This window comes from Brachycentrus maculatus, unplaced genomic scaffold (assembly GCF_059751285.1).
Source record: "Brachycentrus maculatus isolate JH-2025_06_01 unplaced genomic scaffold, ASM5975128v1 h1tg000266l, whole genome shotgun sequence".
Lineage (NCBI taxonomy): Eukaryota > Metazoa > Arthropoda > Insecta > Trichoptera > Brachycentridae > Brachycentrus > Brachycentrus maculatus.
In genome coordinates this window covers 302,722-446,900 of record NW_028281017.1, presented here as the reverse complement: position 1 = coordinate 446,900, position 144,179 = coordinate 302,722, and the positions used below count along the sequence as shown (strand labels likewise).

The following is a 144,179-nucleotide window of genomic DNA, read 5'->3' as shown; positions in this document are numbered from 1 at the left end:
ATTTTTCATAATTTATACATTTTATATATTTTTTATATACTGTCCACCTCCGTAGTGTAATGGTCAGCAGGTTCTGGAAATCCCGGGTTCGGTTCCCAGGGGGGTCAAATAAATATAAGTCATTTTTTCACTCTTATATTTATTCCATATTAACCTGGTCTGGTACCTGAAGCGGAGGGCTGATCACCTTTCCTTCATGTGTTAACGATCAAGATAACACTGCGTTTGTATGATGCAGTGCCCTATGCACCATTGGGGTGCGAATAAGGGTTGAATTGAAATATATTTTTTACCTACCAATTTTCAAGTGACTCTGAAATCTACCTGCAGCTTATGCAACACAGCTTATCTCGTTTTTACCTTAGGCTCTGATTTTATTAGATTTATAGCCTATTCTTGGCACCTTGCATATGATTGCATTTGTCATCTCATCAAAGATGAAGAAGAATATGGAAGTCTGGGCATTTACCGGGCTGACAACCGTCATAGGCTGGTTTAAGTGATCACTTTACACACGTGTAACTTCACCAATTCTACCCATTATTAGAAATTTCAGAAAGTATTTGAAATAAGGATATATTTGTACGAAAATACACGTTTGTAAAATTTCGGTTTAACAGACAGAACCCCATTTTCTACCCTTCAGTAAAGTAATCCCTTTAGTAGTATTCTGTTCTCGGTATTGCTGAATAAAAATGTGATAATTATGTCAATTTTTCCCTTTATTCGGGGCAAATATCATTTATGATAACTTATGACTGTTCTTTGAAGTTGACTAGGGTTGGAGCGAGAATATTATATTATTACATATATCACATTTAAAAAAAAACAACATTTTAAGTGCGTCCAAATATTTGTTCACAAATCTTGATTTTCTCCAGGGAGTTATTTTTCATTTTAATATTTCAATATTGATGAAGAATAATATGGATCTATATTTGGCTTCATCAATGTCAAAATGTAAAAATAACTCCCAAAAATAAAATAAAACGTGGAGGAAATCAAGATTTGTGAACAAGTATTCGGACACTTCTAAACTAGTATATATCTCAAATTTTTACCGATATTTTATGTTCGTATTTCGTATAAAGAGTCTGGAAAGTCTGGGTATTTACAGGGCTTATGACCTGTCACAGGCTAATATATGAGTACGTAGATCACGCGATAACGACTGATTGTGTATTTTTCAAAATCAATATTTTGAAACATTTACCGATTTGATTTTTTTTTAAAAAGGGATAATTTTCCCTAATATTATTTTTAGGATTTCAAAAATATGGAGTGAGTAGCCCTTATAATACTAAAGTTATCGAATTCAAAATTCTTTTTCGAAAAGATTTCGATACCCCTGTTAGATCCAGCTAGATTTATATTATCCACTGACACTTCGTGATGGAATTGCATTTTAATATATTATTAGATTAAAACCAATATTTTTAGCTCTTCCATTTTATTTTTATTTGACCAGCGACCGGGTTTCCTCGTTACCGACATCAGTCTGATGTCGGTAACGATGAAACCCGGTCGCTGGTCAAATAAAAATAAAGTGGAAAAGCTAAAAATATTGGTTTTAATCTAATAATATATTAGATCCAGCTAGGTTAGTTTGTGCAAAAAATACCAAAATGCAATACCAAACAATTCCAACAGAATTTTAAATATTTCGGAACCAAGTACAATTACTTAACTACAGATTTCAAAAAAATTGAAGACATTAAAATGCTAAAAATAACTTAATTATTCACATGTGAATCCAAGAAGAAGAAAAAAATTATAATAAGAAATAATATTTTTTTAAATTGGGAATTGCATTCATTATTTTATTTGCTTTTTGTGTACAATATTTAAAGATCATTTAGTGGATTTTTGTTTCTTTTCGGTAATTCAATATATTTTTATTTAAATCTGTGTTGGGAACAGGAGAGATGATCTAGTGTGGGCCAATCAGGAACATCTGAGCATTTGCTCATTGCAAACATAAACAAATCATTAGTGTAAGTCTCTCTCCGAGCAAAAAAGATCAGTCTTTTTATTAATTTTAAGATTGTAAAAGAAGAAATATCTAGAAAATTAATTAAAATCATTAAAAAAAACTTTTATTAAACCAAAAACAAACAAAAAAATCCAATACCAACAAACATAAACAATTAATACGTCTAAGTCCCTCTCAGAGCAAAAGTAATTAGTTTTTTATCAATTTTAAGATTGTAAAAAAAGAAATATCTAGAAAATTAATTAAAATCATTAAAAAAAACTTTTATTAAACCAACAACAAAAAAAACATTTCTTGAACCGGAAGAGTGAACCGCCCCTGACGTCATCAGTAGCTAATATTCCCCGACCCGTTGCCTACATTGCACATGGCCAATGATTGGATCACGTACCATCATAATACATATTCCCGAAGGATATCATGACGTCATCATTCCCCCTTCAGTCCTAGGATCGCATGGATACAACAAAAGGCTAGATAAATACAGTTTACACACAAATTTCCATCTCCATTTATGCTCATTTTTTATATACACAACATACATATCGTAGTCGTACAGAAGAAAGTGATCAACTAACAAAACGTAAAATGTTCAGAAGGGCCATTTAAGTCACTTTTGCTTGGCAAGAAATTAAACATCAATGCAACTAGCCATTTTTAACAAGTCAATATATTAAACTTCCAAGTTTAAAATCGCTTTGGGATTTTTTCAGAGCAATATTAAGCTAGTAAGATATCAAATAGTAACGTTTTTGGTCACTTTCTCCTGTATGACTACGATATATTTTAAAGCTGTCCCACCGAATTCTCAGATCTGATACAGAAGCATCTAGGTATTTTTTTCCAAAAAAAAATATAAATACAAAAAAAGATCCCACAAAGGCAGGGCCTGTAGGGTAAAGATTATAATTTAGGTTATAGTAAAGGGCACTGGCAAGAATACAATAGAAATTATAAATAAAATTAGATTAAAAAACACACCTGACAGACCTTCTCTTGCAAAGCAATTTTTTAGTTTGTTTTATGAAATATGGTGAAAAATTTATAGAAATAGTGAACCCTTCTTAATCTTCAAAGTCCCAAGGACACAACTCAATTAATTTTTTTATAATAAATAAAAAAAATATAAATATTTTTGTTTTTACTACTGCCAAAAATACTTCAATATCATACTTTTTCTGTGAGCCTAAGTGGCTCATTATCAGAAATCGGTGTCAAATGTTGTAGAGTGGGTTCGAACCGAGAAACTCTGACTCAACAGTCCGCGACACTAGCCACGGGACCACAACCCGACACGATATATGAATATATTTACAAATTGAAACTTAAATGAAAAATTACTCACAACCCGACACACTTTGGACTTAGCTTCACGTACGGTGTTTGAAAAGGATGCGGAACGCATCGAAACACGTGTCACAATGGATTTTAAGTAGTAGTAGTATTTACTAAGTGAAAGAGAAGAAGAATGCGTGGTTAAAGTGTTTGGCAGTGAGGAATAAAAGCTCCGCTGAGTATGAATCGGTTAAAAAAGTATACAAGGATTGTAAAATGAAAGTTAAGCAAGGGGTGAGTGAACGAAAACGTTTGTTGAGGAAGGATGAAGGAGTAAAAATGTCAAAAAATTTCCAAGAAAATATAAAAATTTTCTGGAAAGAAGTCAAAAACTCCCGAAGTCTAAGCTTGAATGTATGTACGAAATCGATTGCAGCGAAAGACGGAAAAATGGTGACGAATGAAAAAGATATAAAAGAGAGATGGAAAGAGTATTTCGAGGAGGTGTATGAAACACATACGATTAATAACGCTAGTGACGTAAGTACATTTCCCCGAATATGTGTGAATGATGTTTCAAGAGAGATAAGTATGGAAGAAATTAAGAATGCCACTAAGTCTTTGAAAAATGGAAAGGCTCTAGGATTCGACAATTTTGCCGCAGAATACGTCAAGAATGGTGGCGAAATAGTTCTCACATGGTTGCATAGGCTCTTTAACCGTTGTCTGGAGGAAAGTTATACTCCGGTGGATTGGAGAAGGGCAGTTATAATGCCTCTCTACAAGGGTAAAGGTTCTAGGGTGGAATGTGGGAACTATAGAGCAATCAGTCTATTGAGTGCTGTTGGCAAGATGTATGGTCGAATCCTTATTGAAAGAGTGAGAACCATAACAAAGGACAAAGTGTGGGATGTCCAGAGTGGATTTATGAATGGGAGAGGATGTACGGATCAAATTTTTGCCTTGCGCAACATTACTGAAAAGTTTTTGTCCAAAAACCAAAAGCTTTTCTGTGCTTTTGTGGATTTGCAGAAAGCGTATGACCGAGTTGATAGAACGAAGCTATGGAAGGTGTTATCTGAGTATGGGGTAAGCAGTAAACTTATCCAAGGCATAGCATCCTTGTACGAGGATAGCACTGCATGCATAAGGGTAAGTGGTTCATTTTCATCCTGGCTTAGCATCTCTAAAGGTGTTAAGCAGGGATGTGTAATGTCACCGTGGCTGTTTAACCTATACATGGATAATTGCATGAAAGAACTGAAAGATTTAAATGTTGGAGCCAGAATGAATAATTTGACTGTCTGTTGCCTTTTGTATGCTGACGATGCTGTTCTTCTTGCCGATAGCAGAGAAGACCTGCAGGCGTTGGTGACAAAAGTGTATAATGTGTGCAAGGAAAGTGACTTATTGATGAATGTTAGCAAATCTAAGATTATGGTTTTTGAAAGAGAAGAATGCAGATCTGAATGTGAAATATTGGTAAACGGAGAGATTCTGGAACAGGTAGATGATTTCGTGTATTTGGGTAGTATGTTTTCTAGGGATGGAAAGATTGATAAAGATATAGAAAGGAGAGTGAATGCTGGGAACAAAGTGAACGGTGCACTGAAATCAGTTATAGCAAATAAAAACCTATCAGCGGAAGCTAAACTGGCAGTGCACAACGGAGTCCTGGTTCCAACTCTAATGTATGGAAGTGAAACATGGAGTTGGCAAAAGAAGGATGAAAGTAGACTGAATGCAGTCGAAATGCGATCTCTCAGAAGAATGTGTAACAAAACGATGTATGATAGATGTGCGAATAGTGAAATAAGGAATGAATGCAAAGCTGAGATAAGCATTATCGATAAAATTAAGAAAGGTGTGTTGAGATGGTTTGGACATGTAGAACGAATGAGTGAGGAAAGAACGGTAAAACAAATTTATGAGGCGAATGTTAGCGGGAAAAGAAGCAGAGGAAGACCGAGAAAAACATGGCACGATCAGGTATGCCAAATACTTGAAAGTGGTCAGGTTAGGAGTCGTAACAATCGGCGGGTATGTATGAGGAGATGCATGAACGTGGAAGAGGCGAAGAATGTTTGCAAGGACAGAGTGGTGTGGCGCTCTATTCTCTCTGCCTACCCCTGCGGGGAAGCGGCGTGATGGTTAGTTAGTTAGTTAGTATTTACTAAGTAAAACGTTAATTAAAAATAGAAGTTGCCATTTTATTTTCACGCTATCAGAAATATGCCGAAAAAAATGCAGACGTGTAGGATGCATGATTTATACCGTTTCTCATGCACCAATTATCATCTATTAGAAGGAATTCCTTGTTCTTAGGTAGCCCTAATGAACGTGGATTGCACGTGTGTCGTATTTCAGGGACTATCAACTATCAATTTTGTAAAATGAATTGATTTTTTTACATCATTTTGAGTGTGTCCAAATACTATTTCTCAAAAATGGATTATCTTCAATAAGGATTATTTTTCACATTATTTTATGACATCTCAACATAGATGAAGAAGAATATGGAATTCTGGGCATTTACAGGGCTTACGATTTCAGCTTCTGCTTAGTAAAAAACTTGCATAATACCACAGATGTCTGTCGTGAAGTCTATTGAATTCAAGATCTGTGTTTCGAGTTTAATCAATATATCTAGAAGTTCCAAGAATTTTATTGGTGTGGTTGACAAATATGGCTAGAATTGGTGGATGTGTGTAAAGTTGTCACTTAAACAAGCCTATGATAGTCGTAAGCCCCGTAAATGCTCAGACTTCTAAATTCTTCTTCATCTGTGTTGAGATGTCAAAAAATAATGAATTCAGTCTACTTTTACATTTCTTTTGCCAACTCCATTCTTTACTTCCATTAACTTCATTAGGGTTGGAACCAGAACTAGTTGATTATAATCCAGGATTCGGATCTCATATACAAATAAAAGAGTTTCTGCTTAGTAAAAAAGCTTCTTTATCGCAACAATAGATGGATGTCTCTAGTGAATATTCGAAATCGGATCATATACATAGAACTTCCAAGAATTTGAATATTGTGGTTGTCAATCATGGCTAGATCACTTAAACCAGCCTATGACGGTCGTAAGCTCCGTGAATGCCCAGACTTTCATATTCTTCTTCATCTATGTTGAGATGTCAAAAAATATTATGAATTATAACTCCTATAATTGGAGATATTCCAAATTTGTGAACAAGCATTTGGACACACTCAAAATGTTGTAAACAGAACTGGTTAATTCATATAGCGCCATTTTCGAAAAATGCCTTTTAGGGCGCTTTTATCAAAATGTTAAATAAACATAAATTGTGATTCAAAGAAGGGAGAAAAATATTATAATCATCTTTTTTACTGTTAAAATTTCATACTTTTAATCAAATAATATTAATAAAAATAGCCTGTCTTAAAATTGTGTCACCAGTATCTCTTCCTCGCTTTTATTAATTTTCAGAAAAATTAAGAGCAAAAATATGAGTAAGACCTCTAGCGTTAGAAGTTAACTTTGTAGATTCTAGAAACAGTTGGTTTTATACATTGCTATCTTTGCATTTCTAGACATTTCTATTTATATCAGGATTAGAAAAGTGTAGTATTTCAGGATAAGAAATACGATCCCTCAGACTAATGTACGGCAAAACGATGTGTGATAGATGTTTGAATGGTGAAATAAGGAAAGAATGCAAGGCATTATCGATAAAATTAAGAAAGGTGTGTTTAGATGGTTTCGACATGTGGAACGTATGAGTGAGGAAAGAGCGTTAAAAAAAATAGCGTAAAAAGAGCGTTAGAAAAAGGAGCAAAGAAGTCGTGTATGTCAAATACTTCTGGGAAGTCGGAATAATCGGCGGGTATGTATGAGGAGATGTATGAATGTGGAAGAGGCGATGAAAGATTTTTAAAGACAGAGTGGTGCGACGTTCTATTATCTCTGGCTATTGGTTAAATAACTTGATAAATACCCCTTATTTGAAATGTAAAATTACTTGGTAAGCACCACGTAGTACAGGAAGACAGAGAAAAACTTAGTTTATAAAATATTCCACAAAGTGTCTGCGAAAAACATACAAGAAATCAAATATACCGTGTTGTCAAATTGTTATAAAATTTACTTTACAACATTTTGAGTGTGTCCAAATACTTGTTCACAAATCTGGATTATCTGCAATTATAGGAGTTAATTTTCATATTATAATTTTATGATAATTAACTCCTATAATCGGAGATAATCCAGATTTGTGAACAAGTATTTGGACACACTCAAAATGTTGTATATAACTTAACTGGTCAAATTACAAGCATAAGTAATAAAAATGAAAATGATATTTTCTGGCATTTCTCATGTATGTGATTATAATCCAGGATTCGGATCTCACATACTGATATAAGAATTTCTGCTTAATAATAAGCTTCTTTTTATCTCACTAATAGATGTCTGTAGTAAAATTCTAGTGATTCAAGAACAATGTTTCAAAATTGGTTCATATATATAGAACTTTCAAGAATTTGAGTAGTGTGGTTGTCGATAATGGGTAGAATTGGTGAATGTTACACGTATGTAAAGTGATACTTAAACCAGCCTATGACGGTCGTCAGCCCCGTAAATGCCCAGACTTCCATATTTTTCCTCATCTTTGATGATAAAAAATCATATGTAGATTTACTTGAAAAATTATTACCGTTTCTTATTTTCGGCATAAGGTTGAACACCTCTGCAACCACATGTGTCTGAGAATAAGGTTACTGCTTCCTTATTTTTTTCCTACCCATCAGTTATCATCCCTTATTTCTTCACAAAACCTCATCTCCATAGCTTCATATGGTTGAATGAATAAAAGGCAATTCATTATTTTCTCATACATTATTTAATCAGCGGTAGGTGTTTATATTAACAAAATTAAAATTATGTAGTCATACATATTAGACCCTGGATTATTGACCCTACGGATGAGAGGTCAATATTTTATATAAATGTCCTTTTTGAAAATCCAGACTCTCGCAAAGACACTCATTTTACATAGCTCCTAAACTGTTTAATTCATTCCATAAAGACTGTATGTGTCGCCTACCTTCAAAATCCGCCAGATCCAATTTTATAAGATATTTAAATATTTACTCTATCGGAATGCAAATTGTTTTATTGTTTAAAATATTTATATTTATTAAATTAAAACCCTTATCCGCACCCCAATGGTGCATAGGGCACTGTGTCTTAAAAACGCAGTGTTATCATGATCGTTTTACACATGAAGGAAAGGTGATCAGCCCTCCGCTTCAGGTACCAGTCCATGGTAATATTAAATAAATATTACAGTGAAAAAATCACTTGTATTTATTTTACCCCCCTTGGGAATCGAACCCGGGACCTCCAGAACGGTAGCCGAGCGTGCTGACCATTACACTACGGAGGCGGATGATATCATTTATACTTGAAACATTATAAGGATAAATTGACGTGATCTCCTTCGTGTTGCTAGGGCATTTAGTTCACAAAGACTAGGCGGCCGACACAAAGTCTGGAGTAGTAAAGTGGCCGCTGAAATAGAGTTATTAAAACAGGACCCTCCCTTAAATGCTGTTTAATTTGTAGGTTTTATTACAAAGGCCACGCGACGCGTTACAGAGATAGGGGGCCTCAATTTTTTTTTATCATGCAGTTTTTTTCGGCTAGGGTCGATTCGTGTTAAATATTTTGTTTTCTGTATCACTTTCTATTTTGATGTAAGTCTAATATTTTGGTCATTAAGGCCAAATATTCGTTAATTCGCAACGTGATTTTCTCTGAATTCAGTTTTTTCAGGTTTTGAAAAGAAAAGAGTTATTGAAAGGCTAGGAGATTAAAATAAATACATATTTATTTTTTTAAAGAGAAATATTTGTTTTTTTTTTAATTATTTACACAAATAGTTTAATTTCATACTATTTCTTTGAGCCTAAGCGGCTCATTATTAGAAATAGGTATCAAATTGTGGTGGAGTGGATTCGAACCTAGAAACTCTGAATCAAGAGTTCGTGACACTAGCCACGGGACCACAACCCGACGCCAAAAATACTTGAACATGCCACGTTTTCATCGGTCTTCCTCTACTTTTATTATCGACCACATTCATAACCACCACCGGTTCATAAATTTGTTATGAACCGAACTATACTTTCTTCACTCATTGGATTCACATGCCCAAATCATCTCAACACAACTTTTTACTTTTATCGGTAATGTTTTTCTCAGCCTTGCATTCCTTTCTTACATCACCATTCAAACATCTATCATACAATTTTTTAATGATTTATGTTTTCATAAAAACTCTATTGAATTTTCAATTTTCAATTTCAATTAAATTTTATTCACTAAAAATTAACATACACATTCATTAATTCGAACTCTTATCCGCACCCCAACGGTGCATAGGGCACTGCATCATGTCATCACCGCGCAACAATCGATAATAATGCGTTATCAAAAATATGTACACATTCCTTTATATACGGGTTGCCGTTACATGCGGATATGTTTAAACGAGGTCTCACCCTAAATGCATACAAATTATGATATTTAACGGTCCGATTTTATCTCTTTATAACAAGAACATGACGTGACACGAAAAATTAACAACATTTTTACAACATTGTTCCTACCGCAGCTGTTGTTGTTGATTAAGTTGTTACATTATGAACAACGATAATTAATATTGCCGTTATCATTTCGCATCAAAATAACATGCTTTTATCTCCCCCTACCGACCAATTATTTAATTTAAAAAAAAACTTTGTATATGTTGTCGTAATAAAGACTTTAAAATATGAACATGTTTACGAATATCATAATATTGGGTGTAAGGGGAAAAAGAGTTGCTTTTAAATTGTAATTTTCTGCGTAATCGGAGGGCATGAATGACTAGATGTAAAGGAAGCGAGAAGTGTATGTCAGGACAGAAGAGTGTGGCGCTCCATACCCTCTGCATACCCCTGCTGGTAAACGGCTGATGGTAGTAGTTGTTGCAGTAGTATATATATATATATATATATATATATATATATATATATATATATATATATATATATATATATATATATATATATATATATATATATATATATATATATATATATATATATATATATATATATATATATATATATTTATTTATATGATATTGTTTTAAGTAGAAATATACAGCAATTGTGTAATAAATTAAATTATATTAAATAAATAAAAAATGTACATAAGAAGAAAAGAAAACGAAGAAGTTGTAATAAAATGTATGTAATAAAATACCTAGGTACCTATACATTTTATTAAGTACTTACAAATAGTACCTACATAAAACAGTTCTACCACCAGATGTCGCATGCGTCGCACAGAATAAAACAAAAGAGATCCAATAGAAAAAATATAATATTGTTAACTGTCAGAATCTATAATGTGGTAATATTTTTCAGAAATATTGTCGTTTTATAACGTGGTAATATTTTTATTTGTAAATTGGGTGTAAATAATATGTAAAGTTTGTGTATAATAATAAAATAAACAATGTGTTGCTTTGTAATTAAAGTTTATAATTAAAGTTTATTCAATAAAAGTTTATTCTTAATTAATCTTTACAATAATTTTTATATCTATCTGATTCTGACAGTTAACAATATTATATTTTTTCTATCGGATCTCTTTTGTTTTATTCTGTGCGACGCATGCGACATCTGGTGGTAGAACTGTTTTATGTAGGTACTATTTGTAAGTACTTAATAAAATGTATAGGTAGGTACTTTTATATATATATATATATATATATATATATATATATATATATATATATATATATATATATATATATATATATATATATATATATATATATATATATATATATATATATATATATATATATATATATATATATATATATATATATATATATATATATATATATATATATATATATATATATATATATATATATATATATATATATACACATTTTTTTATTTTTGCTTATTCTTCTTCTTTTTAATAATGGCTTTTCACACATCTTGGGCGTTCTAGCCAGTGTCGAGTTATTATATTTTTGCTTAAAATTTAATAACTTAATTCATTTATAACATTTTGAGTGTGTCCAATTACTTGTTCACAAATGTGGATTATCTCCAATAAAGAGTTATTTTTTTACTTAAAAAAATAGGATAAAAATAACTCCCAATTAGAGATAATCCATATTTGTGAAGAAGGTGAAAAATGAAAATTTGGACACACTCAAAATGTTTTAACATTTAAATACATTTACATGTAATATATATTTTTTTAAACGTGACGTATTAACATCCCACTCAATATGTCCTCCCCTATCAAATTCAGCCACATCCCAAGGGCCTAATCGGAGAAATGGAGGTAAAAAAAACTGCTTTTTATTTATTTTATTAACAGAATATTTACAAACGATAACAAAATATAATACAATTCAATAAAATAAAATTCAAATTACAGGTTTTCACTTAAAAGTAATTTAAAAAAAGTAAAGTTTAAGTATAACCATATAGCATTGTGCAAGAGGGTGTGTGTGTGTATGTGAGTGTGTGTGTGTTGTGTGTGTGTGTGTGTGTGTGTGTGTGTGTGTGTGTGTGTGTGTGTGTATGCACTATGAATACGGACAATTTTGAATTTTGAATTACCTAACGTCCAAGTGACTCTGTAATCTAGCTACGGCTTATGCAACACCGTTTATCATGTCCCTACTCAGGCTTCAACTTTATAAGTTTCATAGCCTATGCCTACTTGTGAGTGGATTTTCTCTTTATGTTTAAAGTTACTATAATTTCATGTAATTCATGAGTGAAAATTCTAGGCAAAAACACTCGCTATCTCGCTAGAGGCATGAGTTTATACATTTCAATGAATACGGACAAGGGTTGGAGGAATATTCTTTTAATTAATATATTTTATTTTTGTAGAGACATCTAGCGAAAATATTTCGAATTTATTTTTGACAGTGCTTCTCTTTTCTCCTGGTTCACGTAACGAATATGATTCAAGTAAATTTCGATAGATGGCACTTTTGAAATATGGGCATCGAAATTTTATTGATAATTATATTATATTAAACTATAACATATCGCTCACTCCTTTCAAGAACGTCATAAATCAAAAATCACAAATTTTCAGTTGTGCATGTTTTCGGAATGCCCAGAAAATGTACTATAGGATAAATATTTTTAACTTAATATTTACCCTATACAGAGCAGAAAGTGTTGTTTTTGCATTTCGATGAAAAGGTATTGTTTAATTATTTTTCTAAATATTCTAAATATTTTTCAAATAGAGAAAGAACCTTCAGGTTTTACTTAAAAATATATGTTGCACGGTAAAAAGTTCAATAAGTGGCTTGATATTTATTTTTAATACATTGTATTATATTTTTAACCTTTAAAAACGTTCTCCTGAAAAATCAAGTTTTTTTATTTATGACGTTCTTGAAAGGAGTGAGCGAAATATAATATGACGTTATAGCATCATGTTTAAAGAAAAACCTTATTTACCTTAAAATGGTATAAAAAAATTCTTAAAGTATTACTTATTTGTCTCTAGTTAACATTTAAAGAATGGGATTGAAAAATAAAAAATAAAAAACATTATAAATTTGTCTGTTGTGAAATGCCTCCGTAGTGTAATGGTCATCACGCTTGACTACCGCACTGGAGGTCTCTGGTTCGTTTCCCAGAAGGGAGTCAAATAAATATAAGAAATTTTTTCACTCTAATATTTATTCAATATTAAACTGGACTGGACCTAAAGCGAATGGCTGATCAAACATTCCTTCATGTGTTAACAATCAATATAACACTGCGTTTATAAGATGCAGTGCCCTATGCACCATTGCGGTGTGCATGAGGATTTGAAGAATGAAGAAGAAGAAGAACGTTTGTAGTTAAAATTGGTGAGAGATAGTATAATTGTAATATTTTTTGTTTATACGTGTATTTGTGTTATTATTTCATTCAATGAAATAAATTAATAAATTCTATTTGAGTGATGAAAAATATTGCAATTAAAAATAGGTGTCATGTTAAATAGGTTTGAGAATCTCTGGTTTTTATATACAACACATTTTGTTTTTCTTTAGTAGGTATTTAATACAATTACTAGTGTAAAAAAGAGGTAACATCAGTTCAGCTAAGGTATTTTCAAGGTATCTCTCTTGACAAGGTAGCCTCTACTGGAACATGTCGCTCACTCCTTTCAAGAACGTCATAAATCAAAAATCGTCATTTTTCAGTTGTGCACGTTTTCGGAATACCCAAAAAAATTACTAAATCCCAGCAAAAGAGGCATATTTTTAGTTAAATATTTATCCGCTACATGGCAGAAAATATTGTTTTTGCATTTTGAAGAAAAGGTGTTGTTTAATTATTTTTTAAAATAAACTTTATATTTTTCAAATGGAAGAAAAACCTTCAGGTTATACCTAAAAAGATCTGTTGCACAGTGAAAAGTTCAATAACTGGCTTAATATTTATTTTTAATAAATTGTGTTATATTTTTAAACTTTAAAAACGTTCCCCTGAAAAATCAAGTTTTTTGATTTATGACGTTCTTGAAAGGAGTGAGCGATGTGTCTCATCCATCCACCATACTGTCAGTTTGATACAATTCAATTCGGGCAGCATTATTAAAGTATAATATAAAAAAATTAAAATCAGCAGAAAGGAGAAAAATTGACGCATTCGAAATGTGGTGTTGGAATCGCACGCTCCGAATTCCATGGTCAGCCAGATGCACCAACGGGTCCATTCGTCAGGAGTTACACGTGGATATCTTGACTCTGGCCAATGTCTTGATTCTTCAGTTCTTCGGACACGTTATGCCTGGCAATGAGGATAGCCTGGTGTGATCGGTAGCCTCGAGGTGAAGAGAGGTAGTGGAAGGTCCCTCACACGATGGACCGATCAATTTATGGCAACAGCAGGCACCTCTTGTTGGAGCACTACGTGCAGCGCACTCAAGGGAAGCTAAGGAAGAGTCCTTGCTTTCACAAGGGTTACAACCCTCAGTTATGAGGACTGAGACGGAGAAGACAATAATAAAATATTAAATAAACTAAAGATACGTGTAGTAACCATTTATGATTATGATACTTGTCAATGTTTATTAAAATAGTAAACACTGATGATTGATCATACTTGTCGATGTTTATTGAAGTAGTAACGATTGATAATTGATGATGCTTGTCAATGTTTATTAAAGTAGTAACCACTGAAGATTGATGATACTCGTCAATGTTTATTAACAAGTGGAGCAACCTAGAATCAAAAAAAGAAAAAACATTTTAATGTTTTTAAAGTATGAAGTAGGAGTATACACCCTTTTTTCAATATCAATAAAATAACCTATACAAACAAATATGTTCATTTGTTTAAAATCTTAAATATCCTACCTAGGTTATTTACCTCCCTGTACTTTCCTTATTTTTTCCAACATTAAATAATAATAAAAAATTGTTGAAGATGAGTGTCATTATAGGAGTGAGCTTTTTATGTATTTTTTGGGCAGAAGCGTTCGAAAAAAAGCCATGTTAAAATTCAGTCAATAATCGTGATTCAAGAATTGTCCTAATACTGCATGTATTTTTTCGGAATGAACTGTACATTTTTTGTTTTCGATTAACTTTGACTATCAATTTGGCGTCTTCAAAAAATAGTTTTGCCAGAATCTCATTTCGAGCTGTTTATATAATTTTGTCACTGAAAACATTTCAACACGAAGCTATCTTCAAACCTCAAAACAATATTTTTTTTCCTTGATACAAACCTATCACAATCCTAACAAACGATGGACAGAAAAAAAAGAACAACCCTAACTCATAACCTAGTACAAAGTTCTAACCACGACACAGAAAGACAACAACGTCAACAGTACCTTACACGAATATAATAAATACACTTATGACGCAGTACTTTTGATCTACATACAAGTAAGTAAGTATTTATGTATTATTAAACCACATCCACTCCCTAAGTGGAGCATAATATGAAGTCCACAAACTGTCTCCAGGCTTTTCTGTCGGCTGCCAGCTCCATTGCATCCTCTCAAGTCAGATCCGCGTCCCGAAGTTTTGACAAGAACTGCCGACGAATTGTCAGCAGTAGTCGTCTAGGGCGGCGCGAACCTGATGCCTTGTAAAAGAGGCAAGCTTGATTAAGGCTCTCAGGAGGCATGCAGAGTACATGGCCAAGTCAACTTTATCGCCTTTTCTTGACGACAGTTGTGACTAAGATTTGCTACGTCCTGAACCTTATCTCTTCATTCCTCACAAAGTCAAACCACCGCACGCCTAAAATTCTCCCCAGACACCTATTCTCAAAGCTCAGTGCACGGTTGCTCTGGGCCCTTGTAAGATGCCATGTTTCACAGCCGTATAAGAGAACGGGAGCAATGCAGGCAGTGTATAGGTGGCATTTGGTCTTCACCGAGTTAGTAAGTAGAAGAAAAATATTTTACTCACCTCCATTCATTCCCATCCCCATCCCCATATCTGGTCCATAACCACCGCCACCGCAGTTATTGAATGGCCACTGACAGCCACCTTGGTTCATGCACGACGGGCAAGGAGCCGGCATCGGCTGCGGAACTGGCACGGGTACAGGTCTCTGCACCACGACCGGATAAGGCCGAGGGACGGGATAAGGTCTGAGCACCGGGTAGGGTTGTGGAACCGGATAAGGTCTGGCAACCGGATAAGGGCGATACTCCGGAACAGTCACAGAGCCTCCTCCGTGACTCTCTTCTATTCTCGACTCATTCTGAGACTGCGAGTTTCCAGACATAGAATGCGTACCCAGATTTATGTTGTTAACATTAGTACCATTGATAGTAGTGACAATGTTTTCCACATTGGTATTGTTGACCAAATTAGTTATGTTTATTACATTGGTATAATTAGATGTATCTACCGTCGGATAGATCAAATCGGGTGATGCAGTGACTATTATGTTAGCGGGTGGCACTTCTGTGACCGGGAACCTCCCGAAGATACACGCTTCTTGACAAGCTGATAGCCAAGAAGAGTTTGGACTGGTCGAAGCGCAGTACTCGAAGCATCCGTTGCAAGTCTTGGTTTTACAGCATTGACTACCGTAGCAGTACTGCTCCCTACAACTGCCGTCTAAGTATACTTCATTTGGTCTGCAAGTTGGTGTAATAGGAACGCAAATGTCACTGTCCAGCTCGTACCCCTTGGTGCAAATACAATTTCCGTTTGAGTATACCATATTCGTTGGACATCTAAAGCATTGTCCATTTTTCACATACGAGTCAGTCGGACACGGAGTACATGCCCCGTTAATGTCTAATGTATCAGGTGGGCAAGTAAGTCGCTCTCTACAAAGTCCATTTACCATAATTTTTCCATCAGTACAAGTCTCTACGTCTGCTATACATACTCCATTAACTTTTTTGGTATTTTGAGGACATTCGATGTCGACATATACACACCTTCCGTCCATTAAATACGTACCATTAGGACAAGTCACGTCGATTATTTGGCAAACTCCGTTAATTTTTCTCGCATTGTCAGGGCAAATGGTATCCACAGATGTGCGCACGCATTGATTATTTTGCAAAACAGTATCATCCGGGCAGGTTATAGTAGATTTGATGCATTGGCCATTTTGTAAAAACGTGCCATCCGGACACGCTGTGGAAGATTGAATACACCTATTATTTTGTAGGTACGATCCTTCCGGACACCTTACTTCTGTTATCTGGCAAACGCCATTTATATTTTCACTGTTGGGAGGACAAATGGTACTGGTTGATACGCGAACACATCGGTCATTTTGTAAAAACGTGCCGTCTGGACAAGCCGTGTTGGTTCGGATGCAAATTCCATTTTCCAAGTATGATCCTGTCGGGCACGATGTAGAAGTTTTCACGCATTCTCCATTTAGCAAAAATGTTCCATCAGGACATCTCACATTGCTAATTTCGCATACGCCGTTGATATTAACGCTATTGGGTGGGCATACCAAATTTATAGATGTTCGAACACATTTTCCATTTTGAAGGTAAGTCCCATCCGGACACGTGATATCGGTCGATTGGCAAAGTCCATTAATATTAATAGTATTAGGTGGGCATGTTATTTCTGATTTAATGCACTGGCCATTTCGCAAATAAGTTCCTGACGGACAATTGACACTTCGTATTTCACAAACGCCATTCACGTTATCGGCATTAGCAGGGCAAACAGTACTAGTTGATGTCCGTACGCATTTATCATTTTCTAAATAAGTTCCTTGCGGGCAAATTATTACGGTCGATTTGCAAACACCGTTTTCATTTATTGTGTTTGGCGGGCATACAATGGACGATTTAACGCATTGTCCATTTAGTAAAAATGTATCATCTGGACATTTAGTGTCTGTAATTTGGCAAACTCCATTAATATCAATAGTATTCGGCGGGCAAACTGTACTCGTGGATGTCCGCACACATTGACCATTTTCCATATATGTTCCTTCGGGACAGACACTCGACTGACGTACACACTGGCCATTTTGTAGGAAAGTTCCATCTGGACATGAAGTGTCTCTGATTTGACAAATACCATTGATCATTTCACTGTTTTCGGGGCATATAGTGGTTGTGGATATGCGAACGCATAAACCGTTTTGTAAAAATGTTCCATCAGGACATACGACATCTCTTATTTGACATAATCCGTTTATTTTTTCAGCGTGTGGTGGGCAAACTGTACTCGTGGATATGCGAACGCACTGTCCATTCTCCAAGAATGTCTCTGAAGGACATTTGACATCCTTGATCTCGCAAACGCCGTTAACCATTTCACTATTTGGAGGACAAATGGTGCTTGTATCAACACGAATACATTTTCCATCTTGCAAGTAGGTCCTATCGGGACATGTGATTTGGGTCGATTGGCAACCACCGTTAATATTTAGAGTGTTCGGTGGACAAACGATTGTTGTAGATTCTTTCACACATTTACCATCTTCTTGGTATGTGCCATCGGGGCAAGTTACTTCTGTAATTTGGCATATACCATTTACCATAACTGCGTTCGGTGGACAGATGGTGCTTGTGGTCGTGCGTATACATTGGCCGTTTTGTAAGTAAGTGCCATCTGGGCACTGTGTGTCCTTCCTTTGGCAGACTCCGTTTATGTTTTCCGTGTTTGGAGGGCAAACCGTGTCTACGTTTACGCGGACACACTGACCATTTTGCAGGTAAGTGCCGTCTGGGCATTTTACATCTGTTGCTCGACATTCTCCATCTATATACACGCTGTTTGGAGGGCATACAATATTTTCCTTTACGCGGATACACTGACCATTTTGTAAATAAGAACCATCTGGGCATCTGACATCACTCATTTGGCAGACTCCATTAATATTTACACTATTTGGAGGACAGACTGTATTCACGTTTACACGAATGCATTGACCATTTTGTAGATACGTACCGTCTGGGCATTTAACTTCACTCACTTGGCAGACTCCATTAATATTTACGCTATTTGGAGGACAGACTGTATTGACGTTTACACGAATGCACTGACCATTTTGTAGATACGTACCATCTGGGCATTTGACTTCACTAACTTGGCAGACTCCATTTATATTTACGCTATTTGGAGGACAGACTGTATTGACGTTTACACGAATGCACTGACCATTTTGTAGATACGTACCATCTGGGCATTTGACTTCACTAACTTGGCAGACTCCATTTATATTTACGCTATTTGGAGGACAGACTGTATTGACGTTTACACGAATGCACTGCCCATTTTGTAGATACGTACCATCTGGGCATTTGACTTCACTAACTTGGCAGACTCCATTTATATTTACGCTATTTGGAGGACAGACTGTATTGACGTTTACACGAATGCACTGCCCATTTTGTAGATACGTACCATCTGGGCATTTGACTTCACTTACTTGGCAGACTCCATTTATATTTACGCTATTTGGAGGACAGACTGTATTAACATTTACACGAATGCATTGACCATTTTGTAGATACGTACCACCTGGACATTTTACATCCATTACTCGACATTCTCCGTTTATATATACGCTATTTGGTGGGCATACAATATTTTCTTTGATACGAATACACTGACCATTTTGTAAATTACTGCCTTCCGGGCATCTTATATCTGTTGTTCGACAAACTCCGTTTATATTCACGCTGTTCGGGGGACAAACTGTGTTTTGATCCATGCGGATACATTGACCATTAAGCAAATAGGAACCCTGTGGACAGATCGTCGTCGTTTGTACGCATTGGTTGTTTTGTAGTGTGGTTCCCTCGGGACATCTTATTTGGAATACGCGACATGATCCATTGAAATATAAGCTGTTTGGTGGACATTCCAGGTTCATGGGCGCCGATTCGCATTGCCCGTTACGCCAAAATGACCCTTCTGGACATTGGGTAGTCACTCTTGTGCAAATACCGTTGGTTAGCGTGAGGCCAAGAGGACAGTTAATTTGAATCGTTTGACAAATGCCATTTATCCTCCGTGTGTTGGGAGGGCAAATTGGCCGACAGATGCCGTTTATTCTCTCGGTGTTTGCAGGACATGGGCGAAACGGGCAAATGCCCAAACACTGGGCATTAGCGGCGCTCACCGCGCACCAGATAACTAGCCCGACTACTATCGATAGACTGCTCATCTGAAAAATAAAAACATTATTATTTTTTGGCATCTCATCAAAGATGAAGAAGAATATGGAAGTCTGGGCATTTACAGGGCTGACGACCCATTTTGATGAGATGTCAAAAAATAATATGAAAATAACTCCTGTAATTGGAGATAATCCAGATTTTGTGAACAAGTATTTGGACACACTCAAAATGTTGTAAAAACATTTTTTATTTATTTATTGATTTGGCGTTTAATTTGTAGAACTCCATTTTAATTTATGAATTAATTTTTAAATCAAACGCAGATTTTTATGTGTCTACTAAGTTGTATTTTATTGTTAATTTAAGTTTTACTTAGTAAATACCACTATTTCTCAAAGCCTACTGTGACACGGTAAGTAAAACTTCAATTAAAAATGATTCTACCACAAAGTGACTGCCGAATCAATTAATGAAATTGTATTTTATTTTTTAAAAAAACATAAAAATTAATATTGTGACAATTGTTTCGCCTAGTTATGGCATTTTCAAACGAATGTGCCTATGTTCATGTCGCCAAGTTATGGCATTCGTTTGAAAATGCCATAACTAGGCGAAATAATTATCAAAATATTATTTTTTATGTGTTTTTTAACAATAAACTTCTTAGACTCAAAAAATTTGTGATTGATTTAACAATTCATACATAAAAGATTTTTAAAACCGAAATCATTATTTTTTTCTGACAAGAGTTTGTATTTCGATTGTTCTTTTTATTCGAAAAATTATATTTTGATATTTTTTTTAAAGATAAATATTTGTTTTTATTATTTACACAAATATTTCAATTTCATACTATTTATGTGTAAGCGGCTGATTATTGAAAATAGGTATCAAATTGTGGTAGAGTGGGTTCGAACCGAGAAACTCAGACTTGAGTCCGCGACACTAACTACGGGACCACAACCCGACACAAACAAATTTATTTAAATTCAAACATTCAGAAATGCTGATTAATAATTATTTTTATAGTTAATTTAGACAAAGTAAATATTTAAAAAATTATATTATTATCTTATAGAGGGACAACAGATATCAAAAAGGTCACGAACGTTTTTTTTATTTATTTTTTTTTAATTGTAACTTCTGATAACCCCGAAAGGAAACGACGCTATTACGAAATATTTTAATTCACGATTCTAATTTATCTAACTATATCTACTGCCGAATTGTATTATAAGTACTACATCATAGTTTATTGCAAAATCATGAATTGATAAAAATATGTTACTGAAACAAAAAATTATCTATGCTCATCATTCGACTTTTCAGCACAGATTTTCCGCAATTGAAAATGTTATATTTGGTACATCATTTAACTTTGCTGTTTTGACAGGACCTTCATTAAAATGGGTTCAATATTTTCGAATGATTTGCCTCATTTAAAAATGTTCCCACAATTTATAATTTCGGATATATAATTGAATCCCCCTTTGATTGTAAACCTATTATTCATATATTTTCTTAAAAATAATATTTTAGAGGTTTAAAATTTAAAGTGCCATGATCCAGGTAACTTTAGCACGTTTTTGACGCTCGATTTCCACGATTTGCGCGATTTTGCATGAGTATCTATGCAACTTAGCAAGTTTACAGTAGGTAACTTAGAGATTTTCGAGAGTGAACTGATCGGCATAGCGAATTTTGCAAGAGTATTGATTTTTCTATTCCATTTCATTCCTAATTTAACGAATTTTGGCAGATTATGTTAAACATAGACGTTTATATTTTTATTATTTTTATTATACTGAAACAAGAAATATCTGCTTCAAAATATAAATCTAATAAAATAACTAACTGTAAAATCATGGTTCTTGGTAGATCTGAATGTGAAATATTGGTAAATGGAGAGATTTCGGAGCAGGTAAATGATTTAGTATATTAGGGTAGTATGTTTTCTAGGGATAGAAAGATTTATAAAGACATAGAAAGGAGAGTGAATGCTGCTCTGAAATCAGTTATGGAGGAGTTTATGGATCAGTTATGGTCGTCAACCTCCGATAGGAGTGGCATGAGAAGAAGAAGACTGTGAATGTGAAGGAATCAAGTAGTTTGGTGTCCAAGCTGATGAATTGTATTCCAATTGACTCCTTACCTTAACGTTGTATATATATATATATATATATATATATATATATATATATATATATAATATATATATATATATATATATATATATATATATATATATATATATATATATATATATATATATATATATATATATATATATATATTTATATATATATATATATATATATATATATATATATATATATATATATATATATATATATATATATATATATATATATATATATATATATATATATATATATATATATATATATATATATATATTTATATATATATATATATATATATATATATATATATATATATATATATATATATATATATATATATATATATATATATATATATATATATATATACATATATTTTTTTTTTTTTTTTTTTTTTTTTTGACTCCTTACCTTAACGTTGTATATATATATATATATATATATATATATATATATATATATATATATATATATATATATATATATATATATATATATATATATATATATATATATATATATATATATATATATATTTATATATATATATATATATATATATATATATATATATAATATATATATATATATATATATATATATATATATATATATATATTATATATATATATATATATATATTTATATATATATATATATATATATATATATATATATATATATATATATATATATATATAATATATATATATATATATATATATATATATATATATATATATATATATATATATATATATATATATATATATATATATATATATTTTTTTTTTAAATTATCTAACGTCCAAGTGACTCTGAAATCTAGCTTGCAACACCACTTATCATGTCCCTACTCAGGCTTCAACTTTTAAAGTTTCATAGCCTATGCCTACTCGTGAGTGCATTTACTCTTTATGTTTGAAGTTACTATAATTTCATGTAATTCATGAGTGAAAATTCTAGGCAAAAACACTGTATACAATAAATTGAGTATCGAAGTCTTGAGTAAATTTTCGTTATGAAACCGAGCATTTTCATACTTTGTTGGTTATTTAGAAGGTTATTATAACATAAACTCGGACGCGAAGCTGGACCATTGAGATGAATTTGAACGAAAAATTCAATTACAAATTGGACACTGACGATGGTCAGTCTAAAACCAGATCAAACAGTACCATGGGTGCAGTATACTCTCGTTATTTAGAATATTTGAAGTCTAAATTATTTGTTTTTATATCAGTTATCATAAACCCTTTATTTCTTTCTTACAGTTTGAATTTTTGTTTGTTTTTTTTTTAGAATTTTATTTATTTCATAGATACATACTTTTTTTTTTCTATATGTATTACGACTCTTAAGGCATGGCCTGTGTTGAGCCGAAATACTTACATGTTAATACATTTTTTATTTTATTTATTTATTTAATTATAAGATTAAATACATTACACACAAGAGATACAATAACAATTTACATCATAAAGGTTTTACAATAAAATAATTACACCTGGACTTGTAACAAGATTGTAAATGAATTAAAAACTTTTTATTTTACCTTAACTATGATGAGGAATTAGGGTGAATTCCTTCTCCCAATCTCAAGAAAAGCCACACCAACACGAGTTTGCCCAAATGATTTAAAAATAAATGTAATTGATTCATGACACTATTAAAGTTATCTTTTTCGTTTCATGTTCTAAGAGGTGAGATGAAATAGTTATGCAAATATTACTTTATTAATAAATATCATATATATATATATATATATATATATATATATATATATATATATATATATATATATATATATATATATATATATATATATATACATATATATATATATATATATATATATATATATATATATATATATATATATATATATATATATACATATATATATATATATATATATATATATATATATATATATATATATATATATATATATATATATATATATATAAAATTTCAGGGGTCTTTTTTATTGCGTCTTATCAAAAGTTTAATTTGTAGACACCGAGTTTAAGTCAACCTTATTTCAGTCAGAAAAAAATAAGCAATTACCACCGGGATACTTTTTAAAGTGATTTCACTCGTTTGCGAGTGATTTTCAGAGATACAGAAAATTGCCTTAAATAATGTTATTCACGGTCCAAGCTATTTGGTTGCGCCTCAGATATCATTTCTAACCTCTTACATACTGTCTTATTTAACGTGTTCACATATCGTGGTTTAATTACTAAAACTAACTTAAAAACTTTTTTAATTACTTTGACTAGACGTTGAAATTCATATTTCCACTGACCACCTTTCCTTCACGTATTAACGATCAATATAACATTGCGTTTATATGATGCAGTACCCTATGCACCATCAAGTGCAGATAAAGAATAATGTGCGTAATTTTTATAATGTAACGCATTGAAAATATAAGAATTTTTAAGATATATTTTAATTATTTAATAATACAAAATGTGAAATACCATGATTCAATTTTTTTAACAAAGCTTATTTGAGTCGTTCATTTTCAAATCACGTAATGTTTAAAAAAATGCAATAAGTTGAGAAAACTGATAAAAATGTCAATCCTCAAGTCTTTTATCATATCAAATTCAATTATGTTAAGAAATGAAATCACTGTTTTTCATTAATCATTTAATTTGTACTTTAAAATTAAACATAGACAGTTTTGCACGAAGTACTTTAAACATAGATAGTTTTTCTGTTGTACTTGTATTCAATCAACATATGCAGTTTTGAAATAGTTTCATATTTATACCTCTACTCTTTGGATTTTTTTTATCAATTGTTACACTTTTGTGTCCAATTCTTAATGCATTAAAGTCTCTTTACTATCAGTTTCTTCTACGGTATTTTCATATTGTTCTTCACATTAGTTACGGCAATGTTTTGATAAAACTGTATCTTGAGGCGGGCGACATTAGACAGCTGTCCGGAAATATAAAATATGTCAGTGAACTTCATATTTTGAACTTGAGGTTGAACTCGAAAACAATACAAAAACGGTTAAATGGTCTCTAACGTCTCAAAATAAAATCATGTTAGTCCACAAATCAAAAAAGTTAAAAAATGTTAAAAACACTAATAAAATATTAGAAAATAACAACACAGTTTAACAACCGCCGAAAACTCAAAATCTGCGAATAAAAAATGATTTATGGGCTTTCCCCACACGCGTTTATTGCTTTGTAAGTACCAACTGCCGACTTAAGTAAAGGACAATGATCTTTGTATTTTATTTCATTTTAGGACAAAGAAAAAAACGCACCGTCTGTATCCATTGTTTAAAGTTAATTTGTAACATTTCCTTCAAAACAGATTACGACCATTAGCTATGTTTTGAACCAATAAATATGAGTATTATTTTTTATAGTACAACGACATCTATCCACTACACAACAAAAGCAAAAAGGGCAAGAGATTACAAGTTTATGACGTGTTTTTTGTATACTAAATTGAAGGTAGCCGAAATGCACAAAAATGTGCACCCCGCCACCACACAAGGTTTCTGAAACGCACAAATATGTGCACACCGTACACAATGTGTTAAAGAAAACTGTAATAGCGCAGATAATCGTAGGAAGCCCAAACTTCACTGATCTCTTTTTTTTATTTCTTTTTTTTATTAGGGTTAATAACAGCAACATACGTAAAACAAAACATCAAAAGAATAAACATTAAAAAAGCCAATTATACTTAACCACAGAAACATAAAGACTAGTACAAAATATTAAGTGTACATCTGTAAAAAAAATAAAGCTCTATACATTTAAATCTTGAAAAAATATACAAAAAAACTATTATATCTTTCAATGATTAATTGATTATTAAAAAACTATTATATCAGTCAATGTATAATGTCAGTTATTATACAGACCTGAATGATGGAAGTTTAACTTCTGAAACATGTAGTCTATAATAAAACTCATGTGGTAAAAAACAAGTGTTTTCTTTAATCATTGTAACATGTCTTACAACAAAGTTAATGCCGAAACAATAAATAAAATATTATATCTTTTATTACATAACATTAAAGCACGAGTGTAAGTCCCTCCCCAAGCACAAGAGCACAGTCTCTTTTATGGAGAGGCACAGCGAATCGAAATATAAATGTTCTCCATATGTATAAATGATTCAAATGTATTTTTTTATAAATAAAAATGTAAATATATTAAATGAAAAAAAAAATCTAGCAAATGATCACGTATTTATGAGAGAAGTTTGTATGTGTGTGTATGTGTGTGTGTGTGTATGTGTGGGCGTGTGTCTCTGTGTGTGTGTATGTGTGTGTGTGTGTGTGTGTGTGTGATGTTGATTCTAGAAGGGACATACATACAATGCAGAGAAGCAGTTTTAGTTTTTAAAGATCCTGACAATGTGCTCTTCATTCGACTTTTCAGCACAGATTTTCCGCAATTGAAAATGTGAGAATATTTGGTACATCATTTAACTTTGCTGTTTTGACTGGACCTCCAACATTCGTTAAAAGGGTTCAATATTTTCGAATGATTTGCCTTTTTCACAAAATGTTCCCACAATTTGATTTTTTTTTTCTTTTATTGCATACACATAATTACAAATTATAATCATGTGCTCTAACTAAGTGATCCCGTACCGAGAGCTCATTTTACCTTTTCTTCAATAAGGTCATTAGTGAAGCGCCCTTGAGATAGTATTTTTCGAAAATGGCGCTTATAAGTTATCCAAAATTATTATGTATGAATTTAAGAGTAGGTACACGGCTGATTTATTCGTTTTTCTACCCTTAATTAAATGGCGAATTTTTAGCATAATATGTTAAAATATAAATTTTACAAATAAAATACAGTGGATCCTCTCATAACGAACATAATTCGTTCCAAAATCCTACTCGTTATCCAAAACATTTTTTTTACTGGCGCGGTGTCTTGCCCTTTCTTTGTAACTCGTTTTGCGAATTTTCGCTCGTTAAGGGAGAAACAATGCGAATTACTCGTTTTGAGATGATCCAGTCACACATAAAAATATAAACGAAGGGTTATCGCGGTCAGCATCCCAAGTTTTGGAGATCGCTAAAGTTATCAATATCGTTTCCGCTGATGCGGGTGATCCCCAACTTGTTTATAAAATATTTCATCGAAGACTGGCATAGATGTCGCTAGTTTTTACATTGGCACTACTGGAAACGGTCCACTTAGATATATTATAGACTTTGTACTTATATGAACTACTTATACGAGACCCAGATCAGAGATTTTAGTTTTTATTTATATACATATATATACATATATATATATATATATATATATATATATATATATATATATATATATATATATATATATATATATATATATTTATATATATATATATATATATATATATATATATATATATATATATATATATATATATATATATATATATATATATATATATATATATATATATATATATATATATATATATATATATATATATATATATATATATATATATATATATATATATATATATATATTTATTTATTTATTTATATATATATGAGATTGTTTTAAGTAGAAATGTACAGCAATTGTGTAATAAATAAAATTGTATTAAATAAATAAAAAATGTACATAAGAAGAAAAGAAAACGAAGAAGATTACGTTAATTAAATGGCATCAAATAAGTAGCTGCCCACTTATTTGATGCCATTTAATTATTATTCTAATGATAATATTAATATCATTATATTCATAAAATTCTGATAAAACTAAAATAAACATTTAAAATGTTTTGCTATTTTATTTATACATTATCTCTATTTAAACAGTTTAAGAAATAAGGTCATGATAATTTTTTTATATAATCAAGAATTGTTTTGTTACAAAGTGCGTGTAGTACATATCTGACTCAACGATTTTTCTTTAGGTCTATTAGTAATTATTACCAGTAGTAATTATTATCAAGTAGATATCTAGTATATATATATATATATATATATATATATATATATATATATATATATATATATATATATATATATATAATATATATATATATATATAAATATATATATATATATATATATATATATATATATATATATATATATATATATATATATATATATATATATATATATATATAAATATATATATACATAGAATTCTAGGAGTAATTTTTACTCTAGTAGTGATACCCACTAGTAATTTAAAGCAAATATTGCATCATGGCGTATTTTATTATATTGATAATAAATATTAAAATACGTCGCTATTGGGCTCGAAACCTAAAGGCATGGTATCCCAAAACGACTAATACTACGAAAACAAATATTTAAGCATTAAAAAAAGCCTAATTCGGCAGTCACTAATTTTTTTACATTTCAGCATAGATGAAAAAGAATATGAAAGTCTGGGCATTTACAGGGCTTACGACAGTCAAAGGGTGGTTTAAGTATCACTTTACACACGAGTAACATTTACCAATTCTACCCATGATTGACAACCACAGTTTTTACATTCTTGGAACTTCTAGATATATTGATTAAACTCGAAACACAGTCTATATTTTTCTTCATCTATTTTGAGATGTTAAAAAAATCATGTTAAAAATAACTCCTAATTGAAGGAGATAATCCATATTTGTGAACAAGTCTTTGGACACACTAAAAATGTAAGTAATTAAACCTATGGGGGGGGGGGGGCTGAAATTAAATATTAGTGATATTACACAGAGTGTCAGAAATGAAGACTCTGAGAAGCATAACAGGCAAGAGTCTTCGAGATAGACTGAGAAATACCAAGATCAGGGAAATATGCGAGATCGAAGATGTCGTTAGGTGGGGAAGGCAACGAAGAAGACAATGGTATGCGCATGTGAGAAGAATGGAACCATCCAGACTCCCCCACATCGCATTGTACGGCCAACCCCATGGTAGACGACTCCCGGGCAGACCACCAAAGAGATGGGCCGATAGCTGGGAATCGACGTCGCAGGAGGCTAATCCCTCTTAAAAACAGGCCGTAAGGCCTACAATAAGAAGAAGAAGAAGAAGAAGATATTACACTCTTAATATTTATTTGATGTCACCCTTGACTAGTCCCTGAAGCGCTAGAGTGATCACGTTGCCTCGATGTAACTTACAATCTAGATAACACTGCGTCAATACGATGCAGTTATGCAACATTGGGTGCGGATAAGGGCCAGAAGATCATGTGTCCAATTTCAGTCAGACGTTTAAGAAAGATGATATTATTTCGATTAAACTCGAAACACAGTCCATATTTTTCTTCATCTTTATTGAGTTATCAAAAAAATGAAGTATAAAATAACTCCTAATTGGAGATAATCTAAATTTGTGAACAAGTATATAGACACACTAAAAATGTAAGTTTTTCTTTAAACCCTTATCCGCACCCCAATGGTGCATAGGGCACTGCGTTATATAAACGCAGTGTTATCTTGATTTTTTACACATGAAGGAAAGGTGATCAGCCCTTCGCTTCAGGTACCAGTCCAGGGTAATATTGAATAAATATTACAGGGAAAAAATTACTTATATTTATTTTACCACCCTGGACTGGTCCCTGAAGCGCTGGAGTGATCACGTTGCCTTCATGTAAGTAACGAACAACATAACACTGCGTCAATACGATGCAGAGCCCTATGCACGATTGGGTGCGGATAAGGGTTAGAAGATGATGTTTCGATTTTCAGTCAGACGTTTAAGAAAGATGATGTTATTTCTAACTCGTTTTTGGATTTTTAAAGAGGTATTTATCATTAATTTATATCTATTTTTATTTCCTATCATTCGATGAGGAAATATTGTGCAATGACTCTAATTCTAAAAAAAGTACATATATGTTTTAATTTTAATTAAAAATAAAATTGATAACTTAGAGGTCTAATTACTGATAACGTATAATTTTATCCTTCACGTTTTACTGTTCCGTATTGAATGACATTTTTATTGATTTATAAACTACATATAACAACAGTACGGCTGTCCAAACTTAAAACACAGTAAGGGACATTTTTTTGAAAAACTTTTTTTTGAATTTTTGGACTAAGTAAATTGCACTTAGTCCAAAAATGCAAAAAACTTTTTTTTAAAGTCCTTTTCTGTGTTTCAAGTTTGGACAGCCGATAAGAAGCTCAGTTGTCCGGACTTATGGCGATGAATGTAATCCGGATAAAAAAAAAACAGTACAATCAACAAAATAATCAAAAACATTTTAATTGACACGGAAAGATAACAGAAAACCTTCAATACCCATTGCACCACCCTGTATTAGTTTTGAGACTACATTACACAGAACTGAATAAGATCCATGTAATACCATATTCCCCCTCTGTAGTGTAATGGTCATCACGCTCGACTACCGCATTGGGGGTCCCGGGTTCGATTTCCAAATGGGGTCAAATAAATATCAAATACCAGATGGAGTCAAATAAAGTGATTTTTTCACCCTAATATTTATTCAATATTACTATGGACTGGTACCTAAAGCGGAAGGCTGATCACCTTACCTGTCAACGATCAAGATAACACTGCGTTTATATGATATTTATCTGTCCGCCTCTGTAGTGTAATGGTCAGCACGCTCGGCTACCTTTCTGGAGGTCCCGGGTTCGATTCCCAGGGGGGGGTCAAATAAATATAAGTGATTTTTTTACTGTAATATTTTTTCAATATTACCCTGGACTGGTACCTGAAGCGGAGGGCTGATCACCTTTCCTTCATGTGTAAACGATCAAGATAACACTGCGTTTATATGAAGCAGTACCCTATGCACCATTGGGGTGCGGATAAGGGTTTTATTATTATTATTATATGATGCAGTGCCTTATGCACCATTGGGTGCGGATAAGGGTTTGAAGAATAAGAATACCATATTAAAGCAACTGCTCCATATCATCATATTGGTGTTTCGGTTTGTTTTTAATAATAAGTAAATAAATAAAACAATTGTGGCACGACTGTTATGTAAAGCTTAATTAATTTATTTTAAATTTAATTAAAATTTAGTGATTCATCCGTAGCACATCGAATGACACTGCCTGTAACTGCATCCAGCGCAATCTGAAAGAATACAAATACAATTAAGATTAAGAAGAGTTCTCTAAGGCGGTATGGACATGTGGAGTGAATGGATAGCGAAAGAATGGCTAAGAAAGTATATTTGGCGAATGTGAGCGGGAGAACAGAACGAAGACGGCCGAAAAAGACTTGGCACGATCAGATCAATCAGAACCTAAAATCTGGTGGTGTCAAGAGTCTGCGTAATCGGAGCGCATGTACGACTAGATGTATGTATGTGAAGGAGGCGAGGAGTGTATGTCAGGACAGAAGAGTGTGGCGTTCCATCCTCTCTGCCTACCCCTGCAGGGAAACGGCGTGATGGCGGTAATAGTAATAGTAGTCTTACCTATTTGTACATTCTGTGCGCAATTGACGAATGGCCATTGTTGTTGGTAAACACAGTTTGAGGGGTAAAGACCTTGCGAGTACTGTTGAGTGCACGGCCAGGCCCCATGGTTTGAGGAGCACTGCGGATACAGGCTTCCCGTATAAGGATAAGAGTAAGGAGAGGAATAATTTGCATAGCTCGGGTAAGGCATAGGATATGGGTAGGGTCTCGCAGGATATGGGATCGGTTTACTAGGAGCTGGATTTGAAGGGGCAGGCATTCCTGGACTCGTATGATGGGAATCTGTCAGATACTCCGAGTAAACTATCGTGTTTGCCTCAGGCCTGGCGCATTCAATACCACATTTATGGTGACGTCTGTGGTAGCATTTATATTTTTCACCATGCTTAAAACACTTCCGTGGCTCCATGATAATGCAGCACTGTTCCGACTGTTGCTTTGTATTCGTACTAGTCACATATTCCCTTTTTTCTTCGCTAGCAACTTTATTTTGGGATAACGACTTTATGTCCAAATTGATATTATTTATATTAGAACCATTTATATTAGTAATTATATTCCTGATGCTGCTGGAGTTCACGATATTATGTATGTTTATCAAATTCGTATAGTTCTTTGGAGGGGTTATTATGTGAATCGTTTTCTCTTGCAATTGGGTTATTGGTTGAGGCTGGATCGGTGGTGTTTGCACCACAATTGTTGGCGGTTGTGGTGGTGGCTGAGGCTGTGGTGGTATTACAACAACCTGCGCCGGTTGGGCTGGAGGCGGTTGCACATAAATAATCTGCGGTTGTGATTGTGTCTGACAACGGGACAGTTGGCATTCGGAACATTCATTAGTATTTACACATGAACAGTCGTCCATGTAATCGTAACCAGAACACTGACTGTTGCTGTCATCACTGATGTCCTTGACATTACTGACAACTCTGTCATCACTCACATACCTGATATTACTGTCGCCCCTATCATCACTGATGCCCCCGACATTACTGACAACTCTGTCATCACTCACATACCTGATATTACTGTCACCCCTATCATCACTGATGCCCCCGACATTACTGACAACTCTGTCATCACTCACATACCTGATATTACTGTCACCCCTATCATCACTGATGCCCCCGACATTACTGACTTCGTTACCACTCACATACCTGACATTACTGTCATCCCTGTCAGCACTGATATCCCTGAAATTACTGTCATACCTGTCATCACTTATATCTCTGACATTACTGTCGTCTGTGTCATAATTGACATCACTGACGCATTTACCGCCTTGATTTGTATATCCGCTAGGACAGACTATAAATGTTTTTCTAGTATTTAAAATAGTTGGTCCAACGTTAATATTTTCCGATATACATGTTCCATCTCTCAATGCCGTTCCGCTCGGGCAAGTGGCTACAGACAAACTAGCACATCCTCCGTTGTGGTAAACTTTTCTCGAACCACAGCTTTGCCTTTGGCAAGCTTCTGTTTGACAGACATTATCATACATAAGGCAATTCTCGGCGACCTCTGGACATGAATTCAGAGCATTTTCGTTGAGGCAAATTCCATCCTTGTAGTCGTAGAAAGCTGGACACCGAGATTGTGTTTGACTGATGCTCTGACACGCTCCATCCAAATAAATACTGTTTTCTGGACAAACTATTAGAGAATTTACACTATCGACATTCGCTGTGTTGCTCGTTGTTGGTAAACAGCGTTCATTGAAATTGTAGTATCCTGTTGGACATACTGTAAAACTTTCCCCGCCAACAACACACCAAAATAACAAAGTTACAACTATGTAATTCACCATCTGAAAAAAAAGTTAAAATCAATTCCTCGACGTTTTTTCTATGTTATCGATATTTAATGTTGTTTATTTGTTAACATATTTTTGTTATTTAGTTCGTAAGGTGTAAAAGTAACAAAAATGTTTAAATTATTACTGAGGAAAAACGATTGAACCAAAAACAAATTGGACATTTTTTTGGGATCCAAAAATGAAATGAAATTGGGAGATCACACATATGTATATTCTATTATTGCCTATAAAATTGAGAGACCTAACATATATTCTATTGACTATAGAATTGAGAGACCTTTATTCTATTATTGACTATGAAATTGAGAGACCTATATTCTATTATTGACTTTAAAATTAAGAGACCTATAAATACTTTCTGAAGCAAAAGTATTTCAAAAACTTGATATTCTATTATTTACTATCAAACTATATACATGTTCTATATTATATGGGACAATAAACTATGACTTTTGATACCCAAGTAAGGTCATGGACATAAAATAAAAATAATTATTCGATAACCTTAGTGTTGTGACATAAGAGTAGATACGATATAATATAAATATGGTAAATTTTTTGCTGAATAAAATTTTATATTGTTCTCCAAATAAGTCGGTATATACATTTATACAATATATATAAATGTATATAAATATATATATATATATATATATATATATATATATATATATATATATATATATATATATATATATTTTTTTTTTTTTTTTATTTATATATATATATATATATATATATATATATATATATATATATATATATAAATATATATATATATATATATATATATATATATATATATATATATATATATATATATATATATATATATATATATATATATATATATATATATATATATATATATATATATATATATAAATATATATATATATATATATATATATATATATATATATATATATATATATATATATATATATATATATATATATATATATATATATATATATATATATCTATATATATATATATATATATATAATATATATATATATATATATATATATATATATATATATATATATATATATATATATATATATATATATATATATATATATATATATATAAATATATATATATATATATATATATATATATATATATATATATATATATATATATATATATATATATATATATAAATATATATATATATATATATATATATATATATATATATATATATATATATATATATATATATATATATATATATATATATATTATCAGAATGAGAATAATCAAGTTTTCATAAACAGATCATCAAAGTAAATGAAGCACACTAAATAAAATCCCAAATAAAAAAAACCGTAAAACAAAATTGAGTAATGCAATAATTTATCAAAACTGTAGTCAAAACAGAAAAAAGTTTTACATGGTTTTTACTTGGTGTATTTATTTATACACTAATAGTAGTATTTACAAAGTAAAACTTAAATTAAAAATTGATAAATTTTACCACAAAGTGACTGTCGAATCAATTAATAAAAGAACAAAATATTAAAAATATAATTAAAAATCACAAAAGTATATTTTATATTTAAATAATTTAATGACCAATTGGAAATTCACTTTGGAGAATGAACAATCAACAAATGTTTTAGAAAATTATTGAGGTATATTTATTTATTTTTCAGAATATTATAAATATTAAACCACCACTTTTTTTAGTAAAAAATAGCATTACATGTTGAAATTTAAATATTTGTTGAAGTTTTTGTTGGAGTTATAATGATTGCCTGTATCATACAAAGAGTTTTAATACTAACACAATATAAATATGTATTTATTACCTTGCACATTTTAACTGTTACATTAGTTTATGTATGGTAAAACCGTTAGACTAAAACGACTCTCTGTAACAACTTATAAGGTGAAATGACGCTAACTGTCGGAAAAGATAAACAGTTTTTGTAACAAAATTATCTCTCAATAAAAAAATACATAGTTAACTCATCTTATCGCGGTTTGTGTCATCAAGACAAAATGATATTAAGGTTATATGGAAGCTAAATCGAAATCCCGGCAGTCGAAATCCCCGGCATAAAGAAATACCATCTATTCAAAATCCCGGGATAAAAAATACCAGAACGTGTAAAAATGAAAATTCAACTCATCGCAATATATAGTCAACATGCAACGCTCTGGTTGTTAGACTTAGTATGAACTCATTTGGTTCTGTCGAGAATTCAATGGAAATTTGATGTTTTAAAAAGAAAGGAATTTACTTACAACATTTTGAGTGTGTCCAAATACTCAGTCCAGACTTCCATATTCTTCTTCATGTTTGATGAGATGTCAAACATAAGGGAATTCACTTGTTATTTCATTGAAATGTTGTATAATTTATTGAATTATTTATTTATTTATTTACTTACTTTAGACTTATTGCTAGAAAGCATTATCTTCCAACCAACCGAAAATAGACTGACAAAACGCTTGATACCTTTTATAGCTTTTTGCAATCATAGGGTAGATAGTCCTTGAACATTAAAAAGCATAAAGTACAAATTATTGTTTTTTTAATTAACCAACTACTTTATATTTATTAAATATTTTAGGAAATTACAGATTAGGGATAATAAGGAAGGCAATGGAAAAAAAGAGTTAAGGGAAGGAGGTAGAGGGAAAAACTAAGGGATGAAGTTAGACGGAAAATTAGGATTCTAATGATACATAGCAATGTCGTAGATGTTTCTTAAAATAACCATGATTCTTGTACCGTTTTTAGTATTTTCTGACATCTAGATGTGATTTAATGCATGATTAGTAACTTACCCATTTCATACTACACGTAAAAATTTAAATAACAATTTCAGGATCTTTCAGGAACTTTCAGGAGAGGCGTCGCGAAGCGCTCCGCGGTAGAGTAGAAAATCGACCATGGTACTTGCGTCCCGGGTCGAATCCTGCCAGTTGCGGAATCGATTCAAGAAATATTTGTATTTTATTGAACCGGGTGTTGATGATGTATTTCTTTTATTTTTCATCTTACTTATCCATTCGGATGAGATCTCTTACTTGCAGTCAAGCCTTTTAGATACTTTATAGATATATGTATATATATATATATATATATATATATATATATATATATATATATATATATATATATATATATATATATATATATATATATATATATATATATATATATATATATATATATATATATATATATATATATATATATATATATATATATATATATATATATATATATATATATATATATATATATATATTATTATATTATATATATATATATATATATATATATATATATATATATATATATATATATATATATATATATATATATATATACATTTAAATAATATATACCTATTCATAGTATTACATATACCGCTAGTGCGAATACCTGCCCACATCTTTTATTCTTAAAAAGGCGGAGACTGACCGGAGCATTTCGTCGTAACAAAACATCGTAACATCGCTCGCGGCGAGCATGTTACGTTATGACGTTACGGCATTGCTGACTGACCGCGATCAGTGCTCGCTAGTGTCCTTGTGCTCAGTGTTGCCATATGTCACACCAAAAAATCTTAAAAACTGAATCAATAACCCAAAGTCTGTATGAATCTTTGCAACATTGCATTCGTACTGTAGTTAAAATGTCGGACGACGAAGACTTGATTCTTGGTTCTGTGATTTTAATAAATTACTGCTTACTCTAAATGAAGAAAAAATATATAAATAAAGCCAATCTCCACAAATTCCCCGCAGTTTGGGGAATTTCCCACAGATTGGGAACCTAAAATTAACATAAAATTGCATCCGACTTCGGATGTAGCATTCGGAACGAGCGGCGAGCAGCTCGGCTCGCTGTACTGAGTGCCTGATGCTCGCATCGTAACATGTTACGTTACGACGAAATGCTCCGGTCAGTCTCCGCCTTTAGTCGTCAAGTTGGCAAGCCTGCGCGGTGCGCCGTATAATGTAGTTTTCAGACAAAATTTTCAATTCAACTTTGAATCATGAGTATTACTTTGAAAATGAATATTTTAAATTCTTACGTTTAAGAAATACAAAAAAACGTCCAGTTCTTTTTGCAAAACGTCCAATTTTATTTGTAAAACTGTTGAAGTTTAAAAAAAAACTATTTACTAGCTGTACCCGGTCACGCGTTGCTGTGTCTCTGTTTGGTTAAATGGAAAAGAGATGATGTTTATTTATATATTAAAATACGTTTGTATTAAAGTGTATTCAGTCAAGGTTTTAAAGCAATAGGAGATGTAAAAAAATTAACACGGAAATATTGTATGTATTATAAAAGTCCGAGTTTGATAAACATAGTTTGTATAGCTGCTTTAATGGAATTATTGCTGATTTTTCTTATAATAATATATGGGATGCTTTCGTATAAAATTTCAAACTAATTTCTTTTGAATATCAATACACTTTATTCTTCTTCAACTTCTTCTTCTTCTCCATTAAATCTTGAAAAAATGTCTACATCGTCACCCGTCTCTTCATCATTAATCCCTTCGGTCGTCGATTCATTTTCACCCTGTTCATCTTCATTATTTGTTACATTTTCACCATTGTCGTCTTCAGTATTTGATTCATTTTCCCCATTTTCATCTTCAGAATTCGTTTCATTTTCACCGTTGTCATCTACACCATTCGTCACATTTTCATCTTCAGTATCTTCACCATTTGTCACATTTTCATCTTCAGCATCCTCACCATTCGCCACATTTTCATCCTCAGCATCTTCGATTTTCGTTACATTTTCATCTTCCTTATCTTCAGATTCGGTAACATTTTCTTCCTGCTCGCCTTCAGCATCCACATTTTCACTGTCCTCATCTTCTGTTTCTTCCTGATCAGTGTCAGGTTTTATCGTGTTTTCTTCTAGCCCAACTTCGGGCTTCGTTGTATTCTCTTCCAGTTCACCTTCGGGTTTCGTGACATCTTCTGGACCCTTAACAGATTCCGTGGTGCCATTTTTGCATTCTTTTCTACAGGCATGATGCCTTCTCTTATAGCACAAATATTTGTTTTCTGATAACTCACATTTCAGAGGTTCAAGAATTAAACAACAATCATCTTCATCAGAAGTATCGGTTTGATATTTATCGTTGCTGTTGTTTTTTAAGGGATCACTCGCAACGTTTGTAACGTTGAAAATATTTGTATTTTTACTACTGCTATCATTTGAACTAATCTTCGGTACACTTACTGCATCCATCGAAGTAATTATATCTATTTCGGCTTCAATAATGTTTGGATAATCTACACACGTATTGTTTATAATAATTTTATCATCTTTGCACGTACATTGACCATCCGTGTAAGTCATATCCGGGGGGCAGCCATAACAATTGCCCTTAATATTAAATGTCTTTGGAGGGCAAGTGATGCATCTGCCATTGTTCATATTTTCTTTCGAGCAAGATGTTTTTAGTGTGCATGTTCCATTCACAAAATAGCTTCCGTTCGAGCATATGGACACACATTCGCCGTTCTTAAGGGTAAAACCATCCTGGCAAGAGGTTTTTTGCTGTTTGCATTCTCCGTTTATCAGAATATTTGGATAAGTGCACACAGGAAACACGGGTTGATTAGGGAATATTCGTACACATTTTCCATTCTGAAGGGTCAGACCGTTAATACAAAATTTATTTGTTGGCGTAGTGCATATTCCATTTATTAATATATTTGGAGGAATACAAAAAATAGACGAAGAATTTGATGGAAATGATGACGTCGCTCGAACACATTTACCATTTTGTAGGATTAAACCATTTATGCAGAATATATTGCTTTGTGGTGGACGGCATATTCCGTTTATCAAAACTTCCGGGTGATTACATACCGGTTTCGGTTGCACGGGGAAAGACGGTAGGGTAGATGAAGATACACATCTATCATTTCGTAGTATAAAACCATTTATGCAGAATTTGGTACTCGCTGGACCACAGATTCCATTATTTAAAACATTTGGAGGATTACACACGGGAACTGGATACATAGGAATCGACGGTCCAACAGATATACGGACACATTGACCATTTTGAAATGTGTAACCACTATCGCAGAATATATTGCTGGACGGTAAGCGACAAATTCCGTCGATGAATACATTTGGGGGGTTACACACAGGAGTTTTGTATATCGACGACGACGGTATCGAAGATGAACTTACACATACACCGTTTTGAAGAGTAAAACCGTCTATGCAGAACACATTCCTCGCTTCTCTACATACCCCATTTATCCACGTATTCGGAGGTCTGCATTGATTTTGGGTTGATACGATTTGTGATGGCGGCGTTGCACCTATCGGCACGCATTTATCGTCTTGAAGTACAAATCCTTCGATGCAGAATTTATTACTTGTAGGCAGTCTACACACCCCGTTACTCCAAACTCTAGGAGAATTACAAACGACCTGTTTGTCGCAACGACACCGCTCTCGGTTGTCGCACTGGCGCGGTGGTTGACTTTTGTCGCAGATTCGTTTACAATCGTCTCTCGTCGGTTGACAGTCATCCCCTCTCGTGGAACAGTCTCCGCACGAGTCATCGCAGGTCTGCTGCTTACAGGGCGAGTGGCACAAATTGGACGGTTTCTGGAGACATCGACTATACTCACGAAAGTCAGTTGTTCCACCGCAATACGGCAATGTCGCGGCTGACACGTAGCAAGCCAACGTGGACAGGAGAATCAAGGCTCTCATCTGTAACAAGATCGTTTTACATTTGTCATCATCAGGTGGATATATCAACATACCAACAGAACATTTGCCCGGCTTATTATTACATTATTTTATCGTTTGATTTTCTTCGGCAGTAGTTTGGTATACCGCAGGCAGCGACTCTCATAAAAGATGGTCGACAACCTCTGATAGGAGTGGCATGAGAAGAAGAAGAAGATGATATTTTGCTGTAAAAAAACAACTTGTATCTCTGATTTAATGGAGACAATTTTATACACTTACAGTGGAATCGATACGGTGTTATTTTTTTGTATTATTGTGTGTTGTTTTATATTGCAGAAGTCAGTTGTGTGCAATGTATCTTTTTTAATGATTTTTATAAAATTAAAATGCTCTAACAGTGTCAGAAATAAAGACTTTAAGGATCATATCTGGCAAGAGTCTACGAGATAGAATAAGGAACACCAGGATAAGAGAAATATGCGAGATCCAAGATGTCGTTAGGCGGGGAAGGCAACGAAGAAGACAATGGAATGCGCATGTGAGGTGAATGGAACCATCCAGACTCCCCCACATTGTACTACACGGCTAACCCCAAGGCAGACGACTCCCGGCAGACCACCAAAGAGATGATTAACAGCTGAGAATCGACATTGCAGGAGGCTAATCCCTCTTTAAAACAGGCCACAATGCTTACACTAAGAAGAAAAAGAATTAAGTAATGAACATATTAAAAACAGGTTTTGCCTAATTTTATGGCTCCGTAAAATATTAATAAATTAAATAAAAATTAAATTAAATAGTGTTTCTAAAGATTTCCACAGAAGATGTCCACAAAAAAGTTATAGAATCACTGGTATAGAAATTGAATTGCTCATACATGTACATATAAACTCGACATATTTTTTAAAGTGTATTCTCTTTTCTTAATTATCAGTCCACCAAAATACCCCTCAAAACTAAGCAAATACCATTATGGTACAGGGTGGCATACAATTAATCGCCGTATCGGAAGATGTTATATTTTTTGCAAATGGCTTCGTACGTCAATCATATTTGATATTTGTGAACAAAACTGCTGCAGTATACAAACAAATCACCCGATTTTGTTTTTTAATTACTTTTTTATTAAATAAAAAAAGTGGAATTTTTTATTTGGTCCTTTATAATATTTCTGTTAAATGGAAAAGACGATACTCGTCAAGTGGCTGCCGCCAGTTTCGAAATACATTTTTGCCCGTTTTATCAATTTCCTTGTATACTGCATCTGTCTAGTTGACAAATGTCAAATATGATTGACGTAAGACGCCATTTGCAAAAATTATTACATCTTCCGATAGGGTGATTAATTTTGCGCCACCCTGTATGTTTAACTACATATATCTACCATGCGTAACGTGAGATTATTAATTGAAAAAAAAAATAGTAATAAAAAATAGTTTAAATTAATTTTGCGCCACCCTGTATGTTTAACTATATCTACCATGCGTGATGTGAGATTATAATTTAAAAAAAAATAGTAATAAAAAAAAAGTTTAAATTAATTTTACGCCACCCTGTATGTTTAACTATATCTACCATGCGTAATGTGAGATTATTAATTTTAAAAAAATAGTAATAAAAAATATAGTTTAAATTAATTTTGCGCCACCCTGTATGTTTAACTATATCTACCATGTGTAATGTGAGATTATTAATTTTAAAAAAATAGTAATAAAAAAAAAGTTTAAATTAATTTTGCGCCACCCTGTATGTTTAACTATATCTACCATGCGTAATGTGAGATTATTAATTTTTTTTAAATAGGTTAAAACTTCATGTCAATACAAGCTAAAGCGTTTGAATTAACAAACAAAGGATTGGCAAAAGGAATTTCCATCTTTGTAAAGAAAACAAGGTATTAAAAAAATTATCTACAATATTTTAGGAAATAATGCAAATGTTTGATCGAGATTCGTTGTTGCTTCCTGACAAACATGCCATTTTATAACTTAAAAAATAGCTTTGTTATAAAATCACTATTTTATCACATTTTAAATTATCAATACGTCGACTGGCTTCGAAGCAAGCAGCTAATTCCTCTGTATACAATACTTTAAATTCTAATTCCATTAGAAAATCACAATACTATTCAATTAAATGTCGACTGATTTCGAAACACACAGCTAATTTCTCAATGCGCAAATACTCTTACACAATAATCTTACTTATCTAAATATCCAAATTATAAAAACGTCGGTCGACTAGTTTCGAAGCAAACAGCTAATTTCTCAATGCACAATACTTATCTAAATTATCAAAACGTCCACTGGTTTCGAAGCAAGCTGCTAATTTCTTAATATACTAACTTACTAACTAACCATCACGCCGCTTCCCCGCAGGGGTAGGCAGAGAGAATAGAGCGCCACACCACTCTGTCCATGCAAACATTCTTCGCCTCTTCCACGTTCATGCATCTCCTCATACATACCCGCCGATTGTTACGACTCCTAACCTGACCACTTTCAAGTATTTGGCATACCTGATCGTGCCATGTTTTTCTCGGTCTTCCTCTGCTTCTTTTCCCACTAACATTCCCCTCATAATTTTGTTTTACCGTTCTTTCCTCAATCATTCGTTCCACATGTCCAAACCATCTCAACACACCTTTCTTAATTTTATCGATAATGCTTATCTCAGCTTTGCATTCCTTCCTTATTTCACTATTCGCACATCTATCATACATCTCAATATACAATTCTTTAAATTCTAATTTTATTAGAAAATCACAATACATTATTCAATTAAACGTAGACCGGTTTCGAAGCAAATATTTAATTCCTCAATATACAATACAATAATTTTCTCAACTTAATTTGTTACCTCACAACAAACATATCATTATATAACTTTAAAAAATAGTTTTTTAGGAAAATAATTCCACCTTTTACTATCAATTATTCAAAACTTCGACTGATTTCGATGAAAACAGCCACTTCCTCAATATACAACAAAATGTAGGTTTTACCCGGCAAATACCACAATTTCTTAAATTTTATCGTGACACGTATTTCGATGCATTCTGCATCATTTTAAGAAAAAGTGGTAATTACAAAGTACTTGAAAGCGGGCAGGTTAGGAGTCAAAATAACCGGCGGGTATGTAAGAGGAGATTCATGAACGTGGAAGAGGCGGAGAATGTTTACAAAGACAGGGTGGTATGGCTATCTATGCTCTCTGCCTACCTCTGCGGGGAAGTGGCGTGATGGTTAGTTAGTTACCAAGTAAAAGGTAAATTAAAAATGGATATATATTACCACAAAGTGGTTGCCGAATCGAGTAATGAAATTCTCAATTTTGTTTTTACATTATTCCATTAGTAAGTACACTTACATATACTCTTCACCTCTTCATCATTCATCCTCAAAATTACACAAGTTCTCTCTCTTCATTGTTCATCGTTCATTTTGTGTAATACCACTCGTAAAATCTACCTCATATTTGACCTGAATAGGGAATGGTTATTTTGAAACCGGCAGTCGTGAAGTAAATTTTTTGATTCGTGTTACACAATGTTAACGATGAAAGATAAGAAGAATATTATGTTACCGTACAGTAAAGTTTTAAAATAACTTTAAAAATACTAATAAAAATACTAATAACAGAGTTTTATTTCACTAGTTTCGAAAACCAACAGATGTTTTCATCTACAAGTTTTACTTTTCACCTGTAGATGAAAACATCTGTTAGTTTTCGAAGCTAGTCGTGTGTAATGAAACAAAACTCATTAAGTGGTATTATATAAGTGTTATTTTTTTATACAAAAAAAGGATGTTTGTTTTAAAACACTAGTAATATTGATTTTCAAATGTATGTATATATGGACATTGATAGAAAATTAAGTAAAAATTAAGTAAATACATATTTCTCACCTTGATTTTGTGAATATTTATATAGATGTCACACAAAACTCAATCCGTGAAACATTTCCTGAATGTGCCAACCGCTGAAATAAATGAAATGATATATTTGTTTTATGTGGCAGATTTTTTGCGTTGACTAGATGTTTATTTGTATACACTAATACAGTATTATAACGAAATTCGACGAATACGTCCTTTATCAAGGAGGGTGAGGAGGTCAAATGTAATCTCAGAACTAAATCATATAAATAATTTAGTCTGGCACGTTTAATTATATACTTATTGATAAAAAAAGTTAAATTAAATAAATTAAGATCTTTTACAACATTTCGAGGACAATAAAATAACTAATCAAAATATCAGCTAAAATAATAAAAATGAAAATGATATTTTCTGGCGTTTCTCATGTATGTGATTACTATCCAGGCTTCGGATTTCACATACCTACTAATAAAAGAGTTTCTGCTCAATAAAAAAGCTTCTTTTCATCCCACCAATAGATGTCTCTAGTGAAGTTCTAATGATTCAAGAACAACGTTTTGAAATTGGTTCATATATATAGAACTTTCAAGAATTTTTTTAGTGTGGTTGTCAATAACGCAATAACGGGTAGAATTGGTGAATGTTACACATGTGTAAAGTTATCACTTAAATCAGCCAATGAAAGTCGTCAGCCCCGTAAATGCCTAGACTTCTATATTCTTCTTCATCTACATGTTTATACTTTATACATATATATATATGATGTTTTGTTTTGACTTTCAACACGTGGCGCTGTATTTTTCAGACTAAATATTTGTTTTAAAAACAAAAACTAATTTTATTTATCTCAGATAAAAACACCTTTCACGCGCATATAAAAACACGCACGTATTCAATTCGATTGCAATGTTGTGTCGAGATTAGGAAGATTTTAGATTTTGAACAAACTAACATTTGCATTTTTTAATATAGATCGGTTTATTTTCTATAGAAATTAGTTTTCCTTTTGAAGATGCATTTAAAAAAGGCCAGAGGCCTCCCAGACTACAACGTCTTGTACGCCTGTTCAGAAATTCACCACTTACAGTAGGTACCTACTTTTATCTTTACCGAATAATATAGAAGGCACTGAGAAATCAATGTCAGCGTGGTATTTTTATCAATCACAGCCAATCATAGCCAAACACATATCGGTCAAAATATGAATGAATGGGTTTTGAAATATGAACACGTGTAAATGCTCCTTCACACAGGGGAACATTTACACGAATGCGTATGGCTCACGATCCTTTTTGTCTCTACCTTTTCGTATTGTCTATGGTGTTTTCTGCCAGCCTAGAATTTTGCGGTGATCCGTTCACTGTCAGTTTTGAGTCGTACATCTCTTCTTCTTTTATCTCAATCCTGTGGATTGGTCTGCAGCAGTAAATGACACCTCCTGCGATACTCCAGTCTATTTTTCAAAACCCTCTTCAGCCGAACACGCCGAACAGCCCATGTCCTCGTAGAAGTCACGAAGATATTCGCGGCGTAGGTGTCCTCTGGCTTTTGTTTGTTCCCTCGATCGTTCCCTCTATTACCAGGTTCAGGAAACCCTCCTGTCTCAACACATCTTCCTCTTGTGTGTCCTACCAGGTCCCCCTGACGTTGAAGATCACTAGGGAGAAACCTTGTCTGTCCTGGGCAGCTCGAAACAACTCATCCACTCTTGAATGTCCCAAAGCCAGGAAAGCTGCCTTCTTCCAACCCCTCTGCGACCCTCAAACTTTAATTTTATGACCAGTTGTACGATAGCACTTTTTTCACCTCTCATTATGTGACCAAAATACGAAGTTTTACGGAACTTGATTGTTGTGAACAATTCATTTGGTCCATCCGTCTCTTCGAGATAATCGCGAGTCATACATCAAAGTGGGGAAAATCAGTCCCTCTGTATCATAGTTATGTTTTGTTTACAAGTAATATGGCGACCAGGTCGACAATTCTCTATATGTGTCGCCTACTTTCAAAATCCGACAGATCCATGTAAGTCGATTTTCTAAAAAATGCAAAATTTACCGGGTAACATTTATGTTCAAAGATTTGTCTATCTTTAGATAAAATGAAATAAAGAATTTGTAACATTTTTACAGATTTTTTTCAGTATTTAAAAAATTACACGAGACACAAACCGATAATGACGTCATCTTAATTTTTCACCTATCCCCGCTCCCTGATTGGCCAAAATGTGTCAGAAGACAAGTTCTATGAATATAGCGGAATTTGAAATACGGCGCTGTTTTTAAGTATTTTTAGCAGAAATATAAATATTTTAATCAATAAAACCCACAATTGGCATACCGATAGAATATTTATTTTAAAATTTTATAAAATTGGATCAGGCGAATTTTGAAAGTAAGCGACACATATCTATGGTCCACAGATTGTCATAGCCAAATACATTTGTCATTATATTCGTGTGTGTGTAGCAGTCATAAGGGTGGGACGTAAATGCTTTTGTCCACCTTCGTAGTGTAATGGTCAGCACGCTCGGCTACCGTTCTGGAGGTCTTGGGTCCGATTCCTAGGGGGGTCAAATAAATATAAGTGATTTTTCACTCCTATATTTATTCAATATTATCCTGGACTGGTACCTGAAGCGGAGGGCTGATCACCTTTATATGATGCAGTGCCCTATGCACCATTGGGGTGCGGATAAGGGTAAGGTTAGGGGGTTAGGTAAATTCCAATGTTTTATCTATCAATCGCTTCTGTTGGATCTAATAAAGTGTCCACACAGGATGATGCGTGTTCGAGCCGTTAGTTTGACGAATTAGGGATCATGATGTAGATTTGACGAACTTTTTTGGATATGGTTTTACATTTTAGAAACATAGGTTGAAATATAAGTAATAAAAATGGTCGATTCATAAGTTTTTTAATCAATTGTATTTTTGGTTGTAATTATCATTGAGTACCAGTTTTTTTAGGCACCTAATACATACATGTGACAATGAGGTAGATAGACTAACACATACTTATAACAATGTTTATCGATATTTTAACACAGGCAAAGAAGTTATTCAGATAGAAATATGGAGGTCTGGGCATTAACAGGGAACACAAGCTGTCATTTTGTGATCACTTGTACACATACATCATTCTACCCAGGATTGACACTATTTTAGTGCTGAGATTTTCTTTTTTCTGTGCTTAAATACTGAAAACTTTTTTCGCAAAAATAAGCCATTTTAAATTTAGTGAACATAGGCGAAAAAATATATAAAATTTTAATCGCATAATTATATACACACACGTTTTGACTGTTGAAATTTCATCTCCTAACTGTTGAAATTTTATTAAGACAAATTCATTGTCTCTGTTGAGATTTCAATAAAAAAAATGGAAACAGCATAAAATACAGTATTCGCATAGAAAAAGTATTTATGATAGGTCAGAGGTCAATAATAAGTCAGGAATAATCAGCGGGTATGTATGAGGAATATTGAAGAGGCGAAGATTGTTTGCAGAGACAGATTGGTGTGGCGTTCTATTCTCTCTGCCTACCCTGCGGAGAAGCGGCGTTTTAGTTAATTATTATTTCTTTTTTTACAGTATTAAAGTTTTTGATGCGAGATCGAATATGTCTTTAGGTGGAGAAGCAACGAAGGAAACTATGGTATGCGCATATAAGGAGAATGGAACCATCAGAACTCTCCCACACTGTACTGCACGGCCAACCCCAAGGTAGAAGACACCCGGCAGACCACCAAAGAGATGGATCGACAGCTCGGAATCGACATCGCAGGAGGGATTACCCTCTTAAAAACGAGCAGAAATCAGAAGAAGATGAAGAAGAGGAAGAAGAAGAATTTATTTTTGTAAAGTTTACTCGAAATACTCCTACTGTTGTTTCATATTGTCGTGTTGATTCTCTATGCTGCTGAAACATGGACCATAAAAGCAGCAGAAATAAGAAAAATGAACCCTTTTGAAATGTGTTTTTGGAGGCCCATGCTCCGAATTCCATGGACAGCTAGACGCACCAACGAGTCCATTCACCAGGAACTACACTCGGATTCTTCAGTTCTTTGGACACATGGCGCGAGGCAATGAGAATAGTCTTAAACGTATGGTTGTGATCGGTAGTCTGGAGGGCAAGAGAGGGAGAGAAAGATCCCCACACGATGGACCGATCAAGTTAAGGCAGCAGCAGGCACCTCGGTAGTTGGAGCGCTACGTGCAAGGGATAACTGGAGAAGAGTCACTGCTTCCACAAGGGTCACTACCTTCAGTAATGAGGAATAAGACGTAGACGAAGAAGAATGAAGCGGTGTTTTTTTTTAAACTCAACTATTTCGCATCCAAGTCATCAAATACAGGCGCATCGTCAGTATTTTCTGAGTTTGCCGGTGGTTGGAGCTGTTCGGGAGAGTTATTTTGGGAAGGGTAGGGATATGCTGGATACTGAGGGGGGTAAGGGGCTGGGTACAGGGCGGGGTAGGGAGCGGGGTATGGAGCGGGGTAGGGAGCGGGGTACGGGGCTGGGTACATGGGCATAGGTGGTAGCATTGGCATTGGAACCGGTGGTGGAAGGAACGGGTACAGCCCAGGATACTCCGGATACTGTGTGCCATTTCCCATGAAAGTGCCAAGCGTGTTTTCACTCCCGTCACTTGCGAATACATTGGTCGAATTAGACGCGATCGTATTCTCTAATGGAACAACCTCAGGTGGAGAGTAATCTCCTCCGAGTAGGCCGAAGGGCGGGGGATACATTGGCGGAGGAGGGGGAGGGGGATAAAACGGAGGCGGATAAAAGGGAGGGGGATAAAATTGTGGCGGATAATACAAAGGCTGCATAAATGGCGGTGGAAGATACTGCGGCCCTTGCTGTTGTTGGAATGTGCCATCGTTGACTTGTTGATCCGCAGGAAGAATGCCATCTTCCGCACCGATTTGCATATTTTCAGGTGGAGTATTAAATAACGGGGATCCATCTGCATTTTGGTCAGGATTGACTTGCGGAGGAGGCATCATGTTATTGTGTTGAGGAGGCATCATATTATTATGCAGAGGAGGAATCATATTGGGAATGTACGGTGGTGGTGGAAAATATGGTGGAATAAATGAAAATTGCGGAGGAAAGAAAGGATATGTACCGTATGGAGAGTATGACGGAGCACCGAAAACAGGATCTATACGATCGTGTCCAAAGCATCCGGTTCCGCAATTCGTGGAAGCTGGCTCGGTATTATACGCCGGTGGAGTATGATAGTATCCTGGCTGGTAAAAAGGACCTTGCCTGTACAAGGACCCCGTCTGGAACCCATCGTCGTAGCAGCCACCGCAAGAGGGTTTATTTCCTCCAAAGTACTGCTGGAACCCATATCCATAGTGGTCGTAGCAGCCGCCGCATGACTTGGGTTTCATACCGCACGACACGTAAGGCCACACGGGTTGGTAGCTACATCGGGGCTGTGGCTGCGGGACGTACGCTATGGAGGGCGGGCAGGACTCCGGAGGCCCCGCGCAGGGCTGGCGAACTATCGCGTGAACGGTGTCCGCTCCGCACTGCTCACCGCAGGTGTGGTGCCTTCTGTGAATGCACCGGATACCACCCTCCGAACCATTTATCCTATGGCATACCTTGGGTTGAACCACAACGCAACACTTCTCCTGGCTCGAAATAAGCCGCTGGTCGCTACTAGCATTGGTTCCGAGATCCAGATTGTTAATATTAGTATTGTTGATATTCGTCGGCACGTTAACAACATTTGTATTATTAACAATGTTAGTTAGTTTTATTATTGTAGTAACGTTTGGACTGCTGGCTCGGATTTCTTTGTATTCTTTCTCAACGAGCTTTGTGTGGTTCCTCACATCTTGCGTTGATCTCACAAGCAGCTGTGGAGAATTGGTTTGATACACTGATTCAACTACGTTAGGTCGAATAAGTTTATCTGTAAAATTGTCAGCAACTCGAACAGTTCTGGTTTGATTTGCAGTCGCAACAGCTGGAGGAAGATTTGGTCTTGCGAATTCGGTTATGGAAATAGGTTCAACGATTTCTTGAGCACCTATGGGTTGAACGACTTCTGAGACTTGGCTCCCGTTGTCTACTGATAAAATGCTTTTGTTTAACGGTTCTACAACCTCGCCGGTCAGTTGACGGATCGGTTGAAAAACTTGTCCGGATGCTATCATCGGCGAAGGTTGTTCTTGGCACGATCTTCCGCAGCGGTCGGAACAAGAGACTCCGGAACAAGTGTCGAGGCATAATCCGATGCAATTAGGTTGGCAGAAGACAAGGTCACACGATACAGTTCCATTGGCGTTGACAATTTGCTGTTCACTTAAATGAGGAATAAGAGCACCTATACAATTTTGTCGCTTGATTCTCTTCTGTCCCAAACACTTTATATATTCCTTATACTCTGTTTGGTTACATTTTATATCATTTTTACACAAATTACTATCGGATTTTATTTCCCCCGACACTGCAACGATGGCTGATACCAAACTTGCGACCACCAGGAACCTCATCTGAAATTTAAAATTAAATATCATTTTAATATAAATTAATATGTTAAAATTAATGTGTTAGATGTGTCTTTTCTTGAATTTTTTTGCTAATACTTTGTGGCACACAAAATACCTTACCCATATAAGTAAAATAACGCACAATTTCAAGATTAAAATAATTGAATATAAGATATGTTTTTATAACAATGTTTTTTTCCAAATTTGCTGAACACATCAAATCATAAAACAAATTTTTTTAAACATTTTTTGTTAACTTTATAGATACATATACTTTAAACATTCATTTAAAAATTAATAAATTTAATTAACTTTTTTTGAGGCCCACCAAGCCACCTTGTGTGTCTTGTCCCTGGAGTTCTTTTAACATACTTTTTTTTTTGTTTTTATATATTTTTACCTAATATACACACAAAAAAGAAAGCAAAAATAAATAAAAATAAAAACGTTTTCTACAATTTTCATGGAATTAACTCTTGATAATTATAACCCATTCCTTTGTTTTATGTTCAATATTTTATTTTCACCTCTTACCTCCATCATTCTTTTAGTTTTGAAAATACATAAATACTCGTATATTGCATTCTTGTAAAAAAAGGTGAATTCATAACAGAAATTAAAAAAGCATTACAACAAAATTTTAAACATTTTTAAAAGTTATAGCCCTATTTTAAATATTTTCACTATTCTTTATAAGGATAGTAATGAAAATTCCACACCTCCATCCCTTCTTACGTAAGACCTCACTTAATTGCCTACTCTTTTATTCCCTTATTCACCTCACTATGCAAACTTTACAGTTTAGTACATGTCCGTCCCTGAAGATGTCATGGTGCTTGTCGAAACCGGTGCTTGAAAAGCGCACCATAGATAAAAGTGGTTAAAAGCAAAGTTTTAGTTTTATTATACTTATGTTAGTGTAAAAAATGTTTCATTTATGACATCTCAACATAGATGAAGAAGGATATGAAATTCTGGGCATTTACAGGGCGCCATAGGCGTGGTTAAGTGATCACTTTAGACTCATTAAACATTCACTAATTCTACCCATGATTGACAACCATACTAATCATTTTTTAGAACTCCTGGATATATTGATCATACTTGTGACAACAGCCATCTATGTTGTATTAGGGATAGCTTTTTATAAGCAGAGACTTTTTTCATTTGTACGCAAGGTTTGAATCCTGAATTAAATTCTTATTTATGGTATTTTTAAACAAATTTTCATTCGTTTGAAAATGTCATAACTAGGTGAAAAAAATGTCACCATACTAATTTTTATTATGTTTTTTAACAATAAAATGCAACCTGGTAGACTCCAAAAATCTGTGTTTGATTTAACTATAAATACATAAATTAAAATGGAGTTCTACTAATTAAACGTCAAATCAATAAATAAGTTAATTAGTTCGTTTATATATATATATATATTATATATATATATATATATATATATATATATATATATATATATATATATATATATATATATATATATATATATATATATATATATATATATATATATATATATATATATATATATATATATATATATATATATGCATAAATATTTACAAGTCACAAACTAACCTCACCCCTTGTATTGTAACTTGTACAAAAATATCTCTACATTAAAGTATCGAAAACAAACTGAAATGGATTTACGCAAGTGTTCAAGGTTTCAGGTAGGATTTCACGAATGGAGATAAGGTATTTTTATAATGCTTATCGGGTATTTGACATCTGTCAAGCATCTACCATCCGATAACATTATTTGGGATTAGTTTCTATGTACATTAAGCATGCGTTCTTATCTATTGCCGCACAAAATTATGTATAGTGTTCCCAATCCACGGCGAAATAGCTTTTGTTTTTTTTTTTTTTTTTTAATAGTTTATTAAATAATGTAATAACTCACAAAGTCTCTGCGGTTATTGCCTTAGGGTTATTAAGGCCCAGATCTTAAGCGTTCAAATCAGAATGCGCAGAGCCGCGCTCAGGGCTCGACGTGTCCTTATTTGTGATACTTTTTTTTATTTATATACATTTATTTAAATACTTTTTTTTCAAACTCAAAACCATAAAATTATTTCCAAGAAAAACTAGTTTTTTCAATGTGAAAACGACTTTTTAAAAAAAAAATCATTTACGTAAAATGTTACCTAGATTTAGAGAAATAATGCGAATTGAGGAATACTTGGTCTTAAGGCCCAACATACGTTAAATCGCAACGTAATTTTCTCTAAATCCAGGTAACATATTACGTAAATGATTTTTGTCTTTTTTAATTAATGTTTTACTTAGTAAATACCACTATTCCTTAAAATCTACTGTGACACGTGTTTCGGTGTTCGGTTTCGTGTTCGGTTTCGTATACGGTGTTTGAAAATGATGCGGAATGCATCGAAACACGTGTCACAGTTGATTTTAAGAAATAGTTGTATTTACTAAGTAAAACATTAATTAAAAATGGATAGATTTTACCACAAAGTGACTGCCGAATCAATTAATGAGATTTTTGTCTTTCTTAAAATTTCGTTATTGCTTTGAAAAAATAAGTTTTTCTTCAAAATAATAATATGGTTTTGAAAAAAAAAGAGTTATTGAAAGGCATGGAGTTAAAAAATATATGAAAATATTTTTATAAATTTTCAAGTAATTATATGGTACTGAAAATAAAATATTTATTCAAAGGTATTTTTTTTTAAATTAAAAATTAAAGAGTTTTCTAAAATGAAATTTAAAAAAAATCCTACACATTATTGATATTTGAATCGCTAATTTTGTGATTTTAAATCACAAAATTAGCGATTTGACTACTTAGTAAATCAAAAACTAACTTTGTTAAAAAATCATTACATTTCTGATTAGAACTTAATCATAACGTAGTCCGGTTTCGAAGCGAACAACCCTTTCTTCAAGACAATATTAATTCCCCTTAAAGAAGAAGCTGTTTAATTCGAAACCGGTCGCCGTCATAATTACATTATAAATAGATATATTATATAATGATAATGTAACAAAGCTATTATTTAAGTTATATGTATTAGATCTTGTGATAAAATTCAGACTATAACATTTTTTAGTCATCAAAGTCAAATTATGGCAATGCACTATCTGAATAAAGTCAATAACAATATTACAATTAAAAATCACTGAAATTACTCGTAAACGATTTTAAATAACACGTAAAATTCACTTTTGTAAGCATCAATTTATAAATTAATTTATATATACCACATTTTCCACAAATTCACATTTATATATTTTTAATCATTCTTATAAATTCATTAAAGGTTTATCTTCGAATTTGTAGATTTGGCGTTTAATTTTTTGAACTCCATTTTAATTTGGTTACATATATGTATTTATGTATTAATTTTAAATCAAACACAGATTTTTTTTGTGTGTTTTTGTTAATAAAATACAACTTAGTAGATTAAAATTAATACATAAATTAAAATGGAGTTCTACAAATTAAACGCCAAATCAATAAATAAATACATATATGTATATTAAATCATTCATTTATCATTTGAAAATGCCATAACAAGGTGAAACAACAAACAGACAAAAAATATGTTTATGTGTTTTTAACAATCAAATACAATTTAATAGACTCAAAAAATCTGTGTTTTATTTTAACATTGAATAGAATAACGTAGGTTTTCGTTAACTGACATCAGTTTTATGGTGGTGGTTACGACGAAACCGGGTGGCTGATAAAATAAAATTTGTGTAGAAAAAACTAAACAGTTGTTATTTGGGATTATAATCACACACATGAGAAACGCCAGAAAATATCATTTTCATTGTTATTATTTAAGCTTTTAATTTGACCAGATAATTTATTTACAACATTTTGAGTGTGTCCAAATACTTGTTCACAAAATCTGGATTATCTCCAATTACAGGAGTTATTTTCATATTCTTTTTTGACATCCCATCAATAATCTCATTATAATAATAATTTGATGAGATGCCAAAAAATAATATGAAAATAACTCCTGTAATTGGAGATAATCCAGATTTTGTGAACAAGTATTTGGACACACTCAAAGTGTTGTAAATAAATTATCTGGTCAAATTATAAGCTTAAATAATAAAAATGAAAATGAAAGTTTTATTTATTGTTTCGGTATTAACTTTGTGGTAAGACATGTTACAATGATTAAAGAAAACACTTGTTTTTTACCACTTGAGTTTTATTATAGACTACATGTTTCAGAAGTTAAACTTCCATCATTCAGGTCTGTATAATAACTCTATTATACAGACCTGAATGATGGAAGTTTAACTTCTGAAACATGTAGTCTATAATAAAACTCAAATGGTAAAAAACCAGTGTTTTCTTTAATCATTGTAAAATGAAAGTTGTTATTTTATTTTATAAAATGCAGTTCCACCAAGAAATGTTAGTACAAAACTTAAATTTAACATCAAATGTATAAAGTTTATCTTTGTAATGTATTAATTATCAGCTTCAAAGTCAATCAGATAAAGATCTCAAATTATCATCAAATGTGTATGTTTATCTAAGTTTATTGACTAAAATGGTTTGTTTTCCAATTGTTTGTATTTAACAATTATGCATCGAGTAAAAATATAAGCCGGAAAATGAAAAAAACAAAGCATTTACCTTTCAAGATCCCGGCGCACGCCTAACACCAACGCAGTTGTGTCAATGATCTTGCCAAAAATGTATGTAATCGATTTTCCGTTATCTTTAAACATTTTTATGCATAAGTTTTTTTTATCATTTCCTTATTTATACCTTGACAAATAGAGAATACAATTTTGTGTATCAGTATGGACGGACTAACGTGGCTGATAGATAAATATATGAGTGCTCTTATATTTACTTTGAATATAATAGTTTGCTTAGCCAGCGGTCGGATAACTCAATTCTAAAAACCAATACAGAAAAATATAATAATTAAGAATCAAATTTACAGAAAACCTGTTTTTTTTATTATAAAACTATGTTTTGTGACTGCATTTTATTTTTTTACCCTTAAATACATTTTTTTATATTTTTTTATGTAACAAAACAACAACATATGTTAACCAAAACATTAAAAGATATACATTAAACAAGCCAATTAGAGTTAACCACAGAAACATAAAGATTAGAAAAAAATGTTTAGTGTAGATCTAGCAAATAAACACGTATTTATGAGAGAAAATATGTGCAAGAGGGTGTGTGGGTGTGGGTGTGGGTGTGTGTGTGTGTGGGTGTGTGGGTGGGTGTGTGTGTGTGGGTGTGTGTGTGTGTGCGTGTGTGTGTGTGTGTGTGTGTGTGTGAGGGAATTATTTTTTTTAATTATTTTTTTTCTGAATCGAATTCCTTTGCAGATACCTTGATATTTTTATTATATTTCTGTCCACAGCTATTGGTGCACAGAGCACTGCATGGTTCAGGCGCAGTGTTATCCTGATCGTCAATTACACACTGGCAGAGTGATCAGCTCTGCATGCGAAACCTCAGTGAAGGCACATTACCGTAATTTGTAATTTAAATTATGTACGAGTATATGATGATAATAAATAAATAAATAGATTGTATTCCCGACTACGCTGTTGTGGCTCGAGACCAAGATGAGGTTGTCGGTAGGCATGTGAAGGCTCGCGAGCCTCAGTTTGCGACCTATGGCTAAATCTTATCGACGATCTGAAATGTAAACCTCGTAACTCCGAAATAAAATGAGTCAGTGAAAATCAAATGTGGGCTAATCCACTGGACGCAAGAAGAAATATATACTTGATGTTTGTTTTTTATTTGAAAGACGTCAGAAGACGTTTAATTTTTTTTTAATTATTTAAGAAGTTGGCTTAGGCTTTTTTATATGGGAATTGCATTTATTATTTACCTTGCTTATTATGTACAAGGTTTATAGATCATTAACTGGAATTTTGTTTCTTCTAATTAAATAAATATGTTTTATTTGATTCTGTGATGGGAACAGGAGGGATAATCTAGGGCCAATCAGGAACTTGTCAGCATTTGCTCATTGCTGGGAGAAAACCACGTTGCACTCCTCAGGAGAAGGCGGACTGTTGACTGTCATCAGCAGACCTTCCGTTCCAGTAGAAGAGGGTTCGGCATTTTGTGTCCTAGCTTGAGTTAGGTTAGGTTAGTTAAATTTAAGTCAGGTTAATTTTTGAGAACTTACTACCTTCTTAGAATGATATAATGAAAAATGCTTCACTAAGTTAGCTTATATTATTTGTCATTATTATGAACAAATCACTTTTTCTAATGCGAAAAAAGTAAAAATCTTCATAAAATAAAAAAGTTCTTACAAAAAAATTAATAAAAAACAGAAACAGGTGAGCTTTTGATAAAAAAAATGCGGTATCCTCTCTGTAAGTCTCTTTAAGAGCTTAGAAATAAGCTCGTTTTTGATTATTCATTATATTAGACCAGTGGTTCCCAAATTTATCCTTACGGACCCCAGAGGTTCCCGGGATCATTTAGGGGGCCCGTGGAAAATTAAAATTGATTTGGGGATGCCTAAACAAAACGTTAAGGGGTTTTCAGGGGATTCGCACTGACGTTTATATACGTCCATACTCCCAGAATGGTTGATGTCACCGACTTTGTGACGCTTTTTGAATATTTTTTCCATGTAATATTGGCTTTTAAAAATATAAGAGTGATGAATTTGCCATTTCATTATTATCAGAACAATAGTGTTACAATTTTTGTTATCTAAAGTCTATGTGACTCTGAAATCTACCTACGGCTTATGCAACTCAAAAGCAAAACTGCAAAGCAAAATTATAGCCAATAACTTCTTTTGAGTGGATTTTTACTTTCTGTTTTTAGTTACGTACAGATAAAAATTCGTAAGTAATCAAATACACATTCCTTCTAGTCTCTAAACTATTGTAGCCAAGTATACCCTGGAGAAACTCGGTCGGGTAGAGCCAAGGATAATATCCGTACTCCCTCATGTAGAGACACCTCAGAAACTTCTGATGGACTTTCTCTACCATAAGAGAGTACTTGCTCATGTGGTCCCCAAACCATGGAGCCACGCTCGAGTCTACATCGGACCAAAGAGTTATAAAGAGTTCTCTCACATCATATACGATATTATAAAAGAAGATACCATGTAGGTACCTACTTAAAATTGTTTGCTTGCTTGCCTTTGAAAAAGTCATTAAAAATAACGAATGAGGATATGTTCGCCCTAGGTTTTTGACATATCCATGTTGCGATATCAGTAAAAACTTTGTTAAAAATAACTATCTGTACTATAGCTGTCAAATCTATTTTTATTTTATCTTTATTATTTGGAATGCCTACAGATATACATAATAATGTTTTATTACAGAGTTTGCACGTGGAAATCGGATTTAAAAAAAACATAAGTTAATCTTAAATATACGAAATTCTCAGATAATACGGATATGAGGATTAATCATTATTCAAACAATTAATTAATATTTCAATTTTTTTATTTCTCGCACAATAGTTCTGTTATATACCATCGCAATACAATACCATATACAATACATATGTAAATAAACATGTGTGTCCATTCTAGCAGTTTGACGTAAATATCAATAATGTATGATTTTTTAAAAGAAATAACCCGCAAACCCGCGACGCCAGTTTCCTAGAATCCTTAAATATGAAAAATTGAGACACTCAAAAAACTGATCTAAGGCGTGGATGTTCGGGAAATTCATTAAAGTGGAAATATCTCAAAAACTAAGACACTTTTACTGAGGTCATATTTTCATTTTTGGTGAGGTATGAGCTGGCCTAATACCCCTTAAGGGTGAAGACTGACCGGAGCATTTTGTTGTAACGCAACGTCGTAACATAGCTCGCGGCGAGCATTTGAAACTATGGATGGAGCGCTCGGCTCGCTGTACTGACTAGAAATGGCTCCGGTCAGTCTTCACCCTAAGAGGAATAACTTGGATGATGGGACGTCCTGTAGATATATAGACACATTCTCACAAGTGATATTCAACGTCGCGTCGGGGGGACTCGACATGACACTTAAAGAGAGGTTGCCAATCATGGGTAGAATGGCGAATGTTACACGTTTATTAAGTGATCAGTTAAATTAGCCTAAGACAGGTCGTAAGCCCTGTAGATACCCAATCTATGCTGAGATGTCAATATATGAAATATCAAATAAAAGTAGCACCTCAGCATAGATTAAGAAGAATATGGAAGACTGGATATTTGGATATCGCTCACTCCTTTCAACAACGTCATATATCAAAAAACTTGAATTTTCAAGAGACCGTTTTTAAAGTTTAAGAATAAAATAAAATGTATCAAAAATAAATATCAATCCACTTATTGAACTTTTTACTGTGCAACAGATCTTTTTAGGTAAAACCTGAAGTTTTTCTTCTCTATTTGAAAATTATTTAGTATATTTAAAAAAAAAATCATTAAACAATACATTTTCTTCAAAACGCAAAAACAACACTTTCTGCCCTGTAGCGGGTAAATATAAAGTTTAAAATATGCCCCTCTTTCTGGAATATAGTACATTTTCTGGGCATTCCTAAAACATGCACAACTGAAAATTGACGACATTTGATACATGACGCTGTTGAAAGGAGTGAGCGATATGTGTAATATAAAAGCCTCAGCACCTTACATTTGAATGTTGGAATCAATATGTGGCAGGGTGAGGTCTAGCCAAGATACTCTGACGCCATAATACCAACCACTAAACCACGACCCGATTCCTATTTCATTTGACCTTGTCCTAGAATGATCATTTAATTTCGTATCAATTTCGTTATCAGACTTCGACAACACACCGGTTCTAAATCTATCGAGTACTTTATTATCAAATTTATCAAATGAAAGACTGTTCACAACCAGGGCTTTTTTTTCCATGTAACGCGGTAAAACGAAGTTCCGGCACCTTTTTTCATATATCGCTCACTCCTTTCAATAACGTCATATATCAAAAATCGTCAATTTTCAGTTTTCAATTTTCAGTGCATGTTTTCGAAATGCCAAGAAAATGTACTATATCCCAGCAAAAGCGGCATATTTTTAACATAATATTTACCCACTACAGGGCAAAAAGTGTTGTTTTTGCATTTTGAAGAAAATGTATTGTTTAATTTTTATTTAAAAATACAAAACATTTTTGTAATGGAGAAAATACTTCAGGGTTTACATCATAGGATCTGTTGCACAGTAAAAAGTTTTATAAGTGGCTTGATATTCATTTTTAAAACGTTGTATTATTTTTTTAAACTTAAAAACGATCTCCTGAAAAATCAAGTTATTTGATATATGACGTTGTTGAAAGGAGTGAGCGATATGTTGAGATGTCAAAAAAATAATGTTAAAAATAACTCCTAATGGGAGATAATCCAGATTTCTGAAGTATTTGGACACACTAAAAATATTGTAAACAATAAATAGAATTTCGTTTGTGTTTTGAACTGTTCATTTATTACTATGTAAATACAATGTTCACATTTTTTAGAAGTTTTTATTTATTTATTTTAAAACTTTTCTAAATCGGTTTTAACGGACTCCCCCTACCCCCAAATAGTCCTTTATATCAAGGTTTCACTGTATCAGGCTTTGTGAATAGGAAATATTTATTTATTTAAACTTCATGTACAGAAAATAAATGGGTACATTGGCGGGCTTATTGCTAAAAAGCAATATCTTCCAACCAATCAAAAATAGACTGGATTAATTATTATACGTTTGATACCATATATAGCTGTTTGCAATCAGAGGGTAAAAACATAAATTACAAATTGATGATAATAAGGAAAGCAAGGGAAAAAGGAGTTTAGGGAAGGAGGTAGAGGGAAAAACTAAGGGTGGAGGTTTGATGGACAGTTAGGATTCTAATGATAAATAGTGATGTCTCAGACGTTTCTTAAAAGTTATTAGATATATATTTATAACTATAAAATTTATGACTTAACTTATAAAAAGAGAGACATTGTAAGATATAAATATATTGTATGAAAGGATAAGATAAGATAGTCAAAACATGATAGTCCGTTATGCATGTATATTAAATAACTTTATATCTTTGAGTTAAAGATAAATCATGTTAAATAACATTCTAGTAGCTCTGAAATCATAAATATTTAACTTATTTTCATAATATTTTAAGTGTGTCCAAATCCTTGTTAAAAAACATCGACTTACTATAAAATAATAGTAATAGTACCTAAATGAAGTTATGGATAGCTAAATTTCCTTCATTAATATTGTCCGCCTCCGTAATGTAGTGATTAGCGCGTTGTGCTACCGTGCAACAGGCCCCGGTTTCGATTCCCATGGGTATCAAAATAATACTAAACTTCGTCAATAGGATGCAGTGCCCTTTGCTCAATTGTGTGCGGATAAGTGTAATAAAAAAGTTCTTAAAATAATAAATTCTCAAATAAAGAAGAAAAAATTGTAACACCTAATTGATTATTTAATAAATTTTTGTAATTTTTTTTCCAGAAATCATCCGACCACCATAAAACGGAGATTCATCAGTGTGATTCTCGTGATGCTTGTCGGCTGTCCAAACTTAAAACACAGTAGGGGACATTTTTTTTGAAAACGTTTTATTGCATTTTTGGACTATGTAGAATCTACTTATATTATTTTTTTTGACATCTCATAAAAGAAGAATATGGAAGTCTTGGCATTTTCGGGGATGACGACCGTCATAGGCTGGTTTAAGTTTTCACTTTACACACGTGTAACATTCACCAATTCTACCCATTATTAACAACAACACTACTCAAGTTCTATAAATATGAACCTATTTAGAAACATTGTTCTTGAAGCACTACATAGAACTTCAATAGAGTAATCTATTGTTGAGATGAAGAAAAGCTTTTTATTAAGCTTTTTATTTTTTATTACTTATTATTTGGACACACATGTAGAAATGTTGTAGAATCTACTTAGTCCAAAAATGCAAAAAAAAACGTCTTTCATAAAAAATGTTTCTTACTGTGTTTTAAGTTTGGACAACCGTGGTGTCCCCTCGATTTGTATGGTATTGGCTCACAGATGAAGACCTGGAGAGAGATTCTCTCATGGAGCAGATGCGGTTGAGACTTGATGGGTTAATTCAAGCCATTATTTTGCCTCCGATGCTTACCAAGATTCTCTATTTGGGGCCCTTCAGCACTCATTATTTCTTAGGAATAGGGAAAGTCTTTTGGGTGTTGATAAGGGTAAGAAGAAGAAAGATACGAATGCAGGATAAGTCGTAGCAAAATTCCAAAGAAATCGGTGAATAACATTAGGAGATTTAAGATTCTGGGCAAATTAACATTTACATTTTTATTTATAGAGATAACGAATTGGCACGATGATGAACTCAGCACACAATAAAGCTAAATGAGTTATTTGTGCACTTTCCTGCGTTTCGTTGACACAACTAAGCAAACAGCGCTCTAGATTACAAAGAAATTTGCGGATATACGCATGTTTTTGGAGAGTAAACAAATCAAGGAATGCTTAGTTCTTAAAACAATTGTTGATTCCGCTCATAAACTAAACACACTTAGTTTGACAAACACCGCACAAATTATGAGATTCTCAAGCCAGATGAACTAAACGTTTGTTTTTATTTTTAAATGGCTTCTTAATATTTGAAAACTTTTTTTTAAATACACGTTTTATATACACTCGTATACGGCTCTAATAACTGCGGAACAAAAGTGGTATTGGTAGTAGTATGTGGCACGTACGTCTGAGGAAGTGGAAAAGGACCATAAATCCATTTAAGCTTCACATTAGTTTGAAAATGTCATAACAAGGCGAAAAAACTGTCGGAATTTTTATTTTATGCGCTTTTAATAATAAAATACTATAAAGTAAAATCTTAAAATTAGTTAAATAAAATAAAACAACGTTTTTATTGATACATTTTTTCTCCAACCGGTTCCGACAAGAACCTTGTTATCGTCAGGGTTAAACATGTACTAATTCTAAAACATCGAAATAGTCCTAGTTAGGTGAGTGGACGGGTTAAAGGAATAACTAATTGAGCTAGGTTAAATTAGTGAGAGGAGTATGGAGTTTTTTTACTGTTATTTCAAAGGATTTTTTTTTAAAAGGATTATTATTAAAATTCAATTGATTTTGTAACGATATTTATTAATTTCTAAAATCTCTAAATAATGCAATGAATTCACTTTTTATCAGAATGTAATATTTCAATACCATTCTCAGAATTAAAAGAATGATTCTTTTTTAATATATGTTCAGCGAATTCGGAAAAAATATTTTTATTCGGGCACCTCATGTGCTCTTTTATTCTAGTTTTAAAGTAACTCGTTGTTTTTACCAACATATGTACATAGAACTGGATAAAAACGTACAATAAGTTTTTCTATGTTATAAAGTTTATAAAATATTCCAGAAAGTATCTGCGAGAATCTCGAAGAATCTCGAAGAATCGAATAATCGAAGATCTCTCAGAAGAATGTGCGACAAAACGATGAATGATAGATGTTCAAATAGTGAAATAAGGAAGGAATGCAAAGCTGAGAAAAGCATTATCGATAAAATTAAGAAAGTGTGATGAGATGGTTTAGACATGTAGAACGAATGACTGAGGAAAGAACGGTGAAACAAATTTATGACGCGAATGTAATTGGAAAAAGGAGCAGAGGAAGACCGAGAAAAACATGGCACGATCAGGTATGCCGTATAGTCGTAACAATCGGCGGGTATGCATGAGAAGATGCATGAACGTGGAAGAGGCGAAGAATGTTTGCAATGACAGAGTGGTGTGGTGTTCTATTCTCTCTGCCTACCTCTGCGGGGAAGCGGCGTGATGGATACTTAGTTATACTTTTTTAATATAATGTTCAGCGAATTCGGAAAAAATATTATTATTCAGGCATCTCATGTGCTCTTTTATTCTAATATTTTACCAACATATGTACCTATATAGAACTGGATAAAAATGTAAAGTAACGCGTTGTTTTACCAACATGTGTAGGTACATAGAACTGGATAAAAATCTACCAATAAAAACGTGGTTAAAAACGAAGTTGTTCTATTTTATAAAGTTTATAAAAGGTGCCACAAAGTATCTGCGAAAAACATATAAGAAAAAATCTTAATATTAGTGTTTGATTTTAATGTTTAATACATAAAATTATTATTACAATTATTGCAACAGCAAAAATATCATATTCCTCTTGTATCATAGTCTATTTCAGGAAAGGAAATTTTAGTGTCGCCAATGTTTTGAAGAATGTCTCCGAGCAATCCGCTGCAAAAATCGTCAAAGCTCTTTAAGACAGGACCATCGTGTGTTGAAACTGGAAACTGAAAAAGAAAATGTATACTTTTAAACAATACTATATTTATTGTAGCTACAGACAGTTGGTAGAATTCCATATTGAATTGTTGGGTAATATATCCAAAATAAACACGGTTATTGGATTGAATTCTACTTTATTTGCGTATATGATATGTGACGCGTTTCGTCTTATTAAGACGTTATCAAACACAGCGTCTTGAAATCACCGGTGTTTGATAATGTCTTAATATGACGACGCGTCAGATATTATCATATATGTATATGTAAATAAAATAATTCAATCCAAAACCGTGTTTAATTTTGAATATATTACCCAACAATTCAATATGGAAGTCTACCAACTGTCTGCAGTTACAATAAATACTATAAATATTGAAAATAAAACTGGAATAAGTGATTGTAATAAGTGATTATAACACTCAACTGTTTGATAATGTCTTAATAAGACGAAACGCGTCACAGGTCTGTCTGTCAGGAAGCCTAGATGCTTCTTTATCAGATCTGGGAATGCGGTGGGACAGCTATCAATGGCCATTGTATAAGAAAAACACATTTTCACCACTTGTGTTTATTTTATTATGACGACTAGTTTCGGAAGCTATCATAATAAATAATTATCATTTCTAAAAATAAGGAGAGGTGTTAATTACGGTTAGTCAAGGGGGTGGAGTTTGAAAATAAAGGAAAAATGCAAAGCTAATGTGGAGAATTTTGAAACAATATACAGTATATCTATAAATAATATATTATATTATTTGTTAAAACTATACTATACCCCCTTGACTAAACCCCCCTGCCCCTAACTTACCCCTCTCCTTATTTATACATTCTGTCCATAGTTATTTTACCTCTACCTAGTGATTTTTTTAAATTATTTTTTGGGCAGTATAAATAATTTAAAAAAAAAAAAAAAAACTAGAGGTAAACTAACTGTGAACAGACTGTAGATAATTATTTATTTCGTTTTAGTTTACGTTTGGACCTGAAGATGGAAGCATAGCTTCCGAAACTAGCCGTCATAATAAAATAAAGTGGTAAAAAAACAATTGTTTTTCTTTTACAATTTCATCATGTCAATAAATAAAATTTCAATGGCCATGTTACAATTCTGAAAATACCGTCTGGTCAGCTATATGCATTCGTGTGAGTACTGGCCATTATACCAACCTCCCTGGCAATAACAGTAGCGTAGTAATTTTTTGGTACAAAGCTCATCCGATGATTTCCGGGCTTAAAGGTTTCCGTCCTTGTTGAACTTGTAATTTCACCGGTAGTGAAGTTTTTCTGGATCTTAAAGTAGAAGAAAAATGTAACAAAATATCTTTTACTGCCGTTCTATTCTCTCTGCCTACCCCCGTGGGGAAGCGGCGCTGTTCTTTTTTATATAAAAAACAAAGATGGCACAATTTTCTAACATCTGTAACTTTGTAGTAAAAAGTGTTTTTCTTTTATTATTTGATTTCGTTACCAAAGTTTTTTTTACATGTAATGTGAATTAATTTTCTAGATATTTCTACTTTTACAATCTAAAAATTAATAACGAAGTTCTCTCCAATAAAGAGACTGAGCTCTTGTGCTTGGAGTCGGACTTACACTTATTATTGTTTATGTATTGTTTCTGTTAATGTGTTACCTACTTACAAAGATTTTGAACTCGAATAAATCCATTACTAAGATCCCTGTAGCACTATGTTGAGTGTCTGTCAACTCTGCTTGGAGATCGTAAGAAATTCTCAATTCATCTAAAGAAAAGACGGCCTGGATATACGCATGGGTATCTGAGAGACTCGACGTTATGGAATCTCTCTTAATGTGGACATCATCAACTCCGACGATAAATCCGTTGAAGTATCGCAAATCTCCAAATACCGAATCCCCAAACATTGTTTCACTGAAAAATAAAGTTTAAGTTCCTCAATGCTCCGATTCATAAAGAACAGCGGTTCACAACCTGTGGTACGCGTACCACTGATGGTACGCGAGTGGATAGTTGGAGGTACGAGAAAAATAATCAATAATCGTGGACATAAAAAGTTTTTTAATAATCAGATATTAAAATATCATTTGAAGTTTAAGTAATGCATATATTTTATGGAAAACTATTGATATTAATGGCAAAGTCGATAATTTGTGGAAGGAAAAATGCCTGCGGCGCATTTAATTTTTTTTATTACAAATAATTTTATTTAATGCTGTGTAAAAAAATTCATTAAAATTTACATTTTAAAACAAACATTTACCATATGTACTTACTTTATTGTGGCGTTAAAATCTCTTAATCGCAAATTACAAAACCCTTCATCTTCTAAATCCCCCATAAATGTATTAAAAACATTTTCCACATATTCTGGTACGTCAATCAATTTAGTATACTCTAATAGACCTAGAAATGAAGTAATTAGTTGATACATTTAAAAACAAGATGGAATTTTTCACCCGTTATCGTGAAAACCCTTATGAAGAGCCTTTCACAACAATGGAAATCATAAAAGGTCTCTAGTGAAAGGTTTTGTTAAACCTTGAGTTAAACTGTAGAGGTAAAACCCGATACGACAGCTTTACAAAATACTAACAAATTTTACCAATACTAAGCGTTACGGTAATGTAATAAATCTGGTGATAATTAAAGATTTAGTTATAATGAAAAAGCACTATTTTCCACAACAACTAAATAAAGAAAATGTATTAAATGATTTATGAATTTATGACCTCAATATCCTTTTCTCAAAAATACATATTAGATTTTATTAGTGAAACACGTTTTCTCATATAGAGTTTTTAAAAATTAAGATATGTTCTATATTAGTAATTAAATTAATAAAATACGCAACTGTCAAAAAATTACCTTCAATATGCCAACAAAAACAACACAAAAGAATTATAATTTTCAACATTTTGCTCTCCAGAAAATTCCAACCAATATAATGTAATTAATAAATGTATAAAGTTTTAAAAAATTATCTCCTTTTGGCAGATTTTTGTCAATCTTATCTTCTATCTGCTATTAAAATCATCTGAATAGATTAGTATTGATTTTATTAGTATGTCAAAAGAACACGTACTTTAATTTTCATTTTATAAAAAACATTTTATCGATATTAAAGGCAATGAAATTAATAATTAATTCCGATAAATTGCATGTAATTTCAATGTATTTTGTTTGTTAGAGCTAAAATCACTCGTAAACGAGTGGAGGCTTAAAATCAAAAACAAAAATGCAAAAACTTTCATTCACTTTTACATAATACTTTTTTTTTCACTTAAGTATAATTTGTATAAAGCTAGTAAAGAGTTTCAATGGTAACTAATTAAAAACTAATGAAAAATATTTTTTATGTTCCATCAAAAGATTTCCAATCATAGGAATTCCATAAACAATCTGTTTTCATTGTGTTGATATATCTGCATACAAAAGAGACAACAGCTTACATATAAATATTGGTCATATTAAGTAATCTTCCTTTCGATATATTTGGCTCATATTATTTTACCTTGCTTGTCCACCTCATATTCCCTTTTGTGTCTCAACTAAACTGTAATGCCACTAAACATCATCCATTTTATGCTAAACTTGTTTGAAAATAAATTTTAATAGTAATTATAGCAATAAAATACGTTTATTGTTTAAAATCTAAAAAATAAACATACATCATATATTATTTTGTACAATGAGAAATGAAAAAAGGTTTCATTTTCATTGAAACTTCGAGAGATATGTAGTAATAAATAATGAAGACTCGTTAATTTATTGCCAACTTTTTGACGTTTTTTTAATTATTTAACAAAATGTACCTACTTATACAACGCATATAATGAACTCAACAAAAGAAGGAGGGTCGTTTATTAACTGTTTGACTAAATGATAAAATCAGAAAAGCGAACATTATTTTCAACGAGAGAAAGAGAACCGCTAAATTTCACGTCACATTTTTTATGCGGATTTTTAGTTACATATACGAATTGTCTATGAATAAAAATGACAGCAATTGTTTCCGTATGTCTATGGATAATGTTTTCAAATAACCTCAAAAATCAGTATACGGTAAATAATGTGTTAAAACTGTAATTTTAATAAATTAGATCTTTCGAATACATATTGCTTTTGTAAATTTCTGATAAATTAAAATTACTTAAAAATGTACAAACTATTTGCGTTGCCATGCTTTTGACATTTATATAGTATTGAACTTTATTTCTTATTACTAAAAAATCTTTCTAGTCTAAAAAAGTATTATTCATGTTACAAATGGTGATGGCAATGTCTCGTGTATTTTCTAAGCGATTGAAAATAAATTATAGTGGATATAAATCAATTTTAGGAGAAAACCAATTTCACACAGATAATGGTAAGGTATACTCGGTTATGTTATACCATATTAACTCCATGGTCTTCCTATACAGTCTTAAGTAAAACATTTTAAAATTATAATACAGAATTTCCATCTTCTCTGCAACAAAGTAAGACTAAAGATGTGCTGATGGGCAATATAAGAAATGCAGTAAATTCAACAGAGTTATTCAATGTAATTTCCAACCACAATCAAATTTTCAATCAAAAACATGTCCTTCAAGCATTCAGATCAATCCACAACATCTACAAAACAAAGAAGTAAGTAATTAATTTATTATCAGGTGCGTTATGGTGGTTTAAAAGAGTAGTGCACTTAAATGATGAAAAAATATATAATGATGATTACTGTGCAAATGTTTATGGATTTAGAAAGTGAGAAAAGATGTGGCTTAATCATGTACCTACATTTTTTTTTAAACTGAAAATGTTTCACTAAAATGCCTCTTTTTCAGGTCATGTATATCTGCAAATAATTTTATTAATGATCCATTATTCGAACGGTTGTGTGTCACTCTAAAAAAATATTCTCGAAGCTTAGACCTTCATGAAACTATCGAGGCTCTCAAGGTCTTGTCATTTCTGAATGTGCCATTCAACACTTCTATAATGCAAACGCTGCTGCAACTCATAAGGAAAAACATAAATAATTTAAATCTCCAGCAAGTAGTATTTCTAGATTTCATGTTTCGGAAGTGCGAAAGAAACCATTTAATAGATTCCCTAAATCTCGCTCTGCCTCTCGTATTTCAACTTAACCTGATGGAGCAAATGGACACCGACGATGTCCCGCATATGACAGAACTGCTCCGATATTGCTCTCAGAATGATATCCCCCAGAAAATGGTCACAACCATAGTGACATTAATCTTGCTGAATGAGACTAAGATAAACCAAGAAACTGCCAAATCGCTGCTGTGGTCGCTGTGCGATTTGAATATTCCCAACGACCACAGTCGTCAGGCTTACGAGATGATTTTGAAAAAGTGCTTTCAAACAATAGGCCAGAATATCAACAGTTGGAACATTGCCAGCATTATAAAGACAGTCGTAAAATTGAAGGACAAAATTCTTGATAATCAGATGGAATTTTATGACGAATTCTTTTTTACTGCCTGCGGGAATTATGTGATTCAGAAAAATGTAGACATTCACGAAGGTTTACGCATTGCAAAATTTTTATCTCGCTTGGTAAGTACTGAATTTAAATTGTATTATTTTTTACTCAAATATCGTCAAATTGCGTCATCTGTATCCTTTTAAATATATCTCACTCCTAGAACCAAGATTCTGGAGCGCCAGGTTAATCACAGTGTCAATTCAATACTGTGCCCAATGCACCATGGGGTGGGGAGGGATTAGACGTACAGTTCAACCTCTCATAACGAGTAATTCACATAACGAGTAAAAAAAAAAATTGAAATAGTTGCTCCCTTAATGAGCAAAATTTCATACAACGAGTTAGAGAATTTCATACAACGAGTTAGAGAGTTTCATACAATGAGTTAGAGAATTTCATACAATGAGTTAGAGAGTTTCATACAACGAGTTAGAGAATTTCATACAACGAGTTAGAGAATTTCATACGAGTTAGAGAATTTCATACAACGAGTTAGAGAATTTCATACAAGTTAGAGAATTTCATACAACGAGTTAGAGAAAGGGCAAGTCCCTTTTTCACAATATTCACTTGTGAGCCGGGACTTCCACGCCAGTCCTAACAAAAAAATGTTTCACATAACAAGTGTTTCGCTTAACGAGAACAAGTAAAATTCTGGAACGAATTATGCTCGTTATGAAAGATTCCACTGTATTTTTTCTTTATAATTCCTTTAAATTTATTACACACTGTTTTTTTCTTCATAATTTGATACTTTACCTTTTTGCAGCAATTATTTAATTTTGAAAGTACACATGTTTATTATATAACCATAACCATATTATATAACCATTTTGTTAATTTTAATATTTTATTTCTAGGCTTTTACCCATTTACCGTTACTGGAATATTTATCGGATTCAGTGGTAGAAAATCCAGATATATTGTCAGAAGCGAGACCATCGGTGCTATTTTCATTTGTAAATAGCCTGAGCAACGCAAGCTACAAACCAGAAAACTGGGATAAGATTGAACAGCAAATTTATAAGAATCCGACTGTAAAAGTAACAAATATCGCCCTGCCTTGGACCAAATTCTGTCTAGAACTCGCATCGTTAGATTCATATAATTATGATTTGTTGAGTAAAGTATTCTCGAAAGATTTCTTAGACATATACTTAGACAGGGAGAATTGTACATTGGATTACATACAACTGCTCACGTTGCATCAAGCTGTGGAATTATTTCATCCTACATACAACGGGAACATTTTGCCGAAAAAATATTTTAAGAAAGCCAAAGAAATTTCCGGTAATAAAGAAATCAACTCGGTTCTAAAAAAAGCTCTAGAAATTAGTTTTGGAGGACCGCAGTATGTAGCTCCGAGTGTTTTAATGGAAAATGGATTCCTTGTAGGTATGTAATTCTACTTTTAATATCTCTAATATCTAAAAAAAAAATACAATAAGATTCATTTAATCATCAGAAAATCAGTTCTAAGCACTACTTTTTTTTTAAATCAAGATTTTTTTATGTTTTATTAATTTTTATTGAGGATTATTTTATATTGAACCTTTCAAAGTATATTTTGTCAAGCCACATACAGTTTTACAAGAAACTGATTTTGAAAACAACTGACTTTCACTGACTTGCCCAAATTTTGTGCCAAAAATTTATATTTTTAAATAAAATTATGTTTTGTTAGTTGGAACCAAAGATCTAACAAAATATATACAAAAAAAATGTGATTTATGACAGTATTCGTAAAAAAGGTTGAAAAAAGATGCTAAAATAATTGTGATTAGTTTAATTTAATTTATTTGTTTATTAATTTTCAGATTTTGTAGTTGCTTTTCGTGAAGGGCATTATCCCATTGCAATTAATTTAGAAAATACAGAAGGTCCGATACACTACAAAGATTTAAAGTTGAAAGACAAAAATACAGAAGTGTAAGTGATTTTAGTCTATTTAAAAAATACATTTAACCAGATAGATAATACCTTTATTTTTCAATATTATTTTGGAGATGCGGAACAAATAAGTGAGGGAAGAACGGTAAAACAGAAATATATATGAAACAAACCTAGTTCATGCTCTTCCTCATACATACCCACCAACTATTCCAACTCCTGACCTCACCAATTTTAAGTATTTGAAATACTTAAATCACGCCTAGTTTTCCTCTGCTTCTAATACCAACCACATTCGCCGCATAAATTTGTTTTCCCGTTCTTTCTTCAGTCAAACCACCTCAACACACCTTTCTTAACCACTTAACAGTCAAACTTTGGCAAGAAAATTCATTAATTAAAAAAATCTTCTAACCCCTGTCTGTACTCAAAGTGCATCGCATCGATGAACTTTGTATGTTAGATTGACCGTTAAGTACTTTAAGTGAAAAATCATTTGTTTATTTTGACCTCCCCCCTCGAAATTGAACTTGCGATCTCCAGAATGATAACCAAATATGGAATATTTTTGTATTTGACAGGTCTAAAAAAAATATTTTATCAATAATGCTTATCTCAGACTTGCGTTATTTCCTTATATCACCATTTGAACATCTATCGTACATCATTTTGCCACACATTTGACTGGGAGACAATTTTTTTTGTCTAATCTTTTTTTTAAAAACACACACACAGCATATACTATTGTATTACCAACCTATTGTTTGTATATCGCACACTCCTTTCAAGAACGTCATAAATCAAAAATCGTTGTGCGTGTTTTCGGAATGCCCAGAAAATGTACTATATCCCAGCAAAAGAGGCAAAATTTTAACTTAATATTTACCCGCTACAGGGCAGAAACGGTTGTTTTGTATTTTGAAGAAAGGGTATTGTTTTACTATTTTTTTTAATAAACTAAATATTTTTCAAATGGAGAAAAAACCTTCAGGTTTTACCTTAAAAGATCTGTTGCACAGTAAAAAGATGAATAAGTGGCTTGATATTCATTTTTAATACATTTCATTTTATTTTCAAACTTTAAAAACGATCTCCTGGAAAATCAAGTTTTTTGATTTATGACGTTCTTGAAAGGAGTGAGCGATATGTGTAAATAATTTAATGTTTGTTAGATGTAAAAGTACCTCATATGTATTTTTTGCAGATTATGCATTTTAAATTACCACAACGGTTGCTTTTCTTTGAACTGCAATAGAATCCGAGGTATATTTTCTATATCCCCGAAAATTTTGGAAGCAATGGGATACAATGTTGTTGAATTATCATCAGTACAGTGGTCCAGTTTACCAGAGTCGGAAAGGATTCCCTATATCATGCGGGAAATCAATTACAAAACATCACCACATACGCTTTCAAATACAGGAAATGAAATGACATAGTAACATTATTTATATGTCGCTCACTCCTTTCAAGAACGTCATAAATCAAAAATCGTCAATTTTCAGTTGTGCATGTTATCGGAATGCCCAGAAAATGTACTATATCCCAGCAAAAGAGGCATATTTTTAACTTAATATTTACCCGCCACAGGGCAGAAAATGTTGTTTTTGCATTTTGAAGAAAATGTATTGTTTAATTATTTTTATAAATAAATTAAATAATTTTCAAATGTAAAAAAAACCTTCAGGTTTTACCTAAAAAGATCTGTTGCACAGTAAAAAGTTCAATAAGTGGCTTGATATTTATTTTTAATACATTGTGTTATATTTTTAAACTTTAAAATCGTTCTCCTGAAATATCAAGTATTTTGATTTATGACGTTGTTGAAAGGAGTGAGCGATGAATATAGTATTACATACATTATGTATCAAGTTTTTAAAAGTAATTATAAATCGTTGTTGATATAGCTATTTTACTTTGTTTAAATTTCTGACCAACCTGAAAAGCCAACACCTTTAGATGATAAATCCCATCAATGCCATCATTCTAGATAAATTTTACTTCTAAATTATAAATATTATAAATTATACAGGCGCCGTAGTGTAGTTGGGTAAATTTTTGACAGCGAAACTGGCGTTGCGGTTCAATTTCCGCAGATTGCAAAGTAAATTCAAGTAGGATTTATTTTCAATTGGTCTGGGTGTTTGTGATGTATTTTTCGCATTTACCTTCCATATCCTTACTGTCCTACTTGCAGACAAGCCTGTAATAATAGAGGTTTTGTAGGATATTCTTTTTTTTAATGTACTTCCTAGTTTGTTTATTTTAAAATGTCCAGAAAAGAAAACAAGATTTATTATTTATATTGAAATTAATAATAATTATCCAATTTATTGTTATTCATATTGAATGTTACATGAATAATAGTACCTAATCTATGAAAATCGACATAAGTACTGAAAATTTGCTAAATATTGCCAATGTTACTGTATCCTAAATATAGGTGGCACTGGAGAGATTCCAAACCTTTTGGAATCAAAGTGCTTACCTATAAAAATACCTGCACTTTGGAATATTATTGCGTTCTTTTGTTCAACATTTTCTTGACAGAGTTTGTGATTTCGGGGAATGTTTCAATTCTCTTTTGTAGTTTTTTAATGAAAAGTATCTAAATTAATACATTTTAATAAAAATATTTTTTTATATAACTTTAATATGGAAGGGAAAGGATTGGAACAAAATGGATTAAGATGTTTTCAACAGTGTTATAAAATGTGCTGCAGAAGTGAAAACATCATTCCGCTAAAAAATTTAACAGTCAAGAACAATGGACACACTTTGGACTTCTGCATCGACAGAATAAAATATTCCGATTGGGCGCCTATATATATTGCCTTGAGTGACGATTTGTCATTACAATGCCTGGCTATACGCTGTCGCTCCCAAGTGAAAACAGTGTTAGAACAGATAGACAGTGAACGGATGGCTAGAAACGTTACGAGAACTCCTGTTATACTGACTAAATTCATGCTAAATAATCTGGTGGATTCCATTTCGCAGTGCGTATCACAAACTACCGCGTTGACTATGTTGCAATTGGAAGGATTGCCACTCTACATCCCTTATATAGATTCCATTTCTAACGCTTTCAGTTTGAATCATTCCTTAAAGCACATCAGTCTTCACGGTTGCATAATTGGGGATGCGGGGTGTCAGAAAGTCTGCACCGCTTTGCGTTGCGCTCACAGCGTCGTCACCCTCAACTTGTCATCTTGTAATATAACATCTCAAGGTGCAGTTCACATTGCAGAGTTGATTAAATTCATTAAAATATATAGATATAGCGAAAATTGGAAACAGACATTGCGATATCAAAACCCCGACTTAGATTCCATGAATGGTCTTCGAAGAATAACCCTTTCGGATAATCCCGAGTTCGGTGACAGCGGCCTGTTGCATCTTATCGAGGTGCTGCTAGATGATTTGTGGATAAAGGCTCTCGACTTACAACAGTGCGGATTAACAGAAACTGTGATTAAAAACTGTCTTCAGTTATTGGAATACAATGCGACTCTCCGCGTGTTGGATTTACGCTATAACACGGCGATTTCTATGAAATCAATCGGCAGCATAGCGATTGGACTTCGAAAAAATGAGAACAATACATCGTTTGATCAGACTTGGCTAACAGTTTCCAGTACTTCGCTCGTTTATAAAGATCAAAAGTTTCCGTCGAAAACCAAAATCGCTCCAAAAACTGAAAAAAAGTCTCTCCAAAATAACGTAAACCATTCGGTGGTCATAAAAAATGATGAAAACCGCAGTATTAATGATCTTGTACAGATGAATATATTAAAAGAACGGTTGAAACAGGAAATTGCACACCGGAAACAACTCGAAGAATTGAATGAAAGACTATTACAGCAAGTTAAGGAACTCAAACAACAACAAATTGCACAGTGGAAAACGATTAATTTTTCAAGTACCAATGATACTAAAATTATTCAACCTAATAAAACTAAACAAATGTACACTATAAACCTCAATGAGGGCATAGGTCATAATAATAAAAGTAATAATAACAGAAGCGTATGTTGTGACCGCAAAAATAGAATAGGCGACGGGTTAGATGCCAATTTGAGTTACTCCAAACCACACATGACTGAAACTCAGAAAAATGCTGATAGTCATATAAACGCGTCACACTCGATGCTCGATTTGAATCTGCGCAATTCTAGGCAAAAGTTGTTTAGTGGTGCAGAAATCTTGGAGCAATTTATCGAGCAAAGGTACAACTCTAGAAATGGGAGTAAAGCAGATGACGGGGATGTGTGCAATAATGATTTTTCAAGTGGTTCATCGAGCACTGAAACGACAGTTCGAAGAGTAAACAAGAATGATTCGGGCGATGCATTTCCTGATAATTAAGCTAAATTTAAAAAAAAGTGAGTTGATTCTTAACCAAACACTTTTGAGGGCAATATAAATATATTCGATTGAATTAAATTAATTTTGATTGTATATTGCATTTTATATTATTATACTCGTTTTATTAAAATATTTTTCTAGGATTAAAATAATGTTTTGATTCTAGTATTTTTTTTGTTTTATTAAAAAAATATTAATATTTTTAAAATTTCGATAATGCCGTTAACTTCCCCACCCTAAGTATCTAAAACTTACGCATGCTCCAAAGGAGGGTATTTGAAAGACCCCAGTTGTATTCATAGAAATACTGTATGTAATAATGTACAGTAATCGCAGGTCATAGACCATTGACATTTTATTTCGCTCTAACTACATACTGCTCATCATAACTGTGAGGAAGCGAGACAGCAATTGTTAATTGTATTTTTCCCATCGATCACGCCACGATTTGCGTAGTCAGTCTGTAACCATAATACTGACAGCAAGTCATTTGTCGCAAGCTCTGTTGATCACATGATTATTTATCAAATAATAAATTGAAAATCACATTTCGAATATTTCAAAACAAAGCCTTTGCGACCTGGCATTTGGCGGGGTTAAGCGATCACTACTCAGATGCTCTGTTTTTTTAATGACCTAAATGCTCATTAAAAAACTCATTGTTAAAAAAAAAAACATATATGCTTTGTCTCAAGTTGACACATCTGATATTAATATATCATCTGTAGGGTGAATAATCCGGGTCTGATATAATAAATGTTAATAAAAAAATATTACATGATTTGTGTTTATGTCCACCGATCCATTTTTTAAATATGTATAACAAATATTACATGAAGTAAATTGTTAATCTACATCTCTTCCACATTCATACATACCTGCCGATTATTCCGACTTCTGACCTAACCAATTTCAAGTATTAGAAATGCTTGATCATGACGAAATTTCCTCGGTCTTCGTCTCCCCCAATTGTGTTCGCCTCATTAATTTCTTTAACTGTTCTTTCTTGGCTCATTTAATTCACACATGTCCGAACCATCTCAAGACACCATTATTAATTTTATCGATAATGCTCATCTCAGCCTAGCATTCTTTCCTTATATCCCTAATCTACCATCTATTACACATTCGTCTAAGAGATTGCATTTTGACTGAATTCAGTCTACTTTCATCTTTCTTTTGCCAACTCCATGCTTTACTTTCATACATTTATTTATTTAGAAATTTAACAGAACATTAACATAAATACATTTACAATAATGAATAACAAATAAATGTTAATAAAAAAATATTACATGATTTGTGTTTATGTCCACCGATCCATTTTTTAAATATAACAAATATTACATGAAGTAAATTGTTAAAGGAAAACACTCGTTTTTTCACCACATGAGTTTAATTTATTATGATGGTAAAAAAACAAGTGTTTTCTTTTACAATTTCATCATGTCTTACCACAAAGTGAATCCCGAAACAATACATAAAATATCACATTAACAAAAAAATCTTTGTTTCCATTGTAGGCAATTGACTATTTATAGTGTATATGAAATTACATTGTGTAAATTTTACAATAAACAAACATACTGGAATAAAATATAAAGAAAACATTAATTTGAATACATATATTTATTGAAAAAACACTAAAAGAGTCATAAGCATGCTAAGCCGAAAATTCCTTTTGAAGTTATAATATACGGAACGGATTTATCAGAAGGTAATTCTGGCGACGAAACAATTTTCAATTCTCTTATTTGCAGCATATTCGATTCTGCCAATGAGATTGCCTTCTTATTGCTGTTTGTGCTGTCATTATTAGGATCCGTTATATCTCTTGAATCTCCTACTTTATCATGAACATCATCTATGTGACAAAATCTGTGAGTTTTGTATAATTTTATTCTAGTTGTGAGTAAATTAGACCACGTTAGACCCAAACAAGGTAGCACTTCATTTTCAGTAGAACTCACGTTAGCAGATACCTAGAAAAGAAATATAATCAAATGAGATGTTTTTATTGTTGATATTTTAAAATCTGCATAATCAATGCAAATTATTGAAAATTGAGAAATAGAAATTACTCGTCGGGAATATTATATATATGACTTATGTATGTAATATGTTATGAAAAATAAATAAATTGTAAAAACATACTTGATTTATACACAGAGCGACAAAGATGTATTTTTTTGCGAGTCGTAAAAGTGTTATTCCGATTTCTTTTAAATGCTGAGCTCTAACCTTCATATCTAAAAAAGAGGACAAAATTAATCCAAGTTATGTCGCATTAATATGTGTATTTAAAAAAAAATCATTATTTTCAGCCAAAACAACATTTAACCGGATCCACGCGGCTCGCATAACCGTATGTGTTTTCATAGAACATGCCCCATATGCGGCTGACATAACCGTATGTGTTTTAACTTTGCTCCAAGTTTCGAACCTCAGTTCAACTTGAAGGGATTTTTTTATGGTGTGGAACTTTGGATAAAATAATACGTCAATCCTTGGCCTTATGACATCTGTTGAAATATCTGACTAATAATTTGTAACATCACAAGGATAAATAAAAGAACAGATCCCTCATTTTTCTTGCGGTCGGTCGGTAATTAGTCCGCGCCATAATCATGCCCTATATTTGTCTCACTCTCGACGCTACGCATCGCCAGTGGGTAAGAGTGACACACGATGCGTGCTTTGATTTATTTATGTTACAATCTTATTTGTTTATATTACGATATATTTCAAGAATAATGTGACACAAGTGTATTATAGAGTACCAAAAAGGCACAATGAATCCCATTGAACATTTTTGTTTAGGAAAATAAATTGTTTCTTAACTAAATACATGATAAAAGTAATCATTTAAAAAACGGCGAAATACCGCCGCGCACGGGCGTCTCTCAGGAACAAAGTTAACGCGTTTAAAAGGTTAAAAAAAAAATATGTACAAATAAATGTAATTTCAGCTTCATTAATTGATTCGGCAGTCATTTTGTAGTAACATCTAAGGTAAGGTAAGGTCTTAAATTTAGACTTAGCTTTTTTATTTTAAAAGAATAACCCGCAAACCTTTTAGAGGCTTGTCTGCAGCAGGTAGGATAGCAAGGACAGAAAAGTTAAATGTGAAAAATACATCACAAACACCCAGACCAATAGAAAATAAATCATTTTTGAATGTATTTTGCAATAGGAGGGAATTGAACCCGCGACGCCAGTTTCGCAGTCGAGCGTCTACACTATTATGCCACGGTGCCTGTCACTTCATACATGGTGTTTGATAATGATGTGGAATGTATCAAAACACGTGTCACAATAGGTTTTAAGAAAAAGACTATATGTCATGATTTTATATCATACAACAAAAAATCTGGTTTAATAAATAATTAAATTGATGTAAGTATGAATTACCATTCTGAAATTCTCCCCTGAAAGGTGCCGCTATGGAATCTACAACAACTAATGAAATTGTATCAACCGCCTGAAGCAATCGTGGCAATTGGATAGTGAGACATTGCTTCAAGTCCTCCTAAAAAATATTAATGTAAAATACAGCGTAAATATATATATTTTTATTAATGGTTCATATATATAGAACTTCCAGGAATTCGAGTAGTGTGGTTGTCAATAATGGGTTGAATTAGTGAATGTTACACGTGTGTAAAGTGATCTCTTAAACCACCCTATGACGGTCGTCAGCCCCGTAAATACCCAGACTTCCATATTCTTCTTCATCTTTGATGAGATGTCAAAAAATTATATCAAAATAACTCCTGTAATTGGAGATAATCCAGATTTTGTGAACAAGTATTTGGACACACTCAAAAAGTTGTACATATACTTTCTCCTCATTAGTCACATAAATTGAATACATGAGTCCCTGTCAGTGAAAGTATAAAATTAAAAGAAAGTATAGTTAAGCATACCAACTCTGTACAATGAATAATAAATATTTTAGTGCCATATTCGGAAAGATTCTGCTTCTCTTTTTGTTTTTCGTCTATGGTTTTGAACATTTGCTGCAGTCTGTTTGAAGGGAAAACATCTTCCGTGCTAATATACACAGCACCTGAAAGAATTATAAATTTTGTTGATCATTAACACACTTAGGACGGGAAAGGTATTTCTACCCATTCGGTCGATTGATGCTGAAGGACGGGAAGGGTATTTTTACCTTCTGCGCCGGCCTCATTTCAAAGTCAGAAAAGAAGGAATTATTTGATGTTTTTATATGAATATTATGTACCAATCTTTTTGTTAAGGTCTAACTACATATATGTACACAATTATCAAATCCCGTCACCAGCGGTCCACAGGCATCACCCATCCGAAATGTGTTAAACAGTTCCTGCAGATGTTCATTTCACTATTGTGTAGTTCATGAAATATAAATCTTATATTAAATAAAGTTTAATGGTTGCTTTTCTTTGTTTATTTTGTGAGCATATATAAAAAGTGATTTAATAGGTCCTCTTCGCTGTATCCTACCCCGCAAATCAAATAAAAATGGTACTAAAAATAATGAATTAAAAAACTAACTAATCATCTCACCTGTTCACCAAAGGGGTAGACAGAGAGAATAGAACACAACACCACTCTGTGTGTGTCTTTGCAAACAATCTACATCTCTTCCACATTCATACATACCTGCCGATTATTCCGACTTCTGACCTAACCAATTTCAAGTATTAGAAATGCTTGATCATGCCGAAATTTCCTCGGTCTTCGTCTCCCCCAATTGTGTTCGCCTCATTAATTTCTTTAACTGTTCTTTCTTCGCTCATTTAATTCACACATGTCGGAACCATCTCAAGACACCATTTTTAATTTTATTGATTATGCTCATCTCAGCCTAGCATTCTTTCCTCATATCCCTAATCTACCATCTATTACACATTCGTCTAAGAGATTGCATTTTGACTGAATTCAGTCTACTTTCATCTTTCTTTTGCCAACTCCATGCTTTACTTTCATACATTTATTTATTTAGAAATTTAACAGAACATTAACATAAATACATTTACAATAATGAATAACAAATAAAACAGGTAATTGTAACATTCCGATTACAAAATTTCACAAATGTTAAATGAGTTAGAAGTAATAATGATTAAAGAAAACACTTGTTTTTTACCACTTGAGTTTTATTATAGACTACATGTTTCAGAAGTTAAACTTCTGAAACATGTAGTCTATAATAAAACTCAAGTGGTAAAAAACGAAGTGTTTTCTTTAATCATTGTAACATGTCTTACCACAAAGTTAATGCCGAAACAATAAATAATAATAAAACCCTTATCCGCACCCCAATGGTGCATAGGGCACTGCGTCATATAAACGCAGTGTAATCTTCATTGTTTACACATAAAGGAAAGGTGATCAGCCCTCCGCTTCAGATACCAGTCCAGGGTAATCTTAAATAAATATGGCAGTGAAAAAATCACTTATATTTATTTTACCCCCCTTGGGAATCGAACCCGGGACCTCCAGAACGGTAGCCGAGCGTGCTGACCATTACACTACGGAGGCGGACAATAAATAGAGTTAGAAGTAAACAGCAAGAACAAAATATAGCAAAAGTTAAGAAGATTAATAGTCAGGCTTAATTTAGAGCTAAAGTAAAAATACTAATATATATTTTTTTTAAACATAAACAGTTATAAGATGTACAACTTGAGAAGAGCAATAAAGTTAAAATAAGTGCTAAGTAATAAGTAAAAAAAAAATAATAATAATAATTACAAATAATAAGAACATAACAAATAAAAAGAAATATTGAACTAACAACTTACCCCGTTTCCATAGGTTTGCTGCTGTTTGCAGAGCAATTTGAGTCTTTCCACACCCACTCTCGCCGTAAATTTCTATGAGTGTTCTTGGTCTAAGGCCTCCTCTTAGGTACTTATCCAATATAGGACAACCTATTGATACTTTACCTAAAGTTTCCATCACAACTTTTAAATCGAAAGCTGAAACACACTTCACCAATAATTTTTATTTAAATTATTTTTTGACATCTCATCAAAGATGAAGAAGAATATGGAAGTCTGGGCATTTACGGGGCTGACGACCGTCATAGGCTGGTTTAAGAGATCAGAGACTCAATAATTCAAAATTCCTCAGATGTATTCAATTTATGTGACTAATGAGGAGAAAGTATATTAACAACATTTTGAGTGTGTCCAGATACTTGCTCAAATCTGGATTATCTCCAATTACAGGAGTTATTTTCATATTATTTTTTGACATCTCATCAAAGATGAAGAAGAATATGGAAGTCTGGGCATTTACGGGGCTGACGACCGTCATAGGCTGGTTTAAGTCATCACTTTACACACGTGTAACGTTCACCAATTCTACCCGTTATTGACCACACTACTCAAATTCTTGGAAGTTTTATATATGAACCAATTTAGAAACCTTGTTCTTGAATCACTAGAACTTCACTAGAGACATCTATTGGGGAGATGAAAAGAAGCTTTTTATTGAGCAGAAACTCTTATATCAGTATGTGAGGTACGAATCCTGGATTATAATCACATACATGAGAAACACCAGAAAATATCATTTTCATTTTTATTATTTAAGCTTATAATTTGACCAGTTATTTTTTTACAACATTTTGAGTGTGTCTAAATACTTGTTCACACATCTGGATTATCTCCAATTATAGAAGTTAATTTTCATATTATTTTTTGACATCTCATCAAAGATGAAGAAGCTAATGTAAAATATTCAACAAAAAAATAGATAAACTAGTACCATTAGTGAAACCATTGGGAAACAGAGATTTTGAAGCTACTTCCTTCAAGTGATTTGCGTCGTTCAAAGAAAATCCTAGCCTTAGTAATTCATTATCAGAAATCAAAACAATTTGTTCGGCAGTCTTAATTCCACCTGAAATAAAAAGGAGCAAAATCATGTTTTAAACAGGAAAAAATAAAACCGAATACATGACACTGTGAACGTGTAGCCAAAGCAGAATAACTCAGTTAAGAGATATTTTGCATTCTTAAAAATAAAACACTTTTAGATAAAACCTCAAACATTCTATTGATTAGTAAAATAATTATAATTTTGTTACATTTAGTCAAATTTTCAGTTATTCTAGCTGGAATTTCACTTGGAAGATTAGTCATTTTGAAACGTTTCCAAATCTTGTCGTATTATTTTACACAAAGATAATAGATTTGATTTGTTTTGAATTTTTGAACTACCGCTGACAACCAAGTGACAGCTATGAAGTGAACCATAGACTTGGATAGTTTTTTTTTCTCAAGGCACATATCTGGTTACTAGAATAGGGGGGACCCGGGGCAGAACGGGAAAAGGCTCTCATCCGTAGTGGGGTGGTGGGGAATGCAAGACAATTGTATTTTATCACTCAGTAGCCGGCCGCAACTCATTACGTTTAGTTAGTGTCAGTGCTGCACTGCACCACATAGCAATATTCCAAACGTACTTAAATTTACGCAACTTTTGTAAATCGCTGCTGTAGTCTTCCAAGGTATATAGTGTAATTTTTATCTTCTATTGAAATGATATTTAGTAATGTGTTTCGTCGTGAAGTATTGCGTGTAATATAATACATATAACGTGTAAAATCATTTTCTATTTTTTCTCATTTTCTATGATCGTTTTATTCGACATCAAATGCAAACATTCGTATTGGGGCAGAACGAGGTGGGGCGGAATGAGATATCCCATTGTGCCCCAAAATTTTTATTTATATTTTGATCAGGATAAATGAGACATTATTACAATTTATTATTTATATTGTTTAAAGATATGATGCGAACAAGCTGTGGAAACAGTTATTACTGAACAAATGGGTTATTAAAGGGCATCTGACAAATTTTAACTGATTTTCTGCCCTCACTGACTACTGATATCAAATTAGTCACCACACTCACTACGTCAACTGAAAACTTGTTAAAAGCACAGCTGGTTCTTAAATAAAGCCTGAGAGAAATAACAATCCTACTCCATTTGAAAATAAACAACCGAGTATAACCTTAGTAGTAGTTTACAAAACTCCTGAAAAACACGACGACTAGAACCTGTAACTTATTCAAAATCTCCAAGATTTTACAGTTTCCCAGACTCTTCAAAATGTTACAAATATGAACATTGATGTTGAGCGCCCTTGTTCATGAATGTCTGACACCCTCACAGGTTCTAGACAATCTAAAACTTTTTTCGAGTATGCTTCACCTAAAGATTTGATACTTTTACCTAAAGTTAAATCAACACAGAAAAGATCGGTAAGAAAAAGATGGAAAGCAGCAATTTCGACAACATCCCCTTACAAGGTTGAAGTACAAGAAGCAGAAGAAAAAAGAGAAAGGGCAAGAAAAAAACTACATAAAATGAAAAAATCTGAATTTACAAGAGCCAGTAAAGTGAAAAGAAAACAACAACAAAAACTAATGAGGGTAAAAATTACGACGGTAATAATTCGCAAAATGAAGATGCCAGTTGTCTTTTTTGCAATGAACTATATTCCAAGTCGAATGAAAGCTAATGTTCTTGTTCTTAATTTGTAAATTGCTACAGATGGACTCATTTACTCTGTGCTAATCTAGACAGTAATAATGATGATTCAACACCTCATGAATAATTAATTAAAAGTCAACTTATACGTGTATCCCATTCTGCCCCGTACCTAGGGCTGAATGGGAAAATTATACTTTCGTTTTTGTTTAATGTTTTACTTTGCATGTTATAGTTTTTCAAATATTTTTCTTATAAAATATTGTTCAAAAATAACTAAATAATGAGAATATAAAATAAATCCAAGCGCTTTTTTTCAAATTCATTGTCAAATTTCAAATCAAACATTAGGTATCCCGTTCCGCCTCGGGTTCCCCTAGGTAGGCAACTTGGTCGTCGTCTCTATGGCACGTCTATGACACATTGTTTTTTCATGGGTTTTTCCGTTGTCAATAAATACTAATTTAATCTCTGGTTGTCAACAAGTTGGAAGGGCTCGTTTTCGCTTCGAGGGTTTTTCTTCATATTTTATCACCGCTTTGTGAGTTTGTGGATTGATTTTCTACGTGTAATCGATTATTTATTTGACAACATATTATCTAAGAGACTTTTAGTTCAATTGGTCATTTATTTCCATTTTCAAAATGTCTTATCAACTTTACCGAAACACAACCATCGGTAACACTCTGCAGGAAAGTTTAGATGAACTTATACAGGTAAATATATATTATTTACATTATTATTTTGCAAGATTTCATAATACGTCTTTTGGAATTATTTAAATGGTTGTTTTTAGTACGGGCAAATTACTCCCGCACTTGCTGTAAAAGTGCTACTGCAGTTCGACAAGTCCATCAATCAGGCGTTGTCGGCCAGAGTAAAATCCCGGCTCTCGTTCAAAGCGGGCAAATTGAATACCTACAGGTGAGTGAATTTTTTTTCGAATTATCTAACGCCAAGTGACTTTGAAATCTAGCTACGGCTTATGCAACACCTCCTATCATGGCCCTACTTAGGCTTCAACTCTTAATGTTTCATAGCCTAAGTGGATTTACTCATTATATTTTAAGTTACGATAATTTCATGTAATTTAGGCAAAAACACCCGCACACACGGGCCATGCCTTTGTGGGATCTTTTTGTGTATTTTATATTTTATACATTTTTTGTATTTATATTAATAATAATAATAATAAAACCCTTATCCGCACCCCAATGGTGCATAGGGCACTGCGTCATAAACGCAGTGTTATCTTGATCGTTTACACATAAAGGAAAGGTGATCAGCCCTCCGCTTCAGGTACCAGTCCAGGGTAATATTGAATAAATATGACTTTGAAAAAATCATTATGTTGTATAAAAAAATATATATAATGAAGTTGCTTAGGTGTATGATTTTAATCTTATGATTTTACATGTGAATGTAAATTCTTAGGACATAAGATATAAGACATAGGATATAAGTTTACTTATGTACTAGGTATATATTTACCAAAGATTATCGACCTGTTCTATTATATATGACAAATTTTAAAGCTAGGCTGTATAATCAATGCGGCAGTTTGTCCTAAGCCAGGTTTTTTGTATCTTCTTTACTTTAGTTTGGCGCCATTTAATTGTTTTCTAAGTAAAAAATAGTGCAGTAGTTTTCTTTCTTGCCTACTGCACTGCTTTACCACCTGCCTCTTGATTGGATACCCTAATCCAACCCGCGAGTCTGGAAACATGCCAGTCCAGAATAATTTTCTTTGCGCCTCGTCTCAGTATTGACAGGTATTGCTGACCTTTGACCTCTTAATTTAATAAAAATATAGTATATCCCTCTTGTATCAAAAATATTTTTCTTGTTTTTTTTTGTCTAACACTCTGGGACGGGAAAGGTATTTCTACACGTTCGGTTGATTAATGCTTAAGTACGGGAAGGGTATTTTTACCCTTTGCGCCGGCCTTATTTCAAAGGCAAAAAAGAAGAAATTATTCAATGTCTATATGAATATCATATACCAATCTCTTTGTTAAGGTCTTCACTATATGTACATAATCATCAAATCCCATCGCCAGCGGTTCGCTGGCGTAAAAAAATACCTGACTATGTGTTAAGTAGGTCCTTGTGTAAATATTACCCGTATTTTTTTTATTTTCTACCCCATATAAGCATGATGTGAAATATCTATTTGTTTAGTCTCTGTTTTTTTTTCTATTGATCCCGGGTCATCCCGAAAACAGCTCTGTAATTTAATTTTGGTCTGTTTTGTTCTCAGATTTTGTGACAATGTGTGGACCTTTATGCTAAACGATGTGGAATTCCGGGAGGTACAGGAGGTGGCCCGAGTTGACAAAGTGAAGATTGTGGCTTGCGACGGCAAGAGTGAGTTTAATTGGTGCTGTATATCTACCTTCTTTCTAGGAATGGCTTTTTCCCCGGAATGCCTTCATCATACTAATTTTTGGGATCCAGTGTTCATTTAACTGTAACAGGATTACTTAAAACACTAGCATGCTTTTGAATACATAATGGTGGAGATTGACCGGAGAATTTTGTCGTAATGTAACAGTTACGATGCGAGCATTCAGGCAGTTAGTACAGCGAGCCGAACGCTCCATCCATAGTTTTGGATGCTCGCTGATGATCACCGTGAGCGATGTTACGACGTGACGTTGAGACGAAATGCTCCAATCAGTTCCTACCATAATATATTCGTACAGTAAAACCTCGATATAACAGACCTCTTTTTAACGAATTTCGAATATAGATAATGGACAAAAAATCCGCTCAAATTTTTGACTATTCATCAGATAACGAACTCCAACTATATTTTTGTAATTTTAGATAGTTGATTATAAAAAAAACCTGCAAATTTTTTAAATGTTGGGATATACAAATAAACAAATTGTGATGCCATATCTTGTTCCTTAAATAGTAATTTTCTCACGTAAAATATCACTTTTTATTAGCTAAGGCACACAGTAGCCTTTGATAACATTGCAAATATATCTACATAAAGCTATACGCAAGTGATGATGCGATATGTCTCTAACATAGTAAAATGCCTTCTTTTTAAAGAAAATTTTGCAAAAGAAAACATTAAATTTATACACATAAAAATACCCTATTGCCTGCATCAGGTTTTGATGGTCAAACAAACAGTCATTGTATTGCTGCATGTTTCACGATAACATTTACTTGTAACAAATTTAAATACAAGTTTATTTATATTTGTTAATATTTTTTTCAATCATGATTTTTTTTTTAAAACATGAAATCTCAATGGAATGATATCAATTGCTGATTACGAATAACATTATCAATTGCTTACTTTTATCATAATTAGTCAATCCTACAACCTGAACTGTGAAATTATAAAAAAAAAATACATCTACCTTTTTCATTTATAACTCTTGTGGTTATGGATTTATACGAAAGATGGGGGATGTTAGAATGGAGAACGAAGCCTGTCAGTGGTTGGTTATTAATAATAACGATAATTTTGGAAAATTTGTGCCGCCATTTTCGTAAAATACCACTTCAAGGGTGCTTAGCTGTGATATTATACAACACAATGTTTATTCTTGGACAAAACCGTACGGCGTCAAATTGCCTGTTCAAATTTCGTTTAGTATCGGTTTGTTGATTATTTAAAAACACATAATTTTACTAGTTAACCTTCCCTTTACTGTGCTTTGGTCCGCCTCCGTAGTGTAATGGTAAGCACACTGGGCTACCGTTCTGGAGGTCCCGGGTTCGATTCCCAAGGGGGGTAAAATAAATATTAGTGATTTTTTCACTGTCATAGTTATTCAATATTACCCTGGACTGGTTCCTTGAAGCGGAGGGCTGATCACCTTTCCTTCATGTGTAAACGATCAAGATAACACTGCGTTTATATGACGCAGTGCCCTATGCACCATTGGGGTGCGGATAAGGGTTTTATATTACTGTGCCAACAAAATCCGCACGTTCCAGTGCTGTGTATTCAATACACATAAAAATGAACGATTTACTATCCTAAATAAATATCATTCGTAGATAATTGCCTAAATTTATTATATTTTAAGTCAAAAGTGATGTTTGTTGAAGTTTGATAGCTGAAAACATGAAAAAATCATCGACTCACGCTTACTAACGAGCGAGACAACCACCTCGGTTGGCTGCCCGAAAGCTACTGCCTAATTACTAGAAACACAACTGAGAACTGAGATGGCAAATCTCGCATTCCGATATAACCAAGTAAAGTAAGAGTGAGACGAATGTGTGGAAAATCATTGTATGACAGAATTAAAAACGAAGATATAAGAAAGGAATGTAAGGCTGAACGAGGAATAATTGAAAGGATTAGGAAGAGTTCTTTACGGTGGTATGGACATGTGGAGCGAATGGATAACGAGAGAATGACTAAGAAAATATTTGTGGCGAATGTGAGAGGGAAAACAGAACGAGGACGACCGAAAAAGACTTGGCACGATCAGATCAATCAGAACCTAAAATCTGGCGCTGTCAAAAGTCTGCGTAATCGGAGGGCATGTATGACTAAATGTATGGATGTAAAGGAGGCGAGGAGTGTATGTCACGACAGAAGAGTGTGGTGTTCCATCCTCTCTGCCTACCCCTGCGGGGAAACGGCGTGATGGTAGTAGTAGTAGTAGTAAGTGAGAGTGAGATGTGAAAAGCGTCGCGTAGCAGTTTTTTTTAGCATAAATATACCGACGATATAAGTTTGATCGTATTGTACATTTTTTTTCTGAATTCTCACAAAATATCCCTATAATGTGCCCGATAAATGGTAATTGTTAAATTTTTTTTAATTCAATGCGTAAATGGATTATGGAGGAATACCTTAAATCTGAACTTATTATTTATTACATTTATCGAAATATTAGAGTTATTTCAAGCAATGTGTACTAGTTACACATCACCAGAAAGTAAGGGTTAAACTAATCTTTTTTTTTTCACTGAAAAAGAGGCTAGTGTTATTTAGAAAAATATTTAAAAAGCCAGATTGTCATTTGATTTGACCGGTAGCTAGAATGGCACCAGTCATATTCTTAGTACACTTACTAATTATGTTTTGTTGAATAGTGTTTTGTGTGTTTTCATAATCGTAATGTAATTTGAGCAGGGTGTAATTACTTACATAACTTATTACATCAATATAAATATTGGTGCTTTCTGATTTTTGTTTAAAATAAATTTAAAAAAAAACTAATGTGTTAACAGCTAACAGGAAAATAATTTTTTAAATACGTGTGTGTCCTTCTGAAAAACATTATTACTCCCATAGGAACTCAAATAGAGATCTAGTTGGTGTAGCGATAGTGAAAAAAACATTTTTCTCAAAGACAGTACAACTATTGTATATTGGTCAATCTTATAACCATATGCTAAAACAATGGAAAGGATAAAGTGCTTTTTAGCTAAGGAGGTTGTCTCGTAGAAGGAGTTTCTTTGTAGGATTGGTCAGGGGAATGATGAGGAGTTGATAAATGCTGACGGGTGACAAAAATATTTCTATGGTTGTTAACTACAAATAATCAAATAATCTGTCTTTTTTTGTTTTATTTTTTGTATGTATTTCGTCCGCCTCCGTAGTGTAATGGTCAGCACGCTCGGCTACCGTTCTGGAGGTCCCGGGTTCGATTCCCAAGGGGGGTAAAATAAATATAATTCATTTTGTTCACTGTAATATTTATTCAATATTGCCATGGACTGGTACCTGAAGCGGAGGGCTGATCACCTTTACTTCATGTGTAAACGATCAAGATAACGCTGCGTTAATATGACACAGTGCCCTATGCACCATTGGGGTGCGGATAAGGGTTTAATTATTTATTATTATTATTATGTATTTCATGGTATTTCTTATAAAATGTTTACTTCCATTAAAAATCATAATTTTAATAGAAGTAGACTTACAGGGACTACCCTAGTTATTTAGACAATATAATAAAAATAAAAAAAATATAAAATAAAAATATTTAAAAAATAACAAAACAAAATCAAAGGTCATTTTGTTTTGTTGACCTTGTCTCTATATTACTGACTATCCTATGACCTTTTCTCTCCAATGTTCGGATGTAATATTTTTGTATTACATTACAAAGGTCAGCATGATTTTTTTTCTCTTTTTAGTGTCACATGTAACTAATATGATTTGTATGTTTTTTTTTAAATTACAGATGTGGATGAAAATGCCAAAAGATAGAAAACGGACTGTCTATTTTCACATTTAATAAGAGTGTTCAGTGTGTCCATAGCAAATTTAATTTTATGATAAGAGAGTCTGTGATTTAAAAAGAAAATTATGGATGCGCCTGGAATCGCTGAAATATCTTACCATTGTAAAAACCTATAGACCTTTAGACTTTATAGAATGTGTAATCGTTTAGGACTTTTATATTATTTTTGTCAATCATTTACCTGTATCAAAAGGTAGGGAACTGCATTGCTTAAATTTATAACTTTTATCTTTTGAACTTGCGTTTAACTTAACTTTTCTGTTACGGGATGTATAATGTTGAGGCTGTACTTGAAATGACATTGTTTTCAACTACGGTAAAGCCCCTTTTTTGTATTCTCTGAGGGAGCACGGATAATGATGTAAATCTGAGGAAAATGTAAAACTAAGGAAATAATTTAAAAGTACAGGCTGACCTCAACTTTTGCACATGATTGATTCCTGAGAAAATGTGTTTGAAAGTAGAGGGATTTAAAAAATAAATAAAAAAACACCAAAAACTGTACTTTAAAATTTGTTTTTATAAAAATTACTAAGTACATATAGAATTAAAATTATGTTTTCTTAATAAACTTGTCAAGAGTTGTATTTTACTGTTTCATTTTTTATTTTCTTCATAGAGTTCTATAGGTAACATGAAGTGCTATTATGGATCGCCCTACGCACTTGAGATATGCATTCTCCATTGGGATCACATTCAATTCAGTACGTACATAACACTTTTCACAGTACAGACCTGACTCATATGCATTTCATAGTGTGAAAGGGAAACGACTGCACGGAAACAAAACATTGTTGCATTATTGCCAACATAAAAAAAAATTATAATTGTGCAATAGTCGAATGTGCGAAAGATGAGGTCCACCTGTAGAATGTAATTTCTCAATTTTCAATGGTATATAATTTGTTTTTTAAATAGTATTATGTGTGAATAAACATATTTTATTTTCGAATATGGGATATTAAGCTCTTTCTCCCTATGCTGTATTTATTCAAATAATATGAGAATATTTCATTCAAATTACCCCTTAAAACATCGGGATTGTCACGTGTGGCAACAGATCACAAAATCAATGCTGCGACGTGCATTTTCAATTTAGTTTAAGGCAATGGTTTATCCTTATGAAGTCCAAATGACAAAAAGGTTCATATTCATACAGTAGGTCATTTTAAAAATTCATATTAGAAATATTTATCATCATTTTGCTTCAATAATTACATAACATTCTTTATGTATGTAATTTACCTAAAAAAAGTATGACCTAAACATCTGTAAATCTTTTTATTTCCACTTTTCAGATCTGAGAGTTGAGAATTTTGTACATTGCTTTTAAAGTATTTGAAACAAGTTTCATTTAAAATGTCTTAAAAATTATGTATCGGGTAATAAATTAACCTTCTACCATATAACAGTTAAATTTAACTGGTAAAATAGTGTTAAAAAATGTATTGTAAAATTTTCAAGTAAGACTGAAATCAATCAATCAGTATTAACATTTGTAAAACTCTGGCGTATACATACTCATAAGAATACCCTTTACGTATACTGAAAACTTTTAGTATACTGAAAAGCGATATACTGAAATCTGGAAAATATGTTTTTAATATTATGATCTGTTTTTTTTTCCTGCGTCTTACGTTGATCTGGTTATTGTATCAGTATATGCTCATTAGTTCAATTAAATATAAAAGTATATTGAATCATAATTTTTTCATACCCAATTATGATGATTTAAGAAAAATAGGATTTCATCAAATATTTTGAATTATGATGAAATTTATTTTAAATTAAATCAATAGATGCCTCTGTAGTGTAATGGCCAGCACGCTCGGCTACCGTACTGGAGGTCCCGGGTTCGATTCCCAGGGAGGGTCAAATAAATACAAGTGATTTTTTCACTCTAATATTTATTCAATATTACCCTGGACTGGTACCTGAAGCGGAGGGCTGATCACCTTTCCTTCATGTGTTAACGATCAAGATAACACTGCGTTTATATGATGCAGTGCCCTATGCACCATTGGGGTGCGGATAAGGGTTTGAAGAAGAAGAAGAAATCAACAAGCATTTATAGATATGTACTACGAATATAAAACTGATAAAATATATTTAAAAAAATCCGATTTCATGCAAATTTTGTTTATATGTATACATGGCTGATAAAAAAAATACTTTTTAAATTTTGTACCCTTTGAGTTTGAATTAACGAGCTTTACTGTAATAACCTAATGCATCCATAGTCAAATTATATTTTTTTAAATCCAGATTGTATAATTTACTTAAATTAATCCCGCAAGTCACCCGGTTAATTGTTTACCAACCTTGTTATCAAAATATGCATCAAACGTTGTGTTTCCTTGGTTTGTTTTTATTTTCATTAAAAAGTGATTAACCCTGAATATGTTTGTGTCAAACTTCAAAGAATTATTACAAATTGTCCACAGACATAAAAAACTATAGATTTTTTGAAAATATCGAATTATTTATAAGTTAATACTTATTCTGGAATAGTTTTGTTTCACCGCACAGTAAAAGCCATACTCCCGTTCAGATTAAACTTGCAAAGGTTTCAAAACTCATTGTTTGTGGGAAACTGTTGGTACAGAATGGAAGACGCTTAAAAGCGCCTGTTACATACTGTTGGTAGAGAGCGGGAGATGCCAAAAAAATGTTCATATCGGAATTGGGTTTTGCGGTTACTTGTGATTAATATACGACCCTGTTTAGTATACTAATTAGGGTCGGGGTTGATGAACAGACCACCCTATAACAATTTGTTAAAAGTGCCACAATTTCATTAATGTCAGATTCTGTCAACAATTTTTTTCTAGTGTCATTACAATTGCTTATCGCTCACTTCTTTCAAGAACGTCATAAATCAAAAAACTTGATTTTTTACGAGAATGTTTTTAACACTTTCTGCCCTGTAGCGGGTAAATATTCAGTTAAAAATATTCCGCTTTTGCTGGGATATAGTACATTTTTTGGGCATTCCAAAAATATGCACAACTGAAAATTTACGATTTTTGATTTATGACGTTCTTAAAAGGAGTGAGCGATATGTATGTAGAGAACATTATGTAATTCTTAATACACACACAGGGCACAGACACTTGTAGAGACCACTTTGATTTAATATTTTATAAGTATTTTTATGTTTAAGTTTGTATTATATCATTACATAGATAAGAAGTTGGCATTGAAATAATGCAAATTTTACACATTTTTTTTAAATATTAGCTTTTGATGAAGCGCTATGAGTTGTTTGAAGAAATAAATTTGTATGATTTTCAATGAATAAAAATTTCTTTAAAATGTGTGATGAAGAAAAATGCATTTTTATTTGAATTTCCCTCATAAACTTGCAGTAAGAATAAACTGTTTCATCTTAGCCCTGTTAAAACTGGATCGTTTTTTTCATTATCTGATGAGTAAAAAATATCATATAATTTAAAGAGCACACTTTCGTAAAATATTACATAAAAGGTGTAACACTTATCTAAAATCAAATCAGGAGCAAAAATATGGAAGTAATAAATTTTTTAAATTTATTTCACTTTCACAGTTTCTTACTCCTGGTGAAAAAGCATTACATGCCATCGGACCCGCAACAGCGTAGTCATAGTTGCCAACTTTGGTGCATTGATTGCGAGGTGCTAAGATCATTTATTAGTATCCATGTCAATTATTGTTGTCGATTAAAGATGTCTTAACAGATTTAACTCTTTTTCTAGTAAATAACTTGTATTATAGTAACACAATTACATAAATTCATATTTTTTCTTGTAAATATACAATAAGCGAATCTGATATACGTCCATAGTGTAATGGTCAGCACGCTCGCCTTCCGTACTTGAGGCCCCGGGTTCGATTCCCAGGGGGGGGGGCAAATAAATAAAACTGATTTTTTCACTCTAATATGTATTCAATATTAGACTGGCGCCTGAAGCGGAAGGACTTTCCTTCATGTGCAAAAGATCAACATAACACTGCGACAATACAATGGAGTTTCCTATGTACCATTGGGTGTGGATAAGGGTTAAAAGTAGAAAAAGGTTTGTTTTATGGCAAAATATGTGATGATAATTTTTGTTTTTTTTTTTACATATTTAACATTAAAATTCTAACAGTAGGGAGTGAACGGAACCATTTCGTCGTAACACATTACAATGCGAGCACTCGTATAGTCAGTACAGCGAGCCGCATGCTCCATCCATAGTTTCGGATGCTCGCCGATATTATGACGACATGCTTCAGTCAGTTCCTACCATAAGAGAAGCGGCAATATTTAGTCCATTTTTCTTTACAATACTTAAAAGCACTTTGGTCTTAGTGTGACTTTTTTCTTTTTTAAATTATGGTGTAGGTTAGAAATAATACCCATATGAACACAGATATTTCCTTTTATTTATGTACTACATACAAAAAAATTGTTTTATTGAAACTTTGCTTTACACACTTAAATTAATATAACATAATATTTATATTTTCCTTGTGGGCCCGTCCATAATTTCATATTCTCAAAGGTCGTTTTCTTGTTTGATCATATTTACATCAAGAAATAATGCTGAAACACAAAAATTTATGTAATAACACCACTATGCTAATGTGTAAAGGCACCTAGCTGTAACTCAAGTTGCTGTTTGGCGTAACACGGCTCAAAGCATTCTTATGACTGCCTCTATCATATACAATCACAGATTTTGCTGTATCTCTTTCCTTTACTGGGATATTCTGTATCCAAATTGCCGTAAAATTGTATTAATTTGATACATGTGTTGGCAAAAAGCATCACTTTAAGTTAACTTTAAATTCGTTTATCTTAAAACTACTGTTTTTAACTTGCGGCTATTTGCCTTTGCACATTAGTACGGTCCATTCACATGTAAAAGAGTCTACTATTTTAATTTTTTTCTTTCTATTTATTTTAAGATCTGTCAAATACTAAAATTATTGTCGGCTTCCATAGTGTAGTGCTTAACGCATTTGGTTATCATTCAGGAGGTTCCGAGTTCAATTTCGAGGGGGAGATCAAAATAAACAAATGATTTTTCACTTCAAGTATTCAACAGTCAATCTAATACAGCATCGATGCGATGCACTTTGAGTACGGACAAGGGTTAGAAGAAGAAAAATAATATTTTTTTAAATGAATTTTCTTGCCAAAGTTTGACTGTTAAGTGGTTAAGAAAAGTATGTTGAGATGGTTTGGCTACGTGATTCGAATAAGTAAAAACAGGAACAGTTAAACAAATTTATGAGGCAAATGTAAAACTGAAAAACTTGGCATTATCAAGTATTTCAAATACTCGAAACTGGTCAGGTCAGGAGCTGGAATAATCGGCGGATATATCGCTCACTCCTTTCAAGAACAGCGATATATGAGATGTATTAATGTGCAAGAGGCGAGGATTGTTTGCAAAGACAGATTGGTATAGCATTGTGCTCTCTCTGCCTACCCCTGCGGAGAAGCAGCATGATGGTTAGTTAGTTTTGAATATATTCAATTATCTATGAAATACTACCTCTGGGTCCGACTGCTGCCAGCATTTGTGTAGATCGTAAGAAACTTGGCAGAGATCAGATCCATCTTCCCCTTTGAAATGGATACAATCTTTTCCCATCCTATAAGCAATCTTCTTCATACTCTCCGGAATGCTTTCCAACATTTTTTCATAATGGAATGTTCCGGTTGCCGGATCCAACTAGGTCAACAAGAAAAGAAATTTGAAGTCGGGTATGTGGTAAGTTCATTTTCCCTCCATTCTGACTGGGTTATTATAATGGTGGGGACTGTTACGTTGCGAGCATTCATATATGTAGTCAGTACAGCGAGCCGAGCACTCCATCCATAGTCGGAGCGTTCGCTGCGAGCGAGGTTACGACGTTACATTACAACGAAATGCTCCGGTCAGTCCCCACCTTAAAAGATGTGCCCCATTGAATTAATAAGGAATTCTTGTTAACACTTTATTGCTCTATAAGCTCTAAAGCGTAACAAGAAACAAACAAGAATCCTAACCAGGACCTTGACAGGACACTGCAGACTGAGAAAGCACATGTCGAAAATTGGACTGCATGACTCCCCAGTCTGCAGATTTTGTATTAATATTGTACTGTCACATCCTTGGAGGACCACTACTAGACTTCGAGAAGGTGAAGCTCTTACCACCAAAGCAGGTCGTGAGCTACTTGACTCACGTAGGTCTTGAGAATGAGCTATGACACAAAGGGAGGTCACAATACACCTAATATGGTCGCAGTAAAAAAAAAAACAGTTGATTAATGAATTTTTTGAAGACATACCTTTAAGACCAAGCACATCTGTACTAATAGCAAATAATGCACATTAAACAATAACATTGATAATTTATGTACCAATACGCTAGTCAGCTTTTCGCTGCCAAACGTAAACAATCAAACACCAATTAATTAGTTTTTCTACCCTACGTACTGGAAATAAGTCTCACAATTAGTAAATCACTATATCCATAGTCGGAAACACATTGCGAAACCGACTAAGAAATACCGACATCCGGAGCATGTGTAAGACGGCGGATATCGTGAGATGGGGACGATAACGAAGGTGATACTGGAATGATCATGTAAACAGAATGTCAGATGACAGACTTCCACATATCGCCCTTCAAGGAATTCCTGAAGGATGCAGACCTCCAAAAGGGTGGAAAGACAGCTGGGAGTCAACATCCCAAGAGCTACAAGCGGAGGCACAAACAGATCCTTAGGATCTAGAAAAAGAAGAAGAAGACTATATCCGTTTGAAATTTAAACTATTCTCTTAAAAAGTATATCGACAACTACTGCTATGATATAAGCTTCATTTGTAACTAACTTGCAGGAAAAATTGTTTAGTACCACAAAGCACTATTAAAAAAAAATAGTTTGTAGTAAATATCCTTTTTAAATGAAGAGTTTAAATTTGAAATGGATGTAGTGGTTAACAAAATTGTGAGAATTATTTCCAGAACGTAGGGTAGAAAACCGACTGATCAGTTTTTGGTCGTTTACGGTTGGCAGTGAAAAGCCGACTAGATGGCTTCTGGGTGTTAATTTTTAATCAAATATTTATACTCACAACTTCCATTTCCAGGAACATGCACTTCATGTAACACTGTCAAATTAGAAAAGAAAATTATTATTTTTTATAATTTGCTTGAAAAAAACAGTGATGTACAAAGTATTTTATATATAAATATTAATAAAAACATTCACCTTTAGATTTTGATCATCTACCATTGTTCCTTTACTAAACTGTTCCACCAATCCTAAAAGAAAGTCATTTCAATTGATATTTTTTTCTTATTATTCTGTATTTTCAACAAATCTTTTTGTTTTATTTTTTGACATCTCATCAAAGATGAAGAAGAATATGGAAGTCTGGGCATTTACGGGGCTTACGACCGTCATAGGCTGGTTTAAGTGATCACTTTACACACGTGTAACATTCACCAATTCTACCCATTATTGACAACCACGCTACTCAAATTCTTGGATGTTCTATATATATATGAACCAATTTAGAAACTTTGTTCTTGAATCACTAGAGACATCTATTGGTGAGATGTAAAGAAGCTTTTTTATTAAGCAGAAACTCTTATATTAGTATGTGAGATCCGAATCCTGGATTATAATCACACACATGAGAAACGCCAGAAAATACCATTTTCATTTTTATTATTAAGCTTATAATTCGACCAGATAATTTATTTACAACATTTTGATTCATATATATAGAACTTCCAAGAATTTGAGTAGTGTGGTTGTCAATAATGGGTAGAATTGGTGAATGTTACACGTGTGTAAAGTGATCACTTAAACCAGCCTATGACGGTCGTAAGCCCCGTATATGCCCAGACCTCCATATTCTTCTTCATCTTTGATGAGATGTCAAAAAATAATATGAAAATAACTCCTGTAATTGGAGATAATCCAGATTTTGTGAACAAGTATTTGGACACACTCAAAATGTTGTAAATCTTTTTGTACGTTGAAGAATTTCATAGTTTAAAAAATAAATCTTAGTAAAAATACAACTAGTTTTCAAAGGGTTTATATAGATGGGAGTTAAAAAAATACTTTCTCTTTTATTATTCATTTAAAAACATTTGCTCCATACTTATTTATTATTTTTTTACTGTACCGGGCATCATGTATTGTGTGTCAGTCTGGTTAAATGCAAAAGAATGAAAATAGCACAAATATCTCATGTTTAATTTCACAGTGTCTGCAAAGCAATGAATTTTTTTTTTTAAAACTTTAAAACAACAACGCAATTGAAAATCTAAATGTTTTTTTTTAGAAATATGTATATTTTGTTTTTTTTTTTTCATAATGTAATAGATATATTCTTTTACCTAATTTAGAATGCCTTCTTAACACACTAAGGGCGGGGAAGGTATTTCTACCCGTTCAGTTAATTGATGCATAAGGACGGGAAGAGTATTTTTACCTTCTGTGCTGGCCTTATTTCAAAGTCAGAAAAGAAGGAATTATTTAATGTTTTTATATAAATATTATGTACCAATCATTTTGTTAAGGTCTTAACTATATGTACACAATTATCAAACCCCGTCACCAGCGGTCCGCAGGCGTAAAAAACACCTGTTCAAAATCTGTTAATTAATTCACATTATTTTAATATATAATTTTTTATTGTATATGCAATTTGTGCGTAATTTGGAATGCCCCCTCAATATTGTTTTTTAACTATTACAAAAATAAATTACACACTTGCATGATTTATACTTGGTGGTGAAAAATAAATCTTTGCTTTAAATGACTTGAGCAACCCAGTTTTGCTTAAATTGTGGAAAAATATAAGTACAAGGTAGAAATATGAAGACTTCTTACCTTTGTCTACAACCGTCATGACTTCACATTTTTCTACAACCGGTTTCAACAGATCGAGGAATTCTTGTGATGGAAACTAAAAAAAAATGTTAAAAGATTTTCCATTTATTATTAAGATGATCTGAAGGCACATTTCTTGATTGCTATGGATATTTTTAAATATTGATTAAACCAGGCATATCAAATTCGATGCCCACGAGCCGCATGCGGCCCTCGAGTATTTTTTTGGGGGCCGCGGATACCCGCGTTTATATTTTTCATTAATTTTAATTCTTCATTGAAATCATTTTTTTGTACAGGAACATATGATAAAATTTTACAAAATCATTAAGTTGGATCTATTGCACCTCATGTGACTGTCTTTGATAATAAATTATTCACTTAAAGTTAGATAAAAATGAAAATGAGATTTTCAAGTTTTTTGATGTGGCCCGCTGGCGTACCCAAAATACCTTGCGAGGCCCTTGGTGCTTTTTGAGTTTGACATCTCTGGATTAAACTATATTGCTCTTTTCCATAAAATTTGTATTAACGAAAAATTATATTTCTCACTTTAATTACTTAAAAATCTAATGCTTAAAAAAAATGTTTCTCACTACAATTGTTCAAAACTCTTAGGCTTAAAAAAAATAATGTTTTTCACTACAGTTACTTAAAATTCTTTGGCTTGGTAAAATAATGTTTCTCACTACAATTACCTAAAATTCTAATGCTTAAAAAAAATGTTTCTCACTACAATTACTAAAAAATCAATTTTTCTATTTTATTGTTTTTTTGGTATTTATTACTAACTCTACCTGGCCACATGTTTCTGTGGCACAGTCTTGTTACATGGAAAACAAAATAAAAAATAAATAAAATAAAACACTTTCTAATATATTTAATTTCACAATGCATATATTATGGGCATATAATATTCTAGTACAATATTGTAGTTATCAAGGAACACGCTGTCCGCTATGGCCGATGTTAAGTATTGCCTATGTTGCTGTTGTCCGCCTCCGTAGTGTAATGGTCAGCACGCTCGGCTACCGTTCTGGAGGTCCCGGGTTCGATTCCCAAGGGGGGTAAAAAATAAATATAAGTAATTTTTTCACTGCAATATTTATTCAATATTACCATGGACTGGTACCTGAAGCGGAGGGGTGATCACCTTTCCGTCATGTGTAAAACGATCATGATAACACTGCGTTTATAAGACACAGTGCCCTATGCACCATTGGGGTGCGGATAAGGGTTTTTATTATTATTATTATGTTGCTGTTACGTTCAACAGATGGTGCTGCCATTGCGGAAAAAAAGCTGTCCAAGGTAAAAACACCTGTCACTAGTTTATAAAAACACAAGCATGTTCAAATGCAACATAGTATCAAAATTTAAAAAAAATCGTTGAATAACTCAATTCAACAGATTTAAAAAAAAAAGTTTTTATTTATACAAGAATTGAAATATCCATTATTGAAAAGAGTCACTTTCGCTTTCAAACCCCTTATGGTATTTGATATCAAACAACTTTGTATTATGATTTACTATTTATCAAAATAAATTTATGTATTTTGAAAATACCAGTGAATATGACAAGGTCAATTACTCAAGTGATAGTTGACTTTCGGGAGGACCTGACATGGCACATAAAGAAGAAGAAATAAATATGTATGTATGTTTATAACTTTGTGTATAGATACCTCATCACACAATGCCACACCAATCACAGCCAATAAAATGGAAATTATTTTTCCTCTATTTTCTGCCATTTTTAAACAATAAGAACGCAACTTCTTCAGTAACTTTACAGTCTGATTCTCTATTTTCAAAAGAATCCTTATATATATCCATAAAAAGGCATTCTCACAATTATCTTGTCATTGAACGATGTCAATTAGTACCTACGGCTCACTCATGATAAAGAGCAGTGTTTTGCAAACTTTCTTTTGTTCAAGGTACACCTGCCAAATTAAGAAAATTAAGAGGTATACTAAAAAAAAGCAAAGTCTGTAATATAAATTAACTATTAAAATTAATATAATGTGAAAACTTTTTCATTTTTTTTTTCATTTTATAGAAATTTCTGCTTTTACTTTTAAAATTATTTTGCTTTTTTTCTTTCTTTTATCAACATGTATATATTTCATTTAATTTATTTTTTAGCATTTTAATGTCTCCAATGTTTATATCTGTAGGAAGGTTATTGAAGTACTTGGTTCCCAAATATTTAAAGTTCTGTTGGAATTGTTTGGTATTGCATTTTGGTATTGTAAAGTCATGTTGGTACCTGGGAGATGAACTTTTCATTATATTTAACCCTTTTTTTACCCTTAGAGAAATGCTGTTTTTTTTAAATGGTTCTTACTTTTGGGACTTGAAATATTGAATATAATAAATTTGTTGGATAGGTTTTTTTTCTTATGACTTTATTGTTCTCTGAACTGTTTTAATAGGGTTTAAGGCGTTGTTGTAAATATATCGCTCACTCCTTTCAACAACGTCATATTTCAAATATTGTCAATTTTCAGTTGTGCATGTTTTCGGAATGCCCAGAAAATGTACGATATCCCAGCAAAAGTGGCATATTTTTAACTTAATGTTTACCCGCTTCAGGGCAAAAAGTGTTTTTTTTTTGCATTTGAAAAAAAGGTTTTGTTTAATTATTTTTTTAAATAAACTAAATATTTTTCAAATGATGAAAAACCTTCAGGTTTTGCCTAAATAGGTCTGTTGCACAGTAAAAAGTTCGATAAGAGGCTTGATATTTATTTTTCAACATTTAATTATATTCTTAAACTTTAAAAACGATCTCCTGAAAAATTGAGTTTTTTGATATATGACGTTGTTGAAAAGAGTGAGCGATATAACATATTATGTTTTATGCAAAATGTGAGCCTGCTTAACTGAGCACGGGCGATCAGAATTTGGAGCAGTTGTGTTATCTTCACAAAACTAAACTTTTTTCCAAGGCACACCAACTAATCACCACGATACACCAGTGTTCTACAGCAAATACTTTGCAGAACAAAGATATAGAGAACTACAGGATTTTTAAGTGTTTGAAATTTGTTTTTCATTTTGATTTCTTTTTAACTAGACTGCGTACAACAAGTTAAATAAATAAATAAATTCTTTATGTTTTAGAAATATGGTGTTTTCTTACATTGTAGTTTTATGCTTTATCCCTGTTAAATGAAGTTTTCTGTTGATTCATCACATTCACCAACATCAAATTAATTTTAATTATGCTTTTATCCTGTTATTAAAAGTATAGCTAGACTCAAAATGGTTACCTTATTATTAATGATGGAATGATACGTAAACATAGTAATTAATTACTCATTGTGTCTGACATCATGTCTGAAGCATAGAGTATTGTTTTATACACTGTCATTCAATATCCCATGCTATTTGGAGGTCCACAAAAGTGGATATTTTAACGGCCATATGTAAAGTGCTCTAACTACATGTTTGTCAATTTTGAGATATTTGGTGTTTGTTATCATCTGACCATTATCTACAAATATAAACAAAAAATAAATTAAAATTACGCCTAGTGTTCAGGCATATAAGACGCAATCTACATCGAATTTTTTAAATGAACTGAACTCTAAAAGCTAACTACTGAATTTCGACAAAGCATAAAGTATTAAAATGATTTGACACGTTATATTATCGTGTCTTTGAATGTAAAATACTTGTTTAGAATTTCAGATAAAACTATTAATTAATACAAAAAATACGTTGAAAAAATCTTCTAAGCTCTCTCCTGTAGTGTAACAGATTTTCAGATATAGTACTTTACATAGGGGCCGTCGATTTAAGAATTACCATTTCCGTTTAACCGATTAAAATTTGTACAACTGCTATGCTATACTTAAATAATATTTAATCTTAAATATTACACTTTTTTAGTTTATATCATGATCCAAGATTCGGACCTCATATACTAATATAAGTGTTTCTGCTCAGTAAAAAAGCTTCTTTTCATCTCACCAATAGATGTCTCTAGTGAAGTTCTAGTGATTCAAGAACAATGTTTCGAAATTTGTTCATATATATAGAACTTCCGAGAATTTGAGTAGTGTGGTTGTCTATAATGGGTAGAATTGGTGAATGTTACACATGTGTAAAGTGATCACTTAAACCAACCTATGACGGTTGTCAGCCCCGTAAATGCTCAGGCTTACACATTCTTCTTCATCTTTGATGAGATGTCAAAAAATAATTTGTAAAATATTTCATTCTTTCTTCCCTGTATCTGTATTTAGTAGTACTTATAGCACCGAATCAAAAATCTCTATTTCTTTATGTGTGGCCACCACTAAGCTGATATTAGTCCTCAGACGCGGTGTGGAGGGCAAAACTGTAAGTGATGAACAGATTTAAATTGCAGGAAGTCATGTATGCACAATGTCATAAGTTATAGAATTGATAAAGGTCAGCCAAATAGAAATTCTAAATGTTATTGAAATATTTGGGCAGGTGTAAATTTAATTTTAATTTGTTTATTTTAAATGTATTTTAATGTATATCATTATTATTGATAATGAGTTGAATGCATCTAAAATTGTGTTTTTTTTTTAAACGTAAAAGTTAAATAAAATATGATATTTTATAATGTTTGTTTGTTTTAGTTTCTTTTAAGTTAGTTTCCTCATTTTTTCCATAATGTTCAACTATGGTTAACTGAAATAGCATATGTGATTTTAAAAAAAATAAATACCGTAGCCACACTGCTGTTTTTGTATCAAATTTGAACAGTCACATTAACTCCTATAATAATCTACCGCCATGGCCTTAGGAAATGATATTACAAATCAATATGGCAACTTTTAGTTATTGAGTTAGAGTTTCTAGATTCAATTCCACTCTACCACAACTCAGTTCCTATTTACTTTTAATGACAAAGGGCTCAGGCCAATGGAAGAAGTATAAAATTGAAATATTTCTGTATGTGTTATAAGAACACAAATATTGTGAAATTTTCTCAAATAAATTTAGTTTGTCAACCTACAAAGCTAATGTGTAGAAACGTCTGGCTTTTTACACATGATTCCGGGGTACTGGGAGCAGAGACAAGGATTGTACATAACACTGCTGTGATTGCAAATATAACCTTGATAAATAATAAGCAAGGAAAACAAAACAACACAACCAAGTTAAAAAAAAAAACACTGCTGTGAAATTTAATATTAGGCTTTTTACAAAGACTCTTATCCTACCTAGCTTCTAGCATATATATTGTTATCACTTACCTAACCTTACCTTTAATGATCGTCAAACATGCATATTGTGATCACTATAACATTATCTTTCGTGATCACCATACATATATATTATGATCACTAACCTAACCTTGCCTTTCATGATCGCCATACATACATATTGTGATCACTAACCTAACCTTACCTTTCATGATCGCCATATATACATATTGCAATCACTAACCATACTTTAACTTTCATGATCGCCAAACATACATATTCTGATCACTTATCTAACCTTCCTTTCATAATCGCCACACATACATATTGTGACCAATAACTTAACTTTATCTTTCATGATGACCATACATATATATTATATTGTGATCACTTTCATTTAGAGACATTTATATCTCCCTCATATACATGAGTTTAATAATGTACATATACGCAAAGAAGAAGTAGTTGCTTTTACTATTTTACACTATTTTAAATGACTGAAAATACATTTGATATCCACAGTATAAACCTAAACACAGATTTCGAAAGATGTATCAATAAATTTATTACAAGAATTTAGAAAAATATGTCACATTCTGCAGTCTTATAAAGATAAATGCATGTTCCTGGTGTTTCCCAAGGAAATAGATTGATACTCTTGGCATGATACTTTTATGTGTCATGGTCAGAACTATTTTGTGCTAGTTAATGGTCAGGTGTCCTATTTCTAGATAACATTTCGACATGTGGAACCAGTCACAGTTGCTTTTTCAATGCCAAATTACAGGGAAATGTTGGTTATCGTTATTATCAAACATCATTTTTATGGAAAATTGTTACATAACATTAAAAACTTGAAACTTATATCACACTACCATTTCATTAGCTAAAATTATTTCCTACCGTTTTATTGTTTTAAATGTTTTAAAGTAAAAAAACATTTCAAATGTAAAAGTCATAAACATTTTTTTCTATTCAAGTAGTTTTTATTTGAATTCTAATACTTTTTGTAAGTATGTAACACCTAACTATATTTTTTATGTTTATTGAAAAGAGAAATATTTGTGTTTTTATCATTTACACAAATATTTCGATTTCATACTATTTCTGTGAGCCTAAGCGGCTCATTATTAGAAATAGGTATCAAATTGTGGTAGTGTCGAACCGAGAAAATCAGACTTAAGAGTCCGCGACACTAACCACAGGACCACTCTTTATTTAATAACCGTGGTCTTATCAGCTCCCTTCATGTAATAAATGAATATGATAACACCGCCTTAATATGATGCAGTGGCCTATGCACTGTTGGGTGAGAAAAATAAGAAAAAATATCTGTATTATTTTCAATAAATTAAAAAGTCTTATGAGTACCTTACACACTCGAATATGTTTGAAGACCATTTGGCTGAAGTAAAATCAAGTGACAACATACTCGATCGATTGTAAGTATGACAAATAAGAGTCGATGGTTCGAGTGCTGGCCTCGGAAACACCATTTAACAAGAGCCGATTTCATAAAATCTCAATACATGAATGTATCAATGCATGTAAGTATCAAAATATGTAAATATTTTACTTTATGGTGTCGAGGCATGGGTCCTAAAGGTTAATATCACTAAACACTTGGAGGCTTTTGAAATGTGGATCCGCCGAAGGATGTTGAGAATATCCTGTACTGACATGATTAGTAATGTTGAAATACTGCGTAGAGCAAAAACACAGAGAGAATTGTTCACAACAATCAAGCTTCTTAAAACTTCGTATTTTGATCACATAAAGAAAGGTGAAAAGTATGCCATCCTATAACTGGTCATATAAAAGGGAAGATTGAGGGTCGCAGAGGGGTTGGAAGAAGGCAGCTTTCCTGGCTTCGGAATATTCGAGAGTGGACCGGGACGAGAGGTGTGTAGGAGCTGTTTCGTGCTTCCGAGGACAAACAAGGTTTCTCCCAAGTGATCGTCAACGTCGGGGGACACATGTAGAAGAGATGTAAGTATTGAAAAGTCTACTGACATATTGACAATGTAGGTTTGGAAGTGTATTGGAAACAGCAAGCACGCAGTATTGCGAGTTGGGCTTGAGTTACATTCTGATAGAAGTTATTCGATATTCTGGTGTGTTTAATCGTTAAGAGTTATAATCTTTGATATATGGACATACTTACTACAAATGGTTAAAACAAATGATATGTGTATCAAATATCATGGATGAGTGTTAAGTTCATGTCTACCTAAAAATAGGCGTGCCTATGAAATTTAAGGATGTGCCTATGCATATGTTGGATGTTAAAAAAATATTCAGAATATGAAGTTATTGATGTGGTGATTATTTAAATTAATTAAGAAAATCTGTGATAATTTTTTAAAAATTGAAATGATGAGATGATTGATTGATCTATCAATATTGTAATGATTTATGATTAATAGGAGGGGGGGTCATTGACATTTTTCCAATGAGAACTTTGTTATATGTATGAATGAATTCCTTGATAATATTTAAATTGATTGGTGATTTTACTACTCTTACCATAATTTTGTTACTTATTTTAGGACGCTATTATTAATATTTTTTGCTGTTTCTCATGTCACACATATTTTTTTATTTCCTTAATTTTTTACTTTTTTATGTATATTTTATATGTATATTTTTTACTTTTCTTTTCTGCCTATTTTCCTATTTTCTAATTTTTACATTTACTATATTGTATTATAATGTATACTCACGCACAGGCAATGCCTATGAGAGATTATTTGTTTATGTTGTTTATAATATTTTTAATCATTTAAAAAAATATATAAAATAAAAAAAAAAAGAAATTGAAAAATTTAACAAAAAGAAAAAAAATATTCGAAATAATATCTTTGAGGTTTAAAATAATCAAAACTGAAATTCAATTTCCGAAAATGTGTGAACTTTTAAGAGAATAAATGCACTTTCGCATTTATTCTCTATATTGCATAACAATTAGTTTTCTGAATGACTCGTAAAAATTAATTCCGTGGAATTGCTTGCATTTTTCCTCATAAGATGGCGCTACGTGTAAAAATTTGACGTTTCAAGGTATTTTAGAGTAAGGTAAAAATTGGTCTGCTGATTGTTACGCTAAAAAACTTTCGTCTTTAGCGCATACGTCATAGTTGTAAAATGAAGTGTACAGATTTTCACGATTATTCGATTCAAATAAAAATTGATAACTGAAAACGAACCATTTTTGTAAAACTCTACCTCGAACCTGTTTATTTTACTGAAAACGTGGAAAATTTGATGAAATATTTTGTGAATATATGAGTTACAATTTGTTTTTTCTTCTGTAAAATCACCATCTTTAAAGTTTAAACAGCTTTTTATGTCATCGGCCAGCAGCAGCAAAGGCACGATCGCCAAATTTAGTGCATTGATTGGAAGCTTCTATTACAATTTTATCCAAAGAGATGTAGTAGCTCATTAAGCTTATTCGTCTGAGAAAAGTGTAATTTGTGCGAACTCAAAACCTCTATTACAGGGGTCTACGCGATACTGTGTGCAAATACGTTGAAAGGGAAATCGTTTAAAGGTTTTTAGTCTTTGTTTTGGTATTTTATGTCACTCCCCAAACTCCCTTATTAAAAGTATAATTGAATACAGTAAACCCCCCCTTAACGTTCAAATAGGTACCGTGTTATCGGAAGATACGTTATAGGATATTATTTCAAATATATATATGTATTTACATTTTAACTAGCGGGAAGACTGAAATTAGTAATTTAAATAAAAATACAATTTAAAAACATTAACGCTTATGACGTTCCGTCCGATAACGTAGTTCTCAACGTTATAAGGGGGTTTACTGTACATCCTAAGAAACGTCATAAAAAAAAGAAACGTCATAAAAATAACGCCAATAGATGTCATCAATGCATGACATGCGCATGGCCATACCAGATATACTTTTACCTTTTATTACACTTGTTTCGCAGTAATTTTTTTTAATAGCGTTTGTTTCGTAGTTTAAAAATGTCGTCTGCGTGACTTGTGCATTGTAGAAACATCGGATGATGACAGTCGGTGACTTGTTTAGTACGTTAATTAATTCAATCGGTTTTAATTATTTACGTGTGTGAAGTGTTCTTCGATAACTGTTAAGTGTAACTGTGTCCAAAACATTTTCACGATGGAAGAAAAAGATTTTCACAAATTTTCCGCGTCCGAAGAAAGAATAAAACGTTTGGGTTTTAAACCACAAAGGGAATTGGTTTACAATCATTTACTACCTTATGCCGATGAATTGGACGATGAATCGACATTATTGTTTTCTGAAATAAAAACATATTTGGGGAAAAGTGTCTTGCTTAAGGAGATGAGACCAGGTTGCGGGATGTGGACCTCCAGACTGATGAAGTAATTTAAACCACCCTTTTCTACGTTTTATTACACTTATTTCTGATAATGATAACGCATAAATACGTCATTATCCATGTAAATCTACCTACACAATTAACGTGGACTTTGTGCAAATAATCGTCCATTTACTACCATATTGTCGCTTTATATATTTATTATGCTCCGTTTCATCGACGACAAACGATCGTTTTGGAATATTAAATCACATGCGATGTGAATTTGCCCTTAATAATAAATAATAAAATTCCATTAAAATAATTTCGTTTTGAAATATCATAGTTCGCCATCATTTTTGCTGTCATTGCATCATTGCACTCTGTAATTTTTTTAATGGCTATTTAAAAATCAAACTTTGTAGCTTTTGCATTAAATGGGTCATGGTGATGGTGACATTTGGGTTATGTTATTTATGAATAGTAAAAAATGCATTGTCACTGCGGAAGGATATTTATTTACTAAACATTTTTGAACGCCATATATTTTTTTGGCTAAAGGGTGAGGTGGTAACAATGCTGACTCCAGGTTCCAACCAACTGGTTATACGCAGGGCCGTTCAAAGTTGCCCTAGAGCAGTGTTTTCCAACGTGGGGCGCATACAATTTGAATGTCTTGGGGGGGGGGCAACGCGCAAATCGTTGGTATTTGTTACATTGTTGTTGAAAAACACATTTTCTAAAAAAACATATATTGCAACTCTGACTTTTTGAAAAAATGATGGCATCACATTTATATTCGTTTTATTTGTACTCTTCCATATTATTTTTAGTGACAGATAGCAATACTACCTCAACGTAAAAAAAACTTGCGATTATAGTTGGGGTACTTTGCATGTGTGTGATTAACGCGTTCATTCGCTTTTAAGTTTATTAACTTATTTTAATTATAGTTCATTACCCCATACAAAAATGAATAGTAAGAATATGAAAAAAAATTGTCAGGATTCAGAAGATTAGTCTCATTTTGGTTTCTCCAGCCAAACCCAAGGATTGCACTAATTTTCTTTAGAGTTGTAATGTAACGTAATTATAAATATTATTTATTCATAAAAATTAAATAAAAATAGTATCAATTGCATGTATGTATTTTTTATTTGAAGTGATTCAATTTTTTTTAGACTTTATTAGGTAAATAAAAAATTAATAGGGGGGGCGTAGAGATTTTTGACTTGTTAAAGTAGGGTATTGTATAAATAAGGTCGGGAAACACTGCCCTAGAGGGCAAACCTAGGAGTAACAGTCGGCATCGGCTGACTGTTATATTCCATACTTGATTAATCCTATATGAACCGTATGGAGCCCGCAAACTGCTTCCGAACTCTTCTGTCAGCAGCCAGCTCCCAAGGAGTCAGGTCCGCGTCCTGAAGTTCAGACAAGAACTCCTGACATTTTGTCAGCAGTAGAGGTCCTGGGCGGCGGGACCTGATGCCTTGTAAAATAGGCAAGCTTGATGGCGGCTCTCAGGAGGCATGCCAAGTGCCTAACCTAAGGGCCAAGGGACTTGCCAGATTAATAGCCTTTTCTTGAAGACAGTTGTGACCATGGGTCGCATTCTTCATAGTGTAAAACTACCGCATGCCTATATTATTCGTAGATATCAAATAAATGTACCTACAAAGTACATATATATTTTGTCTGTGTTTTTTTTTTACATTCGACGACAATATTCCAACGTGTGGGATAGAAAATATTTCCTTGTGTATTGACTTCTTTATCCCGTATTCATAGTTTATTTCAATAGATCATTTTTTTAATTAATGTTTTACTTAGTAAATACCACTATTTCTTAAAATGTACCGTGACACGTGTTTCGATACATTCCGCATCATTTTCAAACACCGTAAACAGTGTTTGAAAATGATGCGGAATGCATCGAAACACGAGTCACGGTACATTTTAAGAAATAGTGGTATTAACTAAGTAAAACTTTAGTTGAAAATGGATAGATTTTACCACAAAGTGAGTGCCGAATCAATTAATGAAATCAATAGATCCTTCTAAGAGGGTTTCACTGTATTGTTATTTTATTTATTATTTATTTATTGACTTGGCGTTTAATTTGTAGAACTCCATTTTAATTTATGTATTAATTTTAAATCAAACACAGATTTTTTGAGTCTACTAAGTTGTATTTTATTAACAAAAAACACATAAAAAATTATATTGTGACAATTGTTTCGCCTTGTTAGGGCATTATCAAACGAATGCGAATTCGTTTGATAATGCCCTAACAAGGCGAAACAATTGTCACAATATAATTTTTTATGTGTTTTTTGTTAATAAAATACAACTTAGTAGACTCAAAAAATCTGTGTTTGATTTAAAATTAATACATAAATTTTATTTATTGTTTCGGCATTCACTTTAGCTACAGATGCTTCAATTTCCGGGTTTGAATTTAAACACGTAGATGGAAGCGTCTGTAGCCTCCGAAACTAGTTGTTAAACAAAATATATATAATACTCAAGTGGTAATAAACCAATGTCTTTATTTACAAGTTAAATGTTGCTATATTACATAAATTATCTTCTTCTCCATCTAATTCCTCATTACTGAGGGTTGTAACCCTTGTGCAAGCAATGACTCTTCTCCAGTTATGCCTTAACTGCGTTGCACGTAGCGCTCCAACCACCGAGGTGCCTGCTGCTGACTTAACTTGATCGGTCCATCGTGTGGGGATCTTCCTCTCCCTCGCTTCCCCTCCAGGGTATTGATCACAACCAGGCCATCCTCATTGCCACGCGCAATGTGTCCAAAGAACAGGAGAATCCGTCATGTACAGACATTGGCCATTACACTTGGATGGCTTGACTCTGGCCAATATACATTATATGCACCTAGATAGATGGATCGGCCATGTGATGCGTCAGGAAGGTCTCTTGCATGCCATAATGGAGGGTATGACCGAGGGGACAAACTCTAGGGGACGCCCACGCCGACAGTACCTGGAGGACCTGTTGGTGGACGTGCGCTGCTCATCATATGCACATTTCAAAAGAGCCGCACAAGACAGGGAAGAATGGAAAAGAAGAACAGAGGAAATTGCTGCAAACCAATCCCAGGATTGAAACCAGAGAGAGAGAGATAGAAATGACCCTGATAGGATTCTGTAATTTTCAATACATAACTATTTTTTTAGGTACATAAAGCTGTACGGATTGAAATTTTCAAAGGAGGACCATATAAAATTAATCTACTTGGTTTATGAGCTCATTACCATTCCTGATTTGGAGCCGACGAAATTGCACAAATTTTGTACGCTTATGATTTTGCTAACAAAGTAAGTATTTTAATTATTGATAATCACTTTCCCATTCATCAAGACGATAGCATTGAAATAGATTCAAGCTGTTAAATATGAATTAATCTCTGGTATAATTAGTCTTTGTGTCTATGGGCTACTTGCCAACAAAATTTTGAGCAAAAATCCATCCGAAGAATGAGACATTTTATTTACCTCATATTTTTATGACAAAATTTATGTTCAAGTAGTTTCAAAGTATTTTAAACTAACCGAACCATAAAATATTATTTTGCAACAAAAAAACATTATTTGCTTAAATTACACCGAATTTAAATATAGTTTTTTTTGTTGTTGTAAACATGAACACATATTTGATATTAACACATTTCTGACGGGTGTTTTTACGCCTGCGGACCCGAATGAACTGAAAAAGTACTTTATGGAAAGATATTTTTGGTAGTGTTTAGTTTTTTTTATTTTTTTAAACATCTTACCTTATGTTTTTATTATTTTTTATATGCCTAATTATAATCTTTTATTGGTTTATATTTTACATTTTGCCCTGTATTTTCTTATTTGTGTTTCAGTCTTGTTAACCTTAATCCCATGTCCCAAAATGAGTAATGTAAATTACTCATCGGGAATATTATATGTGTAATATGTTTAAATATATAAATAAATCTTTTAATTCTAGTTTTACATGTATCAGGTATGTGCATGTGTAGAGAGATGAATGCCATCACAAATTTATTTATTGTAATTTTTTTTTTCAGAAAAAAGCACTTACTATCACCGAAAGACGTAACCATACCATGGAGGCCATTATATAATATAGCCACAAGGATATTTTCCAAATCTTCAATTTACCATTTTTCGTAAGTAGACAACATCCTTTTCAAAATCAGCAACATGTAAATAATTTCTTGAATGTTTTCCGCAGATACTTTGAGGCACATTTTATAAACTTTATAAAATGAATTAACTTTGTTTTCACCGCTTTTTTTACTAATACAATTTAACCTGCCGGTTTTTACAGAGTGTGTGGAAGTTTTTGGTGAGAGTATTTTAATGTTTTTGAATTAAAATAAACCCTGATGATGACAAAGTTTTTGTTAAAACCGGTAAGTTAAATTGTATTAATAAAAAAAGTGGTGAAAACAAAGTTAATTAATGTTATAAAACATGTAAATAAGTTTATTTTTACTTTTATTAGTGTTGATTAAGGGTTTTATGAATTTAAAAAAATGCTTATGGCATGGCGACATTTACATACTGATATTTTTTCTATATCAGTTATCATATACAGTGGAACCTTTCATAATGAGTATAATTCATTCCAGAATCTTAATTGTTAAAGGAAACATTTTTTGTTTTGATTGGCGCGGCTCACAAGTTAATGTCGTGAAATAGGGGCTCGACCTCTCTGTAACTCATTATGCGAAATGTCGCTCATTAAGGCAGCAACTTTTTGACAGTTTTCTTTCGTTATGTGAATTACACGTTATGAGAGGTTCCACTGTAATGTTTTTTTTTAATTATTGGCTTTTTATGAAACAGCCTACGAGGAACTACCTGACAATTAAATTAAATTTCATTAATTGATTCGGCAGTCACTTTGTGGTAAAATCTATCCATTTTTAATTAATGTTTTACTTGGTAAATACCACTATTTCTTAAAATCTACTGTGACACGTGTTTCGATGCATTCCGCATCATTTTTGGTGTTTGAAAATGATGCGGAATGCATCGAAACACGTGTCGCAGTAGATTTGAAGAAATAGTGGTATTTACTAAGTAAAACATTAATTAAAAATTAAATTTCATTATTTTCCGCAATTTCGACAGTTTCCTGCGGTTTGCTTAACCTTTTTACACGTGATATGTGTTTGTATTGGTTTCCATTACTTGACAGACTCTTTCAAATTTCACATTTGCTGACATTAAAAGATTGCATTTGCATGATTTATTGTTGAATTACCTAGAATTCTGAGCATTGGAGTTTTCGACCCTTTTATTTTTGATGATATCATAGTTTGAGTCATAATTAAGTACAAATAAATAAAAACAAGTCAGCTGTATAATATGATATTATGTAATAACAAGTCTACAGTAAATTTATTATATTGTGAAAGAATATTATTGTGTACTTCAGTATCCATAAATTAGACGACTTTATAACTGAAAATATATGTTGAAAGTTCACTTTTTGCGAAATTTAATCAGTTATATTTCTTTATGAAAAAAAATTAAAATCAAAATATTCAGTTATGTTATGATTTATTGAGATTTCTTAATTTGATGAAGTGTAATGTAATTTATTGATGCACATTAAAAAATAACTGGTTTATTCTGGGAATAAATAAAACTTTGTAGAAAAAAAAATTAATATGAACTCGCTAAGGACGGGTGTTTTTTACAACTGGGAATGCTGGCGATGGGATTTGATAATTATGTACATATAGTTAAGACCTTAACAAAGAGATTGGTATCTTATATTCATAAAAAAACATTAAATATTTAATTTCTTCTTTTCTGATTTTGAAATGAGGCCGGCGCAGAAGGTAAAAATACCCTTCCCGTCCTTAAGCATCAATCGACCAAACGGCTAGAAATACCTTTCCCGTCCTTAGTGTGTTGAAAAAAAATTTCCAGTCAATTTATATTTCAGTAAATTGGTATTAAAAAAATTACATGCATTTGATAAGCTTTGCTTTATTTAAGAAAATTATGCAGTAATTAAAATAACAATTTTTTGTTTCTTTTTTACATATTTAATACATACTAATGGAACAACGCTTTGTATATTTTTATGCACAGTTACAAAATAAAACGATCTTTCTTACTTTCTACGCAGATGCACAAATATATATCGTCAATCAATAAAAATACCGCTCAAACCTTAACCTTTTAACTGCGTCAACTTTGTTCCTGAGAGACGCCTGTATGCGGCGGTATTTAGCTGTTTTTAAAATGATTACTTTTATCATGTATTTAGTTAAGAAACGATTTATTTTCCTAAACAAAAACGTTCAATGGGATTCATTGTGCCTTTTTGGTACTCTATAATACACTTGTGTCACATTATTCTTGAAATATATCATAATATAAACAAATAAGATCGTAACATAAATAAATCAAAGCACGCATCGTGTGTCACTCTTACCCACTGGCGATGCGTAGCGTCGAGAGTGAGACAGATATGGGGCATGATTATGGCGCGGACTAATTACCGACTGCAAGAAAAATCAGGGATCTGTTATTTTATTTATCCTTGCGATGTTACAAATTATTAGTCATATATTTCAACAGATGTCATAAGGCCAAGGATTGACGTATTATTTTATCCAAAGTTCCACACCATGAAAAAATTCCTCCAAGTTGAACTGAGGTTCGAAACTTGGACCTAAGTGAAAACACAAACGGTTATGTCAGCCGCGTGTGGGGAATGTTTTGTAAAAACACAAACGGTTATGCGAGCCGCGTGGATAGAGTTAATTATTGAGAATAAATAATGTAACTTATTATTTATAAATGAAATGCAGGGCTCTAGGTATTATATAATTTTTGACTGGATACTACCTTTAACTCGCATATAGACTCCATCACACCCATTTTGTATAAAATTGTTTGTTTTATTCTTTTTCTTCTGTAAGTGTCATGTCAGGTCCCCTGACATTGATTATCACTTGAGAGTTATTGTCCTTCTCTTGGGCAGCTCTAAACGGCGCCTCGGTAGTTCTTAGAATTGGCCAAGCATTAAAAGCGCCAAGCTAGGACACAAAATGCTGAACCCTCTTATAGTGGAACGGAAGGTCTGCTGATGACAGTCAACAGTCGGGCTTCTCCTGAGGAGTTTTACGTGGTTTTCTCCCAGCAATGAGCAAATGCTGAGAGAAATAGATATCAATAATGTTTCTTTTAATATATTTAAAAGAAATATTGTTGATGTCTATTTGACCAGTTGATAAAGAAAATTTCTATATAGTTATACTTTTATGACAGTTTATTTGTTTTTTTTTTTAAATATTTTTAGATTACTTAGGTGGAAACTTTTAATTAGAATTGTTATTTTTTTTAAATAATTTATTATAATATGTTATTTTTGTGAAATATTCTGTTGGTTTTCCAATAAAAAAAAAGGTTCCTGACTTCCATATTCTTCTTCATCTTTGATAAGATGTCAAAAAATAATGTGACTATAAACTGTTTATTTCAAAACTACTGTTTTTAACTTGCGGCTTTGCCTTTGCACATTAGCTCAGTGGAATACCCTTAAAACTGGCTTTGTGCAAATGGTGCCTAAATCTAGGCACTTCTGTCCTTAGCACTTTTGGGTGTAGATAAAAGAGATAATCGTCTACCTAGCGTTTCGTCCTGATTTTCCCTTTGCAAAGATTCGTAAGGTTGAGCCGTATTGTTTGCTTGTTGACGACGTATAAAAATTAGGATGTTTAATGTTGTGTAGGGGTAAACGTCGTGACTCTGATGATGAAGAGACAGACTCTGAAACTACACTACCGATCCACCAATTGTTGGAGAGTCTGGGGATCGAGGTGCCGTTCCAACTAGCCGAGTATGCCACCGAGAATGAGTAATAACATCACTTTGTTTATCGGGAGGTGGTTTGGGGTCTATGTCGCTTTTGGGTGTGGACAAAAGGTTGTTGTGTAATTTCGCTGGAAGCGTACTCGGCAATTAATTTATTTGATGTCTTTCCAGATCGCTCGAGGCCACCTATGATCTCCTGATATTCTGTCTCAAGCCGTAAGTATATTATGTATTTGTTTGCTTCAAAATGTATCAAACGTTTGGCCACCTATGATTTGATATTCTGTCTCAAGCCATAGGTATATTATGTATTTCATTGCTTCAAAATGTATCAAACGTTTGGCCACCTATGTTTTGATATTCTGTATCAAGCCATAAGTATATTATGTATTTGTTTGCTTTAAAATGTAACGTTTGGCCACCTACGATCTCCTGATATTCTGTCTCAAGCCATAAGTATACCATGTATTTGTTTGCTTCAAAAAGTATTAAACGTTTCACGGCGAAACATCTTAGACATGCAGCTGTCAAGTAATACACCGCCCGTCATGTTGCATTACATATGCTGCGGACATTTTATTATTATTTTATTAAGGAAGAACCAACAAAGTCTCTATTTTAGAGGATTGTATGCACTTGGAGCGCATTCCGCCAAGCGTTTCTTTAATTTTGGGAATATGTGATAATCACTAGAGGCTAGGTCCGGACTATAGGGTGGGTGGCACTGCCATACTGATGATGAAGTCAAAGAAGAGGTTATTCAATTTCTTAGAGGAATGGCGGCAGAATTTTATGAATTGGGAAAACAAAAGTTGAAGCATTTTGACAGAAACAGCAATTATGTAGAAAAATAAAGTCAATTTTAAGCTTTAAAATGATGTATAAATGTAAAATGCCAAGGTAAAGAATAAAGCTGTATATGTATTTAGAAAAAAAAGGATCCTTATTTTATGAATGACCCTCGTAATTTATACACAAAAAGACAAACAAGTTTAGTTTGGGCATTAAATTTAATTGTTCACATATTTAAAAAAAGAGATCTGTTCTTGTAACGGTGTTATTGAACTCTCTCTCATCATTTCAAATTTAGAGTAAATACATATGTACAATTGGCAATTTTCCAAATAAAGGCGTTCTTTTGTGACAGAAAAAGTAAATATTTTTTCAAGCGGTTGTTCACAATATCTATCTTGTCATGGAAAAGTTTTTGCACACAAATTTTGAATGTTTCTGTTTTTGCCGGTTGGCTTTTAGTAGTAAATACTGATAGTATTTTATAGGTATGCTTCTTTGACACCTATCTGCTAAACAGCAAAGCAAACGTGACAAGAAATTAGACGTTTTACACGGGTTTTTTGTACATGAAGTTAAAGCTTACCAAAATGGACAAAAATGCTCTTCTTTTTGTCACCAGCCCCTCGGAGAATGCAGATGATAACGTCCAACCAAAATTGTTACTCAATGATTGTTTGTCGTTGTTCACACATTTATATAACATAGGGTTGTTATATTTAATTTTTCCGCCTCCGCCTTTGTCCGCCTCCATGGTGTAATGGTCAGCGTGTTTAGCTACCGTGCTGGAGGTCCCGGGTTCGATTCCCAGGGGGGGAGGTGAAAATAAATATTAGTGATTTAACACTGTAATATTTATTTAATTACCCTGGACTGGTTCCTGAAGCGCAAGAGTGATCACCTTGGCTTCATGTAAGTAATGATCAATATAACACTGCGTCAATTTGATGCAGTGCCCTATGCACCATTAGGTGCGTTATAAATAAATAAAAAATTAATTAATATTAGACTTAAAAATTATATAGATAAATAAGATCACACGCGAAATGCAACTTTGAATCAAAATTCAAATCAATCGTTGAATAACTTAAGATTTAAGATTTTGAAAAAACGTTTTATTTATGTACATTAGTTTTTAGTATATCTATGAAGTTTGTAAATAAATAAAAAAAAACTTCAGACACAGTCTTAAATACTTCAATTTATCAATAATAATCAAAGCACCAATTTTGCGTGGATACCACCAATAATTTTTTTTGTTTTAGATATTTTCCACTGTCGGCAACTCAAGAGATATTGGATGAATTGATGCCCAGGTTCACTCCGTGGAATGGAACAAACGAGGAGACAATCCAAGACCTGCTGGTGTACCTGCCGACTTCACACCCCCCTGAAGATATGGACTATGGATTCAGGCTGTGGATGGATGATCTGATGGACATTTGGAATGTCTGTAACAATGGACCAGCATGGGAATCGGTAATATAATTATAATTTAATTTAATTTATATTTGAAGCACTAACTTTGTGATTTTCCATTTTATAATGAAAATGTAACTTTGTTTTAAAATCACTATAAATATTTTATTATAACTTAAATATAATGTCTACCGGTTTCGAAGCTAACCGCTTCTTTATCAAGACTGATTAATACTAAAACACTATCTACTAAACAATATTCCAAATAATTCCAAAATCGAGTATTTCAAATACTTGAATGTGGGCAGGTATGAGGAGATGCATGAATGTGGAAGAGATAAAGATTGTTTGCATAGACATATTGGTGTGGCGTTCTATATCCTCTGCCTACCCTTGCGGCATGATGGTTGGTTAGTTATTTAAAATTTTATATCACCACTATGTTTTCTTTACTGTTTCTTCCTTGCTGTTTTACGGGAAAATATACATTATTCCAGGAAATTATGGTGCTGATGGCAAACATGGCATATGCTTCCATTGGCTATGTCGATTGGGAACCCCATATTCCCGTGATGTTCACCAGATTCCTGAGATCTTTCAACTTGCCCGTGTTTTACAAACAGTCTGAGAACAACCCGCAGCCGAATATTGGTAAGATATTTTTTTAACTTCTAAAATATTTATCTAAATGTAAAACTAAGAGTGGCAAGTAGATGAAATGTAAATATAAAAAATAAGTACACCCGTAAGATTCCAAAATGATTTTATGATAGCAAAACGGAACACCGATAAATTCCAACAAAATTACAAATATTTGGGAATCAAATTAATAGCCTCACTGCGGATTAGAGATATTCAAATATTAATTATTATAAAAAGATATTTAAGATATTACAAAACATAGTAAATTCCAAAAAAATAAATGCACATTATATATATCGTAGTCATACAGGAGAAAGTGACCAAGTGCATTGTTTTACAAAAACGTGATCATTGACTATTTGATATCTTACTAGCTTAATATTGCCCTGAAAAATCTCAAAGGGTTTTAAACTTGGAAGCATAATATATTGACTTGTTTAAAATGACTAACTGCATTGGTGTTTATTTTATTGGCAAGCAAAAGTCAGTTAAATGGGCCTCCTGAACATTTTACGTTTTGGTAGTTGGTCACTTTCTCCTGTACGACTACGGTATATAAGATATTAGAAAAAAAAAACAGCATAATCCTCAATTCTTCTTTTTCTTCTGCTTGGTGTAGGCCTTGTGGCCTGTTTTTAAGAGGGATTAGCTTCCTGCGATGTCGATTTCCAGTATATTTTTTATCGCAGTCTCTACAAGAAATTTCATACGCACCTGAGTAATTTCATATGAGTAATTTTTACCCGAATTTTACTGAATATTTTTCTTTCAGACATCTGTGGTATGGCTCTGTGGATTGTGTCTGTACTCGGCCCAAACAGCTCTGCCCAGAAGTACCTGGATAATTTTATGACAACCGTTGTGACTTATCTGCACAGCGCTAACACGGGCCGTTGGTCCATCAAACTGAGAGAATTAGTGCGGAAGCTTCCGGATCATTTCGTGCAAAGGTGAATCTCTCAACAAATTATATTATTATTTTTTGAAAATCAACACAGATGAAGAAAAATATGTATGTCTGGATTTATATTCATATAATATGTTCAGATTTGTGAACAATCATTTGGGCACACTCAAAAATGTTGTATGAAATTATCAATTTAAACTAGTAGTGCTTCTGTTCTTAGCTTAAAATTATTATTAATTTTTTTTACAATTTGTACTGAACTTTCGTTCAATTTTTGTATGCAAAAAATATAACAACTTCATGCCGTTTTAAAGTTGTTTGAAAAGTATATTTAACAAATATAAATTATTTATCTCAAGGCAATCACAGTATAGATTGGATTAAATCAACACTTTTTCATTTTCACAACATGCACCATTCAACTAAAAAATAGAGATTTTTATGTTTATTTTTCTTCTTCATATTTATGTTCTACGATTTTGTCCAAAGTTTCTTCGTTAACTTGGCTATTTCTTGTTCTAGGGTTCACAGAGAACGCACAACATACAAGGTGACCTGGGAAACTAAAGTGCCCGAATCACACCATCTGACCGACGCCGATATCACGGCCTTCGTGGAATGCATGTTGAATGTCGCCCTCCAGGCCGTGTTCAGCCGGGCCGGAGTCAACGAAGCCTGTTGCGCCCTGCAGCAGCTGGCCGTGCTGAGGCCTTCTCTCGTGGTCGGCCCGACTATAGAGAAGATGTGGAATACTCTAGACTCACTGACCGAGCCCCACAAACTGACCTGCGCCATGCAGTGCGTCGTAGCGGTCGCTCGCCCGCTAGTGAGCGGATTCACCAACGGATACCCGGAAGGGCCCACTCATGTCATTCCGCTGCTGCTGTCTTCTTTACCCGGATTAGACCCCAACGACTTCAAGAAGACGATCGTCACCCTTCATTTTTTATCAGTGTTTTGTACTTTAATCCCGCTCGTCGATTGCAGTGGCGCGTCCGAGTATTGGAAAGACTTGACGGAAGAAGAACACACCGTCTGCGAGGCCACTGCCCAAATAGAAGATTTCGTGTTGCAATATTTCGAGAGAGTTTTCGCTCTCGTGGAATCCAGCTCGATGGAAAGCACCAGAATGGAACAAAAGGATACCGATTCTAGAAAAAACAAACTCGAGTCTACCAGCGAAGGCGCTTTGGCGTCGGCTTCCGTCACAATTCTGATGCAGACGTCTACGAACATTTTCAAAATGGCTCTGAAAAAGTTTTTTTCATTCGTGACGCAGAGAATTTTAGAAATAAACGTGGCCGGAGTGACCGCGGCATCTTTGGGAAGAGCGTTCGCCAGAGTCAACGCCAGGGAGACGTATAAAATATTCATCCCGTATCTGTGCGATACAATCACAGACTTACTGGGCGAAGGGGACGAGGTGATCAATGGGGAAACCCTAGACAACGATCTGCTCTTTAATTTGTTACTCTTGTCTCATATGGTGGAGCGGAACGGCGAAGAACTACTCGTTTACATTCCGAGTCTTCTGGCGGTGTTGGATAAGACTCTCAACATTGCCTGCAAAGAGGGGTATATTCTGGCCACCAACACTCTGAACTACATCCTCTCGTCCATGTGCAACATCTACCCGCAGGAGTTCAGGAGCAGTACGGAGGATTACGACAGCGGCGTGAAGAACTTCCTCGCTGTCCGGGAATGGGGCAAGCCGGGAAAGTTGCTCAAGTGCAACATCAAGTGGCACGTGCCCAGCAAGGAGGAGATTGAATGCGTTCAAAGCATCGTCAACAGATACATGCCTAGAGAGCTGCAAAGGTTGAGGGACCATATGGACGGGACACGTTTGATGACCCGAGAAGAGATGCACCGTTCTCTCAACACGGTCAAGGCCCTCTTCTCGGCGAACCCTGTTTTGCCACCTCTTGAAGATGAGCGGCTTGTGGTGTAAGCGATTTATATTTTACTTATTGTAATCAAAATATGTGTATATTTCTTCTTCTAACCTTTATACATATAATATAACACCCAATGGTGCATGATATCAGATAACATAAAACAAATGTATAAACTGTTATGCTTCAAGTCAAACCCTTACCCGCACCCCAATGGTGCATAGGGCACTGCATCATATAAACACAGTGTTATCTTGATTGTTAACACATGAAGGAAAGGTGATCAGCCCCCCACTTCAGTACCAGTCCAGGGTAATATTGAATAAATATTTGAGTGAAAATATCACATATATTTATTTGACCCCCCCCCTGGGAATCGAACCCGGGACCTACAGAACGGTAGCCGAGCGTGCTGACCTTTACACTACGGAGGCGAACAAACTGTTTAGCTTAGTGGATAGAAAACCTGATCAAAAGTTGGAATCCCGAAACGGCCAGTTATAATTTAATTGTATTGATTTATATTGGCATAAAGATATTCTCTTAGGTTATATAATACACATTCTTTGATGTTTGATATATTTCAGAATGGATTCCAAGTTACCAGCCTTCAACTTTAAAATAACCACCGGTATCCACGGTAGCGTGACAATGCCGGACGGGAGTAACGTGAGGAAGGCAGTGGCGAGCGTGATTCACGAGTTGCAGAAACAACTATTAGATTCCAATGAAGATGATACCAAGAATCTATGTTCTATTATTGCGGTAAGAGATACTCTATTTTATCATAATCCTTTATGCCAGAGATGGCGAACCTTTTTGAGTCTGAGTGCCAAAAAAAAAATTCTAGTATAAATGTCACGTGCCTCATGCCATGGAAAAAAAAAGCGTCAAATGCTTGTGTTACTTCAGATTTTTTAATAAACAAAGCATTCATACATGGATAAAAAATTAACTTCAGTAGAATCGCGATATAACGAAATCCAAGGGACAAAAAAATATTTTTTCGTAATAGCGAATTCCCACATATAACGAAATAAATTTTAAAAATCATACTAGGTATATATATATACACAACATTTTGAGTGTGTCCAAATACTTGTTTACAAAATCTGGGTTGTCTCCAATTACAGGAGTTATTTTCATATTATTTTTTGACATCTCATCAAAGATGAAGAAGAATATGGAAGTCTGGGCATTTACGGGGCTGACGACCGTTATGACGGTTATCAGCCCAGTAAATATCACTTAAACCAGTCTATGGGCTGGTTTAAGTGATCACTTTACACACGTGTAACGTTCACTAATTGTTGTCAATAATGGGTAGAATTGGTGAACGTTACACGTGCGTATAGTGATCACTTAAACCAGCCTATGACGGTCGTCAGCCCCGTAAATGCCCAGACTTCCATATTTTTCTTCATCTTTGATGAGATGCCAAAAAAAAAAAATTGGTATGTATATGTTGCGCGCCGTCGCAATGTTGCGCTTCACCAGATTGTCGCGCACACAAACTTCTCGTTGAATCGGTTGTGAGCATATTTTTGTTTCCAGATTTGGGACCAGATCGTCGCGCACACCAACTTCTCCTCGTCGCAGTTTGAGGCGCACCTGAAGGCCTTTGCGGCGGTGAAGCGCACGCTGGAGGACCGGCTGGCGGGGCGCCCGGCGCACCCGCGCGCGCTGCTCGCGGACCGCGCGCTGCTGCAGCAGGAGTTCCGCGCGCAGACCGGCGGCAGCCTCACGCGGGCCCACGCCGACGTCATGCGCGACCTGGTCACCCTGTCTACCAGCATGTACAGCGCCGTGAGTGAAGAATTTAATTTTTTTTTTAAAAAGAAATATTCATGTTTTTATTATTTACACAGATATTTCGAATCTAAAAGTCATAATCATTTTATTCTATTCAAGTATTTTTTATTTGAAATCTAGAATTTATCTGAGAAATATTTGTGTTTTTATTATTTACACAAATATTTCAATTTCATACTATTTCTGTGAACCTAAGAGGCTCATTATTAGAAATATGAAGGTATCAAATTGTGGTAGAGTGGGTTCGAACCGAGAAACTCTGACTTAAGAGTCCGCGACACTAACCACGGGACTTTAACCCGACGCACTAATGTACTGATCATACAAAAATTACACAGCATAACAAGCAGGGTACCAAAAGACTCCAGTTCATCTTCTCTGTCTTCCTCACTCCTGGATATATGTCTCTTCCTCATCTGTTCCTGTTGCTGCTTGCAGCCAGTTTCTTACCCCCACAGTAACTATGTCGTCAGATCATCTCTTTTGGGGTCTTCTGACATCTCTTTTGTCCTCCTAAGGTCTCCATCGTAATATTCTCGGGGCCTATCTTGTGAGGTCCTGTCTTGCAATATGTCCTGCTCATTGCCATTTCAGTTTTGCCACGCCATCCATGATATCCTCTACTTAGGTTCTTTTCCTGGTCTCCATCTTAACGCACTTCGGGCGGGTGTTTTTTAACGCCGGGATCGCTGGCGATGGGATTTGATAATATGTACATATAGTTAAGACCTTAACTAAGAGATTCGTACATCAAACATATTCATATAAAAACATTATTATGTAATTCCTTCAGTTTTAACGTTGAAATGAGGCCGTTACAGAAGATAAAAACACCCTTCCCGTCCTTAAGCATCAATCAACCGAACGGGTAGAAAAACCTCTCCAGTCCATAGTGTGTTAAAAAAATCATATAATTTTTTTACCCAGTTCATATTTGTATTGAAGTCTCCTGTGATGTTGATTCCCAGCTGTCAATTTATCTTTTTGGTGGTCTGCCCGTGAGTCGTCTACCTTGGGGTTGGCCGTGCAGTGCAATGTGCATGTGCATAATTGTTAGCATTAGAGAATTGATCGCTATGTCTGTCTTAGGTGAGGATCCGAGCGCAGGCCCGCCTGAACTGGATGATATCACACTTCACGTACTCGTACGTGTGCATCGTGCCCCAGCTGGTGGAGTGCCTGGCGGCCGACCCCGTGGCCGAGCACGACAAGCTCAAGGGGGCGCTCTACTGCCTGCTGGGGCCCAAGCAGACCCCCCTGGTCACGCGGCACGACTGGACCGTGCCCGCCGCGCTCTGGCCAGCCATAGTCAACTCCAAGCCCAGCGAGAAGAAGAGCGTCATCAGGTAATAACCCAGCGAGAAACAGCGCCATCGGGTAAAAACCGCTTCTTGGGAAACTGCAAACCCAGTGAGAAACTGAGCGTCATCGGGTAAAAAACACTTTTTGGGAAATGCAAACTCAGCAAGAAACTGAGTGTCATCGGGTAAAAACTGCTCCTCGGGAAACTGCAAACCCAGTGAGGAACTGCGCGTCATCGGGTAAAAACCACATCTTGGGATACTGCAAACCCAGCGAGAAGAACAGCGTCATCGGTTAAAAACCACTTCCTGGAAAACTTTCCAAAAATGTCCTTAGCATAACTGATATCAGTGCACCATTCATTCTGTTCCCTGCATTGACTCTCTTTAATATATCGTTGTCAATCTTTCCATCCCTAGGAATAAATACTTTTCCATTTATTAGTATTTTACATCCAGATCTACATTATCTCTTTCGAAAACCATGACTTTGGATTTGTAAACATTTATCAGCCATTCCTTGCACACATTATGCATCTTTTTCACCAACGCCTGCAAGTCTCTGCTATCAGCAAGAAGCCCAGAAATGGCAAAAGACATTAAAATTGATAATTTTAGCTCCAATATTAAAATATTACTATGTAATATTTGAATCGGCAAAGTTATCTGCCGCACCCTGTAGAATCTCATTTTTTAAAAATAAAATTACAAATAAGCAAACAAAAAATAAAAAATCCCCTCAAATTCCAGGCTTTTGGACCGCATCGTCAACTCTGTCGAGTTGCATTTCCCCACAATCACAATATACCCCAAGTGGTCTCAGACCTGCTTGGATAGAGCCAAGGATTTATTGTCCGAAGCCGATTTGAACGATCCGGATTTTACGATGCTGATTGCGGAAGCGGACGAGACCTTGAAGAAGATCGGAGAAGAAAATGCCGACTTGTATAAAAATCTGGTGGACGCCTTGGTTGAAGGTGCCGGGTCTACACAATTGTGAGTTGAAATTTTGTCATTGCTATTAATGCTGTAAACGGAGAATAAATATAGAACACATATAGAGAATATTTGGGACCAAATTCTTCGAAATTTCAATTTACACAATCATTAAAAATAACAAGAGTATTCTTCTTCTCCGTTTTAATCCTCATTGCTGAGGGTTGTGACCCTTGCAGAAGCAATGACTCTTCTCCAGTTATCCCTTGACTGCGCTGCACGTAGCGCTCCAACCACTGGGGTGCCTGCTGCTGCCTTAATTTGATCGGTCCATCGTGTGGGGGATCTTCCTCTCCCTCTCTTTCCCTCCAGGCTACCGAGGGTATTCAATGAGTAACAAATAATATATCTAGTATCCAAGAGTATTCTTGCTTATTTTCAATGTTGATGTTCGATTTTGACGATTATTTTTTGCTAATGTACACGCATTCAATTTTAGTTTGTAATGTGGATGTTAATTTTGAATAAATAAATTAGATTGAACAAAGTTATGACATAATATATGTTTGAAGCAAAAAGTGTGTGATTTTTTCATTTTATATGTAATTAAAATATAACTTTGTTTTAAAATCACTATAAAAAATATTTATATTGATTTTAAAACAAAGTTATATTTTAATTATAAAAATTATCACAAATCACAATGGCCAGCAATATGACAGAATGAACTTGCGTTTTTCCCTGAATGTTTGTCAAATTCAAACTCAAATCTCAAAGATGTTCACTTATTTATTATATTCTCGCATACATCATAGATCCACGTGTAAAGGATTTTATTTACCTACTTTTTGTCATTATGGTTGTCATATTATGTTAATAATGTTTATCAATATGTTCCTCTCCGTAGTGTATTGATCAGCACGTTTTCAAATTAATAAAATTCGTTTTAAAATGCCATAACAAGGCGAAACAATTGTAACAAAATTTATTTTTATGTGCTTTTTAACCTTTTAACCGCGTCAACTTTGTACCTGAGAGACGCCCGTACGCGGCGGTATTTCACCGTTTTTAAAATGATTACTTTTATCATGTATATAGTTTAGAAACGATTTATTTTCCTGAACAAAAACGTTCCATGGGATTCATTGTGCCTTTTTGGTACTCTATAAAACACTTGTGTCGCATTATTCTTGAAATATATCGTAATATAAACAAATAAGATCGTAACATAAATAAATCAAAGCACGCATCGTGTGTCACTCTTACCCACTGGCGATGCGTAGCGTCGAGAGTGAGACAGATATAGGGCATGATAATGGCGCGGACTAATTACCGACCGCAAGAAAAATCAGGGATCTGTTCTTTTATTTATCCTTGTGATGTTACAAATTATTAGTCAGATATTTCAACAGATGTCATAAGGCCAAGGATTGACGTATTATTTTATCCAAAGTTCCACACCATGAAAAAATCCCTCCAAGTTGAACTGAGGTTCGAAACTTGGAGCAATGTAAGAACACATACGGTTATGTCAGCCGCGTATGGGACATGTTTTATGAAAACACATACGGTTATGCGAGCCGCGTGGATCCGGTTAACAATAAAATACAATTTAAAAAGTTTTTAAAAAATCAGTTTTTGATATTAATATTTAAAATATAAATTAAAATGGAGTCCTACAAATTAAAAGCAACATCTATAAATAAGCTATTTTGTATGTTAAAAGCTTTGGTAACTTTGTGGTGGTAATAAAACACTCTCCTTATCATCCATTGTTTACTTTGTGTAATACCGATCAATAAAAACTCACCCATCATAAATAACCAAATAAATTTAATTTTGAGTCCACTTTTAAAAATATTCCCATTGTGATTCGTTTGTCTTCTTTCTCTCTTTCAAAATTTTATTTTTATACAAATCGCTCACTCCATTCAACAACGTCATAAATGTATCAAAAAACTAGATTTTTCAGATCGTTTTTAAAGTTTAAAAATATAACAAAATGTATTAAAATTAAATATCAAGCCACTTATTGAACTTTTTACTGAGCAACAGATCTTTTTAGGTAAAACCTGAATGTTTTTTCTACATTTGAAAAATATTTAGTTTATGTAAAAAAATAATTAAACAATAGCGGGTAAATATTAAGTAAAAAATATGCCGCTTTTGCTGGGATATAGTACATTTTCTGGGCATTCCGAAAACATGCACAACTGAAAATTGACGATTTTTGATGTATGACGTTGTTGAAAGGAGTGAGCGAAATGTCAAATCGTAATAATTTAATTTTAACGACCTGACGATGGATTGATTTTCCGAAACTAGTAGTCACAAATAAGTGTTAATAAAAGTGGTATTACACAAAGTAAACAATGGATGATAAGGAGAGTGTTTTCTATACATAAGATATTATTTATTATTTATTAAAGTGATATTTTGCATAAAGTTAGTTTTAATTCTGCGCGAAACGCTTCCAATGTCAATATGTTATTACTTTTGGTTGCAGGCACTGGCGACATTCGATGATGTGCTTGGCCTTCCTACCGAGCTTGATGCATTTAGACATAAAATATTCGACCAACACCGTCAAGCTCGTGATGCAGAGTCTCATCCACGACTCCATCCTCGTCAGGAAGATGGCCATCAAGCTGATCTCCCCGGTCCTCAAGCAGAGGAAGAAGAAACACAAGAAGGTCGAGGTGGACCCGTACGAAATGGCCGGAGTCGCCAAGCCGGAAGGGAAACCCAAGCCGGGTTTGTCTATTATTACTCTCTCTTATACCCGGAAGTCATCTCTCCTATTAAAGAACATTTTGAGTGTGTCCGAATACAACTAACTAACTATCACGCCGCTTCTCCGCAGGGGTAGGCAGAGAGGATGGAATGCCATACTCTTCTGTCCTGACATAGACTCCTCGCGCTTCCTTGACATCCATACATCTATTCATACATGCCCTCCGATTACGCAAACTTTTGACACCACTAGATTTTAGGTTCTGATTGATCTGATCGTGCCGAGTCTTTTTTGGCCGTCCTCGTTCTATTCTCTCACTTTCGCCACATATATTTTTTTAGTCTTTCTCTCGTTATCCATTCGCTCCACATGAACATACCACCTTAAAGAACTCTTCTTAATCTTTAAAAAAAAAAATTGTTGCATTTAACAGTATATTATAATTACAAATACATTTTTTAAATTATTTTATTAATCCAAAAAAAAGATCCCACAAAGGCACGGCCTGTGTGTGGGTATACATTTTATTTAGTTATAATAAAGGGCACTAAAAAAAATACAATAGATATCAGAAATATAAATAGATTAATTGTGCTAATATAAACTAAAAATATTTGATTTTAACAGAAAACAAAAAAATCAAAAAGGAGGAAAATGAAAAAAGCTAACAAATAAGTTTTCTTTTTACAACCAAATTTCTATTCTTTATAAATATATATTTAACTTGTACCGTAGAACTGGGCTACTTGAACTTCGATGTATTACTTGAGCCTAGTACAAAAAAAATATTTAGATCTGTATTTGGTCTACAATAATGAACGTATGGACATGATGCATTGTTTTCCTGACAGGTGACACTTATTGTCACGATACATTCATAATTGTAGACCAAATACAGATTTATTTATTTTTTGTACTGGGCTCAAGTAACACATCAATGTTCAAGTAGCACTGTTCTACGGTACTCTTATTTGTTTCTGTAAGTTTGTTCTCATCTAATTGATGAAAAACATTGCAACAATTTGTATTGCGCTGTATTTCATTTCTTGTAATGTGTTTTTCATTGTTTGTGAACCATTAGTAAATAAATAAATTAATGTACAATGAGTTATAAGTTTAAATTATCCCTTGTTCTGCCAAATTTTATTAGTTTTTTTCCCTTTATACAGGAATCAGACCGGACAATGATTGGTTGCAGTTTGATATTGACAAGCAGTTCACGGAAGACTCATGGGATAACACACCTTATATTCACCAAGACTGTTACGGATACTATCGCTGGCCCCAACCTTTCAAGGTATCCTTGCATTTTTTTCTTGACCATCATTCATTTATTTATTTATTCATTTATTCATTTATAGTCCTACGGTTAATTGGTGTAATGGTTAGCGTGTTTAACACCTTATTGACTGGTCCTGCGTTTGCGCGGAAATTTTAACTGACCATTAAGGACCGGTCATGCGTTATCGCGGGTTTATAAGTAGTCAAACTCAATGACATCTATTGAGTAAATGAAGACATTTGTTTATTCGAAAATAAATTCTCGCTACTTAAAAAGGTTCGTGTCATGGCTAAGAGCTGATTTCATGAGCGTTTGTATCTCATTTTTAATATTTTATGACTATGAAATTTTTCGCATCTACCAGTAGAAAATGTAGATGGTTTTGCCTCTCTGTTTATTACATATGAATTTTTGTACAAAATTGCCGATGCGTGCAGTTATAGGCATATATCTCATACATTTACATGCGGTCATTAAGGTGTTAACTACCATGCCGGAGGTTCTGGGTTCAATTCTCAGGGGGGGGGGGGTGAAAATAAAAATTCGTGATCGTTTGCACTGAAACATTTATTTAATATTACTCTAGACTGGTCCTTGATCGAGTGATCGCCTTGCCTTCATGTAAGTAACATTCAAGATAACACCGCGTATATACGATGCAGTGCCCTATGCACCATTGGATGCGAATAAGGGTTAGAAGAAGATCATTCATTTTCACATCTCTTTAAATTTGATTGATTCGGGATTTGATTATTCTAAAGAATTTTCGCAAAATTTACAATGTTTGTGATATTTTCTTTCAGATGTATGCGCCGCCCTCCGAGCAGCCGGATTTCGAAGGTCCCGACAGCTCTGAAGAGACTGACAGAGAAATATTTAACTTCTTCAGCAATAAAGACAACGCGGACAAATTAATGAAGTATTTCTCAATGGAAGATAAGAAGGGAAAAGACAAGTTTAATCTGTACAGATATTCAATGTTTAAGGTAATAAGTGTGTTCGAATAGTGTCCCAATAGTGTGTTCACAAATCTGGACTTCAGATTTGTGAACACACTATTTGGACACGCCCAAAATGTTATAAACAAATTAACTTTTCTTGAATGTTTTTCGCATATGCTTTGTGGCACATTTTATAAACTTTATAAAATTAAACAACTCTGTTTTAACCACTTTTTTTTATTATTAGTACACTTTAACCTACCGGTTTCGACAAGAACCTTGTCATCATCAGGGTTTATTAAATTCTAAAACATAAAAAACATCAAAATATAATAAACTATTTAATAAAAAGTGGTTAAAACAAAGTTTAATTTTATAATGTTTAGCAAATTAACTGGCCAAATTATAAGTCAAAATAAATATTGAAAATTACTATTCCTAGCGTTTCTCAGGTATGTGAATAAAATCCAGGATTTGGACCTCACATACAAATGAAAGAGTTTCTGCTTAGTAAAAGCTTTCCTCATCCCACCATAAATATCTCTAGTAAACTCTCGCATACTGTATTTTGAATTTGATCAATATAGAATAAAATAACAACTGTGTAATTTTTTCCACGTGAATTTTACTAGACCGGCAAATGGGTTTCGTCGTAACCGACATCATCAGAGTGGTCTGATAATGTCGGTTACGACGAAACCCGCTTGCTGGTCAAATAAAATTCATGTGGAAAAAATTACATAGGCGTTATTTTATTCTAAATGCAGTTCCACCAAGAAATGTCAGTACAAAACTTAAATTTGATTAATATATCTAGAAGTTTCAAGAATTTGAGTAGTGTGGTTGTGAATCACTGGTAGAATTGGTGAATGTTAAACATGCGTGTAAAGTGATCACTTAAACTGGCCTATTTTGGTCGTAAGCCCTGTAAATTCCCAGACTTCCATATTTTTCTTCATCTACAGCAGGGGTTACATCTTTTTCAGCCTGCGGCGCACTTACAAGTTTAGTATTTTGTCACGGCGCCCTACTTTAGTAAGCTACTTGGAAAAGACAATGTGACTATATATGCATAAACATATATTATAGTCGAAAGAAAGTAGGTACCTACAATAATAGTAGTAGGGTAGAAAGATGCTAGCTCTCAAAAAAGAAATTGTTGCTATATAGGTACCCGAGAATATTTGTGGTTTCGGATAATGATAGAGGATCGACTCACGGCGCCCCTCTTTACTTTCTACGGCGCACACTTTGGGAACCCCTGATCTACAGTGAGATAATCTATGGTCAAAATTAATGTAAAATATTTTTATGTTTATATTATGTTTCCAGAGGTTATTCCGATTGTACGGCGACGGCTTCCTACCCGTATACCTGGAGTACCTGCGCCGCATGGTGTCCGACAAGCAGGAGGCCGTGCAGCGCTCCGGGGCCGAGCTCTTGGCCGGCATCCTCAAGGGCACCAAGCACTGGCCCTTCCGCAAGGCGGAGGCCCTCCGCCTGCAGATGGAGCCCGTCATACAGGACGCCCTGGACAACATGACCGCCGAGAACATCTCCGACTGGGGTAAGTAATTACTTGCAGCCTCTTCTTCGAATAATGTGCCGGCTTGTGGTTCGGTGGTCAGTGTCGCGGACTCTTAAGTCGGAGTTTCTCGGTTCGAACCCGCTCTACCATAATTTGATACCTGTTTCTAATAATGAAGTAGTATTAAATTGAAATATTTGTGTAATAAATAAAAACACAAATATTTCTCATTTTAAATAAATAAAAAAAATTCTTATCCGCACCCCAATAGAGATAAAACAGATCCCACAATTTATCTAATTTTTATTTTTTCCCATTGCCCTATCTACATTTCACTCCCAAATGTTTATTAAAAAAAATCGTCTTCTTCAAACCCTTATCCGCACCCGGTGGTGCATAGGGCACTGCATCATATAAACACAGTGTTATCTTAATCGTTGACACTTGAAGGAAAGGTGATCAGCCCTCCGCTTCAGGTACCAGTCCAGGATAATATTTTATGAATATAAGAGTGAAAACATCGCTTATATTTATTTGACCCCCCCCCTGGGAATCGAACCCGGGACCTCCAGAAAAGTAGCAGAGCGTGCTGACCATTACACCACGGAGGCGGACACAGTTATTGAATACAGTGCACTTTATTATTATTTACGACTCGCTCCCGTCTGTGGCGTGTGGTGTGTGGTGTGATCAAGTGGCCCCCTCTTGCAGGCATCTGCTTCGGGACGGCGCTGGAGCGCATGGACCCGTCGCGGCTGGCGTGGGTGGTGCGCGCGCTGCAGGGCGGCTGGGAGCGCGGCGCGGGCGGGCTGGGCGCGCTGTTCGGGCGCCTGTACGCGCTGCAGGCCGCCGTGGCGCAGCACCCGTGGCGCGGCGCCCGCAACGCGCGCCGCCTGCTGGCCGCGCTGCGCGACCAGCGTATGCTCGGACACCCCTACCAGCTCATCCGGGACAGGGTGGCCAGGTGGGGAAGGAAACAATGCTTGCTAGTAACTCCCTCAGGAGTCGTTCTAATACAATGCGATTACGCAATCATCGTGGGAATCAACGACGCACATTGGCGATAATTGGGTGTCCTAATAGATAGCCGCGTGACTCCTTGTTCGCACTATGTCATTCCTTCAATTTCATTTTCAATTTCAATTTATTTTATTTATAGATAATATACACATTATAAACTTAAATTTTAACAGTATACATTAACAAAAATAGAAAAATAAGCAAGAATACTACTGCTAAAGGTGTAGAAGAATCCAACTTCGGAAAACTCCTTCAGACGCATGGAACAGATCAATATCCAATGAGATATTGTTCAACATAGCGGTAGCTCTTCCTACAGGCATAACCATCGGCAGGTTGGTCCTGTGTATAGGAATGTGATGTCATCCCTGATGATGCGATGCGATAATCGCGCGAATCTCAATTAGGTCACCTATTCGACATCAATATGTTTGATCACGCGTTCGTACAAACTTAGTTCGCATTAATAGATTATCGAATATTTTCATCGCGCAACCACATTGCGAAGCCAATTAGGACACTTTTTCGAGATCTTTATGTTTATCGCAGATTAAAATCTGCGAGAACCCGCGATGATTGTGTTATCGCATTGTATTAGGACAACGCCTTAGACGAATGTGTGGAAAATCATTTGTATGATAGAATGACTCACTTTTGATTGATTTTTAAGATCTTTATGTTTATCGCAGATTAAAATTCGCGAGAACGCGCGACGATTGTATTATCGCGTTGTATTAGGACAACGCCTTAGACGAATGTGTAGAAAATCATTTGTATGATAGAATGACTCGCTTTTGATAGATTTTTAAGAGACCTTAAAAAACATTGTACAGATCGAAATCGGGTTTTCGGTAACTTGGGATTCAGGCGGCAGACTGTCCAAGTATAATTAGAGTCGGGGTTGATTCAAAGACCGCCCGACAACAATGTGTTATTATTTAAAATATAAACTGTAAAAACCTATTGTTCAAAGTCCATATTTTTTTTCTGAACAGTTCTTTCTCAAAAGTACACTTTTTATGATGCTTGCAAGAAAATTGACGCTATAACCAAGATTAACAATACTCATAGATGATGAAACCGCGTTTTTGATACATACAGTTTTTCAAACGCTAATACATACAGACTTGTCTGACTTGCTAAAGAGTCATAATATCCGAGTCAAGGTAACAGCCGAGGCCGTTATAACCGATCAACGCTTTATATTGAATTTTAACAATTTATTTTTTGTCGATAGCTTGTTGGCGAATCTCTTCGAGGCTGACATAACATTCCCCGGAGGTACACAAACCATTGCCCTCAATGTTAATGAGTTGATGGAGGAAATTTCTCCAGTGATAGAAATTCTGCTCACTGAAGGAATGAAGGATGCTAGTAGCTCCAATAATCAAAGGTAATTATAATTTACTTCCGCAAATCTTAAGTGCTAGATATTTATCATTCATTTCCATTTCAAACCCTTATCCGCATGATGCATAGGGCACTGCATTATATAAACGCAGTGTTATTTTGATCGTCAACACATGAAGGAAAGGTGATCGGAGGGCTTCAGGGACCAGTCCAGGGTAATATTGAAGTGAAAAATAACTTATATTTATTTGACCCCCCCCCTGAGAACGCAGGACCTCCACGTTTCGGTGGGGTCGAATAAATATAAGTGATTTTTCACTCTAATATTTATTCAATATTACCTTGGACTGGTACCTGAAGCGGGGGCTGATCACCTTTCCTTTGTGTGTGAACGATCTAGATAACACTGCGTTTATATGATGCAGTGCCCTATGCACCATCGGGTGCGGATGAGGGTTTGAAGAAGAAGAAGAACAAAATATTCTTAAAATCTGTGCTCATGTCTCTGTTAGTGCCATGCACCGAATAATTTATTTGCATAATTTTGAATAAGTGAACCGAAAGATAATTTTGTCCGAAATATGAATCAATATTAACTTTTCTACATTGATATATTGAATGATAGTGTTTTTTTTCCCTCCACCAACAGTAATAATAAAGACGTGGTTGTAGATGTCGTAAATTTAATCAACCCAAAGCCAGACTCTTCCAAGTCATTCCTCACGGACGATATGAGGGCCGTCATACAAAACACGGTAGCGAAAACTGGGATCCAAAAGGGGTCTATCAACATGGCAGCGCTAGGTGAAATCATGAAGGATTTGAAGAACTCCAATCTTCTTAATGCGGACGTATTGAAAGTAAGTTTATTTCAAATTCATTATATTCATATCATTCCAAATTGTGAAAAAATAATGTCCAGGATGATAGATTTATAAAAATTCTATTTTGTATATTAAAAACATTATTTCAAAAAATTAATTAAAAATACTTCAATTTCATACTATTTCTGTGAACCTAAGCGGCTCATTGTTTGAGATAGGTATCAAATTGCGGTAGAGTGGGTTCGAACTGAGAAACTCTGAATCAAAAGTCCGCAACACTAACCACGGGACCACAACCCGACACGTAGTTAACTTTGTGGTATGGTAATATAACACGCTCCTTATCATTCGTCGTTCACTTTGTGAATGATAAATATAAAGTCATACCATTCACGAAGTAGTGTTTTTTAAAGTTGTATTACACAAAGTGAATGACGAATAATAAGGAGATTGTTATATTACCATATTACCTCCACACCTGTCATCCCGGTCCATTCTGGAATGTTCCGAAGCCAGGAAAGCTGCCTTCTTCCAACCCCTCTGCGATCCTCAATCTTCCCTTTTATGTCCAGCTGTAGGATGGCATACTTTTCACCTCTCATACTCTCATTTATTTTAGCTTCATGTACAGAAAAGAAATAAGTACATCTTCCAACCAACCAAAAACAGACCAGTGATATTGATCAAAACGTTTGATACCATATATAGCTGTTTGCAATCAGAGGGTAGATAGTACTTGAACATTTAAAAAAACCTAAATTAAAAATTGACATAAAAAAACTTAAATAACAAAAGATGATAATAAGGAGGGCAAAGGAAAATAGTATAAAAAGTAATATCCGAACATTTAAAATTTGTTGCCGACGGATGTTATAGGTCAAATTAAAATATGGAACAAAGGCAAAATAAAGGAATGTGTAAATAAATGATCAAGAGTTAATTTTATGAAAATTGTAAAATAGTTAAATATGTTTAAAATTGTTCTTTAAATAAATATATACAATTATGTTAGTAAAATTAAAAAAAAATCTAATAAAATAACTATTATTAGACATTTAATTTAATTAATAATAATGTTTTTTAAGGAATGTGAAATTGGAAATAATTCTTCGCTTGAAGGCATAATCAGTGGATTTATGGATACTCAACTCAACACAACTGTGGAGCTGCCCGACGATTCACCGATGGATGGCAGCTCAAGCAAAGAACTCGCCTCAGATCCGGAGGGATGCGACGATGATCACCTCAGGATCTTCAAAACAGGTAACAATTTATCATAAGAATTTAGTTACAAGCGTTGACGTACACCGATACATACTCCTTTGAGGGAATATTTTTTGGACGAAATGTACGGCCATAATCTTGAACTGGTTAAATAACCACAGCAGGACTTCTATAATCCGAACCCCCGCTAATCCGAACGCCCACTCATCCCTTAAATACATGCCTAGAACCGGCTGACCAAATGGATATTCCTGTGCCAGAGAAGATGTTTTTACGTATATTGCGGGACATCTTTTTACTTGTCATTTAATAAATTTCAATCAACCAACATATTTGATTTCTTTAAAAAAATATATAAACACATTTAAAATCTGATTTAAAAATATTCTACAGATTCTCTGTACCGTAATCCAAATGCTCCACTAGTCCAAACAGAGGGTACATTTTCGGCATTCGGATTACAGAGATCCTGCTGTTATAATAATAATAATAATTTTGGATGATTTATATAGCGCCATTTTCGTAAAATACTACCTCAAGGGCGCTTAACTAATCGCAGTCGCTAATTTTTGTTTGTCTCGATCATTCTCAGCGGCGAAGTTTGTCATCTGCTCCATATCGCGCAGCCCGTTTGCGGCCCGCGAGGCGTACTACACGCTGGTGCCCGCGGCGTGCGTGCTGGGCTCCAAGGAGGGCGACGAGGAGCTGTGCCGCCTGTGCGGCGCGCTGCTCTCCTCGCTCGCGCACGCGCTGCACCCGCCGCAAGCGCTCGCCGTGGCGCTGCAGACTGTCGAGAAGGTCAATATCCCAATCTCACGGATTTCTCGGAACGTCCCAATATGTTTATGATCTAGCAGGATGATGAAAATATCTTGGGTATACTGGCAAAAAATGAAACTCGAAAATATTAAATTTTGACTTAATGATGCATATTACAAAGTTTTCAACGTTCTTTAAACTGGCAAAATACACTAAGTAGTTTGAAATGTCATATATATATCGCTCACTCCTTTCAACAACATCATATATTGAAAAACTTGATTTTTAAGGAGATCGTTTTTAATGTTTAAGAATATAGTAAAATGTATTAAAAATAAATATCAAGCCACTTATTGAACTTTTTACTGTGCAACAGATCTTTTTAGGTAAAACCTAAAGGTTTTTTTCTCCATTTGAAAAATATTTAGTGTATTTAAAAAAATAATAAAACAATACCTTTTCTTCAAAATGCAAAGACACTTTCTGCCCTGTAGTGGGTAAATAATAAGTTAAAAATATGCCACTTTTGCTGGCATATATGTACTACATTTTCTGGGCACTCCCAAAAACAAACTGAAAATTTACGATTTTTGATATGTGATGTTGCTGAAAGGAGTGAGCGATATGTGGTTTTAAAAGTAAATTCAACTTATTGTTTAGTAGCGGCTATTTTATGCAGGTTCATTTTACCCACGATATATTCATTTTTCAATTATAAGTAAAACACTTGTTGTTTTTTGTATTGTTTTTTGATATCTCAGCATAGATGAAGAAGAATATGGAAATCTGGGCATTTACGCGGCTTGCGACCGTCATAGGCTAGTTTAAGTGATCACTTTACACACTAGTCAAAAAGTTGGTCCCGTCTTCCTCGTTATAACCGAGTTCGACTGTATATGATGTAAAATTAAGTGTTAACACACTAAGGACGGGAAAGGTATTTCTACCCGTCCGGTCGATTGATGCTTAAGGACGGGAAGGGTATTTTTACCTCCTGCGCTGGCCTCATTTCAAGTTCAGAAAAAAAGGAATTATTTAATGTTTTTACATAAACATTATGTACCAATCTCTTTGTTAAGGTCTTAACTATGTGTACACAATTATCGAATCCCGTTGTTAGCGGCCCGCAAGCGTAAAATACAATGTGTTAACCCTAAGCACTCAAATGTCGCCGTAGGAGCGGCATGCCTGGGTTTGCCGTATTCAAGTGCCGCTGCTATGGCGCCAAGAAAATAGAGTCCTAATACTCAATATTTTTAATATATGGTTATTTTCTTGTCAATATAATTAAACCAGAATCAAATAAGTACGATTAAATATAACAAGTCTCGGAATTCAATTGAGTTGGCGTATGCACGTACCAAATAACTTTTGAGTGCAAAGGGTTAATAATATAATGGCTTAAGGTGGAGACTGACCGGAGCATTTCGTCATAACATCGCTCACGGCGAGCGCTTTGACTATGGATGGACCACTCGGCTCGCTGCACTGACTATGTATACGAATGCTCAGACGTAACACGTTACGACAAAATGGCTCCGGTCAGTCCCCACCATCATGTGTCAAGGTTGTACTTAGTATGCTATAATTGCCTGAGAATGATTAAAATCATGTATTATGTACCGCCGATAAGTGCCGAGTTGAAATAATAATGGTACCTGAAGCACAGGGCTGATCACCTTTTTTTCATGTGTTAACGATCAAGACAATACTGTGTTTATATGATGCAGTGCCCTATGCCCAATTGGGGTGCAGATAAGGGTTTGAAGTAGTGAAGACCTAGTATATTACAATTGTCTCATAATTATTAAAATCATGTATTATGTACCGCCGATAAGTGCCAAGTTGAAATAATAATGGTACCTGAAGCGGAGGGTTGATCACCTTTTCATGTGTTAACGATCAAGATAACACTGTGTTTATATGATGCAGTGCCCTATGCACCATTGGGGTGCTCATAAGGGTTTGAAGAAGTGAAGACTTTGAAGAAGAAGAGATTGTCTGATAATTATTAAAATCATGTATGTATGTATTTTGTACCGCCCCGCCGATAAGTGCCTAATAAATAATGTTTACACTGCAGGTGTGCGAGTTCCCGTCGTGGTGCGCGCGCGCGGCCAGCGTGGGCTTCCTGCAGTCGCTGGTGTTCCACAACATGGCGCTGGTGTGCGCACGCGCGCCGCTGCGCGAGGCCGTGCTGCGCACCGTGCTGCGCCTCATGGCCGACGCGCGCCCCGAGGTGCGCCAGGCCGCCGCGCAGATCATGGCCGGCCTGCTGCACTGCGGCTTCGCGCCCGACCAGCCCAACCTGCTGGTGACACATCACTGATCAATTACATACGCGTTACCTTACCCTTACAGTGCTAAAAACCTCCCACGTGCAACGGTGATGTGTATTTTGTACATATGAAAATGTGATTTAAAAATGGGAAAAATGATAATATTACTAAATGTTGCTTTCATTGAAGTTGAAATGTAACAATTTTTGTAACGTTTTGTTCTCGGCTACCGTTCTGGAGGTCCCGGGTTCGATTCCCAGGGGGGTCAAATAAATATAAGTAATTTTTTCACTCTAATACTTATTCAATATCATCCTGGATTGGTACTTGAAGCGGAGGGCTGATCACCTTTCATTCGTATTTTATCGATCAAGATAACACTGTGTTTATATAATGCAGTGCCCTATGCACCATTGGGTTGCTGATAAAGGTTTGAATGAATGAAATGAGTGAATATAGAGACATCTATTAGGATGATCAAGAAATACTAAAATATCACAATTTACCAATATTATCAAAATTACAGTCATCTTTTTAAAATCTTTCACATTTTTGTTGAAAAAAAATCACGGCCTGCTGGGTACGGCCATATTAATACCTTCCGGCATTGAAAGGGTTAATTGATTCGGCAGTCACTTTGTGGTAAAATCTATCCATTTTCAATTTAAGTTTTACTCAGTAAATACCACTATTTCTAAAAATCTATTGTGACACGTGTTTCGATGCATTCCCCATCATTTTCAAACACAAAAGGTGTTTGAAAATGATGCGGAATGCATTGAAACACGTGTCACAATAGATTTGAAGAAATAGTGGTATTTAATTTTTTTTTCAAACCCTTATCCGTCCATACACACAGAGCCACCCTTCGAGATTACATTAAACTACCTCACAAAATAATATGATGAAGTTAGTTTGAGCTATCTCTCCGCTATTTCTTCTCTAAACAGGTTACTATTTTTATGCTTGCCGTAGTAACAGAGGTTATTTTGTTCCCAGGAGCATTTTAAGAGTCTGTGCAAAGGTAAGGTGAGCAAGACGCCTGAAGCCTTGGTGAAGAGGCACTGCGGAGTGCTCGGGCTGTGTGCCTTCATAGCGGCCCACCCGTACAGCGTCCCGCCCTACCTTCCCGAGATATTCCTACTGCTGGGAAGGCATCTCAATGATCCCTTACCGATACCCGTGAGTTGAATTTCTTTTCATTCAATAATATCTTCTTCTTCTTCTTTTCCCATGTTCGCTCCCTAGGTGGAGCATATGGCCAACACGAGACGTCTCCAAGTCACTCTATCACGCGCCTTCTCCTAGGCTTCCTCCCAGGTCAGTCCGGCGTCTCAAAGTTTCCCGTCAGCCATGCACTTAACGGAAATCTGTTCATATTTGGTTTTTGGATGCACACTTGAGTGTCAGAAATCAATCTGTCTCTGTTATATGTCACACCATCATGCGTTATTGTTTACAACTCATCGTAATGGCTCCTATAAAGCAACATTTATTTAATGTCACCAGGTTGGCACTTCTCGCTATATCCATGGTGGCCAGGTTGCAATTCTGAAAAAAATAGGCCATACGTATTTGTCATTATGAAGTCATTTGCATGTTACTGGCCATTATATCCAAGAATTTACCCATCTATTGCCTAATAATTTTTTAAAATTTATTCCAGTCAACGATACGCAAGACTCTTGGAGACTTCAAGAGGACCCATCATGACGACTGGCAGAACCATCAACTCAAGTTCACAGAAGATGAACTGTGCTTACTTAGTGACCTTACTGTACCGCCTTCTTACTACGCATAAGGTGTTATGGACCAATTAACCGAGTCGGAGTGATGTCAGATAAACTCTAAACCCTAGCTTCTCAAACTCTTTTACTCAAGCAACTTCTGCTAAAAGATTCGATTCGGGAAACGATATTGCCAGAATGTCTCCTTATAGAGAGAGGGGAACAAAATATGGGTATTTTCCCCATTAACAACTTTTTCTGTAAATTTTCATTTTTGGGTACAATCAGTTTGGATTCTTAAAATACCTTTCATCTTCTTAGATGAAAGATGGTCCAAACTCTGGTATTTTTACAATTATCACAATTTAAGAACTTTTGGGTAGACTATTGTCACTATGTCAGTCAATCCCGTTGCCCAGAGTCACCATTATAGAAGTAGACTATAATAAAAAATAGACATAGAAGTGGACTAAAGTAGAAGTTAGGCCATAAACAGAGAAGTGGACTACATATAATACAAAATAGAATGTGAATGTATCTGACCACTAAACTCAACAGCTTTTCCCAATATAATTAATTGCTGTAATTTATTGCGAGTCCTATTTATGATATTTTGAAGTTTATCTGACTTTATTCCGGCTCTCAATTAAAATGTTCAAGATTATTTGACTTTTACTTAATGATTCAGGATTCCTTTTATTTATATCAGTATTGTTTTTTTTTGTTGCCTAAAGTATTCTCATTTTTATTATTTATCTTTAAAAAAATCTTTGTTGAATTCTCATTTTTAAAATATTGCACGATAATTTGTTGGTTATTTTGTATTAAAACATTGTAAATTTGAAACTAGAACTGAAATTTTGATGCCAATGCCGGATCTTAATGACGGTTGTTGATTGAAGTTGATATTTTACACTCGGACCATGTATACTTATTTATTTTGTGAAAACGACAACTCATTCATTATTGTGTTTATTTTTATAAGTCATAAAAAAGCGGTCTGCAATAGTTTATAAAACAGTTGTTTTTTTTACCTTGTAAGAAGTGCCATCATTAGAGGCTACATTTATAATACTACAATTTGAATCTCTCCCATACATCTTGATACATTATGATATGTCGAAACAATGTTTATTTTTTAAAATATATTATAGGTAGATATTTTTATTTTGTTATTAATATACTGGAGTATCGATATACATATTATTTTCATAATTTTAGCATTCTGTGATATGTTGTTATCTGAAATAGGGTCTTTTCACATCATTTTTATTTTTATTTATTAAATAAAGTAAACAATTACAATGATACTTAACTGCATGTGTATTTTTTTATGATGTTTTTAGCGAATTTCAATATAATAGTCAGTTCATTTTTTTCTTGACACATTGGTTATGGCGAAGAAATGTGATTTGTCACGGGCGATATTAGAATGCATTCAAAGAGTGATCGCTTTTAGCCATATTTTTAAACAGAAAAGAAGCTTTAAATGTTTTGTATTATAGTGACGCATATAATATCATTTTTCAATGAGTAGCGACACAGCAAAGCCAACATGACAAGAAATTAGACGTTTTAGATGTATTTTTTGTTGAAGGTAGCCCAAATGCACAAAAATGTGGAAATGCACCATACGTTTTATGAAACGCACTAATAAGTGCATGCCGTAATCAATGTGTTAATTTTATAAATAAAATATATTGTTCTTTGACTTGATTCGAATTTTGTGTGAAATGTTTTCTTTTTATAGCTATCCAAAGTTTTGAATGAAAAACACGTCATGCCAAAACTTATAAATATTGTATGAATTGTATCAAAATTTAAACTATTATTTTATTATATTGACCTTTAACTATAATTTGTTATTTTTTAACCTGTCTGGGTGTGAGTTTCTCCGGACAAAACTGTATCTGAGGAGTGAATTTGTTTTTGTGTTTTTTTTTTACTTTTAAATTTTTATATTATAGTCGATGCTATAAGCAACATGTTTTCTTGAATAAACAAAGATATTTACCCCAGTAAACATGATTTATATCAAAATTATCGAAATACCGATAAATCATGTTTTTAACATGTTTTGATATAAATCGTGTCATAAATCATATTTTGTATCGGCCGTACATGTACGTCCAAACTCCTTTGAGAAAAGTTTGGTATGGCCGTACATGTACGGCCATACTCCCGGACAGGTTAAATGTTTAACTTGAACTGTTCAGAGTCATAAAAATACATTTAAAATGTTAAGTATACATATTTAAAACGCTTTCCCAGCTTTGTGAGAAGTCCCTGTTATTACTTGTTCTTGGGTTTTCGCATGGGAACATTTCATGAAATGAGAATATTTTACCTAATGAGAACATTCCATGTAATGAGAACATTTCATGT

At 33.6% G+C, this 144,179-nt stretch overlaps 10 protein-coding genes across 15 annotated transcripts; 4 read left to right on the top strand and 6 right to left on the bottom strand.

Moving 5' to 3' along the window:
- Positions 1-13,364: 13,364 nt before the first annotated feature.
- LOC148305654 (uncharacterized) lies at positions 13,365-23,753 on the bottom strand. Of its 2 annotated transcripts, XR_015838126.1 has the most exons (4): positions 23,613-23,753; positions 15,760-19,960; positions 13,870-14,557; positions 13,365-13,482 (listed from the first exon to the last, which is right to left on the bottom strand). XR_015838126.1 is itself a non-coding variant. In XM_088266332.1 (3 exons), the coding sequence occupies exons 2-3, from the start codon at positions 19,958-19,960 to the stop codon at positions 14,541-14,543; spliced, it is 4,218 nt and encodes a 1,405-aa protein (XP_088122458.1). In that variant the 5' UTR covers positions 23,613-23,753; the 3' UTR covers positions 13,365-14,540. The 2 variants fall into 2 exon arrangements, 1 of the variants encoding a protein (XP_088122458.1); XM_088266332.1 differs by having other exon boundaries at positions 13,365-14,557.
- A 7,281-nt stretch (positions 23,754-31,034) lies between these two features.
- LOC148305653 (uncharacterized) lies at positions 31,035-35,220 on the bottom strand. The gene is made up of 3 exons (XM_088266329.1): positions 35,131-35,220; positions 31,483-33,298; positions 31,035-31,136 (listed from the first exon to the last, which is right to left on the bottom strand). Exons 1-3 carry the CDS (start codon positions 35,137-35,139, stop codon positions 31,087-31,089), a joined length of 1,875 nt encoding a protein of 624 aa, XP_088122455.1. The 5' UTR covers positions 35,140-35,220; the 3' UTR covers positions 31,035-31,086.
- Positions 35,221-37,602: 2,382 nt separating this feature from the next.
- LOC148305652 (uncharacterized) lies at positions 37,603-44,022 on the bottom strand. The gene is made up of 2 exons (XM_088266347.1): positions 43,934-44,022; positions 37,603-40,043 (listed from the first exon to the last, which is right to left on the bottom strand). Exon 2 carries the CDS (start codon positions 40,041-40,043, stop codon positions 37,761-37,763), a length of 2,283 nt encoding a protein of 760 aa, XP_088122473.1. The 5' UTR covers positions 43,934-44,022; the 3' UTR covers positions 37,603-37,760.
- A 19,515-nt stretch (positions 44,023-63,537) lies between these two features.
- Positions 63,538-67,105, bottom strand: LOC148305651 (uncharacterized). Of its 3 annotated transcripts, none has more exons than XM_088266338.1 (5): positions 66,964-67,105; positions 65,992-66,121; positions 65,380-65,629; positions 64,906-65,028; positions 63,538-63,743 (listed from the first exon to the last, which is right to left on the bottom strand). In XM_088266338.1, exons 2-5 carry the CDS (start codon positions 66,054-66,056, stop codon positions 63,603-63,605), a joined length of 579 nt encoding a protein of 192 aa, XP_088122464.1. In that variant the 5' UTR covers positions 66,057-66,121; positions 66,964-67,105; the 3' UTR covers positions 63,538-63,602. The 3 variants fall into 3 exon arrangements, with proteins under 3 accessions (XP_088122464.1, XP_088122463.1, XP_088122465.1); XM_088266337.1 differs by having other exon boundaries at positions 66,584-67,099; XM_088266339.1 differs by lacking the exon at positions 66,964-67,105 and adding an exon at positions 66,801-66,939.
- A 637-nt stretch (positions 67,106-67,742) lies between these two features.
- On the top strand, positions 67,743-73,006 carry LOC148305650 (FAST kinase domain-containing protein 2, mitochondrial-like). Its single transcript, XM_088266333.1, has 6 exons — positions 67,743-68,084; positions 68,173-68,347; positions 68,542-69,277; positions 70,067-70,601; positions 71,024-71,135; positions 72,301-73,006. The coding sequence occupies exons 1-6, from the start codon at positions 67,976-67,978 to the stop codon at positions 72,533-72,535; spliced, it is 1,902 nt and encodes a 633-aa protein (XP_088122459.1). The 5' UTR covers positions 67,743-67,975; the 3' UTR covers positions 72,536-73,006.
- Positions 73,007-73,630: 624 nt separating this feature from the next.
- LOC148305649 (protein Cep78 homolog) lies at positions 73,631-75,557 on the top strand. Its single transcript, XM_088266335.1, has one exon. The coding sequence runs from the start codon at positions 73,752-73,754 to the stop codon at positions 75,462-75,464; it is 1,713 nt and encodes a 570-aa protein (XP_088122461.1). The 5' UTR covers positions 73,631-73,751; the 3' UTR covers positions 75,465-75,557.
- Positions 75,558-77,078: 1,521 nt separating this feature from the next.
- spn-B (X-ray repair cross complementing protein spindle B) lies at positions 77,079-82,719 on the bottom strand. The gene is made up of 7 exons (XM_088266336.1): positions 82,549-82,719; positions 82,227-82,361; positions 81,257-81,433; positions 79,391-79,533; positions 78,876-78,993; positions 77,619-77,713; positions 77,079-77,446 (listed from the first exon to the last, which is right to left on the bottom strand). The coding sequence occupies exons 1-7, from the start codon at positions 82,601-82,603 to the stop codon at positions 77,117-77,119; spliced, it is 1,053 nt and encodes a 350-aa protein (XP_088122462.1). The 5' UTR covers positions 82,604-82,719; the 3' UTR covers positions 77,079-77,116.
- A 1,704-nt stretch (positions 82,720-84,423) lies between these two features.
- Positions 84,424-93,522, top strand: LOC148305647 (transcription initiation factor IIA subunit 2). 2 transcript variants are annotated; one of them, XM_088266344.1, is made up of 4 exons: positions 84,424-84,673; positions 84,754-84,881; positions 86,218-86,324; positions 90,131-93,522. In XM_088266344.1, exons 1-4 carry the CDS (start codon positions 84,602-84,604, stop codon positions 90,154-90,156), a joined length of 333 nt encoding a protein of 110 aa, XP_088122470.1. In that variant the 5' UTR covers positions 84,424-84,601; the 3' UTR covers positions 90,157-93,522. The 2 variants fall into 2 exon arrangements, with proteins under 2 accessions (XP_088122470.1, XP_088122471.1); XM_088266345.1 differs by having other exon boundaries at positions 86,218-86,337; positions 90,131-90,680.
- A 1,079-nt stretch (positions 93,523-94,601) lies between these two features.
- On the bottom strand, positions 94,602-99,089 carry LOC148305646 (general odorant-binding protein 83a-like). The gene is made up of 5 exons (XM_088266361.1): positions 99,062-99,089; positions 97,424-97,476; positions 97,287-97,322; positions 95,716-95,895; positions 94,602-94,757 (listed from the first exon to the last, which is right to left on the bottom strand). The coding sequence occupies exons 1-5, from the start codon at positions 99,078-99,080 to the stop codon at positions 94,740-94,742; spliced, it is 306 nt and encodes a 101-aa protein (XP_088122487.1). The 5' UTR covers positions 99,081-99,089; the 3' UTR covers positions 94,602-94,739.
- A 9,118-nt stretch (positions 99,090-108,207) lies between these two features.
- LOC148305645 (proteasome activator complex subunit 4-like) lies at positions 108,208-142,247 on the top strand. 2 transcript variants are annotated; one of them, XM_088266342.1, is made up of 25 exons: positions 108,208-108,630; positions 111,770-111,910; positions 112,648-112,749; positions 116,340-116,465; positions 116,594-116,638; positions 118,480-118,693; positions 119,131-119,284; positions 120,048-120,225; positions 120,705-122,129; positions 122,665-122,842; positions 123,632-123,883; positions 124,979-125,235; positions 125,941-126,186; positions 128,633-128,880; positions 130,030-130,157; positions 130,946-131,128; positions 132,416-132,650; positions 133,323-133,575; positions 134,869-135,024; positions 135,631-135,841; positions 136,891-137,068; positions 137,622-137,827; positions 139,872-140,102; positions 141,067-141,249; positions 141,734-142,247. In XM_088266342.1, the coding sequence occupies exons 1-25, from the start codon at positions 108,404-108,406 to the stop codon at positions 141,866-141,868; spliced, it is 5,892 nt and encodes a 1,963-aa protein (XP_088122468.1). In that variant the 5' UTR covers positions 108,208-108,403; the 3' UTR covers positions 141,869-142,247. The 2 variants fall into 2 exon arrangements, with proteins under 2 accessions (XP_088122468.1, XP_088122469.1); XM_088266343.1 differs by lacking the exon at positions 116,340-116,465 and having other exon boundaries at positions 108,209-108,630.
- The last annotated feature ends 1,932 nt before the right edge of the window (positions 142,248-144,179 follow it).

Coding starts and splice junctions, on each gene's coding strand:
- LOC148305650 (XM_088266333.1), top strand. CDS start 67,976: ATGTTACAAATGGTGATGGCAATGTCTCGTGTATTTTCTAAGCGATTG. Junction 69,278..70,066: donor CAAAATTTTTATCTCGCTTG/GTAAGTACTGAA, acceptor TTTTATTTCTAG/GCTTTTACCCATTTACCGTT. Junction 71,136..72,300: donor AAAGACAAAAATACAGAAGT/GTAAGTGATTTT, acceptor TATTTTTTGCAG/ATTATGCATTTTAAATTACC.
- LOC148305651 (XM_088266337.1), bottom strand. CDS start 66,632: ATGTTGAAAATTATAATTCTTTTGTGTTGTTTTTGTTGGCATATTGAA. Junction 65,630..65,991: donor GATTTTAACGCCACAATAAA/GTAAGTACATAT, acceptor TTTATTTTTCAG/TGAAACAATGTTTGGGGATT. Junction 65,029..65,379: donor TATTCGAGTTCAAAATCTTT/GTAAGTAGGTAA, acceptor TTCTACTTTAAG/ATCCAGAAAAACTTCACTAC.
- LOC148305647 (XM_088266344.1), top strand. CDS start 84,602: ATGTCTTATCAACTTTACCGAAACACAACCATCGGTAACACTCTGCAG. Junction 84,882..86,217: donor GGCAAATTGAATACCTACAG/GTGAGTGAATTT, acceptor TTTTGTTCTCAG/ATTTTGTGACAATGTGTGGA. Junction 86,325..90,130: donor TGTGGCTTGCGACGGCAAGA/GTGAGTTTAATT, acceptor TTTAAATTACAG/ATGTGGATGAAAATGCCAAA.
- LOC148305654 (XM_088266332.1), bottom strand. CDS start 19,960: ATGAGCAGTCTATCGATAGTAGTCGGGCTAGTTATCTGGTGCGCGGTG.
- LOC148305653 (XM_088266329.1), bottom strand. Junction 31,137..31,482: donor CGCACAGAATGTACAAATAG/GTAAGACTACTA, acceptor GTATTCTTTCAG/ATTGCGCTGGATGCAGTTAC.
- LOC148305646 (XM_088266361.1), bottom strand. Junction 97,323..97,423: donor TAGATGATCAAAATCTAAAG/GTGAATGTTTTT, acceptor CTAATTTGACAG/TGTTACATGAAGTGCATGTT. Junction 95,896..97,286: donor TGTTCCTGGAAATGGAAGTT/GTGAGTATAAAT, acceptor TTGTTGACCTAG/TTGGATCCGGCAACCGGAAC.
- LOC148305649 (XM_088266335.1), top strand. CDS start 73,752: ATGGAAGGGAAAGGATTGGAACAAAATGGATTAAGATGTTTTCAACAG.
- LOC148305645 (XM_088266342.1), top strand. CDS start 108,404: ATGGAAGAAAAAGATTTTCACAAATTTTCCGCGTCCGAAGAAAGAATA. Junction 118,694..119,130: donor ATGGACCAGCATGGGAATCG/GTAATATAATTA, acceptor ACATTATTCCAG/GAAATTATGGTGCTGATGGC. Junction 132,651..133,322: donor CGAGAACATCTCCGACTGGG/GTAAGTAATTAC, acceptor CCCCTCTTGCAG/GCATCTGCTTCGGGACGGCG.
- spn-B (XM_088266336.1), bottom strand. CDS start 82,603: ATGACTAATCTTCCAAGTGAAATTCCAGCTAGAATAACTGAAAATTTG. Junction 78,994..79,390: donor TTATTCATTGTACAGAGTTG/GTATGCTTAACT, acceptor AATATTTTTTAG/GAGGACTTGAAGCAATGTCT. Junction 77,447..77,618: donor TCGCTCTGTGTATAAATCAA/GTATGTTTTTAC, acceptor TTTCTTTTCTAG/GTATCTGCTAACGTGAGTTC.
- LOC148305652 (XM_088266347.1), bottom strand. CDS start 40,043: ATGAGAGCCTTGATTCTCCTGTCCACGTTGGCTTGCTACGTGTCAGCC.